Source organism: Hypomesus nipponensis, chromosome 21, assembly GCF_054491055.1.
Source record: "Hypomesus nipponensis isolate SF chromosome 21, ASM5449105v1, whole genome shotgun sequence".
NCBI lineage: Eukaryota > Metazoa > Chordata > Actinopteri > Osmeriformes > Osmeridae > Hypomesus > Hypomesus nipponensis.
In genome coordinates this window covers 7,077,501-7,178,450 of record NC_140381.1, presented here as the reverse complement: position 1 = coordinate 7,178,450, position 100,950 = coordinate 7,077,501, and the positions used below count along the sequence as shown (strand labels likewise).

At 48.0% G+C, this 100,950-nt stretch overlaps 6 protein-coding genes and 2 long non-coding RNA genes across 19 annotated transcripts in view; 3 read left to right on the top strand and 5 right to left on the bottom strand.

The window, feature by feature from the left end:
* Positions 1-3,511: 3,511 nt before the first annotated feature.
* LOC146237686 (uncharacterized) lies at positions 3,512-5,341 on the bottom strand. Its single transcript, XR_014740661.1, has 3 exons — positions 5,207-5,341; positions 4,497-4,547; positions 3,512-4,142 (listed from the first exon to the last, which is right to left on the bottom strand). It is a non-coding gene; the product is annotated as an uncharacterized LOC146237686 (long non-coding RNA).
* Positions 5,342-16,836: 11,495 nt separating this feature from the next.
* On the bottom strand, positions 16,837-22,683 carry cygb2 (cytoglobin 2). Its single transcript, XM_084684979.1, has 3 exons — positions 22,508-22,683; positions 17,356-17,587; positions 16,837-17,001 (listed from the first exon to the last, which is right to left on the bottom strand). Exons 1-3 carry the CDS (start codon positions 22,666-22,668, stop codon positions 16,837-16,839), a joined length of 558 nt encoding a protein of 185 aa, XP_084541105.1. The 5' UTR covers positions 22,669-22,683.
* A 3,048-nt stretch (positions 22,684-25,731) lies between these two features.
* Positions 25,732-28,413, top strand: LOC146237684 (uncharacterized). 4 transcript variants are annotated; one of them, XM_084684978.1, is made up of 4 exons: positions 25,732-25,828; positions 26,461-26,725; positions 26,929-27,131; positions 27,554-28,413. In XM_084684978.1, the coding sequence occupies exons 1-4, from the start codon at positions 25,795-25,797 to the stop codon at positions 27,928-27,930; spliced, it is 879 nt and encodes a 292-aa protein (XP_084541104.1). In that variant the 5' UTR covers positions 25,732-25,794; the 3' UTR covers positions 27,931-28,413. The 4 variants fall into 4 exon arrangements, with proteins under 4 accessions (XP_084541104.1, XP_084541102.1, XP_084541103.1 ...); XM_084684976.1 differs by having other exon boundaries at positions 25,785-26,109; XM_084684977.1 differs by having other exon boundaries at positions 25,786-25,834.
* Positions 28,414-28,571: 158 nt separating this feature from the next.
* LOC146237683 (phosphoribosyl pyrophosphate synthase-associated protein 1-like) lies at positions 28,572-39,244 on the top strand. Of its 5 annotated transcripts, none has more exons than XM_084684972.1 (12): positions 28,572-28,664; positions 29,384-29,487; positions 31,059-31,111; positions 31,264-31,330; positions 33,073-33,245; positions 33,394-33,509; positions 33,717-33,772; positions 33,901-34,046; positions 35,605-35,643; positions 37,772-37,842; positions 38,213-38,359; positions 38,739-39,244. In XM_084684972.1, the coding sequence occupies exons 2-12, from the start codon at positions 29,405-29,407 to the stop codon at positions 38,895-38,897; spliced, it is 1,110 nt and encodes a 369-aa protein (XP_084541098.1). In that variant the 5' UTR covers positions 28,572-28,664; positions 29,384-29,404; the 3' UTR covers positions 38,898-39,244. The 5 variants fall into 5 exon arrangements, with proteins under 5 accessions (XP_084541098.1, XP_084541097.1, XP_084541096.1 ...); XM_084684971.1 differs by having other exon boundaries at positions 28,583-28,945; positions 29,355-29,487; XM_084684970.1 differs by having other exon boundaries at positions 28,584-28,945.
* An 80-nt stretch (positions 39,245-39,324) lies between these two features.
* On the bottom strand, positions 39,325-39,698 carry LOC146237682 (uncharacterized). Its single transcript, XR_014740525.1, has 2 exons — positions 39,635-39,698; positions 39,325-39,516 (listed from the first exon to the last, which is right to left on the bottom strand). It is a non-coding gene; the product is annotated as an uncharacterized LOC146237682 (long non-coding RNA).
* Positions 39,699-42,238: 2,540 nt separating this feature from the next.
* Positions 42,239-43,200, bottom strand: rasd4 (rasd family member 4). The gene has a single exon (XM_084685753.1). It carries the CDS (start codon positions 42,878-42,880, stop codon positions 42,254-42,256), a length of 627 nt encoding a protein of 208 aa, XP_084541879.1. The 5' UTR covers positions 42,881-43,200; the 3' UTR covers positions 42,239-42,253.
* A 22,977-nt stretch (positions 43,201-66,177) lies between these two features.
* On the bottom strand, positions 66,178-78,906 carry LOC146237680 (titin-like). The gene is made up of 5 exons (XM_084685654.1): positions 78,780-78,906; positions 68,989-69,155; positions 68,795-68,899; positions 68,358-68,684; positions 66,178-68,153 (listed from the first exon to the last, which is right to left on the bottom strand). The coding sequence occupies exons 3-5, from the start codon at positions 68,865-68,867 to the stop codon at positions 67,780-67,782; spliced, it is 774 nt and encodes a 257-aa protein (XP_084541780.1). The 5' UTR covers positions 68,868-68,899; positions 68,989-69,155; positions 78,780-78,906; the 3' UTR covers positions 66,178-67,779.
* A 14,393-nt stretch (positions 78,907-93,299) lies between these two features.
* The window catches only part of LOC146237679 (alpha-1,6-mannosylglycoprotein 6-beta-N-acetylglucosaminyltransferase B-like), a 67,681-nt gene continuing 60,030 nt past the window's right edge, over positions 93,300-100,950 (top strand). For all 5 annotated transcript variants that reach the window (XM_084685385.1, XM_084685384.1, XM_084685381.1 and 2 more), the window contains exons 1-2: positions 93,300-93,367; positions 97,790-97,902. In XM_084685385.1, the coding sequence (XP_084541511.1) occupies positions 93,300-93,367; positions 97,790-97,902 (181 nt within the window). The remainder of the gene's footprint in view (positions 93,368-97,789; positions 97,903-100,950) is intronic.

The following is a 100,950-nucleotide window of genomic DNA, read 5'->3' as shown; positions in this document are numbered from 1 at the left end:
GGCTGTGTAGGACAGGACTGTAGGACAGGGCTGTAGGACAGGGCTGTGTAGAACAGGGCTGTAGGACAGGGCTGTGTAGGACAGGACTGTAGGACAGGGCTGTAGGACAGGGCTGTGTAGGACAGGGCTGTAGGACAGGGCTGTAGGACAGGGCTGTGTAGGACAGGACTGTAGGACAGGGCTGTAGGACAGGGCTGTGTAGAACAGGGCTGTAGGACATGGATGTGCTTTTCATCTCATTCACGCTGAATAGGATCATGTAAATGTCCCAGTGATTCCCATTTTTAAATGGTGACTGCGTATTATTTATTTTCCCCCTCTCTTCTGAAAGCTTCCAAGGTTTCTAGAGAGACGTCTAACATTCAAACATCAAACACGTGTTGTGTCGTTTCTTAGCTACGGACCATGAAGTCTTGTGTGCTTCCCATCTTCTGGAGCCCTGCCTGTCCTCTGCAGCTTGCAACTGTATATAGCCCACACAATCAGCCCCTGAACAAAGATGCTTTTGATTTCAAATTAAAAGGGAAGATTGGAGGATTTCCTCGTGAGCTATCGACACAAAATGGCCCAGCTGAGTTGGGAGTGTGTGAAGCAAATGGAATCAATTCTCTCCAGCTGTCTGCTCTCTAGTCTCCAGCCTGGGATGGGGAAGCAGGCATATATGCGGCTATTCATTAGGCCAAAGATGCAGTTACCCCAACATAGGCTATCGTCTGAGAAGAGAGACAAGCCTACACAGCTCATCACCTGGTGGGGAAGAAGCTTCTGGAAAATCCCAAAAATGAGATTAGGCGTGTGTAGGCTGTAGTAAATGCTTAGAGTCATCCCACTGATTGTTCTCACGGACTCGAGACAGATAAGCGCACGCGTCCACACACCCAGAGAGAGAGAAAGAGAGGGAGGGTGGACTGGAGGGAGGGGGAACCGTCTCTGCAGTCAGTTAGCTTTTGAAATCAACCAAGACAAAGTCCCCGTCAGAGCTGCTTAACAATGAGAGGTTCCAGAGGATCGGCTTGTCGGCCTGGTTTTCCCTCCTCCGCCCCCGCCCCTATCATTCTGCTCTGTTTCTTCTTCAGACTCACTTCTCTTTCTCCCAACTTCACCCCCAACCTCTTTTTTTCTGCTTCTTGTTCTGCTTCCCCACAACCGGGGCAGCCTTTTACAGTGAGTCAGGCTGATTGGGGTGACTCATATTCTGGATGTAGGGGAGCACCGACAGGGGGGACCAAGCGGGGGAAGCCCTGGCTCCTCCTGTGAGGTGGGGGATTGCTCTCCACGTGGGCTGGGGGCACTGGGTCCTCCTCTTCCTTTCTGTTCCAACCTGGTTGTATAATTGGTTCCCTGCTATGGTTACAAGAGCTGTGGAACATGACAATACAGATGCTCACTGATTAGGCATTAAAGAAGCCGAAAGCAATCTGCCGTACTAACTGACCCAACTTGCCTGCTTTCGTTAAAAGGGACTTCAATGGAACTTCTTGAATGCAGGTCATCAGTTACACAACAGTACGCAACACATTTGGATGTGGGTATTGATATTAGAGGACATCTCCTTCGGGCACATTACCGCAAATGAGATGTGGAAATGGGGGTACAGAACTGAAACTCTGTTCTCAAACAGCCGAGCACTTGCGGAGATGAGACCAGCCCTCCGTTTGAAGAGGACAAGATTCTGCATACACGTGTCCAGATTTGCTCAGGTTCATCCGGATCTCCCCCATCACAACCAACAGTGAGGTGTCGTATCACTATTCTGATGGAAGTCAAATGAGATTGAAGACTCTCAATGTTTTTGAGTGGTCCCAACTTGCGCATGAAGTGTCCTCCAGGTAGGAGTGCTAATGACAAGCAAGGACAAAACACAGAATGCAGACTGGAGGGAAGCCTGTGCTATCAAACCGTCCTCTCATCAACACAAGTCCCTGACACCTGCCCTTTGACCTTATGACCTGTGGAGTACAGGCTGGCTGAGTGGTTTGGAGAGGCTCTCTCCAGAATTGGTGCGTGCTAATTGCCTTGGGAGCATCTTATTAGCATCGAAGGCCAACAGAGGGGAGGCTGTTGATAAACACGCTTCTGTGTGGATTACCTGTGGAGCTGGGTTATCACAAGAGCCTAATCCCTCTGTAGGATCTAGGAGAGAGGGAGGGGGATTTGGAGGTAGGGGGGTGAAGGGTGTGAAATGGCAACAGAAGAAATGGCTTGAATATGATCTGTTGGGCTTGTAGCCTGTCATTTCATCCAATGATCAGAGTCACACTTGTATCTTCATATGATTGTGCCCTCTTTTTCATTGTGGATCCTGTAATTGTGACCGACAGAACACTCTTTGTATGGGCCTTTATGCGATTGTCTACCTGCCCAGGGACAACTACTGATGTAGCTAACTGTGAGCTGTCCTTGCAAAACAGAACAATAAAATAACAATAAATCCCAAATTGTCCACCAATTCATCTCAGTTCCTCTGCCTCTCCACCCGTCTACCCAGCTCCCTGTGTCTGTTGTGTGTTGGTGTGTCCCAGCAGAGCGATCATTAAGCTACGTGACCTGAAACAGCCTCCAGTGATTGGGGCATCAAAAGTGTGTGTGTTTTGCTACACAAGGCTCTATTAGCATCCGTCTATCTGTCCCTGGTTCTCCGAAGCCTATTACAGAGCAGAGAGCGTTGGCGCTCTGTGCTCCATCTTTCCCCATGATTAGATTAACTCTCCAGGTCTGCCGGAGAGCGCAGGAAGGCCACGCTCATTACCCGTGTGCCCCGGCTTCACTCGACGCACAATGGCAACGCTTTCAGCCCCGTAATTTGAGACTCTCGGGCTCGTCAGCGCAGTGGCGAGATACCATACGGACGCACCCGCACCACCGTCCGCTGATGTTCACGTTCCCCATCCTCTTGATTACAGAGTTTGGATTAGAGTGTACGGTTGGCAAGGAGATGTACTGGCTACACATTAGGCGCATTCTTTTTCTTGGCTGCCGCAGGCGTTGTGTGGCGGTCGGGGAGTTGCTGTCGTCCGTCGCAGACAGGGAACGACATATTCCTGATAATTGACTTTTTAATAGATTGAGTCTGATCCGACTCGATTCCCAACATTGCAATGAGTTTAGTGGTTTTTCAGATGGAAAACATGTACACAGTGAAATCTCCTAGACAACAAGGGCAAAGTGAAAACAACATCCACTGCGATTCAATAATGTATTCTATCAGGGAGGAAGCATGGTGATTGTATTGCATTTGCGGGTGCCAAAAGATGGACAACCCAGGCCGTAACTGAACAAAGAGCCAGTCAAATAGCCTTGAATTTAAAAAATACATGAAGTCAGTGTATACTGTGTGGTATACTGTGTGGTATACTGTGTGGTATACTGTGTGGTATACTGTGTGGTATACTGTGTGGTATACTGTGTCCATCTTTGAACAAGCTGTTTTGGAGTCATTGTAAATGTCGAATGAAATGCAACCTTTCAAATAAAGAATCAAGGACTCAAACCAGTTCTTTATTATGTCAGGGAAGGGATCAAGTAGAAACACTCAACCCAATGAAGGGTGTGAACTTATTTTTTCTGTTTAACTTATCGTTCTTTATTTCTTAGAAAGTCTTAGTACATTAGTGTCTAAACATGATCACACCTCTCCTGAATGTCGAAAACAACTCTTTATCAAGGAGGAGGACACACCCAGCTATGAACGATTTAGTTACATTTGTTCCACCTTGCATGCCTTGTGTCTGACAAGGTTATCCATGGCCATGCCTCCCTCTGCATTTCAGCACATGGGGAGACGGGGCCAATGTTGTAATTTAAGAACTTGGCTTTGGGCATTATCACCTGTGGTGATATTTCTATGGTCAGGGCGGCCATCTAGATAGGTTTATCATGTATAACACCGTCCATTATGTTAAGAAACATTCCAAATCAAGAGATGATACAGGCTGATCTGTCCGGAGTGTCCGTTTTAACTTGTGTGATCCACAGGCAGTCCTTCAGTCTGAAGGTCGATCTAGAGCTGCCGGTCTGATGGGGCTTGACAACAGGGGGTCAACTTTCCTGGGCCTTGAAGGGGGAAGAGGGAAGGATGAAGAGGGAGAGGGATTTGTGCTATTCGCAAGCTCTTGCCGGGGATATTTTTCCAGAGAGGCACTCTGAAAAAGAAAAAGGAAATGTTTTATAAGCTAAGTTGTCTCTGATATGAATACCAGGACAAATCAGCAGGATGACAATGAGTAAAAACAATAAGAAAACAACAACATTTTCTTTTCAAAAATGTTGTGGCTGCTCCTGTGTTTTGAGGCTTATCTTATCACCTCAGCCACATGGCCAAACGTTTTCATCAGCATACACAGGAGTCAACGTTTTCACGCACAGAAAATAGCTACAGTCGAAGAGCGCCCTTTTGAAAGGTATCCCAGAATTCAGCATCAGACCACAACAGATATGCTATTCTCTGGCTCGGCACTCTAAATCCCCAAAGCACACAAGGGCTCGGACTGACTCACCAGTTGCCTGGCCATCGAACTGAGAAGGTTCTCTACATCCAGGACCCACATCTGCAGAAAAAAAAGAGAGAGGGGGGGGGGGCAGAGAGAGGAATCAGACAGACGGGAAGAAAGGCAGGTGACACGCAAATACATCAATCATTTATGATTTCGACGTTGCAGAGCAGAACGGCCCCATGCCCACGTTTTCACACTGAACCTAGTTTTGCAGCGATGGCACTTTTCTCACTAGCCTTGCCATAAAACATTCAGCAGCCTGCTCAATTTCTCCCCAGTAACCACTCACCCTCCGTACTTGTGACCCAACAGATGGGGCGCCTATACGAGGCGCAACTCACGAGTCCCCTCGCTGCACACGCAATTCGCTTACTTTGCTTAACCTATTTGTGCCCGCACGAGGCAGAGACAAGACCATTGGCAAAGTCCTCAGACATGCAGTGCCGTAAATGCAAAGAGGAGGTTGATTCGAATACATGAGCGCATTCAAACACAACGTTTGAACCTTTTTGTGAAAACGCACAGTATGGTGCATATGAACTAATCGTTGTTGAAAATCTCTGAATCCAGGGTAGCCAGTTCAGGTCATTTTATGAATCCCCATGGATCCTGCAGGTCAATCAATAGACCCTCTGAACGACTTAGTATGGGCTGGATTGCCAGGAAGACAGATGGAGGACCACGACAGCTAAAACAGAGAGGGCGGTGCTTACTCTGTGGCTCTGCCTTCTCTCTATGCTCCATGCCCCGACGTCTCTCCAGTGCTCGGGTAGACGAGGGTCCGCCACCCTACTCTCGCTGCCTCCCGGCATGGTTGAGCCTCTCTTCTGGGTTATTCTAGGTCTTTCTCCTGAGGGTTTGCTCTTATTCCCAGGTCTGGGGGTTAATGAGAACCATCCCTGAGGGAGCGTATCACTGTTACCGTTAAGGCCACACCTCCTCTCGTTCAGGTGGCTGAAATGGTTTTCCTTGTTGTAATTTGAATCCAGAGACTGATACTAGCAGGACGGTGCCTGACTTGGGGTAGTGTGTTTTGGGCTTCTGCAGTGAGGTGTTTCCTCAATGCACCCTGTCCACGTGCATTAGCCATGGCTGTGGACTGTGTTAGCCCTTTCTGCCACATTCACCATGCCGTACGTCTTCCTTTGTGCTCCAACCCTCCCATGGATTGTGAGAATAATTGGCCTCTCTACACAGACTACACAGACGCCTTTCTATTTATCTCCCTCCAGGAAAAAAAGCTGACAAAAGACATAATCCCAGATGGTGAAGCCCGATCGAGTCCATTTGCTTTTGTCGCGCCGCCTTTGAATAGGGATGATTGCCCGTTGGCACAAGGGCATTGGACAAAAGAAGCGGGCCTGAAATGTGTGGGGTTGAATAAAAAGGAATGTAGAGTACTGTTGATAATCAGACAAGATATCACAATGGGATAATGGAACCCCTCACCTGTTCTCTTTCTCTTTACCCACCCTGGTCACCCCCCCCTTGTCTGGCTCGTATGCAGCTGCCTGTCGATCTGGGGGGTGAAATGATGTGTAGAAACAAGCAAAATTGCCATTACAGTCTAGTCTAATATGCCCAGGTTAGAAAGGGATTAAAACACAATTTGTTGGCTTATTGATCTTCTCAAAGAAGAAGTGGTTTAAATAAATGATTGACAGAGTTTGGATTTAATGGCAGTTTAGTTGGCAAATAAAACATCAGGTGTCAATATCTTTGCATCGGGATAAAAGGCTTTTCCTGGTGTGTGAATCTACACCTGACAGTATGAGGTAAACCCTACAGGATGGTAGCTCTCCAGGGAAACGCTCAGGGCGTTCCTATTTATTACATGTGTTAGCCGTGTCATGCTAAAGCGTTCTGAAAGCCAACATGGAGCTAAAGTTGACAGTCGCTTCTTTTGGCTGAGCTGTCTGAGGGATATTTAAAACCTGGAGCCCATGTCATTGGTAATCCGTTTTTTTTTACTCTCCCAGTTTTTTTTACTCTCTCCATCTCTGATTGGATACTATTAGGAATTAGGTGCACCTCTCCTAATTGAGAACTAAGAATAGTTTAGTGATGAGCATCCATCATTGGAGACACCGATGGAGGTACCATGGAAACAAGAGGGGTACAAGGAAGAGAGAGAGAGCATCCACAGCATTTGCATAAATTGGTTGGATTGGAACCAAATGGGGGTTGTTTTGTCTTGTCGCTCCAAACTGTGTTCTTGAAATCTTCTTTAAGTGTCGAGAGGCTAATGTGGTAACAGTAATCAAACTTAGCTCTGCTCAGGTGTTCAACTGCACGCAACTCCAAGTATAATCCCCTCTTTAGTAAACCAAACCCTCTGCAAACACAACAAACTGCACTTTCTACAAACTCCCCGTGCCAGACAAGTTCAAAGGTCGCACGGACACCAGACTGAGGACTATAATATCCACGCACTGCATACATTACCAGGCTGATGTACCCAAAGCTGACACCTGGCTACGCGGGAGGCTTCACTTCTGCAGGGGCGGAGGGTCCCTCGGCATGTACGCCATCTCTTTCTCCCCAAGCTCATCAGGGAGGCTGAGGGAGAGAGAGAGAGAGGGGAGAGAGAGAGAGAGAGAGAGAGAGAGAGATGAGGATAAGAGAGGAGATAGGAAAGGAGAGAGAGGTGAGGATAGGAAAGAAGAGATGTGGATAGGAGAGGAGAGAGGAGAGATGAGTATAGGAGACAATTGGAGAGAGAGAGAGCAGAGAATCGGAGAGGAGAGGTAAGGGGAGGAGAAAATAGAGAGAGATGTGAGGATGTGAAAGGAGAGAGAGAAGAGATGAAGATGGGAGAGGAGAGCAAAGGAGAGGAGAGAGGAGTAGAGAGAAAGAGAGAGGAGTACAGGAGAGGAGAGAGAGGAGTAGAGAGAAAGAGAGAGGAGTACAGGAGAGGAGAGAGAGAGGAGTAGAGAGAAAGAGAGAGGAGTACAGGAGAGGAGAGAGAGAGGAGTAGAGAGAAAGAGAGAGGAGTACAGGGGAGGAGAGAGAGAGGAGTAGAGAGAAAGAGAGAGGAGTACAGGAGAGGAGAGAGAGAGGAGTAGAGAGAAAGAGAGAGGAGTACAGGGGAGGAGAGAGAGAGGAGTAGAGAGAAAGAGAGAGGAGTACAGGAGAGGAGAGAGAGAGGAGTAGAGAGAAAGAGAGAGGAGTACAGGAGAGGAGAGAGAGAGGAGTAGAGAGAAAGAGAGAGGAGTACAGGGGAGGAGAGAGAGAGGAGTAGAGAGAAAGAGAGAGGAGTACAGGGGAGGAGAGAGAGAGGAGTAGAGAGAAAGAGAGAGGAGTACAGGGGAGGAGAGAGAGAGGAGTAGAGAGAAAGAGAGAGGAGTACAGGGGAGGAGAGAGAGAGGAGTAGAGAGAAAGAGAGAGGAGTACAGGAGAGGAGAGAGAGGAGTAGAGAGAAAGAGAGAGGAGTACAGGAGAGGAGAGAGAGAGGAGTAGAGAGAAAGAGAGAGGAGTACAGGAGAGGAGAGAGAGAGGAGTAGAGAGAAAGAGAGAGGAGTACAGGGGAGGAGAGAGAGAGGAGTAGAGAGAAAGAGAGAGGAGTACAGGAGAGGAGAGAGAGGAGTAGAGAGAAAGAGAGAGGAGTACAGGGGAGGAGAGAGAGAGGAGTAGAGAGAAAGAGAGAGGAGTACAGGAGAGGAGAGAGAGGAGTAGAGAGAAAGAGAGAGGAGTACAGGGGAGGAGAGAGAGAGGAGTAGAGAGAAAGAGAGAGGAGTACAGGAGAGGAGAGAGAGAGGAGTAGAGAGAAAGAGAGAGGAGTACAGGAGAGGAGAGAGAGAGGAGTAGAGAGAAAGAGAGAGGAGTACAGGAGAGGAGAGAGAGAGGAGTAGAGAGAAAGAGAGAGGAGTACAGGGGAGGAGAGAGAGAGGAGTAGAGAGAAAGAGAGAGGAGTACAGGGGAGGAGAGAGAGAGGAGTAGAGAGAAAGAGAGAGGAGTACAGGAGAGGAGAGAGAGAGGAGTAGAGAGAAAGAGAGAGGAGTACAGGGGAGGAGAGAGAGAGGAGTAGAGAGAAAGAGAGAGGAGTACAGGGGAGGAGAGAGAGAGGAGTAGAGAGAAAGAGAGAGGAGTACAGGGGAGGAGAGAGAGAGGAGTAGAGAGAAAGAGAGAGGAGTACAGGAGAGGAGAGAGAGAGGAGTAGAGAGAAAGAGAGAGGAGTACAGGGGAGGAGAGAGAGAGGAGTAGAGAGAAAGAGAGAGGAGTACAGGGGAGGAGAGAGAGAGGAGTAGAGAGAAAGAGAGAGGAGTACAGGAGAGGAGAGAGAGGAGTAGAGAGAAAGAGAGAGGAGTACAGGGGAGGAGAGAGAGAGGAGTAGAGAGAAAGAGAGAGGAGTACAGGAGAGGAGAGAGAGAGGAGTAGAGAGAAAGAGAGAGGAGTACAGGGGAGGAGAGAGAGAGGAGTAGAGAGAAAGAGAGAGGAGTACAGGGGAGGAGAGAGAGAGGAGTAGAGAGAAAGAGAGAGGAGTACAGGGGAGGAGAGAGAGAGGAGTAGAGAGAAAGAGAGAGGAGTACAGGAGAGGAGAGAGAGAGGAGTAGAGAGAAAGAGAGAGGAGTACAGGGGAGGAGAGAGAGAGGAGTAGAGAGAAAGAGAGAGGAGTACAGGAGAGGAGAGAGAGGAGTAGAGAGAAAGAGAGAGGAGTACAGGAGAGGAGAGAGAGAGGAGTAGAGAGAAAGAGAGAGGAGTACAGGGGAGGAGAGAGAGAGGAGTAGAGAGAAAGAGAGAGGAGTACAGGAGAGGAGAGAGAGAGGAGTAGAGAGAAAGAGAGAGGAGTACAGGGGAGGAGAGAGAGAGGAGTAGAGAGAAAGAGAGAGGAGTACAGGGGAGGAGAGAGAGAGGAGTAGAGAGAAAGAGAGAGGAGTACAGGGGAGGAGAGAGAGAGGAGTAGAGAGAAAGAGAGAGGAGTACAGGAGAGGAGAGAGAGAGGAGTAGAGAGAAAGAGAGAGGAGTACAGGGGAGGAGAGAGAGAGGAGTAGAGAGAAAGAGAGAGGAGTACAGGAGAGGAGAGAGAGGAGTAGAGAGAAAGAGAGAGGAGTACAGGAGAGGAGAGAGAGAGGAGTAGAGAGAAAGAGAGAGGAGTACAGGAGAGGAGAGAGGACAATGGATGAGTGGGTGGACAGGTGTCAAATCTCATTAGCACGGGACAGTGTGATGGAAACCTCCACGTTTGTGTGGTGGGCTGTGGGGGAGTGGAAGTGCCAGCGCAGTGGCTGCTCGCTTTCTGGCAGGGGCCATCATCATTCCCCTCTGTGACTCAGCGACAGGGACTTCCTGCCAGATTCGGAGACACGAGGAAAGCTTTGAGGAGGAGGATCTTCTTCTCTGTTTTGGTTTGATTTTGCTCGTTGAGGGGGTTTCTCGTTTCATCCACTCCAACATTAAGCCTGCTTAGTTCGGTTCAATGCAAAGTGATGTGTCATCTTTTCTGGGCTGTTTGGTAGCGGTGAGATGCAATTTAAACAGACAGAGGTTTTGTCTGTAATGCAATCCATGTGGGATATGGGAGGCAATTATTCATCGAGTGTCCCATCTATGCACCAGCCAAGAGTGTTAAGGTGTATTAGGACTGACTGTTTATGGTAATGTTTTGTGTGTGTGTGTGTGACTGTTTGTGCGTGTATGCATTCGGATTAGTGTGTAAGTGTGCACAGTAATCTGTGTGTGTACACATGTATGTCTGTGTGTGTGTATGTGTATTTCAAACAAGCCATCACATTTGCAGGATTCCATCAGCTTCAGGGGTAAACATTGGAACTCTGGACACTGTCCCACAGGGAGTGGTATGAAAATACCCAAACTAATCGCACAAGCCGACGCAATTCCCAGGCTGTGAGCTACTCCACAGGCTCCCCCCTCTCAGGACAGTTCACCTATTGCGAATGAGCAATTGTCAGTTCAGGTTTCATGACCAAAAGCTGTCCAGTATCTGGGCACCATCCGCACAGTGTCCAGAACCCAAGGAAGTGATGTCAACGGTGATATGTCCTCCCACGAGGAAATGACACTGTAAACACTGTAAACACAAAGTGACAGTTGATGCTGTGTTTAAGCTTGATACACTTTGGCGTGCCGGTACAACTTCCCAAGCCGTCCACAGAGGACATGTTTCATCGAGCCAATGTACTGTGAAACTTCAAGGAACCGAAAAGTAGCGAAGACTCAATGTTTCCTACTTAGATGACTTTAAGGAGCTACTTAGCGATGTATTTCATAAACTCCATAGTGATGCCTGAAACCACTCTGATGCAGTGAGATGTTATCGGAGCCTGGCCAACGCGTTGTTTTTCACCTTCAATTCTGTTTGGGTTCACTTCACTGGGGCGTAGACGGGACAGGAACAGGATGGTATTTGGCTTCTTATCCGAGATTTCAGTCTACCATCTATCATCTATGTGTTTTTGCATACCTTAGATAATCATCTCTCTACAACCACATCTCTCACTCTATGTTGTTTTTTATCTCTATCTCAGCTACTCGGTCTATGCTCTGACAGAGGAGGAGGGGAAAGAAGATTCCAGTGTGAACTTCTCTTTTATTTTCCCTCCCACCTTGATTTAAATGGACAACCGCAGCTTTTAAGATTAAAATTTACAGGGCGCTTCTGGCGAGCGCCGTGGGGGTTTTCTACGAAGTGCCCTTCAAGAGAGCTGTCAGGAGGGAACGACGGGAGGAACACAACAACACACTTGGCAGAAATCAAGCTCGCGTCTCAGTACGAAATCACCTTGAATCAATACAACCTCCAGCCCTCGGGGGGGTTTCCGCACCCCTTAGCAGCTTCATCTCCCAGATGCTGACAGTCACAGAGGTGTAACGAGCTCACCAACTGCCCGAGGGGCTGGGATTTCTTTGAAACAATCTCTGGCGCATACAAAGTGCCAGAATTTTCCGCATGACACAGAAGGGAGCATGGAGTGGTCAATAGATGTGAAGGAGCTGGTTTGTTGATTCAATTTGCTGCACAAATAATAATTTAAGTCCAGATTAGTTCTCCGAGAGCTCGATTTTGATTCAATCCCCCAAAAAACTTCACACAAGACACAAGTCGTTAATCACCCCAAATATGAAAATACAATTGCCTCAGCCGACAGAACTCTGCTCTACAGCTTGAGTTGGAGGAGTTCTCCCACACAAAGGTCAGACCTCTGAAATCCACACAATAGTGACAGTGGAGGACTCAGTTTATCTCACGAGGCAGTCTGGCGGCGGTACTCACGGCTTGACTCGGTTGGAGAAGCGTCTCCGCAGTATGATGGCCAGGGTCGTGAGGACCATGATTGTGGTGCACATGGTCCACCAGGCCCACCCTGCACCCTGGAGGCCCGGGAGGTCAGCATGAACAGCCCATGGGGGCGGTCTGGAGGGACAGAGTTAGCCTAGCCTTTAGCGTTTAGCGTTTAGCGTTGTTCGCCTGTGTCTCTCCCTTTCCCTGCGCCTTGCAGAGAAGTCCGGTGTGGATTAGCTGGGGGGGGGGATTAGACGGGATCACAGGGCCATGTTATTGAGGTCAGGGACATCGTGATACACACATAAGCCACCTTGTGATGTGTGTGCATTTTCTGCATAACCCTCCCCACCCTTTTCCTCACCACCAACACCTCCTCCCATCCGTGTTCCACCAGACCTCATTAATCCTTGTATCCACGTGTAACTGTTTCACTGGGAAAAAAACAACAACCCCAAACCCCCCCCAAAACAACGGTTGTTAGTGAGCGAGGGCAGAGCTCCTGTTCCGTAACGACTGTCAAACGAAGCCTGAGAAACACCATACCCAGTGACACCATAACGAAGCGTCCATTTACAATGGAGGAGCACGAAAAGACAAGGGCCCGACGTGTCTCTTGTCTGTACCCATGGAACCTGCCGCCTCCACAAACGCCACTCTCCCGTCGCGCCATGAGCCAGGGCAGGATGACAACACGTCCTCGGCAAGGGGCCGGGGGGGGGGGGGGGCATTCTCATGCCATTCCGACCGGAGAGATTAAATTCCCTCCACGCTGTTGAGCTCAGGCCCCCCCCCCTTCTCAGAGCCCGCCCTGTCGAAAGCGCTCCGGAGCGTGGACGGGAGGATGGTTCCGGATTCACTGGAGCGCCGTCAGGAATGTCAAGTGCCGTACCAGCGTGGATACGCATCTCTTCAGTGGCTTTTCTCGTCTAATTACAAAATTCCTCAGTTTTTTCAGGTGGTATAGCCATGTCCGTTTGAAAGCCTGCAGGATATTTAGGTTGCTATTCGAGCTTTTATTAGTATTGACCTGCATGGCCACCTTATGTACCGACTTTGTCCCCTAAAAGACAGATACATTCAGTGACATCATGAGACCAAGTTTGAGGATATGAAACCCAGTGTATTTGTATATTTGCACATCACACCCCGCTTGAGAACAGTAATATAACTGGACAGAACTCATGACATGACACTATTCTGACCAGCGAGATGGCTTCACTTTTACTTTGAACCCTTAAGTTATAGTTCTGTTACGACTGGATAATCACCACTCCTACCTCGGCCTAGATGACAGACAGCAAAGCCATGGGGTCTCGTGTCCCGAAGCAGCACCAGCTGTCATAATAAGGTTATGAAGCCACAGAGGTGATGTCTTATAGATCTGCAACCAGGTGCTTTTCCTGTCCTTGCAACTATAATTAGACCATTCCATAATCCCAACAGCCTTGGAACTGCTGACTCAGTGTGTGTGTGTTTGTGTGTGTGTTTGTGTGTGCATACGTGCGTGCAGGCGTGTATGCATTTGTGTAGGGCTATTTGAATGTGTGTGTGATTTATAGTTTGATGATGTTTTCGTTTTTTTTACGAGACGGTGAACTTTAGGATGAGCAGTTTACTTCCTTCACGGTGCCTCAGCCAGTTGATCTGGCTTCCTGTATCTCTTCTGGGTTTGGTGTGTGCGTGCGTGTGTGCATCTTGGGAGACTGCCACAAGCCCTCCCTGGAAAGACAGTTTCTGGTGACAAGAGACCGTGTCGCCATGGTGACACGTCAGTGTCCTGCCAACCACACAGAGAGGTCGGGGAAGCAACAGTGTGCCCCCCCGCCCCCCAGTCCCCCCTCCCCCCTGCTAGCAGGTGCGACAGAGGGTGGTAGACAGATCACCTGTTTAGCCAATCAGCCCTTTTTTCACTTTGAGCCCAGTGTTTCGTCAACGGACGTGAGAAAGAGCAACGACGGTCTCGAAACTTTCGGAACACGCCAGAAATCAGTCCGTTCCTAAAATAAATCAAACAATTTCTGTCGGCGGAGGATACACGCTGTGGCGTACAGCTGGAGAGCTTGAATACATTACCGCCTGGGATTGAAAAATGTCTTCCTCTCAGTATGAATCTCCCACTGGTGCCTCTGATACAGAGCGTCGCTCCAAGCTTCAAACAGCGAACAGGCAGTCATTAATCATTGATTAGGAACATTTATATACCGTTATTTAATTATCAGAGGGTCTGTAACAGTGGGAAAGAGCATGCGCACGGTGCGCCTGCAGGGAGGGGACTCTTGCGTAATGTTATTGCTGTCTGTTTGGCCCAGGGGGAACCCCGACAAGAAATGGAATTTAAAAAGCCATGATGTCGTCCATCCGAGACATTATTCAACTCTTCTACAGTAGCTTGAGGCACGGGTAGAAGTAACTGTCAATAACTAATGTGAACATCTCCTGTGTCCTTGATGTATCGGGGAAAATAGTCCAGACATTTTGAGACAAGGTGGTAGGTGACTTTATTCATGGACTTACCAAACCTGCAGAGGTACAGGTCTGTAATAGACTGTGCATACATACCAAAGCATCTTCATTTGGACTGCCACCCAGAAAACAATTACAGTATATAATACTAATCAATATACAGTAAACAAATACATATACACTTAATCATCTGTTAATATATTTAGAAAAATATAAAGTTCAAACTTTAAAACGGACAAAACATTTCACAACTGACATAACTAGACACGCACAGTATGTTAAGATGCCCTTATTTGCCGAAAGCGTTAAATGCGTGCGCAATGTGAGACGTTTTCAGAAGAAGTTTTTTTCAGAAACAATGTTGACATTTCTATCCTGTAGAACTATGACTTATAGCCATTGCATACAGTAGAGTGACTCGAATGTGTGTGTGTGTGTGTGTTTGGTCTGTGTGGTGCATGTGCGTGTCCGTGCATTCTTCCGTGTGTGCACATGCACAGTATAGGTGCATGTGCATGTGTGTATTGCGTGTCAGTGTGTGTAAATACGCTGGCAGGTGGGAAAAGCTCTCTGATGGAGACATCTGTCAACGGAGGGAAACTCAACTGTCAGGGAGGAGGAGCCCGCAACTGAGGGGGAAGCGAAAACAGTACGATGCCATTTTGTAGAGTTATGGGTGACACGCTGCACCGCGCGCATGTTTAATAAACATCCTGTCAGAAGGAGCTCTGCCCAACTCAAATATTCCTCTTCAGCCAGCTACTTAATGAAACCAGGGGGCTTGAACTTAGAGGGAAGGAAGCAATCCAAATGTGTTGTTGACGTCAAAGGTTGGGCCTGAACGTGTCGGGGGAGCGATGATTATTAATAATTCACAGATTCAAGTGGTAGTGCAGGTCATTGCTCTCCTCTAAAGTGATTGGGCTAAAGTCGTACTAAACTATCTAATTTCCTACGCAACTGTACTCCGTTAATCCCGATTCAGCTACGGTATAGTGTAAATCAGTGGTTCCCAATCCTGGTCCTCAGGCCTCCCTGCCCTGCATGTTTTAGATGTTTCCCTGCTCCAACACACCTGATTCAAATGAATGGGTCGTTATCTACTTATGCAGAAACCTGCTAGCGACCAGTCATTTGAATCAGGTGTGTTAGAGCAGGGAAACATCTAAAACATGCAGGGCAGGGAGGCCCGAGGACCAGGATTTGGGAACCCCTATTTATAAATGACACCCTTGACCAAATAGGCCTACAAGTAGTTCTCTTCAAATGAAGAAAGGCGGGCAGCACATTAGCCGTGCGTGTCAGGCCTTTGCTGTTGGTGTTCGGCCAGTATAAAGTATGGAGCGGTGAGGGTTGTGTGACAGATAGTCGGATGAGGAAGCGAGGAGCCTCATTAGCGCCTCATTAATGCTAAATGAGGATACTACGAGAGACCAGAAGGGAGTTACAGCACGCCAACCAGCACAGACACCGACAGGAGATTTGATCCGAGAGCCTTCTTAAATAGATTTGTAGAGTGTCCAGGGGATAGTCTGGGTGCAGACTGGGACGAGACCAGGTGACCTTGGATGGTGCAAGTCAATCTAAATGCTAACGAGGCTAGTCAGTGCAACCACAACAAAAACGGTCTGTTGTGGTGCAGCGTTCTAACTGAGCCCACGATGGTTGTTGTGGATTTCTCACCCCGCCCCCCCCCCCCCCCCCCGAGAGGTTACGAGGTGAGGGATGTGCCGACACGACTTCAAAGAACTGATGTCTTTCCTGAGATCCCTGGAGCTTTTTGAAACCCTTAATGGAGGTTTTAATGCATGTGTCTATTATGGGGCTCTCAGGATGTAAACCAACTGACAGCCATGTAAATATTAGCATTAGGGACTTCTTATGGTGAGTGTGAGTATGTGTTTGCCCGAGACAGCGTTTATTTGATTTGGTGTGTGTGCACGGCAAAAATATGCATTGTTTGTTAAGCTTTCTATTTCATTCAATCACCAATGCGCTTTGTAAAGATAACTTTTAGATTTCCTTGTATACGTGAAGGGTGCTTATGATTGGATTAAAATAACTGATAGAGCTGGGTTCAACACCAAGTGCTGGAATTTCAGCAAGCAACAAGTGCCTAAAATGGAAACTAAAGTCCCTTTTAACAGCCCATCTCAATGCAACTAAAATGGGTCTTGAATGAGGGCATAGGTATACATATGCTTACCCACTGTACAACTATACAGACAACATCTCTAGAGTAGTACACACAGTACACACACAGTAGAGAGAGAGAGAGAGAGAAAGGTAGAGAGAGAGGGGTAGAGAGAGAGAGAGACAGAGAGAGAGACAGAGAGAGAGAGAGAGAGAGAGAGAGAGAGAGAGAGAGACAGAGAGACAGAGACAGAGAGAGAGAGAGAGAGAGGGAGGGAAAAGTGTCCCCTCCCAAAAAAGTTGGGATACAGTAGCGAACACATTAAGAGATTCTAAGTCACATCTCCTTGTCCCCCCTTGGAAACCACCGTTCTCCCTCGCACTCCCGCTCCCTCCAGGCATTCTAACCCAAAGGAATTACAGGGTCGAAACAATGGAACTCGTCCCCGCACGGTCCTCCGCCCCACAAGCTCCCCCGGCCCCCCGGCCCCCCCCGCCCTCTCCTCAGACGGCAGAGCTGGAAAGCTGGACCCAGCCCACCTCCGTGTAGGCGCCTGTCACGTGCCAGTACACGGCCCTCATGAGCTTGGCCCACACCGTTTGCACCTCGGCAGTGAAGGATTCTGGGAAGTCCTCCGACAACACCTCCAGTATCACGCCGCTCAGGATCTGGGAGATGGAGAGGAAAGAGAGAGAGAGAGAGAGAGAGGGAGAGAAAGGGAGAGAGAGGGAGAGAGAGAGAGAGAGAGAGAGAGAGAGAGAGAGAGAGAGAGAGAGAGAGAGAGAGAGAGAGAGAGAGAGGAAGAAGAGATCATATAAATGGAAATTAGATGATGGAGAGAGACAGGGAAGAGATTGATGAAAAGCGAAAAAGCGAAAGATAATGGCTGCGAAAAAGTAGGGGGTGGATAGTAATTACTCCCTTTACTGTTTTTCATTCTGCCTCGTGAGAGTGAAGAAGCACAGTGGAACTAACAGGAAAATAAGCCCTATCAAACTCAAGAGTACATCCAAACTCCTTACCTTGAAGTACATGGGCTCCACCTTGTGTTTGAGGGCATGGGCCTTGCCCACCAGGGCCAGGACGGAGGACACCTTCTCAGGGTCGTGGAGGTTCTCCACCACCGTGTTGATGGCGTTCATCACCCGGCGACCATGGAGCCTCAGCTGGGCGCTGCGCTCCATCTCCTCCGGGTCATCCATGTCCTGGAACTGGCTGAAGTACTGCTTGGCCGAGGGGAAGTTCACAAAAAACCTGCAAGCAAAGAGAGGAAGAGATGGTGGAATAGCGAGTGTAGCGGCTGAAACGAAGAACGTGATTGAGGGGAAATAGTCCACGAAGGTGCTTGGGCACCGTATTTTGTGGACCTTGACGGTCCTGCTTTGAAGCATCCCGGCATTTGTATTTTTATTTAACCTATATTTAACCAGGAAAGGTCCCATTGAGATTTTTTTTTTTTAGATGAGGTCCCATCTATTTTTCAAATGAGACCTGGCCAAGACAGGCAGCAACATAAAAACACATAGTTACAGAAGAAGAACACAGAATGCGACAAGTAAAAAAATAAAAAATAATAATAAAATAAAAACTAAAAGTGACATTACGCATCATGATGAAGGGGTTCAAACAGGCTGCTTTTGATGATCTCTGCTGGTGTGAGCGTTTTGGATAAGAAGAAAAGAGGCCGAAGGCTTCACCAACAAATTCCAGCAAAAAAACTGATTTGCACTCAATCTTTTAAAATGACATTGTATCTAAAAGCACTAAGACCACTTCTTAGTCCATACTGTATCCTCACAACAATCTCAGATGGTATCACTTTGCGTCTTTGGTGAAATGATGTCATTACAGAACCCTGACGATAGATGATGATATATTATGGCAGCTAATAGGCTCGACAAAACCCATTAAACTCTCCTGATTAAGTAACTGAAAGCCGTCTTAATGGGAAACGCACACGCTTCATAACATTTGACCAAGCCATTCAAGCATGATTAAATAATAATCTACTCATGGAACCAATGCTCCGTTGAGACAAAGTCATTCTCTGTCAAATTCTTCAAGGCATCACTCACTGCAATCAGTGATTTAAAGAAAACATCCCCAAAGTTAAGCTTTTGGAAATCCTAAATGTGCCTGGAGTTGCAATTAGACTTGTGGCATCGAGCGCCTCACCATCAAGGTAATTGGGTCTACGACTGAAGTGTTTACGTTCTCTTACTCGCCACGTCTGCTCCAGAAGGAGTCTGCCTGCGGCGCCGTGGCAACGTGGAATGATTGGCAGGCGGAGAGCGGAGAAGGGCTGCTGATGAGGCGAGGGTTGTTAGGATCGTCAAGTCTTTTCGAGTGTAATTAGAGGCAGGTGCTGGGGACTGGAGCAGCTGAACAGATGGAGGTATATGTTCCTCTCGCAAATTCTGCATGCGTGTTTACATGTCCTCATGTGTCAGATGGGGGTCAGATGGCTGAGCAGTTGGTTAGATTAGGTTATTAATCAGAAGGTTGACGGTTCGATTCCTGGCTGCGCAATATGACGTTGTGTCCTTGGGCAAGGCACTTCACCCTACTTGCCTTGCGTACTTACTGTAAGTCGCTCTGGATAAGAGCGTCTGCTTAGTGACTAAATGTAAATGGGTATGAGGGAGGCCTCTCCTAGGGTGTTTCGTTATTGAAAACAGGCAATATTCAAGTCCATACATGCCGTAAAATGTAGGAAGAACGTCTATGACCTATGTCGGAAACTTCATAAGGAAAGTCGAGGTTTGGGGTTAATGGACTTCACACAAAGACCACAGAGACTGCTGTTTTTGACGTCATTTCGCTTGTTTGAACTCCAACTGTTGTTTACACTGAGAGTTATTTTAAGTCTGTGCAGTAAAGGACCATCCTGTGACCTCTGTTTGGAGATGTAAACAAGAAGAATGGGAATCGTATGGGATTCTAGGAAAACTCTTAGTTTTGATTCGGGGCCGCGGTCATGTAAGTCCCCGCTGAACCGTACGAGCACTTAAATTAGACAGTGCTGCTCAGCACTGAAGTCACAAGACTGCTTTCACTGGTCGTTTAAAGAGAGTGGTATGTTTGGAGCAAAGCAGGGTGACAAATCACAGGCTATTCTCATGAATAAAGCAGACTCCACACATCGCACTGGAAGCAGTCACACGCGCACACGCAAGGGAACGCACACTCTCATTGCGCCCACACACTCGCCTGACCCAATTTGACTGTATAAGTGCTCTAACGCGAGTGTGGCAGGCTGGATATGGAGGAACACGGTTTAGTTTATTCCGTTGGTTAGGTTTGGCCTCTGGCACCACCGCTACACTACACCCGTGTCCCCCAGATCCAGTGACATGCTACGCTAGCCACATAGGCGCTCCCTAGCCTGTAGCTGTCCAAGCGAAGCTTTCCCAGCTGTCGCTGCGTTCTCTCTTTGAACGGAACAACTAGCGAAGACAGCCATTGTTCCTGGTCCGGGAGATAAACATGAAAGTAGCCGCAGCTCTTTGCGAGGAGAACAGGACGCTTTCTCTTAGAATTCAGAAACAAGAGACTTCTTTCTTGTTGTATCTGCCAGTACTCAACAACCAATGTTCTGTACTCTCTGGTGCGGTTCTAATTGAACACATGTTCCGGGCAAGGGACATGCAGGAAATGGGAAATACCTTCTTTTATAGTGTTTTAGCTTTTATCTATAAAGAACTTCAATAAAACAAACGTCCTGTGAAACATTTGGCGTTTGGGAATTTGACCGGAGACCCTCACAACGGAAACACGATGTTCTGACAACGCTATGTCTAGTGGCTGAGACAAGCGGGGTGTCAGTAGTGTCTGAGACGTTCCTCACACTCCCTACCCCGAACTGACACTGAATTTAAACGAACTCATCAAAGCCGCACCATAAGCTTTACTGGTTTAATTACAAGCTGATTCCTCTTGTGTGGTTCTTTTTAAGGAGGTGTTTGCTTTTTGAGTGCAGAGACCACTTGCCTGGTGTTAGGGTTAGTGGAAGATTCTGTCTCTGCTCTAATGATATTCTAGGAGGTTCTGAGAAAGTGACCTGACCATGACATAATAACACCTCACCAGGAGCCAATTATACAGCTGGCCTAAATGACACTAGAATACACTCTCAGAATATAGAAATACTATGGAGCCATTTGCGTCTGGCACCCTCTACATAGAACTTTGTAGGGGTCTTACATAGAACTTTTATGCTTCCATATTGAACCCAGTAACTCTTATTAGTGATGGGAACTCAACCAAATCTATGACAGAGCTTTAATACAATCAGATGTTCCTCAGGTCAGCTGAAAAATGACTGTATCTGGTGAATTGTATTTCAACAGGAAACCACACAGCCCACAGGTTGGTGATGACTCCCTTTGGATCGATCCACGAATGCATGGCGTTTCGGTGACATCACAAAGCTGCCACACTGCATGTAACAGGGAGCGCCAGAAGGGGGTCTCCTCATTGGTGCAATTGCATTTGTACGCATTGGCGACATCAGCTCAGGCGATTTTCGTCGTCTATTCTTTCCGACCACCCGAGCAGAAGGACATAAGAGCAAATATGCATTTGTACAGAACCCTTTGGGATCAGAAACTGTTCATTTCCCACGCGGGACTTTGACTAACTATCTAGCCAACACTGCACTATTCAGTCTAGCTTTTGGAATCTCCTGTGGTCTGGTGACCTGGCCATACAGTCACCGTTTTCCTTTGTTAACCTCTGTGGTGGCTTAATGCTTTTGGGGTTATGGTTAGAAGAAGCTTTCAAGACAAGGCATGCCAGACTAGCCCATGGGAGCCTCTCCTGTTGTTAAGGGGCCGAGAGAGACACAGAGAGAGAGAGAGAGAGAGAGAGAGAGAGAGAGAGAGACGGAGAGAGAGACAGAGAGAGAGAGAGAGAGAGAGAGAGAGAGAGAGAGAGAGAGAGAGACACCGAGAGAGAGACAGAGAGAGACAGAGAGAGAGAGAGAGAGAGAGAGAGAGAGAGAGAGACAAAGAGAGAGACACAGAGAGAGAGACACAGAGAGAGAGAGACATAGAGAGAGAGAGACATAGAGAGAGAGAGACACCAAGAGACGGAGGAATAGGAGGGGGTTGGCAAAGAGACAGAAGACAGAATATGGATGAGCTCGGGATGGAGAGACGCAAGAGGAGTCGAAAAAGAAATGGAGGACAGAGTGGATCGTGACAGATAGGTCGATGTCGAGACGGACATGAATCCAAAAGCTTGTTTCTCTCGTACACGTGCATACACACACATGCACACGCACACATACACACACACACACACACATACTGAATGCTCTCTGCCCTTTAAGTGCTCTCTAAGGGACTAAGAGACTGTTTGTCACCTCAACCCCAAAAACGGATCGTGCCGTTCACGCCAGTTGCCCTGGCGACGGCACGCTGTCCATTTTAATGAGCCCTTGGGGGCTTTCCATTTTGGAACAAGGAGACGATGTAGGAGAGCAAAGACAAGGAAGACATCACAACAAACACAAATGATGAGGTTTCTTTTTTTTGTGACAGTACCAATGAAGTCTCCTGAATTGACCTGTGGGAAACATATTTCCTTCTAGGAAACATATTTAAACATATTTTGAGGGATTAGAAGTTTCATTCATTTGGTGACAGGTATAATGACTTGGAAGGGGAGTGGTCACACAAGTAACTGCTTAGGGATTAGTGGAGAGAGTCATGTGAACGTCAACATGTCCTATTATCCTTGACATTTTGACAGGTCATTGATCGAAAACTGGTTCAAGAACGATTATTAAACAAATTAAATTGGCAGACAAAGCAAGAATATCCCTGCAATGCCATAAGATGGTATTGAGTTACTGCTAAGCCTTTACTAATGGATGAAACGACTATTCTTTCCAGACTTGATTGACTGCTCAACTGTCAACAACAAACTCCAACCGTTAAGCCGTCTCCAAAAGGGAATGTGTTAGAAACTGCCTCCCTGTTACACAGACACAGAAACAACAAGCATCCGGCTAAATGAGTGCCTGACGGAGAGTCTACTTCAAACCTGTCCACTCTCCGCCATTCCTCCTCTGAACCCCTAGTCACAAACTTCCACACGGTCGTAAGCAAATGTATGTTCCAGGAGGGAGGGAGGGAGGGGGTGGGGTGGGGAGCCCGTTCCAAAGCCTACCTGACGAGGACCGTGACTCCCACATCCTCGCAGTTCTCGTAGACCCGTCCCCAGGTGCCCTGGATGATCTCCCTCTCGGCGTCCGACAGCGGCTCCACCCGCTCCGGACGCTCCCCGTGCTCCGTCTCCCCCGGCTCTCTCGGCGGCGGCGGCGGCTCCATCTGCGGCGCGGCAGCGGCGGTCCGCCTGCGTTGCTGCAGCAGCTCGGAGGCGGCCAGCAGCGAGCGAGGGAGGTAGGGAGCGAGGGAGGGGGGAGGGAGACGGAGAGCTGAGCCCCCACGGCGGAAGTTGGCGGGGAGAAACTGTAGGGGTCCGGGAGAGGAGGTGGTGGTGGTGGTGGGGGGGGGGGGGGGGAGGGGGGTGGAGTGGGGTGGGAGGGAGTGGGGGAGAGGGGGGGTACACAGAAAGGACGGCGGGAAGCTGACGGCGCAGCCCACCCCCCACCACCCACAGCCACCACAAACCACCGCTCTCTCTCTCTCACCCTCTCTCTCTCACCCTCTCTCTCTCTCACCCTCTCTCCTCGCTCTCTCTCCTTTCCCTCCGCGCGGGTTCTCCTCCCACTGTCCCCAAAACGTCTCCTCCACTGTTACGCTCCTTCTGTGTTTGGTCCCCTCTTCCAGTGATGCGCTCTCCCTGTCAGTCTCTCCGTGGTGCGGTGAGATGCCTTCTCTCTGAACTTCTGTGGTTGTGAGAACCTGATGGAATGAGAGAGGGAGTGGGAGAGAGAGAGGGGTGGAGAGAAGCGCAGAGGGGGGTGGAGAGAAATAGAGAGAGAAAGGGGGAGGAAGAGAAAAAGAGAACCTAGGATCCCTCCTCTCTCTCTCTCTCTCTCTCTCTCTCTCTCTCCTTCCCCTCCCTCTCACTAATTGTCACCAGCGCGCACGCACACATATGCAGCACGCGCACTCAAACACAAACACACTCACATGCAGACGCACTCTTTGCCACTGTCACGATTGAACTGGTGCGACTGTGACAGTCCGTGAGACGACAAGGCAGACAGATGAGAAGTGTGTATGACGGTGGATGCTTGTGTGTGTTGTGTGTGTGTTGTGTGTGTGTTGTGTGTGTGTTTGTAAATTGGAAACTGTGAAAGATTTTTTTTTTTTCCTCCATTACTGGTGTGACATTGTTCTGGATTTAAAAACATTTCTTTGTCAATAAACTGAAAGGAGTGAGCAGTAACTCCAGACACAGGTAATCTATGGCAAAGTCTCTCTGGAGCGTGAAGGCCTGTGAGTCCATTTTTACATGAAGTCAGTAAAAAAACACAATGAACTGGGGCCCATTAGGTAAGCATCCACACAACACTGACCTTGACAAATCACTGTCAAGTAAACACATTCGTTTGAGTATTTGCACTATAAAAGTATAATTAATCCAACAATAACTAATATGATACAATTCTAATAATCGTAATACTGGTTGGGACTTACCCAAGCAGAAAATCGTTTAATTTCTCCAACGTGTGTAGGCAAAGTTTGTTGTGAGTGTTTGAGTGTCTGTTGCAGTAGAGGATGCTTGTGCTGTCTAGTGAGGAAGCCTGTATACGATGTGACAGGTAAACAATAGGTCTCTCCAGGGGTTGTCTCTCAGGAGAGAGGAGCTGACATCCTGACAGGTAAGGAGAGGGATAGGGGAGAGAGAGAGAGAGAGAGAGAGAGAGAGAGAGAGAGAGAGAGAGAGAGAGAGAGAGAGAGAGAGAGAGAGAGAGAGAGAGAGAGAGAGAGAGAGAGAGATAAGTAGAGAGGGATAGACAGACAGAGGGGGAAAAGAGACCAAGACAGAGGGCTAATCATTTGTAAGAAAAACGAAATATCTATAAAAGATGGGTGGCTCCACTGGTTTCAAATTGTTATGGATGTCGCCTACTGTATGACTTATTGAAACCCTCTTGAAACATTCATCGAGCAAATGTCACGAGCGAGCGCTCCGATACCGACAAACACAGAACGCTGTGATGATAGAAACATTCGCTGTTGATGAGGTCAAACGCTTATCTGCTTCCAATCAGGACTGGGGACATTGAAAAAAAACACTTTTGACATTTGCTCGCGGGCGCACCGTTGAGAGAGGGGACAGTTGATGGAACTCGGTCCAGACAAAAGGACTGGGATTTGGTGTGTGTGTGTGTGTGTGTATGTGTGTGTGTGACAGGTCTATTATGCTACGGGGGGTGCTATTGAGAATGTGCGCTGTTGAGTAAGGCGTTTCAAAGATGACAGTTCCAAAGACACAATGCCTAGTGGTGTGCCACTTTGATGCTCGTCAACGTTCCACAAAAAACACAACTCACATGGTTCACATCTGTCAATCACAATCAATAACCAATAAATATGTGACATAAAGCTTTAACAAAACCTCAATACATTCATCTGCAAGTGATCTGCAAGTGCATGAGGCAGTATATCATTTTAATATTCCAATTTATAACTAATAACTAGCAACATACTGTACGATTAAGAAAGACTGGACATCTAATATGGCTTATCAACATCTTCTTATTAATCAAGAAGATGTTGATAAGCCATATTAAAACCATATTATTCTGAAAGACCTTTGAATGGAGACAGGGTAAACCTCCTCCACACCAGGTCCTTGTCTTGTGCCTGAAGACCCGTTTCATTTGTGTGCACCCTAGCATTTGATCATGTTCATAATTGCATGTCTGCTTCAACTGACTTGTCAAATAGGTCAAGCATCTGAAAAACTCCAGCTCTCGGTCTTGACGAGTGGGTGTAGTTGTGTACCCTGGTCTTAGGGGGAGAAGAGTCGGCCATTAGGCTGATTATTTCATAACCATGAATGATGGTGTGTTTAACACACCAAAGTAGGCCTGTCTGAGTTCAATGTCGAGTTCAACGAGAAAGGACAGAAGGTGTGGGTGGTGGGTGGAGGCACAGCGTGGGGTCCATTAGTGTGTGTGTGTCTGTGTGTGTGTGTGTGTGTGTGTGTGTGTGCGAGGCCGAAAGAGACAAAGTTATGGTTACTGTTAGGAAGTAACCATGTGAATTAAAACCTATTTAAAACTACTTTGAATTTTCAGTGACACTTCCGCTTTATACGAGACGGTGAATGTGCATTAATTCCGTCTTTGCGTTTGCAAGCTTCTGCCGACATCTTGTGGACATTTCCGTGTCCTGCGTAACGATTGGATCGCCAGTTTTGCCAGATTTCCCGAGAAGTTGAGTTACACGTCAGCATGAAACCTGTACTGGTGAGTGGACGTGTACAGTGACCTCAACATTCTGTGTGTATCAGCTGATACCGGAAATTATGGCGATATGGAACGTGTAGTGGAGATGCCGAACAACGGTGGTGAGAGTGAGCAAAACCGCTACGTCTGACGTGTTATTTGTTTTTTTTTTAAATCCATAAACAGGGTTTGATACCGTAGCTCTCGTTTTGATATGTGCTATTGTGTAGTTTCCTGTAGAGTGAAGCGTATATAAACAATGCAACATGTAGGCAATTCTTTGTTTTCGTCATCTGCGGGGCTTGTCGGCGGGTAGCCTAGCAGCAAATACTTGTGCTCGTCTGAATGGCAAAGCGATTCGAGAGCTACGTCACCATAGAGAGGGGCTTCATCTCTAACGCAGGTGTAATAACCAAATCACAGTATACATTGGACTACATCTAGCCTATGTAGCCTAAAAAGAGTGGATTTGTTGAATTACCTTCATAATAATGATGATTAGCATAGTTTCCATAATATTGAAGCATCAATGACAATGTAACAAGCTTACAAATGAGCTCTGGAATCACTGTACAACCTTATCACAATTCTTTCCCACCTCCAAGTTTCAATACAAGTAACAACCATTAACTTGCCTGTGCTCATTTTGATGTAATCATTATCTCTCTCTCACCACTCAATCATTCTCACTTCATTATTCAACCGTCATCACTCCACCCATCACAACCTCCCACTCTCTCCCCTCCCTCTCTAGGTTTCTCCCTGGCCGGCCCGTCCACCACCCCCCGCAAGCGACAGGTGCGTTTTTCCGCCCGCCACGACATCCTCCTCCTCCGCGAGGTGATCGCGCAGAACCCCTTCTGTTCCAAGGAGTCTGGTCGTATCTGGGCCCGCGTCGGGGAGATCATCACCACCGCCCTGCAGGATGAGAACTTTGAGGTGGATGCCAGGAGGTGCAGGGAAAGGACCATGCTGCTACTGGACTACTACAAGAAACAGGACTTCCCCAGCCTGCGCAGGTGACAAAACAAACATAAAACAATCAGAGTATAGAGTTGGGCATGTGTTGGGTATATATGAGGTCAATATGACATTAGGTCCAGCATGATATGCAATGCCAATGCCGTCTATACAAGGAGGGTAGGTTACACTTTAAAGGAGTTCAATAATCCGTTTTAATTTATGTAAGACGTCAAACGCATGTGCATGTTTTTGTGGACAGATTTGGTACAGACAGACTGTATGCCCAGAAGGAGGACCTGCTGCACGAGGTGCTGGAGCTGGAGGCAGAGAAGGGTCTCCTAGCCAGTGGGGAGAGCACCAAGTACCAGGAGGAGGAACTGAGGAAGAGAGCCCTGGATGAGCTGTCTGCACCTGAGCAGGACAAACCCAACATCATCTCTATGCAAGCAGTGCCACCCCCTGGTGAGAAATGAGAACTTCAGCCATGTCCGAGTATCATGCCAGGCCTAGTCTGCCCCTGTAGAGCTACCCCCTTTCACACCAATCCCAGTCGTAACAAAAGATGATTCAGCTTGCCAGCTAATACTATCAGAGGTGTTGGATTTGGGTTGAAATTTGAACCTACAGGATGAAATCTCCGGGAATATGGTTGTACAGCCCTAATGTAGAGTAATACAGTATCATAACATGAAATAACCTAACTTGACCCCTCAATACCTCATACACCCTTCAATAAATAAAGTAAATGCACATTTTCACAACAATACAACAGTCCTATTAAGGATAAACAAGCACAGAAACATGCGTCGAATCATCGTCATATGAGCTCAAACCCCCGGAAACAAAAGTACGTCCTAAATCGATGTCACTTCTCGTCCCCACAGATCTCCACCACGGCCCTCCCCCCTCCTCCCTCGCTGCCGGCCCCGCCACCCCGGAGCCCGAGGAGGAGCAGGAGGAGCTGGCCGAGCTGGCGGACCTCTCCTCCGCCCCCATGGCCAAGCGGCCCTGCCAGTGCTGCTGCCAGACCTACTCCGAGATCCTCAGCTTCCTGGAGAAGCGCTACGAGGCGGAGCAACGCCTGCGGGAGGAGGAGCTGTCCCTGAGGAGGGAGGAGCTGGAGGTGCAGCGGAGCAAGATCGCCCTGGAGCGCGAGCGCCTGGGCGCCGACAGGAAGGAGAGGGAGCGGAGGTTCGAGCTGGAGAGCCAAGAGAGGCAGGTTATCCTGGACCTGCTGAAGGAGAAGGTGCTCAAGAGCTGAGGGGGAGGAGGGGTGACGAACTGGCTGAGTTCCCCCCCTCAGAGACTGTTCACGAACTATGGGACACCTTCATACACTGTCCACAGGCGTACGGGTGGCCGTCCAATAATTCTCTAATGTACGTAACTTGCTGTTTCTGTGACGAGACGTTTTTGTCAAAAGGCTCTCCATGCAAAGTGATCTCCCACTGGTCTGTCATAGTTTAGTCAGTTAATGTTTGTAAATAATTGACTTTGGTATTTACTGGAAAAAATATCCAGAGTAAAACCTTGACTACAGAATATGATCACATGGCTAATTTATAAATGAAAAGACAAGTCAATTGTGTTTATTCTACAAAATGTACCCAAATCCTTTAACAAGAAACATATGAACTGGTATTGTAAGTATTCTATTAAATAGTAGATTTATTAGGCAATATACTACATTAGTATGCAACTAAGTATGACCAACTAAATGTGCATTCAATTTTCATACACATAAACATGCTCTTTCTAATCAGCTACGCATCATTATTCTGACTTTGACCTCGGATATAAATGGAGCGCGCAGGGTGGCTGAATCAAAATAAGATCCTCCTCTTTGTTTAAAAACGAAATCTGATTGGTTCAGCCTACTGCTCTGTACGGTCATCAACTATCCAATGAAATCGTCCCGTAGCATTTTTCTGATACGACCGCATTGCAACAAAGTTTACAGTAGCGAAGGCCGGGGAGACTGAGTTTTTAAACATTGTAAGATGAGAAAGAAGATGCATTTCAACAAACCGTCACAACAAATGTAGTTCTTTGTCCGACGTGTTTTCTGGAGACGACAAATTTATTGTGTTCAGACGAGGACATAGCTGAGTTTACATCAAGCCCCCAGTGTAGTGTGCTATTTTTCTAGCTAATCGATAAGAGGCTTGTTTACTTATTTTTGGAGCTCGTAAAGGTAGCCTAGGGGCAGTTTGACTTTAAAGCATTTGTTATTTTGTTTTCAAGACTCGACGGGTCATTCATTTTGTAAAATTGGAGTAAGTTATTAGCCTACTATAACCGCTTTCACTGGATCAAATTGTCTGAACGTGGCCGTGCCTCTATCTACCGTCGCGGCTCTGTCTGATGTTGGTTCATGCATAGGCTATCTTGCTTGATTTGTGTAGTATGAAAAATGTTAGAAGTATAAAGAGAAGGTTACATAAGGTTGGGTCATCCTCCTGCTTTTGCTTATTTCCAATGTAACTAGGCTACGTGTTCGAAAGGCATTTGAAATGATTTGGGTCGGAATTTTATTACTGTTGATGTTGAGATGTAGCGTTATTGGTTTATTTTACATAACCGTTTTCATTTTGGGCTTGCTTTAGGTACAGTAATGATAAAAATAAAAACACAAATTAAGTCATTTGAAACTAGCTTACCCATGAGGCGTTTTGGGCCTCACAGGTCTTCTGTTTCTCACTCAAACTTCCAAGCTGTCGTATGGTGACTCGAAAATGAATGTCTCAAAAAGTGGGTACCGTGTCTTCTCTGCAAACTCGACCACCGCATGCATCGAACTCGCCAAGAAGATTACAGAGTAAGTAGGATGTTATTGCACTGGATCTCGACACAAGTATCACACATGCCCTGCATTACAATGGCCTGTTAATATCAGTGAACGTTGGGGACTTAACATGTAACTTACTGGACACTTTGATACGTCTTGTCGATACTGTGTGTAGCCTACAGAATAGTGTCCCTAATTATGCCTCTTGCCTTCGTCAGCGTGCCTCTCATTACTGCAGCGAGGTAATTTTATTTAGAGAACCACAAGCTTTTCAGATGGGTGTGCAGTATCACACAGGTCTGATGAGATTAGTGTTTGCAGACCACTGTCAACCGCAACAGAACCTGTCACTTAAAACCATTTGAAGGACAGTTGGATACATCACAGACCAGCCTGCCTTAGGAAGCTAAGACCCACAAATAAAACCGGTACACAGGGCAGTCGTCCTCTGTGTGACAATAGACTGAAGGAGACCTCAAAGTAAACAACCTGTTTTGCAATTCCAAGATCCAAATCATTTCTCTTGAGCCCCTGGAGGCAGAGGCTTCTCTAAGGAAAGAAAGAATGGACGATGAATACCATTTTCCATAATCGGCAGTTCTGTCAGTCAGTCAAGCCAGCCAGCAGAAATCATCACACAGATTACAGTGCTAACCTGACGGTTTGGAAACCGGGCCCAAAAATGGTTTCTCAATGGGGACTGTCGCCATTGGAGGAGAAAGTGCTATAGTTGCTGAGCAAAAGTGAAACCTAGCCAAGATGTATGTTGAGTGAGAGCACAGGAAATGTTAGGAGGGGAGGGGGGAAATGTGCCATGACATTTAAGATTATGTTTTGAGCACAAGGAAGCTCCTGAGTTGACCCAATGTGGATACCGTGTAGGGCCAGCCGTGCTGGCATGCTTACCCAGGATTAGTCCTGCCCTGGATCTCCACAGCGTCCAAAAGTGACAAAGGGGATAAGCCTTTAGTCATCGTGTGTCTGCTGTTTTTTAATTGTGCCGCTAATTGTGCCACTCCTGGCATACGTACTCTCCGGAACATTCTCTTGTGTTATGCTGAAAGTAATTTCAGCATAAGTAATTCAGTAATTTTTTTTATGTTTTGAGAATGTTTTCCATGCTGTCAGCAGCACATCAGCCCCAGTGAACTCTTTGCTTCGCCCCCTCCCAACGTGTTTTCTCTCAAAGGACGTCTCTCCCTCTCTCCAGCATCGGAGAACTTATCAGTGACGATATGAATCTTTACCATTCCTAATCGTCAACCAAACGGCAGCATACCCTTTCTGCTTGTGATTGTTTGCACATGCTCGCACACCCAATCTCACAGACCCCACCCCAGGGCTTGTCCTAGGAGCGGAGAGAAAGACACCCCGCGGGGACTTCTCACTGCAGTCATATCAGCAGATTCACAGCCTAGCTGTGCCATAAACCGCTCCCTCTGCCACTCTGTGTGTAGGGAAGTACTGGTTTACAGCCGCAAGATTAAAGGTAGACAGGAACACACTGAGAATGGACGGGCTAATGGATACCCTGGTCTATTAGTGTTCGCCGTGTGGGTGTTGATCTTCAATGGCTCCCTGTTCCCTCTTCCTCCTTCCAGGCGTCTAGGTGTGGAGTTGGGGAAGTCAGTGGTTTACCAGGAGTCCAATAGAGGTGAGATGTGTGTTCGTCCTTGACATTGTATTTCTGGTACATTATTACCTAGGCCTCCTAGTCAGGTGACCCTCCAATGACTAAAATGGCTCCAGTGGGTTGACAGTTCTCTTTTCATAAACCTGGAGGTGACTTTATCTCCCTGTGAGCAGAGACTAGAGTGGATGTCAAGGAGTCGGTCCGTGGTCAAGACATTTTCATCATTCAGACCATCCCCAGGTGAGAACCCAAAAAACAAATCTTTCATGTTTTTTCGGCAGCCGTTGGTGAATTGAAGATGTCTTCCCTCGTTGGCTTGCTCGCAATTTTCACCTCAGAGAAAATTGACGGGGGAGGCCACCTATTGGAAACGTTTTTGTCAATGCCAATTTGACTCTAGGTAGCAATCCCACCATCCTCGCTGTCTCTTTATCACACGCACACATACACACACCTTTTAACCTGACGGGTCACAGCCTTGACATTCAGCTGTCGTGTTCTATATCCACCGCCGCTGTGCCCTTTGACAGGCACTGGTAAGGTGAGAGGGAGTGTTGGCAGGTTGTTCCAGAGCGTTGACCTCTATGGTCTCCTCTTTCACACCAGGCTTGTCCTGGCCAACACCACAAAGGCACTAGCTAATTACTCGTTTTGAATACACTTAATTTTATATAATTGATTATGTAAAGTTACTAACTACTTACTAACCAAGAGTGAGGTCATGCCGGGAAATATAAAACTGAGGCTGGAATATCAAACCTCGGCTTTGCAAAGCCGAGGTTTGATATTTCCCGGCATGACCGAACGGTCGAGGTTAGTAATTAGTTTATTATATGGCATTTTTAGCTTCTTTTCATTTTGTAAACGAAAATAAATGGTACCTTTAGGCTAATTGTAGCTAGCTCTCAAGGCTTCTCATGCTGTGTTTCATGTGTTGCCTAGCAACTCATTACTTTTGATAGAAAGCGGACAACATGGTTCTGCTAAAATGGCTTTAATTTCAACACAAAATAACGACACAAGTGATTAAAAGAGTCTAGTCTTCATCCTCACTTTCGATGACAAATCTTTTCAGCATCATCTGGATAGTAAAACTCAGCAGCTGACTCGTCGCTCATTTTGAAGATGACGTCAGAGGGCAATACGGAGCCGTATTGACCGCTGAGGAGGGCAATACGCGTCTGGCATGACTCCCCATTAGCCAATCAGAAAGCTCGTACCGTCGTTGCCATATAATAATCAACGTTAATTCCTGCTCTGAAGATAATCTGTAATGGTTATGTAAAATGTGTTTGTTTTTTTGTGTTTTTTTGATGTTTTTAATATGTAGTAGGTGATATTGAGGAGTGGAAGTGGTAATGCCATTTGTATATCATTTCCCAAGCATGTGGACAAATTCCTCTGTGAACGGTCTGATTCTGGTGCAACAATGCATTCATTCTTTGAGGAAATCTTTTGAGAAGCTTAATTATTAAGAAATGCCTGCTCGCTTTCAGAGGTAGTCCAAAGGTAGAACTCCTTGGCAGGGTTTAGGTAGAGACTGCAGGGAGAGACAGGCTTGCCACTGAGGGAGCGTGCCAGGAAAAATGAGCATGCCCTCAACCTAGCTTAGTCCCTTACTGTAGCACGGTTGACTGAATGTGCTCTCTAGGGATCTGTTGTTGTGTGTGTGTGTGTGTGTGTGTGTATATTTGACACAATGAGCAAGGCTCCCCCCTCCCTCTTAGACCTGACAATTGTGTTTCAGTTAAGACCGACAGGAACAATAGTTCTGAAGCTTTAAATGAGGCTTTTTGAAATGTATATGGTCTCTCTGGACCTGGAATCAACGCCGTGGATATCCATCCCTAAATGTGTCAGACCGGACCGAATACCTCTCCTCAACAGACTTTTCTCACTCACAAAAGTAGGTCCCGTCACTCACACGGCCTCATGATCTCCTCACCTCTCAATGCTCTCTCTCTTGTCTCGCGCGACTACAGAGATGTCAACACGGCCATCATGGAGCTTCTGGTCATGGCCTACGCTCTGAGGACGTCCTGTGCAAAGAACATCATCGGGGTCATCCCCTACTTCCCTTACAGCAAGCAGTGCAAGATGAGGAAGAGGGGCTCCATTGTCTGCAAGCTGCTGGCGTCCATGCTAGCCAAAGCGGGTACGAGCCGGTGGTTTTATTTTGCTTGTGGTGTTTCTTGTGATTGTCTCTCTTTTTAATACCACACCCCCACTTTTGAGAATCGACATCGGCAAACACAAATGCCCCCTCCAAATGAACGCCCACGTTTTGCCTCGTCTCGTCGAAGGGTTAACGCACATCATCACCATGGACCTCCACCAGAAGGAGATCCAGGGCTTCTTCAGTTTCCCCGTGGACAACTTGCGTGCCTCCCCTTTCCTGCTGCAGTACATCCAGGAGGAGGTGAGACCCTAAGCCCCCCCGCCCCCCCCCCCCCCCCCCCCCGCCCCCAGCACATCTTCCAACTCTCTCGTCTAGAGGTTGGAAAACCAAGTCACCGAATGATGACCTTGTTGACTGTGTTTATCAGATGCTACTGGATCTTGGGTCAAAGTTGAGTGATCTGGTGCGTGGTTGGTCAGTCAGTTTCTTCCTTTGCTTGTGTCCCAGATCCCAGATTACCGGAATGCAATCATTGTTGCAAAGTCCCCATCTGCTGCCAAGAGGTAACATGAAGGTTTGGAAATGCACCAAATTGCAAGTATTGACGTCCTTTTAGTCATTGTTTTGCTCGGGTTGGGTTAACTGTTGAATCGAGTTTGAGTTTTTTGTTGTTGACGTGTTTGTGTCCCAGAGCCCAGTCGTATGCTGAGAGGCTCCGCTTGGGCCTGGCCGTGATGCATGGGGAGGCCCAGTGTTCAGAGTCCGACATGGCCGACGGCCGACACTCACCCCCCTCGGTCCGCACAACCTCCGGACACCCTGGTCTGGAGCTTCCAGGTAAGAAGAGCTCTCACACACACACACACACACACACACACACACACACACAATATCTCTAGCAGAGAGCTCCAGACCCTAAACCAGTCCACCAGCACTCCCTAGTACACACACACACACACACACACACAAGGTCCAGCTCGCCTTTGAGTCATTCCAAAGTCTTTTACGGCATTCCTCCCCTAGAGCCATGTGACCTGCCCAATCAGCTAGCTGGTTCATGTAACCAGAGGCAGGCTGAGCCCTGAGTCTGCATTCAGCAGGGACCATCTACTCAATAATCTATAAAGGGAGCTAATGAGTTCAAACCAGTGAGTCAACAGCTCACTCACACACAGTGCTCATTCTCATATGTTGGCACAGTGTGGTGTTGCTCATGTTGGGTATGACATGCACATACAGTATGTGTCCTGTCAGCTCGGAGACCCATCACATCACACACACATGCTAGATCCCCCACCTTGACAACACTGTTGACACTTTGTACTCAGGACACCAACCAAAATGGACCTAATGGAGATGTGCTTACACTAGATAGGAAACATTCGTTGTGTTCCCTGTCAAACACGTTCCACTTGTCCTTAAATAACCTCTTGAGTCTGGGAAAATAAGCAACATTGTACGAAGGGACCCTGGTCTTGTAGCATTCTAAAGGCCTGACCGTCTGCCGACAGAGGCTAAGCACACCTTGCTAAGTTTCCCCTACTGCTGACGCTAGTCTTTCTCTCTCTCTCTCTCTCTCTCTCTCTCTCTCTCTCTCTCTCTCTCTCTGTCTCTCTGTCTGTCTCTCTCTCTCTCTCTCTCTCTCGCCCCCTCCCACCTCCCCTCTCCCCCTGTTCCCCCTCTACTTCACACCATCTGAATTTATATCCTCTCGCCCTCTCTCCACTCCTGCCCTTCTCCACTCCATATAACAGGGATGAGACTTTCCCCGCTCATCTTTATTCCTCCTCCTTTCTCCATTAGGCACCGTCCCCCGGATTTCTCTCTTTCTTCACCCCCCCCCTCCCCACACACACACACACACACACTCGTCTGCTTTCATCCTTGACGCAGCAGCTGAATCTCTCCTCTTGCGACCTCTTGTCTTTCCGTGGTTGCCCCCTCTGGGTTTCTCTCTCTCAGTCCCGGTTTTGACGTCTGCCCGGGTGCCGCGCCCACTTAATATAGCAGTGGAATCTGCAGATGGAACCTATTACCACCGTTGATGTTTTGTTTTGTTTACATGTCCCAACTTCTCTCTGTTTTGACTGTCTGACCGTGTCAACTTCCTGTCCCCTCTCTTTGTTTTGACTGTCTGACCATGTCAACTTCCTGTCCCGTCTCTCTGTTTTGACTGTCTGACTGTGTCAACTTCCTGTCCCCTCTCTTTGTTTTGACTGTCTGACCATGTCAACTTCCTGTCCCGTCTCCCTGTTTTGACTGTCTGACCATGTCAACTTCCTGTCCCCTCTCTCTGTTTTGACTGTCTGACTGTGTCAACTTCCTGTCCCGTCTCTCTGTTTTGACTGTCTGACCGTGTCAACTTCCTGTCCCATCTCTCTTGTTGGCGGCGTAGGGAGACTCCAGGCTCCATTCCCTGGCATTGAGCTTCCAAGTACGACCGCAACTCCCTGACCCCCCTCCCCCCCCCCAATCCCCCACCTGCTGATGCATGTAACCAATCTGAAGGAGAACTGAAGGGCTTCCGATGCTAGCGCTTTTGGGAGACGTCCCAACCCAGACCGCGCAGTGCTCTCTTTGTTACGGGCAGATGGGTGTGGTGCCGAAGGGGTTCTGCCACAACAGGTCTCGTGCCGCAGAGGTCACCGAGACACCGAGCAGCCCTGACCCCCCCCCCCCCCACGCCGGGGTTACCATGGTAGCTAGAGAGAGACAAATCCCTGCAGGTGGTCTGTCCTCGTATGAACCAGTAACGACGCATCTCTCCCTAAGCGCTCGGCATGGAAGTCCTCAGTTCAACCAGCGTGATGAGCTGTTTCCTGAAGGGGGGGGGGGGGAATGAATCGGACCAGGAAGTAAACTGTCATGATTTGTAACAGGATTGGAGGGCGCATCTTAATGAATGAGACGTTTGGTCTGAAGAGCTGCGTTCACAGCTACTGTGCAGGCTCTGGGCTGTCACAGACTGCGGCAAGAGTCCAGGAACGACCTGAAATCTTTCCAATTCTCTGAAGATGTCACAAAGAATAGAACTTTAATGTCATAACAAGTCCCCAGTTGTGGATGATCCCTTTTTACATGTTGATGGATATATTTCTGTGGGGAATAAGAGCAGCATACTCATCTGACTCTTGCGGTGTAGACTCTCCACGCTCTTTCTATAATGGGGCTCGCGCCTGCAACACAATTAGCTGTGAACCGGTGTCCAGAGTTGATTTCCAATTGACGACCAAATCAATCTGCCGTTGTTTCATTTCTGCCCGAATGTGTACGCTGTCCTGCCGAACAAAATGGAAACGCATTGTGGCTGTTCCCATGCTGTATTTTTGAGTTGCCCCACAAAGAATGTACTGGGTTGAAACCACGTTGACCGTCAGTGTTCCAACAACAGCATGTTGTGAGGCTGCCGCCCAATCACTGCCATGTCCTGTTAAGGTAGTCCTCAGGCTCATAGGGTGTCAGATGGCTGAGCGGTTAGGGAATCGGGCTATTACTCAGAAGGTTGCCGGTTCGATTCTCGGCCGTGCAAAATGAAGTTGTGTCCTTGGGCAAGGCACCTTACCCTACTTGCCTCGGGGAGAATGTCCCTGTACTTACTGTAAGACGCCCTGGATAAGGGTGTCTGCTAAATGTAAGGTAGTCCGGTAGTGTCGACCCGACTAATTATTGCCTCACAGGCAGAGCTGTAAAGTAGATGCTTCGCTCCAGTTTGGGTCGTAACTCAGTGCCTTTCCTACAGTGCAGCATGGCCGACTTGAGAGCTTTCGTGTAAGAACGCTGACCTGTGTGGTTTCCGCCCATGCATCCTTTTGCTTGGATCGTTTTTTTGATTGTGTCGAAGCTCGGACTATGCAACTGTGGGGTCCTTGGTTATTTAAAAACTCAATCGGTGTGTGTGTATATATATATATATATTTTTTTTTTCATGAACACGTGCTTCGACAAACGCGAGAGTTTGACGTAGATATTGCTTTGCTCTTCGCCCTGGGGGAGTTTTTAAATAAGCGGGTGTCTGATTGGACGTGGGAGCGGGTACGGATCAGGAAGTTGGGGGTTGACACTGTGTTCTGAGTGAGCATGGCATGGGGTTGCTGTGTGTCGCTTCCCTGAATCCTAACCAGATCTTTTTTGGTTTTCAAAGCAGGAACAACTGATAGTTCTACTCTCACAAGCCCTTTAATTTCCTTCAGAACAACAAACTGTATTTGGCCCAAACATGTATGCACACCATAACTTTACTCTGAAGGGCACATGACCTTTCGTAATAGCCTACACGAAAAAGGCTCCAAATTGGAAAAAAGAGATACATTTAAGATAAAAATATAATTGTTTTCTGTCTGAAAATAAACGGGACCACACTAGAGAACCAGAACTACAGTGAACACCAGCTGAATGCAGTTGGTAGCTGGGCTGCTTGTGAGGTAGCGCCGTCTTGCATGATCTTTGTAGGTTTTGGCCATGATCCCTGCTAACCCAATGCCCTAATCATTAGAACGTTTCAGATGCTGCCCTGTCTTGACACATCGAGAGGATCATTGCTTTTTTGTTCTTTTGCCTCGCAGTAATGATGGCCAAGGAGAAGCCGCCCATTACTGTTGTGGGAGATGTGGGCGGAAGGATCGCCATTATTGTCGTAAGAGCTGCTCTTTTCTCTACCTTTTTTCCTACACAGGTCACGTGACAATGAACAACATATTGGACTAGTATCTATTAAAAATGGGTTATAGACACGAGAAAGAACTAGGAAAGGCTCTTGAGTCCCTCTGTGTTAGAGAGTGTCAGAACTAGTCGTGTGGCTTAATGGATTCATGCCCCATGCAGAAGTATTCACCGGACGCTAAAAACGGAACCGCAGGCTGTTGTATCACACCGTCCTATTTTCAACTCGTTACCCGTATTTTGGGTTTGTGGAAGGTTGCCGAGGTTAGGAAACGTGTAAAGGGCAACCCAGTGTCCTAGTCCCGCCCCCTGTTGTGTGTGTGTGTGTGTTTTGTGCGTGTCAGGATGACATCATAGACGACGTGGAGGACTTTGTGGCGGCGGCAGAGATACTGAAGGAGAGGGGGGCCTATAAGATCTACATCATGGCCACTCACGGCCTCCTCTCCGCCGAGGCCCCCCGACTCATAGAAGAGTCCGCCATTGACGAGGTAAACAGTCCAAAGGGCGCTCCTCCACTCACTTTACAGTCCATTATTCCATTTCAGAACGGGCTTTCCTCCAAACCGACGTACGCAAAAGCTCGTAGAGAGATCAGTCGGTTCAGCAGGAAATGATGAAATTGGAAGTGCGCCCTTCCTGACCGCGTTAGCGCGCTAGCATGTCTGCGTGAGCCAATGATGTGCACACTCACATCGGGAGGCTCTCGATAAGCTCTGATGCCGTTGCACGTCGACGAATCAATCGACGCCGATTTTGTTTTTTTTTTGCCCGTCGTTTTAAAACGATTTTCCTGTCGGGATTCTCTCTTTTGTGTGAGCGACGATCGCGTGTTCGCTTCCCCCATCGAGTGTCCTCGTGCGCCCCCAGGTGGTGGTGACCAACACGGTTCCTCACGAGGTGCAGAAGCTGCAGTGCCCCAAGATCAAGACGGTGGACGTCAGTATGATCCTGGCCGAGGCCATAAGACGCATCCACAACGGGGAGTCCATGGCCTACCTGTTCCGCAACATCACTGTGGACGATTGAGTGGACAGCGCACAAACACACGCACTACACACGCACACACACACACACACACGCACACACACACAAAGGACCAAGCAGCCCCAAGGGGGTTTGTCCAAATGAGGACATAAGTCACGAAAATGATCTTTTGACTGTAATTCTGTTTTATTTTTTTTGTCTTTTTTCCTTTATTTTTGTTTAGTTTCTTTTCACCTTTTTTGTGTGTCAGATATTGACTGTTACATATGACAAGCCAGAGCCACACTAGGGGGGGTAAAGTGTCAGTTATTGCTGAGCCAATTCTTTCATTTGCATCAAAGGTATTTCAGTGCAACAGATAGTGAAATACAGTATGCAAGTATGCTTCATGTATTGTATGTCATTTTTTCTCAGCACACACACACACACACACACACACATCTGCTTTTGGTCAATAAAAAAAAAACTCTTGGATGAATACTAATCAGTTTATTATTGAATCTACAAAGCTGCTCCTTTGTCACATTTGTGTTCCCCTCTCATGCTGACCTTTTTTTTTCTTAACCACAAACTACATTTATTTCTGTGGTATCACAGCAATCTTGAGATTACAGCTGCAGGCAGTGGCAGGCTAAAAGTAGAAAGTGGAAGACCCACAACCCTACAGTGGAAACGAGACAAAAAAAAAGTTTCAAAGGTGTTCAATTCCATCATAAATCACTCTTTAACTTGTAGGGTAATAGTATCGGAGGGAGGTTTTGATGTTTTTTTTACTCTACATTTTCATTGGTTCTTTGCTGGAATGTGTCGAGGACCCTAAACTTGTTCCAAACGCCTCAGGATTCTTAGATCAGCCGCTGAGGAGCTTAGACCAAGTCAAGGAGCCAGGGCAGGAAACGAGTCAAGGAGCCAGGGCAGGAAACGAGTCAAGGAGCCAGGGCAGGAAACGAGTCAAGGAGCCAGGGCAGGAAACGAGTCAAGGAGCCAGGGCAGGAAACGAGTCAAGGAGCCAGGGCAGGAAACGAGTCAAGGAGCCAGGGCAGGAAAACGTCAAACATTTCACTTCAAGGTGTATTGTTCTACATCACACAAGGCAGTTTCACGACACATCACAAAACCTCACGTTCTCCCATTGGGCCATGTGGAAACCTGTACACAATAGCGTCATTATACAAAAGAAAACATGCGATCCTGAAGTTTTGTGTCTGGAAGAATGTGAAGGTAAAGGTCAACACACCTGCTTTGACAGTTGAACAGACGAACCTCCCCTTCGGTGTCCATGATGGAAATGGAGAGACGAAAGGGAGTACGGAACAGTTTGTTTTAACTGGACAGAAAGAGGAACCAGAAAGCAAACGTTCAAGAAGTCACTTCCTCAAATAAATCAGGAAACAATGAATCTGATGGAGAGAGGGGGAAGCACATGGGCTCTGCGACACCACAGCTGTGTAGAACACATTGTGTATTATAGTCCATCCAGTGTTACCATATTGTAAAGTGCTGTACCCTAGAATGAGCTTACCTGTCGGTGTCAAGCACATGAAGGCTTTCAATGGCATTGCTGTCATCAAAATACCATTATTCTTTAAATCTTTCACTCATGTTTGTAAACCTAATCCAATGCGCCTGCAGAGTGAGCGTCTAACTTGTTTTCTGACATGTTTATAGCTTTTTCTTTTCAGACTTTTCCAGAAGGTCCGAGCTGATCCTCTGATATGCATTATGAACCTGATTTAATTGAAATGGTCTAGGACTAATGTGACACAATGAGGACATGCTCACCTAAACAGTAATGTGCACCACCCATTATACTACACATTTGGCTTGATTACAAATTGTTCCATTTGAAGGTAGATTTATATAGGCATAGTTTTATTTATTCTATTAAATAGCTGTAGACAGGTTGTTAAAGGGTGTAAAAGGTTAAACTAACAACGCACAGAAAAATAATCTGTCGCTAGAGGGCGACGTTGGTTCAGTTTTAAAACCATCAATACCACCTTTAATTTCATGGGAGAAAAATACGTACAAAATTAACATAAAAATAATAATAATGTACCTTTTAAACCATTCAGACAACTCGATGTTTACTCATCCATGTTCTATGAAGTTAACAAGTGTTGGCTATGATTCAATGAACATTTAAATGATTCTATCATTCTAACAAAATGTCTATACCACAAACATTTTCTGCCAGTAATTTTACTACCTCTGAGGAGTTATTCATAAGGGCCGGGTTTCCCAGATTCGTTAAGAAGCTCTTAACGCCAAGAACTTCTTAGGACGCTCTTAGAACGCTCTTAGAACGCTCTTAAGAAGCTCTTAGCGTCAAGAGCTTGTTAACGAATCTGGGAAACCCGGACAAGGTCAAACAGACCCGTTCAGGTGCTACCCGGTCCATCGACATCAGTGTTGACGTCGCCACACCTCATGTAAAGGTTTCACAGGAACCTTGAGACTTAGTACACTGTATCAGTCAAAACACTTAATGCAAGAAAGAGCAGGAGATTTAGCATTTCGTTTTTTCATGTTTTATTTTAATTTGCATTTTGGTCCACATTTCATTAATACTTTTGAAAATAACACAATTAAGCATTATTGTCATGAAAATAAAACACGGTAAAAAAAAAATATATAAAAAAAACATTTGCATGTACATTGAAAAAGAAAAAGTGCATGTAGACATTTGCATTTCCCTACGTTTTAAACATTAATTGAGTCATGCTTATAATAGAAAATTAATCTTAAAACTCATGGTTTTTGTAAACATTATGCAGTGCTATACATCAATGTCCAAATGAGAAGATACAAAGTGTTACATTAAAGCAGTTATTTTGAACATACCCCATAACATACATTTCTTCTCACTTTTGACTCAATAAATTGGTCGATAAACTTGTCTGTTTGCAACAGTTCAACGTCTTATTGCAAGTAAACATCCAATGCACAAATGCGCAAAAATAACAGCCATAGAATACAAAAGCTATTGTACATTGATCCAAACTCGATCTAAACAACAGCAGCATCTTAACCGAATAAGCAGCAACACATGACATCAAGTAAACAAGAATTGTCCTCCCCTCTCGCCTCCTCTCTCCGTACACCTGCAGTATATTCTCATCACGTTGGACCCAGTCCACTTGCAATACGCTTCTAGCCTTTCCTAACGTTTCTCCTTCTACACAACTTGCCAACGAGAGACGCAGACGGGAATCAAAAGGTGTTCAGGAACGCATGCGAGCTCGGGTCCGAATCAGTTCATCTCATTCCCTCGGACCCATGCGGTCAAGTCTCTCGTCCCCCCCACCCCTCCACCTTCCTCCAAAGTTTCATGAGCTCCGGCACTGAGCAGCAACCCCTCAGCCCCCCCGCCCCTCCTCTGCCTCAGTCCCAGCCCATTAGGAGACGACGCAGCTGTTGGTCTTATTCATGGGGGGCCTGACGCCCAGGTCCTTGGGGAAGGTCTCCCTGCGTCTGCGCAGGGCGGGGCTCAGCCGGCTGGGCAGGTTGGCCTGCTGCAGAAGCTCCCGGAACACCTCCACCACGTTGGCATTCTCCTTGGCTGAAGCCTCCAGGTAGCTGTTATTCCAGTCCAGCTCCACCGTGGACAGCACATCGTCGCTGGCCACCAGACGCTTCTCCTCGCAGTCCGCCTTGTTGCCCACCACCACGATGGGCGTGTACTTGTCCTCCTTGACCTCCAGGATCTCGTCGCGGAGCCTCTTGACCGCCTCCAGCGACTCGGGGTCGTCCACGGCGTAGACCAGGGCGAAGGCGTCGCTGTTCTGGATGCTCAGCTTCCTCATGGCTGGGAAGGAGTAGCTACCGCTGGTGTCCAGGATCTCCACGGTGACCTTGACGCCGCCGATGTCGTACTCCTTGCTGTGGAGCTCCTCCACGGTGCGCCGGTGCTTGGGCTCGAACGAGTCCTGGAGGAAGCGGCGGATCAGGGCCGTCTTGCCCACGCCGGCCGCACCCAGGAACACCAGGCGCACGTGGGTCTTCTCCTTCACGTCCAGAGACATGGCGGGAGCTTTGCTGAGGAGTTGGTGGGGTCGGGCTAACCTGAAGGAAGTCGAGAAGGAGTCCTGAAACTGGTTTCTGTCTGTTACTCTCTGTGGCTCGGCTGTGGTCACAGCTGCAGAAACAGATACTGGCGATCTCAAGACGATGGTAACTTACTAGTATCTGCTGAACTTCCCCTTGTTTGTCAAAGGTGCCAGTCTGCTGTACTACAGAGAGTGTAGGAAGGCTGAAGAAGGAGAAATCTGAGATTTCGAAGAGTATTGAGGTTCTGTTTTTTTTGTTGGGGTGTAGATGTAGACAGGGCTCAAACTTGTGTTGAATGTTGCTCGTCTGACTCCGCGGTTCCACGCGCTCTCCCTTTTATCCCTGTTTTTGATGGCTGGGATTCCATGCCCACCTCTAGCACTAGCCAATCAGCATGCAGCAGCTTGTTGGAGTGTGAGGTCTGAGCAGCCAATGCCTGGGCTGCATGCAAATTGGAGTACAGGGAGAGATTCAAGGGAGGGAGGAGGCGATATGTGATAGTGTATAAACAAGAGCCACTGGAGCAGATAAAATGCTGTGTGAGCAGGGCTGTGGTGATTATTCAGAGCAGATTCACCTACTTTAGATGGAAAATCAGTCTTTTCATCTACATGTCATTCGTATTCTGCACAAGAAGGGGAGATGTTTAATTTTACAATTTAACCAACAGCCATCCGTACATACAGGTGTTTTTCTAGTTTTAGCATGCTGACAACCTACATCACACGGGACAAAAGCATACAACGTAAAGTCGCCTTTACAAAGCTTTGATTATTCCTCGGGGGATCTCTTGAATTGACTTGCAAATAAAATGACCAAAGGCAATTAGAACTCTCATATGTGTCTACACAGCTTGCCCTAAAGAATAATCTATATACATCTACCTCCACACAAGCTAATTATGATTGACCTTTCCACAAGGGCAACTTCTGTTGATAGCCATGATTTTCATTTGCACTCCATTACCAGATACCCCCACAAGGGAAGCCATGTCAGGTGACCTTTGGAAATGGTCCTAAAGCCCACAATGCATGCAGAGGGAGATGCCCATACTAGCCATTACCAGCCGGAAATTCTGCTTGATTGGGGAGACGACTCGATACATGTAATGAGGCTAATCGCAGCAACAGTGATGGGTGTCACGTGTTCGGTGTGCAACAGGCTCCAGCTGGATGCACTTCCAAAGCAAGGGAATTGTTGCAATACGTTGTTGTGGGATTGACGGCTTGAAAAACGAACACCCTCTGACTCATCTCCCAATCTGTGACGCTTTGTTTTAGCGTTGACCTTGTCTTCGCACGGTGTCGGCCGCTGGAAAAAATACCCCCCCCAAAAACGAATCACAGAAAGGCACATCTGTGTGTACCTTTCACCGTCAACGTCCGTTTCTTTCAGCATGTCGTCAAATGTGATGCATTGCCTCCGACAGTTTTGGACAGGCTCTCCTCTGTCAAAGTCGGGCCGTAGGAAAGAGTCTGATCCCGTCTACATTTCCCCCGGGAGGAGCATGCCTCACCGAGTGTGGCTGTCACCGCTCCGTCGACGCCAGAGTGAACTCACCAAGAGCCTCCTGGGACAAGGTACCGTACCCCACACCCCCCCTCCTAGTCTCTCCTCTCCTTCCCAGGACTCCTCTGTATCTGGCAGCGCCTCTCGTCAACGAGGAACATCGTGTCTTATCGGAATAAACTAGGCACGAATAAATTCATCTTTCGGGTTGCGCTAATATTCCCCGCTGTGGAATTTTTCTAGGATTATACACAGAATATTCGGAATTTGTGCAGGCAGGACGATCGCTAAGGACGTTCTGCCATGACCCAGGGTATTTGCAACCCATACGTGTCCATGTCAAGTCTTGTAAATTGCAGGAATATTCTTCTCCTAGAATATTAGTACTGTAATTGAAAGATTTGTATTTCTAGTATGACCATCCTCATGTCACTGTGCTCTTAGGTCGTCCAAGACCCAGAGTTTTGCAACATGCAGTAAGCATCATCACCGCCCTGAAAACTATGTTGGCCTGCCCAGAACCCCCTCAATGACACAGGGACATCATTGTTAGTTCACCCCTCATGATCCAAAGACTTTGGCTTGTTTTCTCTCTAGAACGTGACACGGAGCACAGAGCGAGCCTTGAATCACTAACGAGACCTAATATTCCCTCATCTTCATTTCCATTCTTGCTGGGCTCTCCTGTGAGTGTGTGCTGTTCAGAAACCACTTGTCATGCTGTTGCATGTTTCTTCTCCTCACTAATTGCCCTTCGGCTCCTTGTCTTTTGTGGTTCAGGGGGTCCTCACAAAAGGCTGGTTCCTGGGGCCCTTCTCAGTGTAGGTGGAGCCCTTCAGAACTCACAGGCTCTTCAGAGTGACACGTTCATTCCCTTCAGGTCGCATGGGAGTGCTGATTTACACAGCGATGGGCTCAAACACGACACAAATGCACAATGGCAATGGCCAATCAATCGGAAATCAATCAATCGAAGCCGTCGGCCTTTGAATGTTCCTCCACAACTAAACAGCGCTTTCTGAAACCTCCCGCCACTTTGATGATCGTATATTTGAAAGGTGGTAGCGCTTTTGTAACCCTGACCTTTTGAATACCAAGTTTGTCCATAATACCCCAATTGTCATTGTCACCCTAAACCGACACTGAATCCATCTTCTGTTTTCGGGAGCCAACGGGGAGAACGTCAAATCAGGACAAGCTCAGGGCTCGTCGGTGTTTTGTCAGACCGAGGTCAGGCCCGATCCTCATCTATCGGCAACTGGCATCAGTTGGAGAGTCCTAATGGAAAGTGACCGTGGCTCCCGAGGCCTGTGCTATACAGGGGAATACGGAACCTATTAATAGCGGAGCTGTGTCGATGGCCAAGCCAAGGCTCTCTCAGGCACTCCACTGCCAGCCTCTAGTCAGAGCCTCCTCGTGTGTCGTCCCCCCTCCACCCCCCCACCACCACCACCCCCCCCCATCCCCACACACACCTCCAAGTCTTCCCATCTATCTGTGTCGGATGGCCTGGGAGGAACACGGGCGCTTCCCCCCCATCTCGACGACGGCCCCCCCCCGAGATGACAACGTTGATATCCGACAGAGACAGACAAATATAAACACACTTGGCCTATTTGCCTCACTTTTGTTCATTGTACTGTCAGAAGAGATGCTGGCTGACGCGTTTTGACGTTTTTGGCCATTCTGCTGTACGGGAGGTGTGATGGAATAGAGAATATTCGCATAGATGAGCTGCCACTGGCTTCTTGCTGAGACTTGACGTCGCGTAATACAGTAGCACAAGTGCCTGTTTGAGGGATTTTGTGTATCATAGTCATTTAGCATCAGGCTGCAGCAGACACACTGCAGTGTGAGGATTAGTGGTGCCCCACTTGTGCACCACTAACATAGCTGCTGGCTGAAACAAAGATGAATAGAAATCAATGGAATGGATTAGATACAGTCATGAACTCTTACTTCATCCACAACGAGCCTGTCCATCTCTTTGGTCACACATCCGTCCATCTGACTAGAAATATTCCTAGCATGGAGAATCTATCCTCTGTGGCCTTACTGTTACTTGGGCACCTTCCAAATGTTCCTACGATATCCAACATGGCTTCCTGGCCTGAATGTGGATAAGGGCGTGCTGGAGGGTGAACATGTCAACAAGGCTAAATGTTTTGGCCATCTGCATTGCGGCGGCGATCCACAGGTTAATCTCACATCTCACATCAGGAAATACAGCGAGATTATGGCTTTATGGGTCGTCCCTTCCTCGGGGGAAGCTGCATCACACGCACTATTGGCTAGGAAAACAAATACATCCTTCCCTGTCTGTTGCGAGAATTCCGACTGGTATCGGTCTTAATCCACATTATGGCACACTAATCACGGCCAGTCACGGATGTGCGGAGCAGAGACAGTCTGGTTCACCACCGTTCCCTGTTCCCTGCTGTATTTAACGTTGCAATTATCTGTGATTCATGGCTATTTTTATTTGGTGCCACGCAAACAGCTTTGCACATTGCCTTGTCTCTGTCATTTCTTGTGCGTGTGTGTCTAATTCACCCCTCACCTCCCTTCCTGTCACACACATACTTCTTATTTAGAGACATCTGACGCTTAAACCGAGCCCTTGTGCCTCCTGTCCCGTGTGTGTGTGTGTGTGTGTGTGTGTGGAGGGTTTATGAGCCGAGCTGTCTGCCTTCCTCGCGGCTCAGTTCGTTCTCCTTTTTCCTCTTCTCCTTGGTCTGCGATTCGGCGCCTGAAGAGACCAACGCCACCGGGTCTTGATGTGTGATGCGCCCAGACTGTCTCCCCCTTTTTCTTTTTTCCGTCCTACCACAGATAAGGGTTTGTGTCCCGAAGGCGTCCTCAACCCCCCCCCCCCCACCCCACCCCGTGTCTCTCCCTGCTCTACTTTCCGCTCGTCAAAACAGACACGGCCACCGCTCCGCAGCCCAGCCCTCTGTGCTCCCTTCCCCGGGAAACGTCTTTGACGTGGGATAAAGACAGACTTGTTGCCTGATCCCAGTGTTTGACTTGCACATGGCCGTGGTCTCGTCAGAGAGTAGCTGATGGTAATTGACGGCGGGTGATGCAGGGAGACATTTTTGTCTCCTCCTCCACCCAGACAGGTGAGAACACAAGCAACGGCCCTCACAGTGTCGGGTCTTAATGAGCTGCCTTCTCCTGCTGGGGGACAGGTTGAGAGACGAGTTTGTGTGTGCGTGTGTCTGTGTGTGTGTGTCTTTGTGTGTGTGTCTGTGTGAACATGTTATCATGTGTTAGAGTCGGAATATGTATGCATATCAAAGACAGAGAGAGAGAGATTGTGTGTGTGTGTGTGTGTGTGTGTGAACATGTTATCATGTGTTAGTGTCAGAATATGTATGCATGTCAAAGACAGAGAGAGATTGTGTGTGTGTATCTGTGTTAGATAGAAAAGTGTGTGAGACTTCCAAGCCCCCCCCCCCCACCCACCCCCATACCGTGACAACATGTGCTCCGCCTCAGCGGGTTACAGAAAGCTCTGTCTCTGAGGCACAATCAACAAACAGCAGCTCTCCGCTCTGCAAACACCCCACAGCTCTGCCCCGACCATCCAGGGGAAACAACATAATGAGATGTCAGACATCCTTTGAGCGTTGATATACTTTAATAGCAGCCATGGATGAATGTGACTCGCTGGCACTTATGTAAATGTGGGTGAATTCGGTAAGACTTGATAAGAATAATAATCTCCCTAAAACATTCAGCTGTTAAACTAGACTGGGTCTATGGGTGAATGAGATTGAGGGAAGAAGATTTTATAATATCCTGCTAATTCGGTTTGGTGATTAGCCATGACCTTTTCACGAAAGCTGTAACCACGGCTGCGAAATATTTCTACATGGCTTAAATCACAAAGACAACTAAGGTATGTTCCAGCTCAGAAAGACTGGAGCGTTATCAAGTAATAAGATGCCCAAGTTCTGACTGGGAAGCTTCTGTGCAACATTATCTTTCTTGTCTCATCTGAATGCCACAATATTTTCATGGTGGGCTCAAAGAAAGAAAAACAAACAAGGCAAACTACAGACCTGACAGCTGAACCCAGTGACTCACACTTGTTGGAGGGAATTCAAATGTGGAAGGATTAATGTATCCTGTTTGCAATCGATTTGCGTCTGGAACGGAGCCAAGCCGAGATATTTACAGACGTGAGACGAGCAGAGTGCAAGCTCTGTGGGACGTGAGCTCACAACACACACACACACACCACTGACAGGAGGTTGGTGTGTGTGTGTAGGGGTGTTTGGCGTCTGCGTGTGTGTGTATGTCTGTTGTCCTACTGTTTGGAGTTTTGGGTCTAAACGTGTGACTCAGCAGCGGTCAGATGCCCTTTCGTTTCTAATCAACCTCAGCAAAGACAGGCAGAAAGAGATCAGCCACGCCTCATCTTGTTGAACCTGTCACATCGCTCCGCCGCCGGGGGATATGTGACAAGGTGGCGTGTGCGCACAACCGAAAAGAAAAACAAAACAAGAACCAAGCCGGAACGTTCCGGAAGGAGCGAGATTCCAGTCTCGGCGCCTCCTCAATCCTCTGACCAGGCACAGGTGCAGCACGTCGTCATAGCCTCTCTCTCAGTCACGCAGCCAGGATGACCAACTGTAGTCTGCTGTTGTTGTTGTTGTTGTTGTTGATGCAATCCTTCAGGAACTGATGAATAAGCTGTTAAGATCCCTGATTTGGGAGCTGAACCGGTTCGGTCTATTATGCTTGTAGGCAGTGACAGCATTAACAGCCATCTAGTAAGGTCCCCCCACCTCCCCCTCATTCATGCCAAGAGGGCAAGAAGGACAGACAGGACATAGAATATACACCCTGTCAACAATGAAAATATCAGAAGACAGAAATTGATGGGTAGTTTTTAGCTTGACTCACTTTTTCCCAGCCATGTATATATGTATGGGACTATGGTTTGTGACCAGAACCAAAAAAAATGCTTGAACATTTAAGCACCCTCAGAATCCCACATTGATACTATCATCAGAGCCTGTTGTAGGTATGTGTGTGCGTGTGGCTGTGTGTAAAATGAGGGTGTTAATCTCTGTGTAGGTGCCATTTAGCAATTTGGCCTAGATATCTGCCCTACATATTGTTCCGCCCACTAAATAACCCCATTTGACTTTCTCACGTTAACCCCGTCAAATGCATAAACATGTCCAAATTTGAATCGCTTCACCTCAACCGCCGATATGATGCTTCTTCTAACCTGCTATCATTAAGGTGTCAGAATCTGTGCACTAGGTTAATGATGCAAATGATTTCAGGTCCCCGTGGAGATGAAAGTATGACTGTGCACACTTGTAGCCTTTGCAGGACTTGACCTAGAAAAACACATGGAGGTGTCACCCAGCCCTTATCGAGTTCAGGCCGTTCAGAAGAATAATTTCAGGGTTTATTTTCCCATTAAGGAGGCTTTTCAGCTGAGTCATCGCTCTAGTCTGCTTATCATGCTAATGCGCTCGGTATCGCCAAGTTGGACGGTTGCCTTTTCACTGTGTCCATTTTATTGGTTTTGTTTATCATTCACACTGCTGTTTTCAGGGTGTGGACCAAACTCGTGACCCAGGTACATTTACATTACATTTAGTCATTTAGTAGACGCTCTTATCCAGAGCAACTTACAGTAAGTACAGGGACATTCCCCCGAGGCAAGTAGGGTGAAGTGCCTTGCCCAAGGACACAACATCATTGTGCACGGCAGAGAATCGATCTGGCAGCCTTCTGATTACTAGCCCGACTCCCTCACCGCTCAGCCATCTGATACCCAGGTACAAGGAAGTGACGCACGCGATGGTCGGCCGCGGGCAAAGGCCCAGTTGCCCAGGCGCCTGGCTGTGAGGAAAGGAAGCCCGAGCGGCCGAGAATGTCACCTATTTTCAGCTGCAAGATTTGACCTGTGGTTCAAAGGGGTTGACCTGTGGTGTTGCAGATTGTCCCTCGGTGTTCCGCGTGCGGAACAATCGACGGAAGTCACATGTACGGCTGGAAAAAAAGCTTTGAATCACGGAGCATGCCGGAACGTCCTTCTCACTGCTTGGACCGCACGGCAGCAGAAGGCAGGGGGGTGGCAAGGGAGAATGCGTCATGCTCGTTCGCACCCACCGCCGCCGCCCTCGCCAGCTCGCCAGCATCGTCTCCATTGTCTCCCCCTCCCCCCCCACCCCCCCCCCCCCCGATCACTCTCTCCCTCACCGCCGTCCATCTCGGCGATACCTCGACTGGCACCTTCACCGTCGTCGCCTCGACCTTCTTTTGTCTTCCTCTCCCTCCTCCTGCTCCACCTCTCCAGGGGGAGACGGGGGCCAGGGACGGGCCCTCCTCCAGACCTGGGGGTGCTTGTCCTTCTGCTCCAGCCACAATGGCCCTCTTCTCCGGATGGCCGTGGGAGGTGGAGAGACGGATGGATAGAGAGATGAACAGACGGCGAGAGAATTAAGGTTGCGAGTGGGACGGAGAAAGGGAAAGGAGGGAGAGAGGGAGAGGGAGAGGGAGAGGGAGAGGGAGAGGGAGAGGGAGAGGGGGAAGCAACACAATTGAGAGAGAGAGAGAGTTCACATCCACAGCAGGGGCCTGTCCTCCTCTGTTCCACGGCCCTGAGGATGTGACTCTCATGGCAGCTGGGGTGACAATCTTCTCTTCCAGGGCAAGTGTGTCTGGTCGTGCTCGTGCTTGTTTATTTGTCACGTCAGAAACAGAGCGAAGACTTCCACGACAATGGGATCCAAGTGCTGTGCTGCAGTCGCTCATTGCAACTAGCATTACCACGAGAAACAACAGTGACAGATGTGTCTTGAAGTTAAAGTCATTCTCACTGCAGGGAAATAGACTTTGGGCAAGGTGCTCAACAACAGACCTGGGCAAGACCTGCTAAATTTCAACTTTGACAATAAACTGCCGATAAAGGATTGTTTTTCTGAAATACTGTGCTTCTTGTCTTCCCTTCTTGAATGCTTTTCTTGACTGACTTGGAGCTACAGTACACCTTTGAAGACAGACGTTTACTTTCTACTCTGTGCAACACCAAGTAAAACAAACATGATCCAGGCCACAGCTCTCCTTCGCCCTGACTGAACAATAGAGCCAAACACACATGTACCTTCAGTATTTACACGTTCAATAGGCCTTTATCCAGCCTGAGCCGTTCTGTCTGGTTGACTTTTTAAAGAATGGTCAACCTTTGACTTGTGATGCTCGAGAGTCAGCCGAGGACATGCTGTTGAATAGAGTAACTCAGGCTGAAGCCTTTTGAATGTGTCTATTTTCTGATTGACTAGAGACTGGGGACTTGTATAGTACAGTTTGTGGCTCAGGTGTGGACTGTGCTAGGTCGAGTATGTTCTCAGAATATGTCGTGCATTAATCAGAAGTTGTTTAGGGTGAGATTGCAGATCAAACATTCACAAATAGGAAAACGGAGTTCTTCTTTCATTTTCCAATGTCCTTTATAAATAATTCTGTAGTGCAGAATGTACAGAATGTACCTCTTGTCTTCATTGGAGTCATCTGTTATGTGTGTGTGGACTGAAAGTGTGTGTGTGTGTGCAATCATTAGCTCTGTCGAGATCAACATTTCTTTGAAAAGTCGGTGTCTCAAGGCTGAGTCTCATCTTTCATCTTCATTTCACTTCGTTTTCTTCTTTCTCGGATAATTCCCCCCCCCACTTCACTTACACGGGCTACCGCTTATCCTTAGCGCCGTGCTTCCTGACTCATTACTGTCGCAGAGAAAAAGAAATGCATGAACAAAATGACAGCAGTCAGAACACGGTGTCCGAGGCAATAACCGTGAACAGCCCTCCCACAGCCACAACCTGCAACTGCACCCCTCCCACCCCACCTCACACCTACCAATAAGGAGACTCAATACTACGGCTCCATCCAATCGGAACCCAAGCTTGTGGTCTAGTGACCGAGTTTAAGGGGGCCGGTGTTGTAAACCAGAGCCCCATGGTCGCTAATGACTCTCGGTGGGCACCGAAGTGAGAAAGGTAAACACGATTACCCAAGTACACCTTGTATCTCTGTCATTTGCCACCCACCCTGCTTTTTCCAGAGAACCAGAAGGCCATGTCCGAGTTAATTGGCATCGTTCTGTTGTTGGACACAATGGGGGTAGAGGAAATTCTTGGTGAAGGTGAGCAATAGATCCACATGAAGCCATGTCAATGGATCATTTTAACCACCACTCAGTTGGTTGCGATGCTAGTGTAGGTGCTCATGTGCATCTCTGACACCCCTACACGAGCTATGGAAGAAAACCAAGTGTGGGCTTTCGTAGAAGGTACACTGAGCCTTCGAATAGAAGATGTTTTTGCTTGGTCCAGACACACAAACAAATCTACTAATGATTCTGTGAGAATACCCCTCAGCTACACACAGTAAGTTTGAGGTTTTGAGCTTCAAAGTTGAATTGGAAAATGTATCCCACCACCTTTTGAGGTGAGAACTTTGTTAGCCGCAATTTCTCCATGGAGTTTTCGACTCCAAAGGGGATGTGCTCCGTCTCTAGAAGGTGCTCAGGTGTCTGTCACAACTGGGTCACCACAGGAGACATATATAAAACATGTCACAGTTCCCCTCTGCCCTTTCACTCCACAGCTCAGACGATGTTTTTCTCACCAACTCTCATCCATAGGTCTTCATCCCAAGAGCACTGTTTCACCATTTCAAAAGAAAACCGCGGCACTGTTTGTTCCCGGACAACAGCCCAGCCCAATATGTTATCCTACGTCGAGGTGAGCAAAGCCCGTGTAAGGCTTCCCACTGTTCCTTGTGACTGGAGCTGACAGGAAGGTGGGCAGAAGCTGGGTGCAGACTCCGGGAGCCCACGTGCCGACCGGTCCCACTGGGATAGGACCGCTCTCCATCCAACTCACTCCTACACCCTCACACACACATCTGCCCCAGAACATGGCAAAAGATGACTCAGGGGCAAGCCTTTTGATGCGTTAAATGTGGGTGGTGTGCGGGTCCTTGTTTCGTGTCACTTTCGCCTCGGCCACACGGCGGTGCGTGCGTGGATGCACCAACCGGACCATTTGCTGCGTCGCCTATTAGACGAAACTCGATTCGCAGTTGTTTTTCTTCAGTTTTTTTACGTGTGAGGTAAGCGGAACGTCGCGTTCCACGGCCTCGCCTTCCCCGGGGTTCTGTTGCCGTAATGACCCACGTGTGGCCCGCTGTCCTACTAAAACACCGAGAAATCACCGGAGGCCATTCCATCATTAATTTCAAGGAAGCCACGTGTGGCTAAAATCCCGTAGTCTAAAGAGACTGCTCATTATTTTTGACTAAGAATAGCCTGTCTGCAAATATTCCATCATGGAGATTTGAGGACGGGAGATAGAAGATGTCGGGTTGGGGCAAGTTATTAGCGACTCGCACATCCTCAGGGCCAATGGCCATGCCAGACTTACCATTTACATACAGCCTCTAAGAGCAGCAGAAATAAGTATTCATCTTTTAATTTAGAGAGTCAACATGTACTGGAGCTTCGGTGTCGTTGAATGGTCTTCACACCTTCTTCCAAGTTGTATCTTTTTCAGAGACGCACAGACGTGACGCATCTAGACGTTACCTTATTTTGACATGTCTGAAGGAGAAGGTCAAGTGTTGTTGAAAACCCTGGGAAACCCGTTGGTGTCAGAAAATATTGTGCTGTTACGTGTGTGTGTGTGTGTTACTGTGCTCATGCGTAGGTGGCACCGCGAAGAGGAGGGGCAAAAGGGAGCAGAGTGGTGCAGACATGATTCTATCTTACCAAGACAGGAGCGCCAAAACCCAACCCGTGTTTCATAACATATGCTAATGCTGATGCTAAAGAGCTAGTTTCCGACTAATTGCGCCTCGCTGCTTTGCACTCTGACATCTGCTTTTTATAATCTCAAGCCTTCGGCTCCGGGAAGTGATTTATTTTATGGATGGAAAACCAGGGCCTGTTTGGGAGGGGAAATGACTTCTTCTTAGATATCCAGCACTTCTGTTAAATCTTCCAACTTCTTTGAATTCAGCATCCTGCAGGGATGCACCTCCACAGTTGTCTGCACATCTGTTGAAGAATGACTGTACACACAGACACGGTGTGCATATGCTGTGAAAGTATGCAAGCAGAGCTATACAAGCCACAGGACGTGTATAGAACAGGTATAGATATATCTACTGATTCATCTACTCTGCAGTTGGCAAGAAATGACCTCACGTGTCCGAGAGCACCAGGCGTTGCATCCACCAATGAGGACATCCAATTTGAATGGCGAAGCTGCACAACGAGGGTACTAAACAGCCCCTCGCACACTGAGCTTCACAAACAGATTAAAGATCCATACTGATACTTCTTCAAACCTCCCTGCAGGGCAGGCGGTCAGTGAGTGCGTGTGTCCGCGCCCAGGGCCGAGAGTTTACCGACTCCGTGCCGAGAGCCTGATCGACCGCCTCTCCCATCTCTCCAGAAAGCCCAGAGCTATCACACGAACCAGGAAGACCCCCCCGACCCTGGTCTCCAACTCGACGGACGGCACCCCCCCCTCTCCGTCCTCCTCATGCCTTCCCCCGGTCTCCGAAAGCTGCTGTCGTCCTCTCATTTCTCCTCCCCGGATTGCCCCCTGTCCTTCCTCTCCTCCTTTCCTCCCTCCTCCCGTTCCCTCTCAGCCTGGTCCTGCTTTGCCTTCTTTCCTTCGTTCCTCTCTACCTCCTTACCTCTCTTTTCATCCCTCCTTCTCATCCCCTCCCTCCCCAATTACCCCAGCCAGAGTCATTAGGCCCGTCTGTGTCTCTGATCAAACTCGTGTGGGTCCCTCTCCATCTTGCGGTTAAAAGCCTCAGTGTCTCGCAACACCTGCCAGCAGTTGAATTAGCCAACTGTTTGCTATATTCCCTCCTCCACTCTCCGCCTCCTGTTTTCCAGGTTATTACCATCCACTTTGGTTCTCCGTTCGGCACTCTCCGAATTACGACATCTCTCTCTCTCTCCGTTTCTCTGTCTCTTTTTTCCCTCTCGAGGCGGTCTCTCTCAGCTCTCTCCGTTAATCAGAGGAAAAACCTGTGCCTTTTCCACGTGCGGTGGATGTGGAAATCACCCTCACTGGGGGTTTTCACGTGGAGAGAAGACTGATGGAGAACACCAGTTTGATACTAAAGCAATTGATTCCAAACCCACTGTTTCTCCTTAGAGACCCAGGGCCCCATCCCTTCTTTATGGTAAATGGAAGCAATCACAACCCCTTGACAACACACAGGACACACACGGTATCCACTCTCCTGGGGTGAAAGGATTCACTGGGCCTTGGGAGCACCTTCTCTGAAATTGCCTTGCTCTCACGAGCATCCATCTGGAAATGGAGTTCTTTGTTGGAAATGGAGGTCAGATTTGAAGAGGGACAGAGTCCTCTAATCCTAATGCGTGGTGGGGCTTCTTCTCATTCAGCCAGAGAGCGAACTCTACTGGGGTCGATCACGTCACCGAGGTAGCAGACAAGGTTACCACCCAGGACTGGAGTAGGGCCGGGGCCAGGACTGAAAGAGAGCAGGGCAGGGGTCAGGACTGGAGGAGAGCAGGGGTCAGGACTGGAGGAGAGCAGGGGTCAGGACTGGAGGAGAGCAGGGGTCAGGACTGGAGGAGAGCAGGGGTCAGGACTGGAGGAGAGCAGGGGTCAGGACTGGAGGAGAGCAGGGGTCAGGACTGGAGGAGAGCAGGGGTCAGGACTGGAGGAGAGCAGGGGTCAGGACTGGAGGAGAGCAGGGGTCAGGACTGGAGGAGAGCAGGGGTCAGGACTGGAGGAGAGCAGGGGTCAGGACTGGAGGAGAGCAGGGGTCAGGACTGGAGGAGAGCAGGGGTCAGGACTGGAGGAGAGCAGGGGTCAGGACTGGAGGAGAGCAGGGGTCAGGACTGGAGGAGAGCAGGGGTCAGGACTGGAGGAGAGCAGGGGTCAGGACTGGAGGAGAGCAGGGGTCAGGACTGGAGGAGAGCAGGGGTCAGGACTGGAGGAGAGCAGGGGTCAGGACTGGAGGAGAGCAGGGGTCAGGACTGGAGGAGAGCAGGGGTCAGGACTGGAGGAGAGCAGGGGTCAGGACTGGAGCATAGAGAACTGTGGCTGAACTTTGTGGCTGAACGACCCGCTCCACCTGAGGAAAAACAGAGAGGGCTTTCAGGTTTAAGTTGAGATCTACTGGATATTTCATGTTGCTTTATGTGTGACGGGAGTGACATGGAGTTGGGAATGATGTGTATTTTATAAATATGCATGTGCATATGCAAATGTATGAAATAAAGGTACATTTGCTGGGAACAGAGTATAGTGTCTATCATTTTGAGAGATGTCATCAATAGTTTTTCTACTGTCTAAGATTCTACAGAGATGTCCTTGAAATGAACAAACTTTTTTTCGCGATGATGTCTAATGATGTACTATTCACAAGGATTGAAGCATTTGGATCAGCCTCCCCCTTTCCTTTTGAATTCCATGGGCCTCTGTGCACACAATACCCGACTCGGCATCAGCCAACTGTTTTGTATGCACATCGCACATCAGAAGCCATTTATCCACCCTCAAAGCACCCAGCAATCATCCTCAGGATCTGAAAGTCAGAATTACCGTATCTTATCTTGCCTTGCATTAGTGTGAAAGGCAAGATCTAAATCTCTTGTCTGCACACCGCCCCGTCTCTCCTCCTGTCTCCCCTCTCTATTCGCCTCCGTTCCTCTTTCACATGATCTATTGTTGCCCGAGTTTTTCCTCCCATCCTTCTCTTTTGCCCTTCAACCTGTCATTTTAATTTTCCCTACAGTTACTTCTCTCCATTTCGCCTTTTGATTCTCCTTGTCTAATCCATCCATCTCTCTCTCTCTCTCTCTCAGTCAGTATTACTCCTTCTCTCTCTTCCTCTCGTGTCGATTCAGATAAGGAGCTCCACTGGGCGCCGGTGAGTTTCCATGGTGTCTCAGCAGGACTTTAACAAAAACCCGCTGCTTCATCCATTTACAGTCACACAAAATAGGAAAAACATTTCACATATCCAGTACCCAGAATTCTTGGATTTTGAAATGGCGAGAAACAGAGCTGAGCTCACCCAACAGGGGGCAGCTTGAAATATTGAAAAGGAACATGGAAGACAGAGAAGGGCTCAAAGATTAGCATTAGAACTGGAGGATGGAAGTACAAAACTGTATCAGGAAATGGAAATGTGTTGTCAAAAAACCTGCATCCCAAAAATGAAATGAATCGTGGAAAGTATGGTCTATCTATTGAGACTTCTCTACATGATGCATCAACAGGATTCTGGTCTGCCGGCTGATACTTGAAGCACAGGAGATGGATGGATGCATGAGAGAGAAGGAAAGATGTGGAAGAGAGAAATAAGTGGAAATGGGTGCATCTATGGTTAAGTCTATTTTTCAGCTCTGTGCAGTTGCCATAGTGAAGAAGGTCATTAGGACTTGCATGTGCTTACAGTACAGTAACTGTCCTATGCGACTGGCAGGAGGCAGACGCCACTGTGTCAATGGACAGAGTTACCTGTATTCAAAGACATTGATCCTGAGAGAGAGAGAGAGAGAGAGAGAGAGAGAGAGAGAGAGAGAGAGAGAGAGAGAGAGAGAGAGAGAGACGCACTTTCACAGCGACCTAATGACACAGGTTGAAGCATGATGCGATGGCCGTAGGTCCAATCATTTCCAGTGTAGGTGATGCCTGTCACCACGGAGATCAAACCTGTGTTGGACTTGTGCACACATTGAACCTGAAGTGAGAAATGACTTGAAACTTGAAATAAAAAGAGAAAGAGAGGGAGTATTGGACACACACACACACACACGCACACAGACACACTGGGAGAGCTGAATTCTGGGGACAAATGCAGGTTTCTGTAGAATGGGACCGATTTGATGAATGGCACGCACAGCAAAGGGGGTCACTGGCAGAGAACGCATTTCAGTCCTGATGCTCCCTATTACCATACAACCCACATTTCTCTTCCAGGTCGGAAAAGAACAATTTGAAAACAAAAGGACACACAGCCAGAAGGACAGAGAACTCATGATTGGATCTCTTCAAACGCCCTCCAGCGTTTTCCGGCACATAACAGTTGACCCTCGATTTCAATAGATAAAGCCGAGGCAATTTTGTCAGAGCGCCTGGTGAAATAATGATCGAGGGTAGCCCCTCTTTAGGAGTGCAGGCTCACAGTCACAGCTCACTGCCTCTCAAGTGTAATGGAAGATTGTTATTGTTGTTGTTGGGCTGATGAGCTTAAATGTGTATTGATTTTGAATTGGTCGTAGGTGATTCAGCTCCAACTTCAGGGAATGGCCTTTTCCAGCCCCCAACAATCAAGCTGACATAGTCTGCAAATCTCAACCCGGTCTCGCTAAATTGGTGGGTTGATAGGATTGTGCCTCGGCCCTTGGTTCTGTATGGTGGCTGGCTAAATTACAGATTCAACTGCACCTCCCAAGATGCAATAGTGTCCTCGTGCTTCACCGTGTGGATGTGGTTCACCGTTGACTACGGCCAGCTCTCTGTGTTCCGTGTAAAACGGTAAAGAAGACATCCATCATGGTTCAATGGAGGTTGTGTGAGAAGGGAGAGAGGAATTGTTCTTTAATGCCGCCCTGCCCCCCCAGCACTCCCCCCCCCCCCCCCCCCCACACACACACACACTCGTTCACCTCTCCGGGCAGTCGCTATGGAGACGTGCGCCAGCCGGCTTAATGGGTGAGTGTGTTGGCAAAGGGGACACACACAGCCCATCTGGTCACAGTGTCTCACCGGCCCGGTCTGGTGGCCCTATGTGCCAGCCTGGAGCACAAACCTTTTGAGCATGCCAACTGGAGGTAAGAAAGAAAGAGGGAGGGAGAAGAATAGGGAAAAGGAGAAAGTCGGAGAAGAGCAAAAGGAAAGAGAGAGGGAGGGAGGGAGGGAGGGAGACTGTGTCAACAGTAGGGTTTCAGTCGACTCCGGTTCTGAGACTGGTGCTAACTGGAAACACGGAATTAGTGTTGTCACACGTTGCAAAGTTCCCTCCTACACCTCGTTAAAGGAGGTTGAGTCTAGCACGCATACTATACAGTTCTGTGTATTTAGTGACCTGTGGTCTGTTTAGTATTGTGTAAACAAAACCATGCAAGGCATCATTAACACAACTGGGTTTCAATACTAGGACAGAAAAGAATACGAGGCTTCATTTTTCAACAATTTTCAACAATTTTCAACAATTTTCAACAATTTTCAACAATTTTCAACAATTTTCAACCATTTTCTCAGCTTTGGCTGCCCACAGAGAAGCAGTTACTTAGCAGGCATAGAGACGAGCTGGAGCTCAGTAATTGACGTCGTCTCCAGGCTCCATTCAGCACAAACTACACAAACAATACATCCTGATAGCGTATCTATATCCCATTGAGGTACTTAGGTACAAGAGGGTTCTTCCAAAGACACAGAAAGCGAACGCGTGCTCCGAGCGGACATCTCCGAGTGCGTCATTGCCGCGCCCTCCCCTCGTGCCGCGAGACCGGCCGTCTGTCATCCGTCGAGGGGTCCCACAATGGCCTCTGTCCGCCGCCGTCTCTCTGCGCCTGGCCCCCACCTGTGCCCACCTGGCCCCACTGCCACGCGAGAGAGGCAGGGGCCCTGTCACGGTGACGACCTTCCACACAGACGCCCCCCCCCCCCCCCTCCAACCTTTAGAGCTGCGTGAGATGGGAGAGTACACGTGTTGTGTTCCATCTTGTTAGATTCCCTTCGTGTTGTTTTTGTGTGTGCGCCGGAAAGCCATCTGAAAAATGAACATCTCGGTCAAGACCGACGACCTCTTGAACTGTCAAATGTTAACAAACTTAAAATATCCCACTCAGCTTTCTACAAGTAGCAAGTTATTGCAAAATGCAACATTCATATATTAAGATTCCCCTCCATCCCTAGGCTCCACTTAATCCCTATAAAAAAACTCTTAAGGGTTCCAGTGAAAGGAGCAGTACTGATTGATTTTGCCTCAAAGCTTTGAAAAAAGAGATATGCCAACCCAGAATCCCTTTCTCCTCTCCTGGCCTTAGCCTTAGCTATCTTCCTGTTGCCCAACTCCATGGCCAGAATTTCCCAAAGGCATTCGAAGGCTCTATTTGAACTAATCACTCAAAGCTTTATTGACTTTGCCCTTTTGCAACATTTGCCTGTACATTGAACAAGGAGGACATTGTGCTCCAAAGAGAACATGACCTGTGTGTCTATTTTCTTATCGGTCCCTTTCCACTCTGGTGCCGGAGAAATGAAATGTGAAATTCATATGACGGTCTCCAGTCACAGGTCTGTCAATCACCTCTATTCCACCACCAGCAGCCCTATTCCCCCAGCATGGGATAGCAATATGAAGTGCAGCGGGCAGGGCTTAGTCCTGTACGATGACGTCGTACAGTTAACTGTGTCCTACATAGGCAACACATGCCAGCAGTACAGCGAGAGGTTAGAAGTGGTCCAAGGTCAAAACACTGCAAATGTTCCTCTTTACACACTGAGTCTTTTAAATGCATGTGGTCGGCACCGTTCGAAACCCATTATGTGTGCAGACCCACGAGCTAGCACTAGATACTTATCTAATATATACTGATTCACCCTCTTTCTCCTGCGTGCACAATCTATGCTGTGCTTCCTCCCATCTCCACCCTCCTCAGCAACCAACAGGCTCGAGCATGCAGTAGTTTGACACACTGATACTAACAGATGCAATGATTTAAAACCAGGAGCACAGTAACTGGCTAACAGCCCTAACAATCATACACACGTGTGCTCTCATTGTCCAGCAGTTACTCATGTCGTTTCATGACTCGTGTGTTTGTTTTAATTCGATTGTCAAAGCATATTATTCCATGCTTGGGTAAATATTATCCCCAGAACCTTGTTATGGTTTATTCTTCTATATAACTCGCACATTTACAAATTCAGTTACCTATTGTTTGCTTGTATTAAAAACAGAAAGGTCATGTTGTCTTGTGACGTTTGACTTCCTGTGTGAAGGAACAACAGAATCAGCTCTTTGACAGACAACCCCCTCGTGAATCAATATTTAGCCTCATCTCTAGATAACCAGTTGCACTGTGGGAATATTGGCTGATATTTTGTTCTAGTCGTCCTTCTGGCCCGTGTCTTTTTCCCTGGCCATACACACAGCATGGGTTTTGTCCGTGTTTGTGATGGTGTGGGAGGACTTTTCGAGTTTGTGTTTCCTTCCGCCAGTCAACAACGGTGTTGCGTTGGGCAGAGGTGCGAGATTGGGGAATTCATTTGTGTGGCCTTCGTGTCAAATGTGTCACAAGCCTCTATCATTATCTCATGACTTCTCTGTTTACCTGTCCAGAACAATTCACTTTTGCCAAGTTAGAAGAGGAGGTCTGAAGTTGGAATTGTGCAGTAACTTAGAAATTACTTTGGGAAATACCATGATGTCTTCAGATAAAATATTTCAAAACAATGTAGGAACTCGTATGTGAAAAAGAACTGTAACTATTCACACTTGAGTAACAACTTCGCAGGTTGTATCCACAGAAGGTGCCATGCAGCGAGAATGTTCCTGTTCGTTAAAGAACAGCGGTTGTATTTTCTTAGAGATGCGGCCATTTTGAAACCGAAGCGTCCCTCTAGTATTCTCACCATCTTTTTGAACAAGACAGAGCCCAAGATGGCCTGAAAAAAGGTCTGAATGTGTGTGCATAACCCTTCAAAACTCCTCCTCCTTCGCCCCCCAGTGAGCTATCTTTCTCCATTTCAGGGTCCCCACTTCTCCAGAGACCCTGCCCCCCCCTTTCCTTCCCTCCCTTTTCCCGGAGCCTTCGATGAGGAGGAAGTGGTCCGGAGCAAGGGGTGTCTGCTGAAAGGTGTGAGGGATCTCCCTGTTAATGAGCACCATCTGGCTCGCACTCCCTGTTGAAGCAGATTGCCCCCGAGTCGGCGCTGATCAAGCGACGCCTGCGCTTCTGCGGGTATCGACCCGTGGTCTTCCTGGTCGTTAAAGCAACGGCGAGTCTCTCTGAATGGAAGGTTCCGGGGGTCGGGTTTAACGGCAGATTGTGCTTCTGCAGGACATCTCAATCAGTTTTTTTTTTTATCGTTCTCTGAAATATTATCCACTGATGAAAGTGGCAAGAGGCATAAAGCTACAATGAAATGGCAGTCAGAAACAGTCTTATAGTATTGCCTATCACATGAGCTTGTCAGAAGTCAGTTTCTAAAAGATGCTTAAGATACTGGATAGTCGTTGTATTGTATTGATTCAGAGAGGGGATCAATACATCCTACAGTTTATAGTCTGGGTTTCCGCCTTGCACAATCCATAATTTTTTATTCTGCTCTCTGGGGATGGATGTAGCATTGATGTAATGTAAAATAGATAGACTTGGTAAATTCCTACGTAATAGATTCAGTGAACTGATCAACTTCACACGGGTCAAAATGGCTCGCTGTATTGAATTATTAGGTGAAATAGGTTGTGGCCTTCCAAAAACACATTGTCATAGCAGGCTGTAGATACATTTTTCAATTCAGAGTCTTGAATCCTTAAAAAAAAAAGGCAGTTTGGATTGGTAAAACACAGATGATTGTGATCCATGAGTGGGTCTACAGTACAAACAGCTGTCCGAGAAAGCTGATGCAAGCCATTCCACATTTGAAGGAGTTTCTGCCTTGTAGATTAGCACTCATTCTGGAACCTTCCACACTGGCACTTACCCTACATGATGGCATGAGTCCTTGGTAGAGTCTGGGCAGGCTGTGGTGTGGACTTGTTAGTCACTCGCTGCGGATGAGAACCGACTGTGAGATCTCATCCAAATGATATCCTGTATCTTCTTCTACAATTTATGAACCCACGTATATTGTGTATTTTAGATTATCATTTTTTAATGTTATGTGCCAACTGTGCTTTGAGCTACATATGTCGGTGTTATCAGACACGTTATGTTCTTGTAGTCCATCGTCTTATCAGAGCATGACCGGCCTGGGTTTAGTCTCCCATGGCAACTAAAACCAAAGGACCATGTGAACGCAGTCCTAAAAGCTCACAACCATAGAAATTGAATTCTATGGCACATGCAGGCGTGAGCACGCACGCACGCACACACACACATGCAGACACGCGCTGTCAAACAGGTGGCGGTGTGAACAGTCATGGCAACTGGCTTTGACAAACAGCTGGAGCCAATCAAGAGAGAGGGAAGGAGAACGGTTGGAACGGCCGGGTGGGAAACAACAAGCCGTGCCCCCCCTTGTTAGAAGGACCAGACGTGTCCAGGCAGGACATTGGGTGCTATAACGAGCAGAGTTGCGGTGAAGGTCGTGGACAGTTTGTGCAGCTGGAGGTTGCAAGCCGTGACCTTTGACCTCTCCTCCTGAACACCTGTTTCTCTGTCTGAACTACTGTCACGGAGGAACAGGGGACGGGTTGTCCAGGAATAGTTTTGCAGACACAAATGAGGACACGTTTTTGTCAAAATACAATACTTATGGTCAAAGTGCAGTTTGTGTGAGTAACCAGACTTGGTATAGTGCTGTACTATTACCATTTTTTATGCTTCCTGTATCAGATGCATGGGGAGAACAAATGTTCAACACATCAGAATCAGAAGGGATTTTATTTGCCATGAATGTTTGCACAAACAAGGAATTTACTTTGGCAGGAAGGTGCATACATTAAACATATAGGAATCTTGAAACTTAAATATGTGGACTCACTATACAAAAGGAGCAAAGTCTAGCTAATACTAAAGGGATTTAGAATAAAACATAAAATATAAGTAGCCATAATTACAATCTAACCTAAAAATACAGATACTGGAGAGCTGAGAAAACAGCTTGTGTTTCGATGGAGATGGCCTGTTGAGCAAAGTCATGAGGAAAACATGTTGTTACTGGTTACATCCAGAGCCCACATCTTGGCTGACGGTGGCCCCACTGGACCAAATGTTTCTCATCCTCTCCTTTTTCTTGTGAGAAAGATGACATAGCCAGCAACATCATATTTAACACCGTCGAACACCTATCCCCTTGTTTCGTATTTCATTTAGCAATGACCTGTGACCCAACCGTCCTATTTCTGACGCAGCAGGCACCAACATTGTGCAGCAAAACGTTCCTCTCTTTCTTCTCGATGCTATCCCTGTGCTGCAAGGTATACTGTTAGGTGTCACGACTGACAATAGAAAACCATTTCAGAGCAGCCTCGAGCACGACTCCGTACAACACTGTGTTGGGCACGTATCGATTCCCGCTCCCTGCATTATGTAAGTCCGGCTTCAGAGACTGAACATAATGTACACACACCGCTCTGTGATTCGCGCGGGGCGTGGTGTGGCGTGTTTAGATAAGTGCAGCGTCCACGGGAGTACGACTGGAGACGGTGCTGCTGGTGCTGCATGCAGGTTAATGTGGGAATGTTCTGGAGTAGATCGGTATTTCATCTGTACCCCAATGTGTGTTAGTATTCCGATGTGTTAAGTGTACAAGAACTGAAAGCCGCAACCAACAGAACATGTTAAGACAGTGATTCTATTTGGCTCTGTGTTTACCGGTAAGACAGGTGTATTATTAGTGTTTTGCAGAGAACACATCTCCACAGTTCTTTCCCCCTAGCCTCCCCCCCCCCGCCCCCCAAAGAAAACTTCCCCACCCACTGCTGCAGTACAATGTTTACCAAATAGTTAGGTAATGATCTGTTCTTTATATAAACCTTTGTGTCCTGTTGACAGAATCTCCACTCTCCTCTCCTCTCCTCTCCTCTCCTCTCCTCTCCTCTCCTCTCCTCTCCTCTCCTCTCCTCTCCTCTCCTCTCCTCTCCTCTCCTCTCCTCTCCTCTCCTCTCCTCTCCTCTCCTCTCATCTCCTCTCCTCCCCTCCCCTCCCCTCCCCTCCCCTCCCCTCCCCTCCCCTCCCCTCCCCTCCCCTCCCCTCCATCAGTTCTGTGCTTGATATGAACAGCTGTTGGAGGCTCACCTGACTGTGGACCAGGCTGTTAAAGGGCTTTAATGTGCGCCTCTCTGAGTACAGATAACACAGGCTGGGCTAATTGGCCTGTGAGGAAAGTGTACACACACACACACACATACAAACACACACGCATACACACCCAGTCTTCTGTCTCGACATGCTGGAGTGGGGGGTTGCATTAGGTCACCATGGCAACGGGGGCAGCTTTCCTTTCTCTGGTGAGCATTCTCCTTCGTTTTATAGAGTGTGTGTTTATGTGTGTGTGTGTGTGGCAGAAAGTGTGTGTGTGCGTTTGTCAGAGATAGAGAGTTAATAAGCTTGAGTGTGTGTGTGTGTGTGTGTAACCACTCAAAACTAGGCTAGCTCATTGTGTGCATGCTACTCTGTGTGTGTCTAAAGAGGAGCGACTTCAAACACTGTTATGTCACCAGGCCACCGGCTACCTCAGACTGAGGCATGGCCACTTTTATATCAGGAGAGGGACAAGATTTGAAGTTTAACGTCACCAACAACGACAACAACAGACAATTAGTTTGTGAACTTCACCCCCGGAACGTCTGAAATGAAGCACTTAGACTTTCCCCCCGCTGTCAGGATTAAGTGAACTGTTCCACATTGTGACAGGGTAGGCATCTTGAGGCTCACTGGACTTCACCCGCCTTTTTTCTCCTGTTCCTGGAAATGTATCTCTGCTGCCACACTGTGGCGGAATATTTTATAACATCACAGTAAAAAAAGGATTGCCAGACCACACTACAAATGAACAATTTAATCACTTTATCTTTTATATATCCAGTTGATGTCATTTGAGAGACTTAATCACTTTTGCTTCGAGATGCTCCAGCTCTAGAGTACAGTTAATGTCAGCCAAGTTTAAGCAAAATAATACATCAGAGCAGACAATCATGGCAAACTAAATACAAATGTACCAAAAAACTGATTGAAAAATGGATTGATTCACAGCATTTACATGAAAATAGTTTCTGTGACGTTTAACCTCATAAATGTACTGCTGGATGCCCTGACATGTTTTTCAGTAGTTACTCGCTCTTGTACCTCACATTCTGCCTGGACTTGTACAGACCTGAATAACCCCAAAAATGTTGTTTTCAAGAAGAATTACTTCCAAAGAAGACCTTCCAAATAATATTTGGCCTTCCAAATAATAAATATGTATGCGTCGGGTTGTGTGTGTGTGTGTGTGTGTGTGTGTGTGTGTGTGTGTGTGTGTGTGTGTGTGTGTGTGTGTGTGTGTGTGTGTGTGTGTGTTACGGACGAGTGCAGAGCTACGACCCAAACACAGGAGACATGGTCCGGGTTCCAAAAACAAAGGTTAATTTGCAAACTGGGGAAACAGGCAGGATACACACAGTAACATTGGCCAGGGCAAGACAAAGACTGGACACAAAACAGGAACCTAAATACACAGAACCAAACAAGACGCAGGTGACAACCAGTGACACTAACGAGAACTGAAACCATTCAACGAGACACAGGTGGAGACAATGACAGACACAGGTGGAGACAATGACAGACACAGGGGAAGGCAATGACAGACACAGGTGAAGGCAATGACAGACACAGAGAAACACAGGGCAGTGGTCGTGATTGTGTGTTTGTGTGTATGGATAGGAGGATTTGTGTGAGGTTTAAAAAGGGTGGTTGTCCTCAGAGAAAGGGACTGTGTTTCATAGCTCAGCTATGAAACACAGTGTGAACAAGCCTGTTCACTGGATTCCCAAACCTACAGAAATGTCATGCCAACCCTAAGTCAACACACCTGATTCTATGGTTTAATTGACTGACAAGCTGAATCAAGTTTGTTCCAACTGGGGTTGGAAAGTTTGCCTTAACAGGAGCAACGTTGGAGTGACAACCTACATGTGAGTAAATATCCAAGCGCAGGGTTTATCCCAGCTCTGCGATTTATCAAACACTATTATTCATCACTGTGGTGTCATTTGGATTGCTGTGTCCTCTGTCAATTTCTTTCAATTACAAAACAATCATTTTCAATAATAAACACTTTACAGCAGAGGGCAGTATCAAACTGCAAACAAGAGTTTTCAGACGCCAACTAAATGGATGTCCCATATCCCGTCAGGAATGGTTTGGTACATAAATACTGTATATGAAAACAAGCACAAGAGCAATAGCTGTGAATCTTTCACAGGCCATTCATCTGACTTAAAAAAAAATATATATATTTGTTCAGTGCTTCAGGAAACTGTTAACCAATAACTCACCTTTGAACCTTGTTAAGGTAGAGTATGCTGTATGCTTATCGCACAGGCTCAGACACTTCCTTGTTATGGCGTTAATCATTCCCTCAGGGATATCATTCAGGCACAAAGCAGGTAGCAGTCAGGCCCACAGCTTCATCAGGAAATGGCTTGCCAGAAGTATCGCCCCCAGTTTCCAGAAAGCTCTATGGGCCTCGGTTGCATTGCTGGGCCCTGCAAACCTGCTGGGAACAGTCACCAGTTGGCTGGTCAAGTAACGTTGGGCTCCGGGGCTCCACAGGGAGCAGTTGTAGGGTAGGTGCCCAGACGTCGAGTTTATTTCCAGGGTACCGCAGATGGTCAAGCCTCCTCGTGGCTCCACCTGCTTCGTGGTGCTCCCCATCTTCAGTCTTTTGGGGCCTTGGAACCAGTGCACCTCTCCCTCGGGGAACACCCCTGTGAAGGTGCAGGAAAGCGCCTCGGCTGTTGTAGTGACACTCTGGCCCGTGTAGCACTCTGCAGAAAGAAGGGACAAAAGGGGGGAGACCCAATGAACATCGCTATGGGAACGTGCCGCCTCCTCCTCCTCCTCCTGCTTGTCTGATTGTGTTTGCGGGTTGTAAGTTAGTACTTTGGAACGTTCGTTAGACATTGGTCTACGTTGACTGCGTTGGTAGCCATTTGACTGCAGTCATTTGGCCAGTGTGCAGGGGCACTCACCGTCTAGAGTCACAGAGGTCACCGCGTTCTCTGGTCCTACTGCCGAGATGAGCTTGCAGACGTATTGCCCCCGATCGTCAGGGTTAACCCTGAGCAAGGTGAGCTCCAGGTAAACACCTTCTCTCAGGGAACATATGTAGTCATCCGTTTGGTTGGTGGGATGAGAGGTGTTTACTTGACATATGTCCCCACGTATTACCCCATTGCTGTCTATGTGGGCCCAGCCCATTCTGACATGGGTCCCCGGTGGCAGTGGGTGGGTGATGTTGCAAAGCATGCTCAGGTTTTGGCCACACTGGGCCATAAGTGTGGGGCTGACGCTGATCCCTGCGTGAGAACAAAAAAGGAATTCACAAATTAGCGTCTGGTTTTTGGCAGGAGACGGATTTTCAAACGCTGCTGGTCGTTAGTCGTGTAGCAACTTGACTGAGTCTCACCTTCCACCATGGGTGCCGTGTGGACTACGAGCAGAAGCAGCCCCGTCCATAGAAAAGACAGCTCCATAATCATGGTTGCTTCGTTTTACACACGCATAAGCACAGCTACCCACACAGAAACATAAATGATGTCACTTGAGTTGACTGCAGAACCATAACATGTATCCAGTATTGTGGACGGTGTGGTCATTTACCTCGGTGAGATACTGTAAACGTGCTCCTCTTTGCCTCCAGGGTGGTTTTCCTCGGTCCGTGGCGTTCTCCTCTCTTCCGCTCCAAACAAATGATCAAGCACTCAACTGTACCATTACTCCGGGCTGAGAAGGGTGGGCCATGATTGGACCAATTGCAGCTGACAGTTCTGTGAGAGAGGGAGAAAAATGAAAGTGAAATTAGATAAGAGGCAGACAAAGGAGCGTGAGTGAGGGAGAGAGACGTAGAGAAATGGGAGAGAGGGATGGAAGAGGAATAATCTTTTATTCATCTCACAGCTGGTGACATGCAAACATACACCATTTCAAGTTTGAGTTCAGAACCCCCACGCCCCCCCAATACAAAGATGTTAAATTCTGCATTGGGCCACACCTCTGACAGACACATGACTGTTTGATAATATAGTAACCATTAACAGAATTAGAAGTGCCGCTTGTTGCATTTACTCATACATTTTGTGTGTATAACTGTGCCCAGATGTTCCTCTAGGATTCTTTAAACGTGTTAAAAAAAAATATATTTTGGGTAACTCCAGCCTCCCACACACCTTCTGAAGCCAGTATCTCTAGTCTTTTCAAGCCTGGACAGGGTCTCTCTAATGACTATTTGTGTGTGTGCATGTTGTAACCCAGGCCTGGTGTTGAGCAATGTGTTCATGGTCTCATGAACCTTTTTATGAGTGTGTTTTTTTTTTGGGGGGGGGGTACTACTGCCAACATTCCAACAGACAGTATTGTGGGATCAAATGACTGTTCATTCTTGTCACTTTGAGGCAGAGCATCTGTGTTTCCACATTAGGACGGTTTGGTGCTTCGCTTCTCGGGTGAGTTTGCAGTACTGTGTGTCTAAGCAATAAGAGCATATCCTCTTTTAATGGCCACAGCTTGGTGTGACACAAGCTTCGTAAACTAGAAGCAACTTTTAAATTAAATATGAAGTCCAATAATAACCGCTTCGCCGTGAAACCTTTTTCGCCGACTACACCACACAGCATTTCACTCTTTTAGCCAACCGTTTCGCTCCCAATGACAGAATCCCCCCCCCCCCCCCCCCAACCATGGTCCCCTCAAAATACTCAAGCTGCCGGGGCTGTCGGTAATTTCTCTAAAGCTTGTCAAAATTCATCCCGTACTTAATTGCTGTTGGAGCTAGATTATCCAGAGTGCCAAATCTTCTGCGTAATAGTGTTCAATATGATCCAGCTCTAATGCGGTGACTCATGCAAGTTCTGCAAAGATAGTTGAGGAAGGCGCAACACTCCTTATAAAAACTCTTTGACATTCATTTGGGATTTAGGTGGCTGTTGAATTCAAGTTCTGATGTTGGTCTGAGTTGTCATAACGATGAGTCAAGTGGCTTTATGTCTGCGCCCCTGGTAATCTGAAGCCAGAGGGGACAGGTCCGATGTATGTACCAACACTGTCACTGAAGTTTATAGTCTAAACCCTTTTGGCATGTTGGAAACAAGCTCAAGCGGAAGGTTATAATCCAGAGACCCCACTAGTTAACGAGTCATATCTACAATTTCGCAATCTTAAAGGGCAAAGTGGCAAGTACAAAGTGTTATACACTTTATAGTACTAAATGAGTACCGATTATTGTTCCAGTTTTGTAATCGCAGACTTGTACAAACAAACAGTCAAACTAATTTACAGTCTACCAATCCACAACTGGGTGGAATATACAAATAATTCTGTTCAGCCTCTCCTGGATGGACAGCAGAGGAAGTTTTTAGAAAATGTCAACTGGGGGAGCCAAGCTGTGGCCATTTATACTGTCAGAGGGGCCAGACATTAAACATTATTGTCAGTTAGTTTTCTTCACTAAGTTGTAGGCATTAATAGACACAATCTATCCATCTTGTATCTAGGGAAAGCTAACCCAAACCCTAAAGGATATAAAAACCAGGCAACTACTCTCTCTCTTACTATCTCACTTAATCTCTCTCTCTTACTATCTCACTTAATCTCTCTCTCTGAATCTCTCACACACAGAGACACACATACCAACACAGAAACGGCAGTTACTGCAGACCTATGGAGCTGAGAGAAATACCTTTTTCAACGGTTGCAACTGAGAGGTGGGAAACGAGGGAACTTTGAGGCTGGGGGCCATTAACAAAAGGCCAAGTGAGTTACAACGTGTGTCCCTACCCTCGCCCCTGACATCTTCACCAGCACCCCCTTAACCCCACCTCGCCCCCCCCACCCCCGGGTGCACCGTGACATGGGGCGCATGACATGTTTGGGGGGAGAAAACGATGACAGTGTTGCCATGAGAGATGACCTCACATTTCTGATTGGTGTCCATTGCTCAGTAGAGTTTGAATACATATGGCCACAAAAATGTTTTAGTCTAACTGACCCAGAAGCTCACCTCATAGGGATGTTGTACGTTTCAAACCAGAGTGCCAGGACTGTGTTAGGTGTTCAGGCATTAGCCTTTCCTAAAATACACAATGTAATATAACAATAATACAAATGAATCCTAATTACAGTAGTATGTTCGTTGATGGAAGGGTGCATCCGTAGGTGCGTCATGTTAGTCGTCATCTTATAAAAGACCAGAATGGCCTCGGGGGACTTTCACACAAAGGAAACTTCACATGAGCACCTAGTTGTCTGTCAGTTCTTGACATAGTTTAGTCATCCTTTTACCAGAAGGATTAATAAACATCTGTTTCTCTTCCTTTGTGGAATGTTGCAATCTTTGCTTCCCAGCACTCGGTATGATTTTAGAACTATTTCATTACTGGTTAGCTTGTCCCTACAGACACGATACAAAATGTCAACAGCCAGTCCTGTCCTCAGGGGTATGATTTTAGAACTTGTGTTTCACAACTAGTGTGTGTGCATAGCTGAAATGAGATGTCAGCCAATGCACTTCAGTGTACGTCAGTAATCAAACTTACGGCTGAGAACAATCTCTCTAAGCTCATGTCAACGTTTTTAACGTCTTAGTATCACCCACAGTTCCAAACGCCATTCTGTCAACATGCAAACCAATTGTTCAGATGTGGCAATACCCAAATGATAACCGCTTGGTCGGACCATGAATTGGTAGAGCCTGCACCTCTATGTTTTGACATGTCTCCTTGACAACCTGTTCCTGTGACAACCAGTGAGCAACAATCCAAACACTTCTTGGCAGCATTAGCACATGTGCATCTTGAATTAATCATATCCTGTCATGTAGCTTTCCCATGGCTACTCAACGATTGTTTACAATCAACACAGACGTAAAGTGAGGTGCTGGGTGCTTTCCTGCAGTCGACATCGGGGCCTTTTCAAATGACACAAAGAACAAATGGTTGAACGGCTTTTCTGTTTCACTTCCCGTCTGCGGCTATGTCTGTAGAACAAAGTATCCCCCATGATAGACAGGAGTCTACTCCAACAGGAAGTCTGATACTGTATGGAGGTGTTGACATCAAGTCAATACTGGCTGGGTTGGTCATGCACTATCAATTTCATTGAGTATTTTAGGTGTGCTTTTCTTGGTGTTTCAGACGCTCTCGTGGCACAAACTTCACGCAGTGGGACTGACATGCTGTTTGTTTACTCTGCAATCTGCGGCGCGTTAGCAACGAGGCAGTAATGTACAGCCATTTCCCCTGCTAATGGTCATGTGGTGAACAGGCATATCAATAGACCTCTTGCCTCCTTCGATCGCACTCACTCCCCTCTCTGCACACTCCTAAACTTTTGAGGGCATCCCCATGGTTACGAGACCCTTTTTATGACGCCTCGGCACACTCGTCGTAAGTTCCGGCCTCATGCCTGTTACCAGTCCATAAAGAAGGGTTCCCGTGGAGACTGCAGTGAGAGGGAGTTGAAGTCCCTGAACTCACTCATTTCAGCCAGAGGAACTGGTTCAAAGGATAAATTAATTTTTATATTTCTGAAAGTTTATTTTAATTTACAAGAGTTCAAATACACACATTAAGAGGTTGATAAGAAGATTTCTTTTATTTCTTTTTATGAGCAGGTTTATCACCAGCACTTGCCCCTGAGGAAACCAAGTAGTAAAAACTTGTTTTTATAAAAAATAAAAACTAATTCAGGTGACAATTGTTATTCCAGTGATGTTTTTGAATGAATGGAACTAAAATGGGATACCAACCCTAAAGGACAGACAGAGAGGAGACACTGATAGATGAGGTCATCTTGTAAACTTAGGGTAAACTGTCTACCCTGGTCACAATCAATTTTACGCACACTCCATCAATGTAATATCACATCTCAACATGTGAATTCACAGGCTTCATAAAATCAAAGACCTATCGATTCTTGTCTATGCTATGATTGATCCCCTCAGCCGCCACATAGGCAGCATGAAGGCGGCCATATTGTCCCACTCAGGAGAACAGGTTCTCATTGCATCAAATATACTCCTTCAAAAAAGGACTGGCGAAATATTGACAGAAAGAAAAGGAGAGTCAAAGTGGTCAAGAGGTCACACTGTGGATTCATCAAACCATTAACATCAAGCTACCACTGACCCTTCCAATAACTATTTTCATTACTGGTTGTTAGCTTGTCCCTACAGACACGATACAAAATGTCAACAGCCAGTCCTGTCCTCAGTTTCAGATATTGTAGCTGTACATGCATTGAGTTTTATTATAATATGTTTAGATAACGATCTTTGATGTTGTTTGCAACCCCAAGCCTGACATTAATCATCTCTATCATCTGACTACATGCTGATTCAAGACTTGGGCTTTTAAATGCCACCATATCTATTTATTTTTTAATAATGGCTCAAGATCAGGTTGGCTTGTAAACCCACTGGCTGAGCTATCGTGCCTGTAGCCCTTTAAATATCGGTAATGCCTTGGCTTTCATCAGCAGCAATTTGCCTGAAGCAACCGTGTCTCTGAACCACAACACAGTGTGATATCTCACCATGCGGGCCGATGACAAGTCATCTACCACTGTAAGAATGTAGTCAGTCAATTGGGTGTGACATCTCCAGCTCTCCAGCTACACTGCAGGTATGACGTGACCGCCCATTGACTCTGGGCTTCTCTCATCCCACTGAAAACCACCACTCTGGTAATCCCCCCCCCCCCCGCCTCTAATCTGTGAAGGAAAGGACATCTCAAAGATCCTTGTTTTCTTTTGTCTCGCTTGTAAACGGTTGCCATGTTTGCCCATATCCCCCTCTGTAATCCCCATGGCGAGCAGAAGCTGGGAAGCTTTGATGTGAGGACGGGAGGTAAACTCCTGTTTGAAGGTGGTGGTGGTGGTAGTGGGGAGGGTGAGGTTATCCCTCGCGAATGAGCTCTGAGGAGATCAGGGAAGCATCCCAGAATCAGGGATGCTAATCTGGTTTGGGTTTAAACATGCTAGTTAGCTAGCCGGCTACCCGCTAAGTAGATGCACAACCATGCTCACACACTGGGTGATGTTTGCCCGGTGGGTGGGTGGGTAGGGGGGGGATTAGCGTTTGGTGTTTGCTTGCATTTTGTCAGTCTATTTGATAAATTTGGATTTCCATTCCAAACACAGTTCTCATTCTGGCTTCACTCCCAGATAGGAAGGTTACTCTGCTCACCCAATGGTGGTGATCTACGATTGGGTGGTTTGATGTGACTCCCTGGGTTGAGATGAGCCCAGAGCGATTAGCCGCACGCCATGTCCTCTTCACCGGTTGAAGAGCTAATAAGTATGAATGGGGTTTCCCAGGCAGGGATCTCAAATGAATATTTCTCCTCGATGATGAGAAGGTGAGGATTTATAATGAAACTGTGTGAGACTATCAAACATCACTCCTCCACGGCTCTCCACACTCCCAACATTACCAAAGACCGTCCAATGAAAACAGTTCAAACGGCCATCGCGAATAGTATCGACGGTATTTTGTTGCCGAGTAACACTCATAGTATGCAAACATGTGAAAGACAAACTTCCATCTCCACCTCTATCCATCACTCCTTTTTCTGATGCATGTACAGTGCTTGAGCCATATCTATCTGATCCTCTCAGTCTGTCGTCACCTAAATCCCGCGTCCAGTCTGGCCGGCCTTCGGACCTACAAGGTGAGAACAGGGTGTCAACCCACTTGCCAAACCCTGTATCAACGTACCATCAACGTAAACCTCAGGCACGGCTCAGTTAAGACCCTCCATTTTCCTCGCTACCTGATTTAGTAGCAGCTGAGAACAATGAATTTCGTTGGGCATCTGGGGAGGGGCGTGTTTGATTCATGCTTTTGTTTACAAAGGGGTGCCGGAGGGACCAAGTGTCTTAATCCTGCCTTGACGAGAGAGTGAGAGAGCATGCCACGGGGGAGTGTGTGTGTGTGTGTTTGGATGTCTTTGAGAATACTTGTTAGTGGGTGTGTGTGTGCGTGCATCTCCAGAGTTTACTGGCAACATGTCTTGCCTCCGAGTGAGAAGGTGAAGGGAAAGGAGGGGATCAGTTTTCGTTTTTGACAACAGGGAGAACAGCGTGAATCTGAGGAAGGCTGTTCCTCAGGAGGTGAACGGAGGCAGACGAGGCCTCGGTTCTTATCTGCTGCTTCTGAATGTCGAAGCAGCAGAAGCAGCTCCCCCCCCCCCCCCCCCCCCTTCGACAAGATTTTCACAGGCTGTTTAAAAAAAAAAAACGTCAAGGTTTAGCCACCGTGAATTTCCAGTCTAAACAAAAGCTCCATTTCAAACAAACAAGCTGCAAAGGTATCGTTTTGGCTATGGATTTGTCGGCCTCGAACCACGTTTTTTTTTTTTTTTTTGTGTGTGTGTGTGTGCTTGTTTTCACATGTCTATCTACCTACCTATGCTTGGTGCACTTCTCAAAGTTGGATTCCTCTCAGGGACATTTCTGAGAAACCCAATCACAGTGTTAAATTGAACACCTTCCCAGGTGTGGCTCTTCACAACCTCTATAGACAAACTCCAAGTCTCATGCTTTCCTCGTCTCTGATCCTCCAATCACAGCTGAAAGTGATTCAGCATCGACAGACACGTTGTCACCTAATGAGGGGGTTGAACTGAACCAAGGGCTTCTTTAGATGGTTAGCCTCCTACGATGGCACCCATAAAAGCTTTACTATTCACGTCTGATGCTTCTGGTAACTAACAGCTCTCCCTTTTTATAATGAGCTGGAAAATAGCCGCAGTTCCATCACTGTTCCTACTTTGGTGATTCCATCATGACTGAAGCCATTTTCCTAGAGGTGAGCCCCTCTAAAGTGTTGTCCATTATCTTCAACGTACTGTAGGTCCCCAACACGAAGACGCAAACGGCGAGCAAATATGGATGATAAATTCCTAGTTGGTTTAGGCAGGACGTGGCGTACTTGTCAAAGCTGGAAAGGTCGGCACCATAATGTATTAAAAAAATGTCAATGCCAATGTTGAGAGTATTTTAGGGAGGGATGGAAATTATTGTATTTTTTGAAGCATCCTCTTCATGGAATCCAGTATTCTTATCAACTGGGAATGAGTCACATCCAATTTCAACCTCCAAAACTTTCACCGTTCCATTTCTACTCTGCAAATAAATAAACTCTAAATCTTGAACAAAACTTCAAAGTCTGCCTGTCGGGGGAGAAAAAGTAATTGAGTGGGCTTTTTCATCGACTTTCACAACACTCGTTGCAACTTGAAAAAAAAAAAAAAAAAAAAAAAAAACAACGTCCACATCAGCCAGAAGGGCTTGTCGCCTTCCGTGTCAGACGTAAGTTTGGACTGCACGCAGCTGTAGGTGACAGCTGGGCTAACACTCATCAACAGAGATTTGTGCTGGGTGACCGCCAGGGCTTGGTCGAAGAACTCTCACTGCTGAGGTGACACAAACACTGCATCGCAATTCGCCACTCAGAGCTCCTGCACGTGAGAGAAATCTAGAGGAACCCCCCCCCCCCCCTTTTGAAAACATTGAATCGCTGCTACACACAACGACTTTCGCTGTAATGGACGGATAGAAAGACAGAGAGTCCTGCCTTATGTACACAAAAGGATGTTAGGTGTTTTCCCTTCTGGTAAAGCAATTATATGTTCTTGAATTGTTTTCTGGCAAAAACATTCCTGTGCAGTTAATAATATAAGTAGGGCAGCTTTGTAGTTTCCAGAAAGGTGCCAGGAACAAAATATGATGGGAATCCTTCAAAGTTAGTGAAAAGAGGAAAGAGTGAAGGTGAAAGGTCCATTTGTTAACAATGCAAAAGTAAACTTCACTTCCTTTGGCTCACTGCTGTGCAGATTTGGGCCATTAACCTAGTGTCACTTCCAGGATTCAGCACTATTCAGTCTTTGCCAGCGAGGCTGCAACCTCATTATATTTATGCTTCCTTTCCTCAGAGTTCCATACCAGTTTCCAAATATTCTTTATCAAATTGGAAATCGTGTCAAACAAGGCATTTGGCTGAGGCAGACTTTTGGAATAAGCCTGATTTATTTGGGGTGTCGAGGGAGCAGAGCCACAGACATGGGGGTCAAAACGTTATGAGATTAGGTATCATGTTAATCCTGTTCTCAGTTACCCCACCAGGCCCCAGGGCACAATCTCAGCTTGACAACTGGGGTTATGGGAAAAGTTTACCTCAGAAGATGAAGGAGAGAAAATAACACCTTCCATCTTTGACAATTTCCGAGGTTCGGTTGCCTGCAGCTACACAAGGTTTCAAACCTGAGCAAAAAGAAGCGATCACAGGAAAATATTGCAGAATTGTATCATGATGTCATTACACATCAGCACCTTAATCAGTGCTGCTCCCATCTAGGATCGGTTCAGTTTGTCCTACTTTGGGCTTGTCAAAAAGCCTCCAGCCTTGTTATGCACCACAGAGTCTTGAAGGTATGTGCTGTATTTAGACATCCAGCCTGTAGTATTATCCCCCAAGCACATGAGCAGGCATCCACTATACTGTCAGTGTTGACTACTCCTCCTGCATCTACCATTTCAGTTTAGATGCACTCGCTCTCCTTCCTCGTCAACAGTTTTATCATTGTTAGCATCTAGCGAGCGTTCATGCTACGATACATTCCGTTCTTATGATCCTCATGAGGCGCCAGTTGTTCAGAAGTGATCTGATGGAATTTTGGCGATTGGATCAATGAAAAGGATCCTGAAATTGGATTAGATCACGTCATTCAGTCTTGGTTTTGATCTGGATCAAACCTTCAATATGTGTTGTTCAAAATGTTTTTTTGTAGGACTGGGATACCTTTTTGATCAACAACAACAAATCTAGATCATTATGATCCCAGCAGAGTTAAAAAAAAAAAAACTGGTGTCTCCACAACTAAAGATGAACTCTGAAAGTTTTAATTTTGTTCAACTATTGGACATTTGATTTTGAAACATGTTCTAAATATTCACATTGTATTTGAAGAATGTATATTTGATTGTTTTTTTGTTTGTGGGTCAGATGATGGCTCTGACAGTTTGGATTGTTTTATTTAGCCTTTTTCTGTCTCTTCAAATCAAAACACATAAAAGTGACCCCATGGTGTGCTATTGAACCTATTCTTTACTTGCTAGTAGCCTACATTGTTATATGTAGTACCATTTTATAACACTGGGAATCCAAATTTGGTCTTCTTGAAAAGTTTGTACATGGATCAGGGTGATCCAATCCAATGTTGCTTTGAAAGACCAGCTCAAAAGTAAACCTGATTACTTGATCCTGGATAGCAAAACATGGGATTTCAAAATCCAGATCATTCTGATCCAGATTAAACTGTTTGAACAACAGCTTCATTAGTATTGCTAGCATCATCACCATAGCTTACAAAGAACAGTGAAAGCTGGAGCGATCTTACCGTGTTTCGTCTCTGTCCTCGTTCTCTGGTTCATGAAACGACGGCTTATCCGTTCCCTGAAACACGCACTGTTTGCTGCTCTTCTGCTTTGTGAATCCTCTACCCTCCTGTTTGTTCAGCGTCTTGCTGATTACTCAGCACTGCTGAGCAATATTTCCCCAACTTCCTTATTCAGACCATGACATCAGTCTGGAAAAAACCCCCATACATCCTCCCTCCTCCCAACAGCTTTCAGAAGCTTTGTCTAGCCTGCATGTCTGGAATTGATCTATGAGACTTCCTTGTCCAGTTTCAAACCACAATATACAGACCTCCAGTAGACATGCTTCACTATTTCCCTATATCATCACAGAAGCCAAAGTGCACTCTCATAGAAAACTCAGGGAGAGACATCGGAGCACTTAGTACATTACGGCCCTCCGACGAAGGCACCTAAACATTTCAGAAACGCTATCGATCCATGTGTACCACCTTGCATGCTGTACGGGGTTTCCCTCTCGTTCCTTCGTTGTGTAGCACGAGTTTACGTTTCTCCGCGCTGCGCTGAACTAACCCGTGTGACCGACGGGCATATGGAGGCCCAAACCAAGCAAGGAACGTCTTCTGATTTGTGCTGCCTCACCACACGACGCGTCGAAGCTGTTGCCGTTCACAGTCCAATCGATTTCTCAGGCGTTTCAGATTTCTATCTGAATAAATTGGCTTTGGCATGAACTTGTGTGGCACATCAAAGTGTTTTTGATGTCAGAATAACACAAGGTGCGTGCATGCGTGCACAAATAGAGGGCGGTTACTGGGAAACGCAAAGTACAAATTATTTTGTACAGCCTACGACAGCCCACACATGGACACTGTGCAGTGATGTTCCTGCACATTTTCAACTGCTCCAGAGTATCGGGGGGGGGGGGGGGGGGGGGGAATCGAGCGCAAACCCACACAACAACATTCAACTCCAATCATGACTGGGTTTCAGGATGTAATGTCTATCGATAATAATCTGGTGCAATTAGCCTTCAGCCTGTGTGCTGAAGAGAGAATGACTGTGCCCGGGGGACAGAGGGAGGAGAGAAAGATGATGTTCCGTCCAGCCCTGTCTCCACTCTGTATTCCTCTCCTCGCCCTCACCTCGCTCTTCCTTCGTTCTGCCTCTCACCTCACCCTGCACCCGAGGGCCCTTGCTGGCAGAAATAACAGGATTTCTCTCTCTGGTGGACCTTTTTAAGCGCCATCAATCCCGTTAGCTATGCTGCAACCTTCTGTCCCTGTCTTTCGCACTCGTTTGCTTCCTCCCTTCATCCCTCATTCCGTCTTTCTCTCCGTCCCCTCGTTCCCTTCCTTCATCCCTCGCTCCACAAATTGCCTGCTGGGCTATATCTCCATCCCTCCCTCCACTTCTCCCAACCCGCCCTCCTGTCATACTCGGCTTGGCTCCATCCAGCCATCGCGCCATCCCTCTGCTCCTTCCTCTCCAGGGACAGCATAATGCTGCGTTTGTCTGCCTCAGAAAACATGGCCCCCGGAAACCAGCATAACTCTGGATTGCTCGGCCTGCTGTTGTAATAAAAGGCTGAAGCCCTTCCATTGGTGTCAAACACACAAACACATGAATTGTGCTCTGCGGGAAATCCTGTGACTTTTAGCACGGAGACTAACCAATGCTGAATGAGGGATCTCTGAACATCAAGGCTGCTTAAAGCTTTGAACCTCAGGGGCGTGGTGTGTGTGTGCGTGTGTGTGTGTGTGGCAGTTGAGAGATGGCAAAGCGAGTCGACAGGTTGACAAGAGGGGGAGAGCAATGGGAGAAGCACAGAGGGGGGGGGGGGGGGGCTAATGTCTTACAAGACGACATTTGAGAACCATTCGATTCAGGCCATCGATCTCTGCTGAAGGGGGGGGCAGGAAGGGGTGGGGGGTGGGGGGGGTGAGGGGGGGCAGGTGTTTGGTCACGCGTGAATGTGAGCATCGCCCGCATGCATTCACACCTGTGGGTGTGCTGGTTGTACTCATGTAGGATCAAGTCTGTGCATGCGTTTGCACGTGTGTGTGTGTGTGTCCTGACAGACAGCCTGCACGGTAGTGGAACTCTGGAATGTGACGGATGTGCAGAGAGACTGTGGCAGAAGCCTGCCTGTGTGTGTGTGTGTGTGTGTCATCTCCAACCAGAAAAACACTGCGCTCGGACACCACCAAAGCAAACAGCATCACCGCCCAACGGGCTCTCCGTTGTCCGCCATCAAAACATCCTCCAGGAAACCTTGCCTTAAACATGAACACGTGTCTTCCCACAACTCAAGTTTTATTGAGGCCAGATTTCTAGAGCGTGTGGGGACATTTGGTGAGTGTAAGTTGTAAACACGGTCCTGGGCTCTGCTGCTCGGCTGGATGAAGCCAAGCGGCCTTTTGTTCCACGATGACCTTGTGTTGTGAGTGAAACGCGTTTTCCCGAAGTCCCTCTGTGGCCATGTCCGCTTCACTAACCCAGCCAACATTACTCCAGCCATCTGCAGACAAGCATATTAGAGCATAATGAACTGGGCTTTCTATACACCGGTGCTCAGCTGGAGAATCTGTCTGTGTGTATGTGTGAGCATGTGTGCACATAAGCGAAGTGACTCTGTGTGAGTGAGAGACTGTGTGTGTGGGCGCGTGCGTAAGAGCGTTGGTTCCTGTGCACAGGAGAAAATGAAGGAGAAAGTGTGTGTGTGTGTGTGTGTGTGCACAGTGCGTGCGAGCGTGAATCTCCCGGGACTCGTGTGTGTGTGTGTGACTTGGCCTCACTCTGTGCCAGACAGATGAGCTGTTTACACTTCTAGTTTATTTTCTTTCCCCTCTCAGTTTTGCATCCTATCGCCTGGCGGCCTGTCCTGCTGGGCCCTGAAATCAATAATGTCATTCTCAACTAGTGAAGGCTGAGTGCAAGAGTAATTACCGCCACCATTATCTGACCACATCTCTCATTATACTGTAAACAGCTTTCATTGGCTTTGCACGCTTGGCCAGCGGTAAGACTGAGACGCACACAAAGGCCCCAGATGCACACACACACACACATGCACACACAGACACACACGCACAAACAGAAACACACACACAAACAAAAGACACACACAGACAGACACACACACGCACAAACACACACACACACACACACGCACAGACAGACACACACACACACGCACAGACACACACACACACTAACAGACACACACCGGACACACCCCTCAGGCATATAAATAGACAAAGCCGCAGACGAGCCCTCTCAAAGGAAGTCCCCTCGTCCTTCTCTCCCTGAACATTTGGCTCCTCCTCTCCCTGAACATTTGGCTCCTCCTCTCCCTGAACATTTGGCTCCTCCTCTCCCTGAACATTTGGCTCCTCCTCTCCCTGAACATTTGGCTCCTCCTCTCCCTGAACATTTGGCTCTTCCTCTCCCTGAACATTTGGCTCCTCCTCTCCCTGAACATTTGGCTCCTCCTCTCCCTGAACATGTGGCTCCTCCTCTCCCTGAACATGTGACTCCTCCTCTCCCTGAACATGTGACTCCTCCTCTCTCCCTGAACATGTGACTCCTCCTCTCCCCCTGAACATGTGACTCCTCCTCCTCTCCCTGAACATGTGACTCCTCCTCTCCCTGAACATGTGACTCCTCCTCTCTCCCTGAACATGTGACTCCTCCTCTCTCCCTGAACATGTGACTCCTCCTCTCTCCCTGAACATGTGACTCCTCCTCTCCCTGAACATGTGACTCCTCCTCCTCTCCCTGAACATGTGACTCCTCCTCTCCCCCTGAACATGTGACTCCTCCTCTCTCTGAACATGTGACTCCTCCTCTCCCTGAACATGTGACTCCTCCTCTCCCTGAACATGTGACTCCTCCTCTCCCTGAACATGTGACTCCTCCTCCTCTCTCTGAACATGTGACTCCTCCTCCTCTCTCTGAACATGTGACTCCTCCTCCTCTCTCTGAACATGTGACTCCTCCTTCTCTCCCTGAACATGTGACTCCTCCTCTCCCCCTGAACATGTGACTCCAGTCAGGATGGGTCATCTCTTCCCCCTCAGTGTCGGAGGCTCCCTGAGGGGGGATGGACACTGACATCACTGACATGCATCACGTCGCACCGGGGATCAACTCCTCCATTGTTTTTTTTGTTTTTTTACATAATGACACTGGGCTGGCCCAATCACATCTCTTAACAGTCTCTACTGGTGTCCAACCGATTTGTGGTGGGCCAGTCTGAACAAAAATGCCGGGGCCATTTTTTTGGTCCCAGTCCAGCCCTGTATACATATATGCTGTGTGCATATGTTCCCTAGGTGGCCATGTTCTGTACTGATAAGAATCTCTGCAGTGGACCCATTAGTATGGAGCTATGTGAGGACCAGTGTAGCGCTCCAAGTCGGTCGCTGTATTAGTGACCTTTTGAGCTGAGCAATAATCGTGCTTCATGGGGTCTTGTGATGATGTCTGTTGTCGTGTCTCTTTGATCACGGTCTGAAGGAGAGTATAGAGTTGCAGTGATCATGTCTGTTTGGGAGATGGATGCTGGGGGCCTTTCATGTACTGTTCTACATTGTTGGGGTTCCTAGCTTAAGAGAACTGAAGCGTGATTTGGTATTTTGTCGCGTGTATTATTATTATTATATATTATTATTTTTTTTTGTGTTTGACAGTTTCAGCTTTGTGTGCTTTGGCTTCAGCCTTTGTGTGCGTGTGTGTGTCTGCATACCTGCGTGTTTCAGGTGTAAATGAAGTCCCCGTCTTTTCACAGTGTTTAGGGAAGCGTGTCCTGACCTGCAAATAGAAGACCGGAACCTTCTTCATCTGTATTCTGCCGGCTGGCGTTGCGTGGCGCGCTTGTTATATGACTGCCTATCACCCGGGCGCCAGTTTGCTAATGGTGTCAGCAGACTTCAATTAGCTCTCTGCCATGCTTGGCTGCTCTGTCCTTTCAGAGAGTTCGGGCTTTAAATTGTCTGAAAATACCACGGCCATTAAATGTGAATGTTTAATGGCTGTTTAAACCCCCCGATCCGTCCGAGCAGCAAAGCAAGGGTCGGGTTTTTTTGGTTCTGAAGCTTCGATTTTTTTTATTTTATTTTTTCTTCTGAAAAACGCGCTTTTCTTTAGGCTGTATTTTCAAGGGGTGTGATGACGGATCGGATTTGAATTGACTTGAGGTAAGCCATGTGAAGAAGTGTGCTTTGACCCATCCGATTACATTAGATCACATCAGATCTAATGGAGGGAAAGGTAGTCCTGTTTGGAGTACTGGAACTGGGATTTTAGACTTTAGATTCATGTTTATAGAATGCAGTGTGGAGAAAGGTTTGTGTTGACTGAGTTCTGGAACTGGACCTTTACACAAACATTGTGTTAAAAGCTGTCTGCTTTTTGACACGCGCAGCAGATGCAGTGCATGAATTCAGCCATTGACATTAACAAACTGTCTACACTGGCCCTTTCAAAATGGTAACTCATCCATCTCTGCTTCTTTTTCTCTCAACCTGTCTTCACCCCCCCCCCCCCCCCTGTGAAACAAATCAAATCAACAGCTCTCGTGACTTATCCTTCCACAAGGACATCTTAAGCGATGAAACTAGCGAGCAGATAAGTGTGCGGTGTCTTCCGAAGTCAACGACAAGGTTTCCTGACAAGAAGCAAAACAAAATCATTCCCGTCGTCATTTTGCTTGACGTCCGTTCCCTTGGCGACCGACTTCCTCCTGACATCTGTTAATAGACGCTGTTGTCGGCGGGCTGTGAAAGGCACATTGGCACAGCGTGGAGGGCCTGACTGACACGTCCACCTCGTGCCAACTCCAGCTGCCACAGCGCTCGGTGCCACCCTCCTGGGATGTCCTTCCGTGTCCACCTCATCTCACCTCCATCCCTCCCTCCCTCCATCCTAGCCCTCCCTCCCTCCATCCAAGCCCTCCCTCCATCCTAGCCCTCCCTCCCTCCCTCCTAGCCCTCCCTCCCTCCCTCCTTGCCCTCCCTCCCTCCTAGCCCTCCCTCCTAGCCCTCCCTCCCTCCTTGCCCTCCCTCCTAGCCCTCCCTCCCTCCATCCTAGCCCTCCCTCCATCCTAGCCCTCCCTCCATCCTAGCCCTCCCTCCCTCCCTCCCTCCTAGCCCTCCCTCCCTCCTTGCCCTCCCTCCTAGCCCTCCCTCCCTCCCTCCTAGCCCTCCCTCCCTCCCTCCCTCCCTCCTAGCCCTCCCTCCCTCCTTCCTAGCCCTCTCTCCCCTGCAAGGTGAAGTCATTAACACTCCACTCCAGTCAGCAGCTGAAGGGAGTTGATTGGATGAAGTTTGCAATTTTAATCACGGAGCTCCCCCCAAAGATGGCTGCCTCCTCTTCTGCCCACGGCTTATTGGCATGGTTTCTCTTTGCCGTTCTTTGGAATGTTCTCATGTGGGAAACAGCTGGATGGAAAATTCATAAAGATTCTTTTGATTAATTAATGGTATTAAGAAGCCAATCCTATTGGACTCTTACATTTCACATTTGCCACCGCTGCACACCCAGCGACAGGGTTAGATTCATGTCTTCCCCTCTCTCTCTGCCACATTTCCTGTTTAACTGTCTCTCTGTCCAATTAAGCCATAAAATGCCCAAAATATACCCCCTCCCAAAAATGACACGCAACACTTTTGAATGAGAGACGTGAACCCACAATGATGACATCACCGTATGCAGAGCTAAAAGGAAACGAAAAAATGCTTTTTTTTTTCTGCCTCCCTCAGCCCAGAGGCTCCTCCCACTAGGAGGGTCAGGAGGTTAAACCAATAGCTGGCAGTTGACTGACAGCCAAGTCTGCCTGCACACTGAGAGAGTGACGAGAGTAACGCCCTTCAGAGAAGGTCACGCACACGCACGCCCCCATAAACACAGACGCACACGCATACGCACACAGGGTGAAATACCATCCTCATCTGCTCGGTCAATTAAAAGGCAATTAAACGCGCCAGCAGCAGACCTCCTAAATGAATATCTAACAGCTTTGATTCAACACAGACTCAGTTTGACTCTTGGTGTCATCATTTGGACAAGTTCTGACATGTCCCGGATCGACCAAACTTTGGTTCTTCACGCCCCTCCCACCTTCAGGTGTGGGGGGGGGGGGGTAGACCGCCAGGCCATCATGCACCCTGGGGAGTGTGTTTCGGAACACTGCCATGGGTCGACTCTCTCCAGGATGTTGTAAGCAGCTGGAGCGGTTGTCTTAGCGATCCGGTCTCCCCCGGTGGTCGTCCCGTTGTTACGGCCAATTAGAAGGGACATGAGTATTCCTGGGGCGTCGCGCCTCGCCAGCGTGATGCCAGCCTGCGCGAGTCACAGCCAATCAAATTCAAAGTGACAAAGTGATGGTGAAGGCCCACCGTGACTGAATACATGATGGGAGGGAGGGGGGGGCGGTAGAGTCAGGGGAGGGGTTTGGGGGGGGGGGTTGAAGGAAAGGGGGGTGGACGGCTCCGCGAAAAGAGGGATGGATTGATGGTCTATCATTTTTATGGACCTTAAGCGCTCGGCTCTCCTCTCCTCTCCTCGCTCTCTTAATTTTTCTTGTTTTCCTTTTCCTCCTTTTTCACTCTCTCTCTCTCTTTCTCTCATTCTAACTATTTCTCGTTCTATCTCTCTCTCGTTCTCTCTCTCTCGTTCTAATGACCTCCAAAAACCTGCCCATTTGTCTCTGAAATACACATGTACCTCCCTGCCTTATTAGTGGTGTCTCTCTCTAATAAGGCACCTTAACTCGTTCACTCTGGCTGTGGAAAATGCAACTCCACCTCGTATGGAGACAGATGACCTCTCTTCGACCACAGCTTTGGAATAGGGATGAAATTGCCCTCATCTATATACTGTTGCTGTCACACACACACACACACCAGAAGACACGCTCCGCGACACACGCACTCGGACGAGACGCTACACAGACTTGCTGGTGTTTACTGTGGATGAGGGTGTCATGAACAAACCGTCCATCCACCCCGCCTTCCTGCTGCTCCCGGTAGTCAGAACTCCGGCCGCACGGCGGCAACACTGACCTGGACGTCGGTTCCCAACGGTGATTCATGGGTTTAATCACGCCGGCCCGGGCAACCCTCCTGCAAACCTTTTTTAGTTTGACACACGACCGCCTCAGCGGAGCCCTGGCGCCATTTGTCCTATTTAGGACACCATAGTTAGACCTTGTGACAATTATGCCTGAGGATGCGGCGCGAGTCCTGACTCTGGCAGGCTGCCTCACGTCTGGAACAGCACCCCTGTGAAGTGGAGCCTCGGGTTCAATTACTGTCCTCAATCTCCCCACTGGCCTGTGATTGGTCGGCGCTACCTTTCCCTATATTGGTCTCTGATTGGACACTTTTAGGTGTGTCATTTTAGTGAAGGGTTATAGTTTGTTAAGCCTTATCTGTGTTGTGGAGACTGGCCCATATTGTGCCCTACTCTGTCCTATCCAGTATTTCATTGATAAACACCAATGCTGGAGTTGTTGTTTTTTTTTTTTACGGCCCTGGCTAAAGCATCCCTATCTTTTCGACAGTGGCCATTAGCCAGCGCTCACATTACAAGTAATCGTGTCCGTGCCTTGAAGTACACAAGTGGCCATGATGACAAACCTCCATTGATCCTCCGCATCTTTAAATTGCTACATAAGGTGAAGAGGAGAGAGGATGAATGGGCGTCCTCGTGTTCCCGTTCAGCCCTCCCATCTGAGTGCCTCCTTCTGGGGGTCACAGCTATGCATCACTGGGCCAAACGAGCCCTTTAACATGCCCCTCTGCTACTGCAGTGTGGAGAACAAGGATCAGGCCAAGTCTCAATGCTGGGTGGTGGAAGTCTCCCTGCTGGCTGTGCCCACGCGCCAAAGACCCCCCCCACCCCCCCCCCCCCCCAGGCTGAGATGTCCTCCTGTCCTGGCGGATAGCGCCGGCGGCAGCGCAAAACGAGGCAGTGACACGGCGGTTTCGCGACAGACGTAGAACGCGAAAGGACGACACGTCTGGGCGAATGCCGCCGCAAACCCCCGCGCCGCAATTGTCCACATTTGGTCACGCGCTATGATTTCCTGAGGTGGGAGAAAACTCCGGACTCGGAACAAAGCCCCGCCTCCATCCCACACTCCGGGTCGGAGAGGAGAACATCCACATGCATCACGCGTAACTACACGCCTTGATTGGCGTGTAGTTAATTCCCCCATGTCACCCAGCTGGGCTGAACTGGCCTGCAGTCTGAGTTTCTCTGACAGTAATCTCATTACACTGGTAATTTACATCTGACGGGGAGAGAGAGATTGAATCAGGAGAGCGGCCAGAACGAGAGACAGGCGATGAGAGAGACTTGTCTGGGCTTCCTTTCCCTCTTCACCTTCTCTTCTCCCCCCCCCCCCCCCCCTTACTCTCTCCATCCGTCTCCTGTTCACCTGGCGTTTTCTCTCCGTTTGGCTTTTCCTTATTCCTTCGCTCCTCACTCCTCCTCTACTTCACCTTTTTCTCTCCTCTCCCCTCCACCTCTCTTCCTCCTTCCAGGCTGCCTAAGGCTGTCCCGAGACCCTCGCTATAATTGAGTGTTTTCAACATCACAGCGGATTGCAGCTGAGTGTGTTTGTGTGTGTGCGCGCGCGCGCGCGCTTCGGTTTGTGTGCAATGTTGTGTCTTTGGACACTTGGACGTAACTTGACAGACATGAAAGCCGTAAGTGCATTTGAAAGGGATGGAGAGAGAGAGGAGGCAGAGACAGCCGCGGTTTGAAAAGGCTCTCTCTTCTTGCCCATCTGAATGTGCGTGTGTGTTCACATCTCAAGGCCCAATGCATCATATCCAGTTCCACTTCCATCGTGGAGTCCCTCTGGAACCTTGTCACCCTGTCTGCCTGCCCTCTCCTGCCCTGTCATACTATGAGACGGTTAGATCTGTCACATCAAACGTCCCTCTGGGGGCTCCCACCTCGGTCCCCTCTAGCCCCTAGCGCTCTCGGTAAGGTCCAGCACAGAGCCCTGAGGGCGCTGTCAACCTACAGTATCTGCCTGATGTTCCACCTTCGAGCCTTTTGTGTGTGTCCAGTTATTGTGTTGTACGGTTGAATAAGAGTCTGTGTGTGTGAGAGTGCGTGGGCACTTGTATACAAGGTCTGATACAAGCCCAACTCAGAGACGCAAATACAGACATCATTCATTCAGACTGAAAAGCACTTTGTGCAACACCGAACCATGTTTCAATAAGCTGGGGTTCTTCTTATTCCTGGCTGTACCTGCGAAGTAAATCTGAATTGCAGTGCAGATTGGTTGTGGTTGGTTAGTTTTCAGAGGAGATGGGCTGTTTCCTTCCCCAGACATCTGGGGGTGGGGCGAACACACACACACACACACACAGATATGTCATTGCTGCCATGTAGCTGTCACTCACACATGCTCCTCCTAGACATCAGGGAAGGATCTCTTACCCTGGGATCCCTATGTGAGTGTGTGTGTGTGTGTGTGTGTGTGTGTCGGTGTGTGCGTGTCCACAGGTTGCTCTCAGAAGTAATGAAAATGCAAATATGCTCTTCTCTCTTGATCTCCGCTGTCTGTCTGCAGATAACCCCTTCTCCCGGCCTCCTCTGATGTCAACCCGCCACCCCGAGCACCCCCTCCCCACCCCGAGACACACCAATCTTTCCCCCGCGTCCCACCGCCCTCATTCATTACGGACACATCCACGCCCTTTATTGTCGTGTCCCCTTGGTCCACTCTGCACTCCTTTCATCGATTCCCTCCGTCCTTCCATTCATCTGCAACATTCCACCCGCTTTATTCGTTCGTTAGAATCCCTTGTTAAAAAAACAACAACCAGGCAGCGTTGTCTTTAATTGGAATGAAGAGCAGTCTGAATGAAAAACGGTAGATAGAGCCCAGGTAGCCTGAGGAGGGGAGCGATGGAATGATTAACGATTAGCAATTAACTCAAAGGTCTTATTTCCAATTACAGTTCAGGAGTAATGAATTGGCTTTGTATGTTTTTGCTCGAATCCAGACGCCCAATTAGCCGGTCTTTGTTGCGGGAGCAGCAGGAAGGAGGTGGGAGGAGCTAGAGGGGTGGCGGGGCCATGGCAACGGGCTGCGTCTCCACAGTCTTCAGATGTTCCCTCTCCTGGGACTACTTCCTTCTTCACAGCGATGATCCACCATTGTGGTGAATGGGATCGTGCGTGCAACGCGCGCGCATGAAAAAACACACACACAACACAGCCTTTACCGTGACGATATGTACGTATTTTTGGACCGTGACTGCAGTGCTGACTGTCTCTCCTCCACCACTTCATTTGCGGTATCCCTCCCCAAAAATAATTGCGGCAAAGAAATTCTATTTGGCCTGCGGTACAGAAAATTGAATTAGATGGGTCACAGGGGCTCCAGGCTATGGAATTACTCTGCTTCATTTGAGGCATGAACTAGCCCCGGCCAGCATCTGTGACTTCACGTCAAGAGTCCGAGAGAAAGAGAGAAGAAGAAGAAGAAGAAGAAAAGAATTGGATCGGCGACATCCTCTGCTCCTGCTCTTTGTTCAAACGGAGAGAGAGGACGACCAAGACTGACACGCAGCCACCGGGCACAAATCAGTCCACACACACACACACACAAACAGACCCCCGGTTTCAAAACGGTTTTATCGCCTTGTCCAGAGACGTTTGCTTAGCATTATGATTTCCTTCACACACACACACACACACAACGTTTCTTAGAAGTCTCCGGATGGCAACGTTTTGAAACAGAGAATGGATATGGTTGCAGTGTTATCATCCTCCCCCAACACTCACACACTGGCTTCCCTGGTGCTCCCTCTCCCCTCCCCAGATAACAGCCCATCCAGACCCATGACGTAGACCAGCACCTTGTAATGGGCAGCCACGGGACCTCCTCCTACACAGGACACACCAGCTCCACATACGGAATGCTACTGCCACCTTTATGACCGTGTTGTGGAATCCCAGACTGCACCATGGACTACACTACAACTCCCAGCATGCCTGTAGTGTCTGGAATACAAAGCAGGAAGTGACTCGGGTCACTCCCAGGGTAGGTGATAATCCTTTTTCACTTGCCCAGTGGGAATCATTGGCCACAGAGCCACACGCCAACCAGGTTTCTCGGGGAGAGTGTGTGTCCACTAAGCAGGCTACGTTGTTAGCATGTGGGTTGGTGCACAGTGGGAGCTAATGTCTGCAGAGGAGGAACCCATATGCCACGCGTGCCTGTTTGTGACAGAATGCTCTTAAGGGGGCATTGATCTTGGTTGTGTGTGTGTGTGTGTGTGCGCAAATGTTTGTTTGTTTGTTTGTTTGTGTGAAACTGTTTGTGCGAACAACAGTGTTTGTGTGAAACTGTTTGTTTGTGCGAACAACAGTGTTTGTGTGAACAGTGTTTGTGTGACACTGTGTGCTATTTCAAGACAGACACACACACACATACACCGCAGGTATTTCTCAGTCCAGTGTTTGAGTGCAGGAAGTTTCAGACTCCCCAGCCGACTTCCTCCCCTTGCTGACTCCCAAACTAGAAGGGCGACTAACAGGGAGCCACTGTCACAGGAAATGACACATCAATGACGTACTCACGCATGACAGTGTCTGCGTTTCGGGCCCTGTCAGATGTGCCTCTCTCTCTCTCTCTCTCTCTCTCTCTCTCTCTCTCTCTCTCTCTCTCTCTCTCTCTCTCTCTCTCTCTCTCTCTCTCTCTCTCTCTCTCTCTCTCTCTCTCTCTCTCTCTCTCTCTCTCTCTCTCTCTCTCTCTCTCTCTCTCTCTCTCTCTCTCTCTCTCTCTCTCTCTCTCTCTCTCTCTCTCTCTCTCTCTCTCTCTCTCTCTCTCTCATTCTCTCTCTCTCTCCTCATTCTCTCTCTCTCTCCTCATTCTCTCTCTCTCTCTCTCTCTCTCTCTCTCCTCATCCTCTCTCTCTCTCTCTCTCCTCATCCTCTCTCTCTCTCTCTCTCTCCTCATCTCTCTCTCTCTCTCTCTCTCTCTCTCTCTCTCTCTCTCTCTCTCTCTCTCTCTCTCTCTCTCTCCTCTCTCTCTCTCTCTCTCTCTCCTCATCCTCTCTCTCTCTCTCTCTCTCTCCTCATCCTCTCTCTCTCTCTCTCTCTCTCCTCATCCTCTCTCTCTCTCTCTCCTCATCCTCTCTCTCTCTCTCTCCTCATCCTCTCTCTCTCTCTCTCCTCTCCCTCTTTGCTCCAATGCTTCAGTGGTTCCACTCGCTGGTGAGAGTAATGGGACCAGTGATGTCTCTGACTATTTTCCATATTTTTCTTTTTCTCACTTAGACTCAACTGATGGGTAGAGACTGAATTTCTGCAGGGATTTATGGATTCTCGTAACCCTATGAAGGGATTTTGAGACTTGTAGTTTTAACATAACGGCTTTAGTTCTACTGTGAATTGGCTGTTCCCATTGAAATGCATGTTCAAATCTATAACACATAGGGTAGTATAAAAGCGTTTGATAGGGAAGACATAGCAATTGTAAAATCTCTATCCAGTAATGTCACAGTAAGAGCACTTTTCAATCCGAATTACTGAGTATTGGCCGCCGAGGGACGCTGTTGGACCCGCGGAACTGCTGTGAAACGTCGCTGGCCATGGTGCTGAAAGAGCCAAGTCGAAAATCCCTTCCATGTAATTCCTTTATGACATTTAATTTGAAAAAGAAAATAAATAATGGACACTGTTTTATTTATACACATTGGAATCCAATTCAATAACTAAGAAACCAATTTAATATTTACGTAACTACATTATCCATTACCTTTCGGGGCAGCCACTGAAGGCAATATTGCATCGTGAAAGTTAAATTGGCTTTGAATCCAATTGATATGGATGTCCCTCCGGGTATAATGGCTTGAGATAAATCCATAGGTGGCGCTATGACGAAAGTTCTCGTGGTGGCCTGACGAACAAACGCACTGCAACATCTCAACCCTCCCGCCAGACACCAAAGCCCTCGTGGGGAGAAGGAGTTACGTAGCCACACATGGACAGAGGAGAACAAACAGCTTTCTAACCTCACTTCGCTGCCTCCGTCAGTGAGAGAAGACGTCTGATTCCGTTCCGAGCGGTCTACATTTTGGAGGAGATAAGTTTGAACCACTGACCATTATTTCAATTCGGATCCTTTTCGTGGGGAAATCCGATTCGAACACATGACCAACGGATCGTGTCCACTCAACCGACATCGACTTGAACCGAGATTGTTGAGTTTTCACTCCAAGTGAAATCTCAATCTACGATCGCATGCATAGCCTTCAATTGTCCGCAATTTCACCCGTTGTATTTTCGGATCGAAGTTTAAAATACCAGAACCCCAAAAATCCATGGATTTTATTTCACATATGACTTGTTTTCTTACTCTGGAGCCGTGTACACGCGCCTTGGACCGTTGAAGCTGTTTACAGCGCTGCTGACATGCAACTGTTTCAGCACCACCTCGTCAAGTTCCAGGTTACGGGGTTAACGATGTCGGGAACGGACAGTTTGGATGCTCGTTTTGGAAAATGATTGCTGGGAACACCGACGGTACAATAATGGTTAGAAGATGCCTTGTGACGTTCAAGCCGTTCAGGTGAGAAGCAACGAACCGAAACTGAACGAAATATCATTAAGAGTATAGACGCTCATTGATACATTGCATAGACCGCCTAACCTAGTAAATGAACGTGCTTTTAATTATACATTCGGTAAATACTTGTTCTGCAGTCCGAAATGGCATGGGAGTTGTAGAGGGCATATTCTGTGAATACTGTAAGCTTCAAAGGCACTGTGCAATTTACGATCATGTATAAAGCACACTGCCTACCTGAAACGTTTTGCTGCTGGAAAGCTGCGTAACCTGCACAATTACGCTCTCAAAAAGAAAGTTACTTTGTCAGACGAGCCTATCATATTTCTTCTTTGAGCCAGAAACCCCAACGCCTCTAATGTTAATTCGCACATACATCTAGGGGTTCTGCAGCCCTGTGGCTGCCCGTGCGTGTGCCCGTGCGTGTGCCCGTGAACGCTGTTGTGTTTATTAAACTGTGGTTTGACGTTCGCCAGATGTTTTCCACAAAAGAAGCAATGCAATTTAAACCGGGATGAATGATTACCTTGCATGTTCACAGCTGGATCCGTACGGATGGCGCACTGAGGGATCCCATGACAACTAAAAGTGAGGCAGATTATCAATCAAGCGAGCCTTGGTCGAGTAAGATGCTTATCGCTTGGCTTGCCTTATTATCGTACACAAGTCCCACAACAGTTCCATCCATTACGTCATTAGTTAACATGCAAACAGATGTGAATAGAGACAAGGCTGCTCGACGATAATACTCTTCCCCCCCCCCCACCATGTGTGTGTACCTCCGTAACAGAAGCCCATTCCAGTGTATTTCCTGCTATGCTTAAAAGAAGTGTGTATAATAACCCATTAAATATATCTGTAAACCCCCCCCCCCCCCCCCCCATAACAAACCCAATATTTTCCGTTAATCACCAACTAACTTAACCAACCGAGGTTGCAGAGGTTTGGTAATCCTCAAAATCCTAAAATTATCTTCAGCAAGGGCAATGGAACATACGGGAACGATAACCTGACGATAACCTAATACCACCCACCGGAGGGCTGACCCGGACTCTCTGAACCAAAAAGTTGTGGAATCCTTGGAGAACCTGCACCTGCACACGTCCTCTAACTCCATTCAGTTTCAATCTACCTGGGGGTGAGATCTGATAAGTGGGAACGTGTGCGAAAGCCAATTAGGAGATAGCGAATCTCGCCTTCTTATCCAATTAGAAGACCAAAGCGTTTACTTTAAGCCTTTTAATTAGCGACGCGTCAGGCTGGCCCTGTCTAATCCTCCCCTATCACCCACAGAGGAGCTTTGAAAAACAGCCTAACGATAAGGAGAAAGAGATCGCCCGGAGACGGGGGCCGCTTATACGCACACACACACGGCCTGCACATGAACACACACACACACACAGGCAAGCAATCACTGTCAATCCGCTACACCCTTAACCTCACTCTCTCTCACGCTCTCTCTCTCTCTCGCTCGCGTTCTCTCTCTAGCTCTTTCTTTTGCTCGCTCTCTCTCACACACTGTCTGGCCTTGCTCAGTCACACCCAAGCCACAGGTCAAAGAGGAGTGTTGATAAAGATGGATCAGGCAGGCAAAGGGCAGAGGTTTGAGACACTTAGCCCCCTCCTACCTTGTGTGATTTGCATCCCTCCGTTCCTCTCTTACTCTCTTTCTCACACACACACACTCTCTTTCTCACACACACACACACACACACACAGGCTGACACTGTAGGCCTGCAAATGGAGACTCTCCTCATCCACAGAGATCCCCTAATCCCAGTGAAACGGATGGACTAAAATCCCTTTTAGATCAGTAACCCAATAGAAATGGACTCAAGTCAATCTTTTAACCCTGGGTTATGTCAACGCTAACTTGAGGTCAATGAAACCTCAATTTGCCAAACCCGGTTTTGCTTCACAGCCGGATGGTTTAAAGGTAAATAATCCCAGGTATAAATTCGTAATCCCAGACGAGGCCTCGCAATAAAGATATCCTCCCTCTCCCCAGATTTTAATCTGTCAGAATAGCACCGCGCTCCATCAACAGTGATGGAATAATCTCCGACACGTTGCACAATATTGCCGGAACAGATGGGTGCGATAATTCAATATCTGAGAATGTTCCAGTTCACAGGAATAAAGAGAGATGGCAGGATGAGTATGTGCCTGCTGTTAGGACTGGACGTGTGAGATATCATTATGCTTTCAGTCACGAGCCCTCCATTCTCCCCTCCATTGGGTGATCTGTCTCCGTGAGCAAGGAGGCTCATGAAGACAGTACCCAAGGCTGATTTCAAAGGCCAGGATGACCAGTGTAGGAGGACACAGTTGTTGGCATCTTAAATCAAGCGACGCACTACTGACTCGAGGAGTCAGATGGCTGAGCGGTGAGGGAGTTGGGCTAGTAATCAGAAGGTTGCCGGATCGATTCCCTGCCGTGCCAAATTACGTTGTGTCCTTGGGCAAGGCACTTCACCCTACTTGCCTCGGGGGGAATGTCCCTCTACTTACTGTAAGTCGCTCTGGATAAGAGCGTCTGCTAAATGACTAAATGTAAATGTACTGAAACCAGGACTGGGATTTCATCTCAATCCTAAATGACATGAAAAGGTTTCAGTGCTGGATCTTAAAACCCATTTTAGCCTAATATGGACTTCAAAAAAGGAATGTGATTGTACCACGGTCTAACAAACACCTGCCCCCCACCTGCCAATCCTTGTCCAGGTATTTGAGGAATGCTGAAATGGCAATAATGACACATCCAATGACTAAGGACCATAATTGTCTCTCAGTGCAGAAATGAAGTCACCTTGGAAGGCTGCCAAACCACTTCTGCGCTATGATTCTGAAATCGTTTATGGTCCAAACCTTCGCTACCTTGTAGGCATCCACATATGACGGGATGCTATCAAGAGAATCCTCGGTTAAATTGATGGACATTTTGAAGTCGGCGCGTGTGCGTTTGACTGACATATTTGCGGAGTTTGATCTCACGCCATTCCAAGGTGTTGTTTTGAGGACATGAAGTTGTTTACTCTACGTATGGACGGGTAATCCGGACATGTCATCAGTGCATTCTAGAAAACCACCCTCTTTTTGTTTGTTTTTCTTCCCCGAGTAAACCAATGAATAATTCACTTGTGCTTTTTCTCGGTTATTGTGAGGCCTTTCGTCTCCCTGCTGCTTGCTCAGACACTAACGCAGAAGGTGCCGGCTTGGCAGGGGATGCTGGCGGGCTACACGTATAAGCTACACACAGAAGCTACACACACTTCTGGTTGGAGACCCAGGGAATATAAAGCGAACTGTGCTGTCTGTCTGTTTAAATATGCAAACTGCGAAGTTGAGAACCCTGTATGGTAGAGGACTTGGGGGGGGGGGGGGGGGTGTCCAGGGGGGTAACGTCATGGTTGTGTTGCACTCTAGATTAGATCCGAGGTTTATTGGGTTCTATGTTCTTTCTCTTCCTTATTCCCTTGTCTCCTCTCCTTTTCCGGTCCTCTCTCTCTCCTGTTCTCTCCCCTACTCTTGTCTCCTCTCCTTTTCCCGTCCTCTCTCTCCTGTTCTCGGCCCTTCTCTTTTCTCCTCTCCTTTTCCTGTCCTCCCCCCTCCTCTTCTCCTCTCCTCTTTTTTTCCCTTCTCCACCCCCCCCCCCCGTCCACACTTCTCCTTGCAGTCAAGCAGAGTCGATTGCGTTCTATCTTCTTCCCCTCTTCTCTCCCTCGCCCCCTTAACCCTTACCCGCCGCACCACTTCTCCTTCTCTCCCTACCCACCTCCGCTAAAATAACTCATTTGCCCACGAGCGCCATGCGCACCTGACAAGCCACATTAATTAAAGCCATGCGCTGCCGGGGCCAATAGGACAAGCAGCTTGTCTCTAATTGGACGAGCCTGGTTGGAGTGGAATGCGAGCCAAGTAGCCCGCAGCGTCATCCCTCCAGGGGCTCCGCGGCGGGGAAGGGACCTCGCATGGCCCCAGACATGGGGGTGAGGGGGTTGGGGTAGGGGGTGTCCCAGCCTCTGTGAGAAGCATCTTCATCTGGCATGTTCTCCTTTTGAGAGCGCTAGCATGCTCTCTGGCGCTGTGCTGTGTTTCCTCCTGCTGTGCAATATCTTGACTGTTTTTTTTTCTTCTGCTTCTCTCCTCCTCCCCCCCTCCCCCCTCCTTCCTTGCCTCTCTCCATCTTCCCTCCCTCCTTCCTTGCCTCTCTCCATCTTCCCTCCCTCCTTCCTTGCCTCTCTCCATCTTCCCTCCCTCCTTCCTTGCCTCTCTCCATCTTCCCTCCCTCCTGTCCGTCTCTCCTCTTTCATTATTTTCTGATCCCGTTCATGTTTTGGGGTGGGGTTTCCACCTTGTACTCTCCCGGCCGCTCCTTCCTCCCCTCTCCTTCCTCCCTCTTTTCTCCTCCTCCTCCTTTTCCAGGATATTCGTGGTTGGCATTGGCTTCTTCAGCCTGTGTTTTCTAATGACCTCCCTAGGGGGGCAGTTCTCAGCCAAGAGACTGGGAGACTCCCCATTCACCATCCGGACAGAAGGTACAAAAACACTCTGTGTGTGTGTGTGGTCTGTTCAAGCATATCTGTGTGTGCTCCTTTGTGGGTGAGCATATATGTGTGTGTGTTTGTGCGTTTCCCCCCACACACAGGGGAAAGTCTTCCCTAACAGGTTTTGCATGATAAAAGGGATCTCGTGTCATCTCTAGAGCTCATAAGCTGCAGAATCTTACTTCGAACCATTTTTCATTACAACACTCCCAGTATAGCTGTGCCGTACTTTCATAAATGCAGTAACAGTTGTAGCCCACACATCAGGGAATAGCCTGACAAGCCCATATAGCCGAGAGGCTTTCTGTTCATGAGTGTGCCATGCTACCCCCCCCCCCCCACACACACACACACACACACACACACACACACACACACACTGTATAAATGAGCGTTAGTCTGCATTCGTACGGCAACCCGGCAGTGTCTCGCTCCCATCCGGATCAATCTCCACACTTCGGGCCCTCAGACTCTATCAACACTTCCTGGGTGCCGAGTAAGAAATGGCGCTGAGTGGTAGGTCTCATAACCAGAGTAATGCGGTCTCTGAAGCCTGCCTCCAGCTGCCCAATATCTCGCTGGAGAAATGTCATTATCACATCGGGCAACTGGAGTTTTGTCACGTGACCTTATCCCAGGGCTTGCTGGCCAATGGCGGGTTGGTGGAGGGTGGCAGCTAATCCTTCTGGCTCGGCAAGGTGTGAAGTGTGAAGTCAGGGGTCCTTGCGGCTTCACAGCTGTCTCTCATGCTGCCCGAGTCAAAATAAGAAGCTTGGCTTCTTACAGAGGAGGATGAGCAGTTTCTAACAGGAGATAATCCTGGTGTTGGGAGAGAGATTGGGGAGGTCAGTGTTGGTTGTGTGTGTGTGTGTACGCATGATTCATTAATCACTCTTGCCCCGATGTCTGGGTAGACATCTGGAACTAGCTCATTAAGATCCGCTCACTGTCCAACCTCGCAGGGGTGCGTGTGTGTGGGTGGGTGTGTGCATGTGCACAGATGTATGTGCATGTGTCACGGCGTTTGCATCACGCAACTACAGCAGTAATGTGCGTAGGTGTGCTCGTGCATGTGTGCGTGTGGTGAATTTGCATAAAAGCGTCCGGTTAATGGAGCGATTGCTGAAATGTGGGACAAGACTGGGACCAGGGAGATGAAGAGGACCTTCCATCTGCTCGGCTCCAAATCAGCTGTGAAAACAAGTGGCCCTTTTATTAATTCTCTGTGCGCCACCTGCAGTACCCTGGCACACACACGCGCACGTGCACTTTCTCCCTCGCTTACACACACTGTGCCAGACTCTCTGTCACATTTTCATTTACTCTCTTTTTTTCACTTTTATACCATTCACCCCCCCCCCCCCCCCAACACACACACACACACACTCAAACACCCAACACTGCTTAATCCCTTGTCATTCTGAGATTCCGGAATCAATAGGAAAAGCATGTACTTACTGTCGGATGCTGCATTGTGGGAAATAATTACAGCAGAGAAACTTCCTTGCTTCTGAATACGTCTTGTCAGTCACCTTGAAGCCCACACAGGAGGAGTCATGGAGATAACAATAGGCTCCTATCTGATATGTTGACACCCACAGCTGAAAGAAAAAATCTCAAACTAAACAAACAAAAGCCTTTTCTTTTTTTTCACATCATGCACGCCAAACCGAAATTGGCTACAATGAGTCGTCAAAATAGCGAAGCTTCATTCACCGAAACATGCATGCCTCACACAAGTGGCTTTCTTTACTTTGACGGTATATAACCTTGTCACCGCAATGGTCTGGGTACTGGTGGCATTGTGCTCGTCTACGTTGTCACTGCACTGCCTCTCCTGGATTATCTGGTTCTGCCAAGGGGCCGTGGTCCCGGCGCTGTTCAAACCTCCTCACCGCCTCCCGCATCCGCCCATGTCTGTACGAGATGTCGGGGTGGAGCAGGTTGAACGAGAGCGCGAGCGGGGGATCAAGGTAGAGGGAGGCCGAGCGGGAAGAAATAAGGGATGTTGAATGAAGGAAAGAAAGAAAGGCTGAGATAAAAAGAGAAGCGGGGAGAAAATGAGAGGGTTGGGGGGGGGGGAGGAATTGTCCTCTCTCACCGCCGAATTGAAATGTGACAGGCCAGGAGAGGAAGAAAGAAGTGGAGGTTGGCGGAAATAGAACCCCCCCCCCCCCCCCCGATTTGTTTCAAATCGGAAGACGCCGCGCTGCCGTTCCAGCGCCGCCCGAGACGTCTCCATCAAAGCGTCTCCCCAAACAGCTCGTCTATCCGGCACCCCGCAGTTTGTACTCACAACAAGGGCTCGGGTGACACTTCTCCGCGTGCCCGTAACCGCCAGCGCTCGCTGCTCTATTTGTTCTAGCTCTGAGCTCCCTCAGTGTGCACTGGTAATGCATCTCCCAGAGGTGAAGAGGGGGGGGGGGGGGTGGGAAGAATAATGACTCCCCATGCGACTGCTGTATGGATAAAACAACCCTATCATAGGCCTGGGAGATAGTAGCTGCTTCACTAAAGGTTCTGGGCCTGTTATGGGTTCAGTACCATGTTTCTCCCCCACCGGGGGGGGAACTTGACAATGGATGAAACACAATCCGTTATCACCGATTGTCGTCCTGGGTAGCCGCCTAAGAGGAGGCTTGTCCCTCGAGGACCCCCCCCCCCCCCACCTCCATCCTTCTCATTCCCGCCCCGTGCATGACGAGATAGCGCGCTCCACTCCGTCACAGACTCCCGACGTATGTTATATAACGCGCGGCGCCATTGCTCTCCCCACCCCCCAACAGAGGCCTCCCTGCACCGCCGTGCAGACGGGTGTCGAAACAAATCCTCCGCGACAATCTTCCCCCCTCCGCCTCCGGCAGCAGGTGCTGGGGCGTACCCAACCGCCGTACGTCAAGTTGCGCTCCTTGGCGAGCCGCGCTGTAGCCTGGGGGCTCCTCTGGGTAGCCGAGTGTACCGGGAGTGGGAGCGTGCGTGACGGCGCGCCGGCGGAAGCAGCAGCAGGTGAACGGAAACCCTCCTTTGGATTGCAAGTTG

Coding starts and splice junctions, on each gene's coding strand:
- LOC146237683 (XM_084684972.1), top strand. CDS start 29,405: ATGAATGTCTCAAAAAGTGGGTACCGTGTCTTCTCTGCAAACTCGACC. Junction 31,331..33,072: donor ATCATTCAGACCATCCCCAG/GTGAGAACCCAA, acceptor GCGCGACTACAG/AGATGTCAACACGGCCATCA. Junction 33,510..33,716: donor TGCAGTACATCCAGGAGGAG/GTGAGACCCTAA, acceptor CTTGTGTCCCAG/ATCCCAGATTACCGGAATGC.
- LOC146237680 (XM_084685654.1), bottom strand. CDS start 68,867: ATGATTATGGAGCTGTCTTTTCTATGGACGGGGCTGCTTCTGCTCGTA. Junction 68,685..68,794: donor CACGGCACCCATGGTGGAAG/GTGAGACTCAGT, acceptor GTTCTCACGCAG/GGATCAGCGTCAGCCCCACA. Junction 68,154..68,357: donor GACCTCTGTGACTCTAGACG/GTGAGTGCCCCT, acceptor TTCTTTCTGCAG/AGTGCTACACGGGCCAGAGT.
- rasd4 (XM_084685753.1), bottom strand. CDS start 42,880: ATGTCTCTGGACGTGAAGGAGAAGACCCACGTGCGCCTGGTGTTCCTG.
- LOC146237684 (XM_084684975.1), top strand. CDS start 26,259: ATGAGCTCTGGAATCACTGTACAACCTTATCACAATTCTTTCCCACCT. Junction 26,726..26,928: donor GACTTCCCCAGCCTGCGCAG/GTGACAAAACAA, acceptor TTTTGTGGACAG/ATTTGGTACAGACAGACTGT. Junction 27,132..27,553: donor GCAAGCAGTGCCACCCCCTG/GTGAGAAATGAG, acceptor TCGTCCCCACAG/ATCTCCACCACGGCCCTCCC.
- cygb2 (XM_084684979.1), bottom strand. CDS start 22,668: ATGGAGCCGCCGCCGCCGCCGAGAGAGCCGGGGGAGACGGAGCACGGG. Junction 17,588..22,507: donor GGAGTCACGGTCCTCGTCAG/GTAGGCTTTGGA, acceptor CTTTGCTTGCAG/GTTTTTTGTGAACTTCCCCT. Junction 17,002..17,355: donor TGGAGCCCATGTACTTCAAG/GTAAGGAGTTTG, acceptor TCCATCTCCCAG/ATCCTGAGCGGCGTGATACT.